The following is a 136,278-nucleotide window of genomic DNA, read 5'->3' as shown; positions in this document are numbered from 1 at the left end:
TGACAAAAAGTCCAGGAAAAACGATAGCTACGTTATCTCTCATATCACTTTTCACCAAAGTTCCAGATTGTTAGCTTCAGTCGCCCAAGTGACGCTGTGCCAGCCACAGATGCCCCCATGACTGTGTCATGCACACATCACCTCACGATTGTGTGGCAGCTACATATGCCATCATAACAGTGTGTCTGCCACAGATGCTGCCATAACAGTATATCACAAGCACAGTTGCCCATTATACGTTTGTGCCACCTCTTGTTTTCCCAATAACAGTATGCTTATCAGAGTCGCCCTAATAAATATTTGTGTCTTCCACAGTTGCCACGACAATTGGGAAAAAAAATAGTGCAAAACTTATGAGGGAATTTGGGCTGCAAGGTTTAAAGTAATTTGCACTTTTACCCTCAAAATATGTACACTTGGAGAGTCTGTAAGTCTCCTTGCACGTTGGCCAATATAGGGCATAAAAACGAGCGCCGCTCAACGAGACAGCTCGCTGATCGCCACTCGTCTGCTCCTTTCACAAAGAGCTATGTATGGGGACGAGCGGTCGTTACTACGCTCAGTCGTCCCCATACGTTTCCATCACGTTGGCAGCACGTCTCTGTTTACACAGGGAGATGTGCTGCCAACAACGATAATATTTATTACTGTATAAACGCTACAATCAGCCGATGAACGAGCATTTGCCCTGATTACACAATGTTCATATGAACACTCGTTTGCCCGATCATTGACCTGTGTAAAAGGGGCCTTAAATCTTACTAAATCCACATTACATGACCCTATTGTTTAGGTTTTGTCAAAGCCTCAGTACACTAGTAATAGGCTGTAAAAACAGAATTAGACCATTTTCTGTCGTCGCCATTTTGCGACATGATAAACGACAGGCGACGACTGAAGGCAGACATCTGTTGTGTTTTTCGTACATTGTCAGGTGGCATACTTGGAAAGTTGTTCATGACTCCAGGGGGCATGTGCCAACTGTTGTGACTTCATCAACCTCACATTTTTCTCTCCTAGTTTTACACCTATTTGCACATAGATCTATTGTAAGGCGATGAACGCATCATCTGGGAGATATTCCTCCTGTCATCTGTATTCCTGTACATGTCACATAGAGCTTTGCTAAATATTTTATGTACAATATATAGTAGTCTCTCATTTAGGTACCACTGTATAGGCCTTGGCATTGGTTCACATTGACTTTCTTTCTTTAGGTCCATTCCAGTTTCAGGCCATGAATACTGCCCTTCATGCCATGCTATTTCACAATATGTATTACAGTTGCAGTTATATACATAACATGCAATACAGAACATTCAATATACCATGGCCATTACATTTTTTCCAACTCGGGGGCTACCCTTTCACTTCGGTACCTAGTGCCTATATTTTGTTTTGTATTTTTTTTGCCTTACGGGATCGGCAGATGTCTTTAGATTGGCTAATGTACTTTATATTACTGCGCCTGTTAGGAGATGACGCCACCCCCATACGTATGCTTGGCCGAAATGCGCGTTTGTGTTGTCACTATCCTAGTTGTGTTGTTCAGATGGGTATGTATTGAGGCATGGTATATTATATGCTGCACTTTTTGTACATATGCTGTACTTATCTTAGCACTATCATTGTTTTCACTCCAGACTTTCACCCATGTCCTCACTTATCTTGCAACTTTGTTTAGGACTATTCACAGCACATATGGTACATCTCTATTCATGTACATACTGTCAGGGTTATTTCCTTCTCCCTGTTATTCCACACCGAATAGCCACCTCTGTAAATTGGAAACTGAGGGCATGCATGGAAGAAATATACCAGACAGACATGTTGGTAGACATCCTCCCTCAGTGAAGTAGGAAGTACAACTAAACTTTATTGAACAAAAAGTTAGAAAACATCTTCTCTGTAGGAAGGTGGGACTTGCTTAACCCCTTCCCGCTCCTTGACGTACTATTACGTCATGGCAGCTCTATCGTTCGCGCTCCATGCCGTAATAGTACGTCTTGCAGTTAGAACAGCGGTGCGCGCGCCCGGCGCGTTCATGCGCTGTGATAGCTGCTGTTTCTGACAGCAGGCTATCACGGCATAATGGGACGGGACCATTTACTATGGTCCCGCCTCGCCGATCGCCGCTATTGGCTAGTCAGTGAGTAACTAGCCAATAGCAGCGATCGGTCTCATTCAGCACAGCAGTGCTCGAGCCCGGCGTTCCTGAGCTGTGATAGCTGCTGTTTCTGACAGCATGCTATCACAGCATAATGGGCCGGGACCATTTACTATGGTCCCGCCTCGCCGATCGCCGCTATTGGCTAGTCAGTGAGTAACTAGCCAATAGCAGCGATCATTCTCGTCACTTCCTCTCTCTGACCTCACATCCTGCTGCAACCGCCCTGAACGCCCTGTTGGAGTTAGCGAGGCGTTGAGATCGGTTGTGAGCAGAGAGTCAGAGAGAAAAGAAGTGAAAAAAAGTGAAAAAAAGTTTCTAAAACAACGTTTTTTTTGCTTCCCACCACCCCATCCACTACCCACTCCTGTTCCCTTCCTCTTTGAGTTCTACCCACGTTTTTTGGTCAGTGATCTCCTATCACTGACCACTTTTCAGTCTTCAGGACCACATTTCTTGGTCCCTGGGGATTTTTTTTTCATTTTTTTCTATATAAAACATAAAACAAAAAAAAAAATATAAAAAGAAAAAAAAGAAACAAAAAAAAATAGTTAGTTTAGCCAATTTTGAAAATTTAACTGGTTAGTTTAGTATTAGCCCCTTCCCGCTCCTTGACGTACTATTACGTCATGGCAGCTCTATCGTTCGCGCTCCATGCCGTAATAGTACGTCTTGCAGTTAGAACAGCGGTGCGCGCGCCCGGCGCGTTCATGCGCTGTGATAGCTGCTGTTTCTGACAGCAGGCTATCACGGCATAATGGGACGGGACCATTTACTATGGTCCCGCCTCGCCGATCGCCGCTATTGGCTAGTCAGTGAGTAACTAGCCAATAGCAGCGATCGGTCTCATTCAGCACAGCAGTGCTCGAGCCCGGCGTTCCTGAGCTGTGATAGCTGCTGTTTCTGACAGCATGCTATCACAGCATAATGGGCCGGGACCATTTACTATGGTCCCGCCTCGCCGATCGCCGCTATTGGCTAGTCAGTGAGTAACTAGCCAATAGCAGCGATCGGTCTCATTCAGCACAGCAGTGCTCGAGCCCGGCGTTCCTGAGCTGTGATAGCTGCTGTTTCTGACAGCATGCTATCACAGCATAATGGGCCGGGACCATTTACTATGGTCCCGCCTCGCCGATCGCCGCTATTGGCTAGTCAGTGAGTAACTAGCCAATAGCAGCGATCATTCTCGTCACTTCCTCTCTCTGACCTCACATCCTGCTGCAACCGCCCTGAACGCCCTGTTGGAGTTAGCGAGGCGTTGAGATCGGTTGTGAGCAGAGAGTCAGAGAGAAAAGAAGTGAAAAAAAGTGAAAAAAAGTTTCTAAAACAACGTTTTTTTTGCTTCCCACCACCCCATCCACTACCCACTCCTGTTCCCTTCCTCTTTGAGTTCTACCCACGTTTTTTGGTCAGTGATCTCCTATCACTGACCACTTTTCAGTCTTCAGGACCACATTTCTTGGTCCCTGGGGATTTTTTTTTCATTTTTTTCTATATAAAACATAAAACAAAAAAAAAAATATAAAAAGAAAAAAAAGAAACAAAAAAAAATAGTTAGTTTAGCCAATTTTGAAAATTTAACTGGTTAGTTTAGTATTAGGGTTAGTTAGTGTCAGGGAACCGTCAAAAAGCGTAGTTAGGTATAGTGTCAGGGAATTTAGCGTCAGGAATCGGTCACCGTAGATAGGCTTAGCGTTAGGGATCCATCACCGTAGTTAGGTTTAGCGTCAGGGAAGCTCGGAATAATTAGATAGGTTTAGTGTCAGGCACCCGTCACCGTAGTTAGGTTTAGTGTCAGGGAAGCTTGACATAATCTAGATAGGTTTAGTGTCAGGGAATCGTCGCCGTAGTTAGGTTTAGCGTTAGGGAAGTCCACATAAAATTTAGTTAGGTTTAGTGTTAGGAACCCTCGCCCTAGTTAGCTTTAGTGTCAGGGAAGTCCACTTGCTCTCTAAAAACAAAACACACATTTGTGCTAGTTGTGCTATCCTATTGCTCCCAGTTAGGGATTTATTTTTTTGCAGTATATAAATTTTGTCTTCGCACAACAAGCATGTCCCAACGGACATTTACTGCTGAAGAGGCGTATGCATTTCTGGCCTCCGACACAGACTCGTCGGATGGCGATACAGTATTTTATTTGTCTACCTCCTCATCCAGCGATGAAGAGGAGGGACCCCCTAGGAGACGCCCCAGGACCACCACCATAGTAGAAATCCCTGAGAGAAGTGACCCCACAACAAGTGATACCCCTGAGCGAAGTGACCCCATTTGGACACCCACACCAGACCATTATGAACCCCAAATCCCTGAGTACACGGGCAGCCCAGGCATCAAATTTAACACGGCAGGGTTCAGTGAGATGGACTTTTTCAAGTTCTTCTTCACTGATAACTTTATAGAGCTAATGGTCACCCAGACTAATTTATATGCCCAACAGTATATCACCAAGAACCCCAACTCATTTTATGCCCAATCCCAGAGGTGGACTCCTGTAAACGCAGCAGAGTTGGGCAAGTTCTGGGGACTGCTCTTGAACATGGGGCTTCTAAAAAAGCCATCCATTAGGACCTACTGGAGCACGGACATCCTATACCACACCCCGATGTACCGTATGGCCATGTCCAGGATGCGTTATGAGGCAATACTTCGCTTCCTACATTATGCCGATAATGAGCAGTGCCCACCCCGAGATGACCCCAGTTTTGACCGTTTATATAAACTGAGACCCCTATTAGACCATTTCAGTGCCCGGTTTGCCCAAGCATACACCCCCGAGAAGTGTATTTCCATTGATGAGTCCCTGGTACATTTTAAAGGGAGGCTTCAATTCCGCCAATACCTGCCAAGTAAGAGGGCAAGGTATGGCGTGAAGTTGTATAAGCTGTGCGAGAGTGCATCAGGGTATACATATAAATTCAGGATATATGAAGGGAAGGACAGCAGTATTCAGCCCCCAGAATGCCCCCCCTTACTGGGAATTAACGCAAAAATTGTGTGGGATTTGGTGCACCCACTGCTGGACCAGGGTTACCACCTCTACCTGGATAATTTTTATACCAGCGTCCCGCTCTTCAAGTGCCTCGCTTCCAGAAGGACTGCGGCATGCGGCACTGCTAGAAAAAATCTTAGAGGCCTCCCTAAAACACTGCTTGGGCAAACACTCAGAAGGGGTGAGAGCAGGGCACATTCTAGTAGCAACATATTGTGTGTCAAGTACAAGGACAAGAGAGATGTCCTTGTATTGACAACAATACATGGCCACACCAGTACCCATGTACCTGTACGAGGTACCAGTACAGAGACCCCCAAACCAGATTGCATCCTGGACTACAATAGGTACATGGGAGGGGTGGACTTGTCAGATCAAGTCCTGAAGCCCTACAGCGCTACGCGGAAATCGAGGGTGTGGTATAAGAAGCTGGCCGTGCACATCATACAGATGGCATTGTACAATGCGTACGTGCTACGTCGATGTGCAGGCCAGAGGGGAACTTTCCTGGAATTTCAAGAGGTGGTTATAAAGAACCTAATTTTTGGCGACCAGGAAGGAGGGGCACCCAGTACTTCTGGAAGCGAGGCCACACGCATCGTACCAGGGCAACACTTTCCAGGAGAAGTTCCCCAAACTGGCAAGAAGGGAAAAAGTCAAAAGAGGTGCAAAGTGTGCTATAAGAGGGGGATAAGGAAGGACACAACATACCAATGCGACACGTGTCCCGAAAAACCAGGGCTCTGTATGAAAGATTGTTTTAAAATTTACCATACATCCATTGATTTTTAATTTACCCTGATGCACTCCGCACAGCTTATCCCCCTCATCTTTCCCTTTTGAGCCCTGCCATGTGCCCAAGCAGCAAATAACAGCCACATGTAGGGTATTGCCGTACCCGGGAGAACCCACATTACAATTTATGGGGTGTATGTCTCCGGTGGCACATGCTGGGCACAATATATCGGACACTGAAATGGCATATATGTATAGGAAATTGCAAATCTCACTTTGCACCATCTACTGCGCATTACCTTTTACACAATAACTGTTGGGTCAAAATGCTCACTACACTCTAGATGAATGTCTTAAGGGGTGTAGTTTTTAAAATGGGGTCACTTCTCGGGGGTTTCAACTGTACTGGTACCTCAGGGGTTCTGCCTACATGACTTAGCACCAGAAAAGCTCCAGTAGGCTAAATGGTGGTCCTTCCCTTCTGAGCCCTGTCGTGTGCCCAGGCAGCTAATAACAGCCACATGTAGGGTATTGCCGTACCCGGGAGAACCCACATTACAATTTATGGGGTGTATGTCTCCAGTGGCACATGCTGGGCACAATATATCAGACACTGAAATGGCATATATGCATAGGAAATTGCAAATCTCACTTTGCACCATCTGCTGCGCATTACCTTTTACACAATAACTGTGGGGTCAAAATGCTCACTACACCACTAGATGAATGTCTTAAGGGGTGTAGTTTTTAAAATGGGGTCACTTCTCGGGGGTTTCAACTGTACTGGTACCTCAGGGGTTCTGCCTACATGACTTAGCACCAGAAAAGCTCCAGTAGGCTAAATGGTGGTCCTTCCCTTCTGAGCCCTGTCGTGTGCCCAGGCAGCTAATAACAGCCACATGTAGGGTATTGCCGTACCCGGGAGAACCCACATTACAATTTATGGGGTGTATGTCTCCAGTGGCACATGCTGGGCACAATATATCAGACACTGAAATGGCATATATGCATAGGAAATTGCAAATCTCACTTTGCACCATCTGCTGCGCATTACCTTTTACACAATAACTGTGGGGTCAAAATGCTCACTACACCACTAGATGAATGTCTTAAGGGGTGTAGTTTTTAAAATGGGGTCACTTCTCGGGGGTTTCAACTGTACTGGTACCTCAGGGGTTCTGCCTACATGACTTAGCACCAGAAAAGCTCCAGTAGGCTAAATGGTGGTCCTTCCCTTCTGAGCCCTGTCGTGTGCCCAGGCAGCTAATAACAGCCACATGTAGGGTATTGCCGTACCCGGGAGAACCCACATTACAATTTATGGGGTGTATGTCTCCAGTGGCACATGCTGGGCACAATATATCAGACACTGAAATGGCATATATGCATAGGAAATTGCAAATCTCACTTTGCACCATCTGCTGCGCATTACCTTTTACACAATAACTGTGGGGTCAAAATGCTCACTACACCACTAGATGAATGTCTTAAGGGGTGTAGTTTTTAAAATGGGGTCACTTCTCGGGGGTTTCAACTGTACTGGTACCTCAGGGGTTCTGCCTACATGACTTAGCACCAGAAAAGCTCCAGTAGGCTAAATGGTGGTCCTTCCCTTCTGAGCCCTGTCGTGTGCCCAGGCAGCTAATAACAGCCACATGTAGGGTATTGCCGTACCCGGGAGAACCCACATTACAATTTATGGGGTGTATGTCTCCAGTGGCACATGCTGGGCACAATATATCAGACACTGAAATGGCATATATGCATAGGAAATTGCAAATCTCACTTTGCACCATCTGCTGCGCATTACCTTTTACACAATAACTGTGGGGTCAAAATGCTCACTACACCACTAGATGAATGTCTTAAGGGGTGTAGTTTTTAAAATGGGGTCACTTCTCGGGGGTTTCAACTGTACTGGTACCTCAGGGGTTCTGCCTACATGACTTAGCACCAGAAAAGCTCCAGTAGGCTAAATGGTGGTCCTTCCCTTCTGAGCCCTGTCGTGTGCCCAGGCAGCTAATAACAGCCACATGTAGGGTATTGCCGTACCCGGGAGAACCCACATTACAATTTATGGGGTGTATGTCTCCAGTGGCACATGCTGGGCACAATATATCAGACACTGAAATGGCATATATGCATAGGAAATTGCAAATCTCACTTTGCACCATCTGCTGCGCATTACCTTTTACACAATAACTGTGGGGTCAAAATGCTCACTACACCACTAGATGAATGTCTTAAGGGGTGTAGTTTTTAAAATGGGGTCACTTCTCGGGGGTTTCAACTGTACTGGTACCTCAGGGGTTCTGCCTACATGACTTAGCACCAGAAAAGCTCCAGTAGGCTAAATGGTGGTCCTTCCCTTCTGAGCCCTGTCGTGTGCCCAGGCAGCTAATAACAGCCACATGTAGGGTATTGCCGTACCCGGGAGAACCCACATTACAATTTATGGGGTGTATGTCTCCAGTGGCACATGCTGGGCACAATATATCAGACACTGAAATGGCATATATGCATAGGAAATTGCAAATCTCACTTTGCACCATCTGCTGCGCATTACCTTTTACACAATAACTGTGGGGTCAAAATGCTCACTACACCACTAGATGAATGTCTTAAGGGGTGTAGTTTTTAAAATGGGGTCACTTCTCGGGGGTTTCAACTGTACTGGTACCTCAGGGGTTCTGCCTACATGACTTAGCACCAGAAAAGCTCCAGTAGGCTAAATGGTGGTCCTTCCCTTCTGAGCCCTGTCGTGTGCCCAGGCAGCTAATAACAGCCACATGTAGGGTATTGCCGTACCCGGGAGAACCCACATTACAATTTATGGGGTGTATGTCTCCAGTGGCACATGCTGGGCACAATATATCAGACACTGAAATGGCATATATGCATAGGAAATTGCAAATCTCACTTTGCACCATCTGCTGCGCATTACCTTTTACACAATAACTGTGGGGTCAAAATGCTCACTACACCACTAGATGAATGTCTTAAGGGGTGTAGTTTTTAAAATGGGGTCACTTCTCGGGGGTTTCAACTGTACTGGTACCTCAGGGGTTCTGCCTACATGACTTAGCACCAGAAAAGCTCCAGTAGGCTAAATGGTGGTCCTTCCCTTCTGAGCCCTGTCGTGTGCCCAGGCAGCTAATAACAGCCACATGTAGGGTATTGCCGTACCCGGGAGAACCCACATTACAATTTATGGGGTGTATGTCTCCAGTGGCACATGCTGGGCACAATATATCAGACACTGAAATGGCATATATGCATAGGAAATTGCAAATCTCACTTTGCACCATCTGCTGCGCATTACCTTTTACACAATAACTGTGGGGTCAAAATGCTCACTACACCACTAGATGAATGTCTTAAGGGGTGTAGTTTTTAAAATGGGGTCACTTCTCGGGGGTTTCAACTGTACTGGTACCTCAGGGGTTCTGCCTACATGACTTAGCACCAGAAAAGCTCCAGTAGGCTAAATGGTGGTCCTTCCCTTCTGAGCCCTGTCGTGTGCCCAGGCAGCTAATAACAGCCACATGTAGGGTATTGCCGTACCCGGGAGAACCCACATTACAATTTATGGGGTGTATGTCTCCAGTGGCACATGCTGGGCACAATATATCAGACACTGAAATGGCATATATGCATAGGAAATTGCAAATCTCACTTTGCACCATCTGCTGCGCATTACCTTTTACACAATAACTGTGGGGTCAAAATGCTCACTACACCACTAGATGAATGTCTTAAGGGGTGTAGTTTTTAAAATGGGGTCACTTCTCGGGGGTTTCAACTGTACTGGTACCTCAGGGGTTCTGCCTACATGACTTAGCACCAGAAAAGCTCCAGTAGGCTAAATGGTGGTCCTTCCCTTCTGAGCCCTGTCGTGTGCCCAGGCAGCTAATAACAGCCACATGTAGGGTATTGCCGTACCCGGGAGAACCCACATTACAATTTATGGGGTGTATGTCTCCAGTGGCACATGCTGGGCACAATATATCAGACACTGAAATGGCATATATGCATAGGAAATTGCAAATCTCACTTTGCACCATCTGCTGCGCATTACCTTTTACACAATAACTGTGGGGTCAAAATGCTCACTACACCACTAGATGAATGTCTTAAGGGGTGTAGTTTTTAAAATGGGGTCACTTCTCGGGGGTTTCAACTGTACTGGTACCTCAGGGGTTCTGCCTACATGACTTAGCACCAGAAAAGCTCCAGTAGGCTAAATGGTGGTCCTTCCCTTCTGAGCCCTGTCGTGTGCCCAGGCAGCTAATAACAGCCACATGTAGGGTATTGCCGTACCCGGGAGAACCCACATTACAATTTATGGGGTGTATGTCTCCAGTGGCACATGCTGGGCACAATATATCAGACACTGAAATGGCATATATGCATAGGAAATTGCAAATCTCACTTTGCACCATCTGCTGCGCATTACCTTTTACACAATAACTGTGGGGTCAAAATGCTCACTACACCACTAGATGAATGTCTTAAGGGGTGTAGTTTTTAAAATGGGGTCACTTCTCGGGGGTTTCAACTGTACTGGTACCTCAGGGGTTCTGCCTACATGACTTAGCACCAGAAAAGCTCCAGTAGGCTAAATGGTGGTCCTTCCCTTCTGAGCCCTGTCGTGTGCCCAGGCAGCTAATAACAGCCACATGTAGGGTATTGCCGTACCCGGGAGAACCCACATTACAATTTATGGGGTGTATGTCTCCAGTGGCACATGCTGGGCACAATATATCAGACACTGAAATGGCATATATGCATAGGAAATTGCAAATCTCACTTTGCACCATCTGCTGCGCATTACCTTTTACACAATAACTGTGGGGTCAAAATGCTCACTACACCACTAGATGAATGTCTTAAGGGGTGTAGTTTTTAAAATGGGGTCACTTCTCGGGGGTTTCAACTGTACTGGTACCTCAGGGGTTCTGCCTACATGACTTAGCACCAGAAAAGCTCCAGTAGGCTAAATGGTGGTCCTTCCCTTCTGAGCCCTGTCGTGTGCCCAGGCAGCTAATAACAGCCACATGTAGGGTATTGCCGTACCCGGGAGAACCCACATTACAATTTATGGGGTGTATGTCTCCAGTGGCACATGCTGGGCACAATATATCAGACACTGAAATGGCATATATGCATAGGAAATTGCAAATCTCACTTTGCACCATCTGCTGCGCATTACCTTTTACACAATAACTGTGGGGTCAAAATGCTCACTACACCACTAGATGAATGTCTTAAGGGGTGTAGTTTTTAAAATGGGGTCACTTCTCGGGGGTTTCAACTGTACTGGTACCTCAGGGGCTTCTGCATACATGACTTAGCACAAGAAAAGCTCCAGTAGGCCAAATGGTGGTCCTTTCCTTCTGAGTCCTGCCATGGGCCCAAACATCAGTTTATCACCACAAATGGGGTATTGCCGCACTCAGGACAAATTGGGCAACAAAATGGGGTGTTTTATTCCTTGTGAAAATAAGAAATTTTGAACAAAAATTACATCTTAATGGAAAAAAATATCATTTTTTTAATTCACAGCCCAATTCAAATAGGTGCTGTGAAAAAACGGTGTGGTCAAAATGATAACAACAACCATAAATGAATTCCTTGAGGGGTCTAGTTTCCAAAATGGGGTCACTTCTGGTGGGTTTCCATTGCTTTCATACCTCAACACCTCTTCAAACCTGGCATGCTGCCTAAAATATATTCTAATAAAAAAGAGGCCTCAAAATGCACTAGGTGCTCCTTTGTTTCTGAGGCTTGTGTTTTATTCCACGAGCGCACTAGAGCCACATGTGGGACATTTCTAAAAACTGCAGAATCTGGACAATACATATTTAGTAGTATTTCTCTGGTAAAATCTTCTGTGTTACAGAAAAAAATGGAATAATATTGAAATTCAGCAAGAAAAATGAAATTTGCAAATTTCACCTCCACATTGCTTTAATTCCTGTGAAATGCCTGAAGGGTTAAAAAACTTTCTAAATGCTGTTTTGAATACTTTGAGGGGTCTAGTTTTTAAAATGGGGTGTTTTATGGGGGTTTCTAATACATAGGCCCCTCAAAGCCACTTCAGAACTCAAGAGGTACCTTAAAAAAAAGGCTTTTGAAATTTTCTTAAAAATATGAGAAATTGCTGTTTATGTTCTAAGCCTTGTAACGTCCAAGAAAAATAAAAGAATGTTAAAAAAACGATGCCAATCTAAAGTAGACATATGGGAAATGTGAACTAGTAACTATTTTGGGTGGTATAACCGTCTGTTTTACAAGCAGATGCATTTAAATTCTGAAAAATGCAATTTTTTCAAAATTTTCTCTAAATTTTGCAATTTTTCACCAATAAACACTGAATATATCGACCAAATTTTACCACGAACATGAAGCCCAAAGTGTCACGAGAAAACAATCTCAGAATCGCTTGGATAGGTTTAAGCATTCCGACGTTATTACCACATAAAGTGAAATATGTCAGATTTGAAAAATGGGCTCTGAGCCTTAAGGCCCAAACTAGGCTGCGTCCTTAAGGGGTTAAGCCCCATTGGCTCTATTCAGCTGTAAGTTCATTTGTACACTCCTCTTGCATTCCAGGGGCGGTGTCTCCATAGGCGTGTTCCTTATGCAGACTCCATCTTGTTCCATTCAAGTTCTTTGTGTAATATACTGATATATATAAATATGTATGTAAGGATAATATTTTTGCAAACAATATACATGCTAATGATCCCTGACAATACTATTTAGCACGATGCACTTTGCATACTAGATGTATCCATATTGCTCCGGACATGTCTTGATCCTGTATTCTTCACTCCGGTGATGTCGCTATATCCACTGTGTTTTATTTTTTTGTCTTATAAGTTTAAATAAAGGTTTTTGATACTTTTTCCAGAATATTGGTGCGTTGTCCCATTACTTTGTAGGTGTATATATGTCTTACAAGCAGAGAAAATTATATTTGGAAGAATGCTATTTTTTCAACATTTTCTATACTTTTTGGTGTTTTTTTTACAAATAAACAATGAATGTATTGACCAAAGTATACCACTATCACGAAGTGCAATGTATAACGAGAAAACAATGTAAAATTCGCATGAATATAAAGCATTTCGAGGTTATACCCACATAACATAGACATGTTATACCCACATAACATAGACATGTCTGATTTGAAAAATATGGCTGTCAGGAAGGTCAGAACTGGCTGCGGTGGCACACCTCTTAATAAATTAGACGCATCTTTAACCATCCGTGCGCAAGAAAGTCAAATTTACGCTAGCTATGAGCTGACGTAGATTTGCGCCATAATTTACGCCACTACCTAGTGTAAACTATAGTAATTTTGTGAGGCCGTGGGTGGCCCTGCCCCTTCTGATTTTTAGCAAAGTGCTGTGAGTGTCGGAAACAGCACATACGTCTACATTTTTACCTTATATTGCCATGAAAACTGGCGTAGTAAAGGTAATAAAGTAAATGTGTTCTGAATATATTCAAGTTTGAAGAACAAAGCTGTAGAGCAATTTTTGTTTGACATTTTTACAGTTATATGACTGGACTTGTACAGCCATACTGCCTACTGTTATGACTGCGGTCATGGACCGCTGCCATTCACCTTTGGCGAACGGCCGCGATCGCAACTGCCGGGCCGTCTGCCAGCGTCTCCCCAGAGACGCCAGCTGGTGCGGCCTCTCTGTACTGGATTGTGCGGTAGGGTGCACAGTGGTCCCCGGCCTTAAAAGGCCAGCGCGCGCATTCTCTAAAAAGTTCCCTAACCTATCCCCAGAGCACCCTGGACTATAAAAAGGGCTCTGCCCTTCCACTACTTGCCTGAGCGTTGTTGTAGCTTTTCCATGTTCGTATGGCAAATGGTCCCTTAGTGTTATCCTGCTTCGAGTGTTCCCATGCCCTGCTACCTGTATCCTGTATCCCATGCTGTGTTTACTTCTTGAGCCTGTCTAGTGTTGGAGTCATGCTGTGCCACCTGCTGTTATACACCACTTCTGGTGTCATCTGCCATCCATGATATCCTCCGCCACGTCTGGCGCAACCTGCCACGCCTTCTCGTATACACCACGTCTGGTGTCACCTGCCACTCCTGGTACCGTCCGCCACGTCTGGTGCAACCTGCCACATCTAGCCCCATCCATGCCAGAGCCTCTGCCATTGTCTGGACTATCTCAGGTACCATAATATAACCGAAAAGAACAGCATGGATCTGATCAGCCCAAGAGAAATGCAATGCAGCTGTCAGCAAACATGTAATCAGGTGTGAGCTGGATCCTGGGGCGTGTACCCACAAAAGCATCCAAAGCATAAATATATAACCTAAAGAAGAAGATGCCAGTAGACTAGAAGTATAAGAAAATTAAAAAATACTTTATTGGAGATAACATGTAAACATACTATGATAAAAAGAGAATCCATGAACCAACAGGTTAAAAAGACATACAAGCCATGCAGCTCATGAGGTGAACAGGTTGTATAAACAAGGAATGAATGAATAATAAATGCCTGGTTGTATAAACTATCACTGTATGTGTTAACACGCTAAATCCTGCCAACACAGGTTTAAAACAAAATTAAATAGACACGTGCCATGTAAAGTAATTGAAGTAGATAACAAATATGTATGAAGATGGCAGAAAATGAACAGTGTTAACAAATGAAACAATATTAGAGCAGATTGCGACAGTTGAACATACCCATGATAAGTCCAGGACTAGATGCACAGCAAGATGTCCGCCCCAACGCGCGTTTCGGCACAAATGCCTTCGTCTGGGGGTGGTGTTGGACAATGCATATGCCACTTTATTATTATTGGCTGGCTCCCCCTTTTTAAAGTGGCATATGCATTGTCCAACACCACCCCCAGACGAAGGCATTTGCGCCGAACGGGAAACACTAAGGGACCATTTGCGAGAAAGACTTGGGATAACTAACAACGCTCAGGCAAGGATCAGAAGGGCTGGGTCTTCCTTATAGGCCAGGAAATCATGTGGATTGATGATGATTATTTTCATGTGCGCGCGCTGGCCTATGGGACACAGTGGACCGGAGCGGAAGTGAGCGCTGGCGTCTCCTAGGAAGGAGATGGGGACCAGCGCTCACAGATCCATGGCTGCGGGCGTCGGGAGGTTAGTAAACCCGACAGCCTGTGGGCATGGACGCTACAGCTACATTGAGTTCTTCCTGTGGCATCCAGCTGCTCTGTGTTTTCGCTAGGTGGGGCTTTGAAGTGAGTGTATCTGAGCTGCTCAGCCGGAAAATCTCCTGCTGCATCTGGACATCGCAGCTGTGAGTAGCGGTAGACGGGCGATAACGGACACCAGAAGGGAAAATACCAGACATTGATAAAGTGTCAGCTGGCACGCTGGTCTCTATGGACCAAACTACAGCCCGCTCCCCTCCACCTTCTTGCTTCACTCATCCACTTTTCTCCACTATTAGCACGGCTAGTGATTATTTGCCTGCTGAGGTTGTTGGGTTTTGTCCGTAGCGCTGCCTGGACATAGTGGACACAGTCAATATAGTGGATACTGGGGGCTGATATCGGATGGACTTCTTGCCCATACCTCTTTGGCTCTCCTGTAGGGGCCTGTAGGTATCGGGTGAGTAGAGGGCAAAGAAAAAAGTGAATCCTCCCTACAAGAACCAGGTGACACCTGTCCTTTGTAAGGCTAAGTTCACACGGAGTATTTTCAGGCGTAAACGAGGCGTTTTACGCCTCGAATTACGCCTGAAAACACGGCTCAAATACGTCGGCAAACATCTGCCCATTCATTTCAATGGGTTTGCCGACGACCTGTAATTTTACGCGTCGCTGTCAAAAGACGGCGCGTAAAATGACAGCGTCATCAAAGAAGTGCAGGACACTTCTTGGGACGTAATTTGAGCGGTTTTTCATTGACTTCAATGAAGAACAGCTCCAAATTACGGCCGTAATTGACGCCTCGCAAAAACGCGAGTACGAGCAATTACGTCTGAAATGCAGGAGCTGTTTTCTCCTTAAAACAGCTCCGTAATTTCAGCCGTAATTGTCGAGATCATGTGCACATACCCAAACAGTGCCATATTGCTGCAAATATCCCTTTTTTTTCTCCCACCTGTACTTGTCCAGCTGGTAATGGGGGCTCACAGGCATATAGCGGCTGAGCCAGGGACTGTTGCGGTGAAGGGGTTAATTGAGGGTTAGTAGTCTCCCTCCCCCTCCCCTGTACTTGGCTGGTGGGTGAGTCAGAGTTAGGTAGGGGGCGTTAGGGGAGGAAAAGGGGTGGGTTTAGGGTAATGGGGTAAAGGTATATAGGGGCTGCTTACCTGGTGTGCGGCCTCTTTTCCCGGTTTTTCTTCAGTGACATGGACCGTCAGGAGATGCTTCGGGTGCTGCGCGCCACTATCGCTACTGAAGGAAGTGACTGGCTGCAGTCCCTGCTGCGGGAGACAGCTGAGTCGGCTCCTCCATCGGTGGCCGGGCGGCGGCGTTCGGCTCGAGCCTCTCGTCCGCCAGTCCGTCTCTCTCTCCTTCCACTTCCGGTGAGGTGCGGCCGGCGGAGAGGGCTGCTAGTGCCGCAAGTGTTCCGGCCCCTCCCCTGTCTGTAGTGCTGCCTCCGGCGCGAATGATTCCGGTAACGGGGGTATCGGCGGCCGTTGTGGGGGATGTGGTTCCCCCGACACAGGGGACCAGGGGAGCCACGGGTGTGGTGGGCCTCAGGCACGGCCCACTGGACGGGAGAGGATTTGTGGGGCAGGCGCTGGCATCGGCCCCTATTTTAGCGGCATCAGCTGCTTCAACTGCTGGGATCGTTCCACTGCTCCTGGCGTCAGAGGGGAGAGAGGTGTTGAAGGGGGGGGGGCAGTGGCTGTAGGATTCTGGGGAAGACGGCTCCTTCGATAGCTCGGAGCTATTCTTCTCGGGCCGGTTGGTTAGACGGGTGGCACATCAGGCGGCGGCCCCTCCCGCTGATGTGCTGCCGGTGCTGCCCGGGCCTACGGTGGTGGCCTCGGTGGCAGCATCACAACTCGGTTCAGCATGCCGGGAACAGTCCCATAGCAAGCATGGGGCAAGTAGGGCTGGTTCGGGGCAGCGCCATGTGTCCGGTCGGAGTCGGTCGCGGAGACATCGGCGCCGTCAGTCTCGTCGATATAGGCGGTCTCCGTCTGACTCATCGTCGCCCGACGTCTCCCGGGGTAGTTGGAGGGCGGACTGGAGCAGTAGCAGGAGTTGTCTTGCTGCATCTGACCGGGGGACTAGGAGTTGCCGTTCCTCGGTTGGAGTAGCGGGGGTCGCTGCCCCTATGCCTGAGGTGTTTTCGGTGGCCCCGGGTGCCACACCGGCTGTAGTGGTTTCGTCCGTGCCTGGATGTGCGTCTGTTGCTGGACATGGTGAGTGTGCCTGCCTTCGGGCTTGGAATGCCGATAACATGTCTGCCACTGATTTATTGTCTGCTGGTCAATCTCTGGTGGCGGGGTCCGTCTCTTTGCCCGTGGGACCGTCGTCGCAGGCCGTGGTTGCGAGGTCCACGGTGGAGGCGTCCACTTCCATGGCCACTCCTTCGGTCCCAGCTTTCAGAGATTCTTATTTTTGTAATGTGTCTCCCTTGGGTGCTCATGTGTCTGACGAGGTGCGCGAGAAAATAGGGAAGAATGCTTACATTGATATTTGGTCTCTTTTGTCGGTTGATTCGTCGACGGTTGATAAGGAGCGTAGACTTGAGCGGGGTGTGTTGAGTAAGCCTAGGGTCGTGCGGTCGTTTAATAATTGCGTACAGGCGTTTGCTATTTTGGGGGGGGGGGGGGTGTTTAGTCTGGCTCGGCCTGAGTGTGCGGTGCAGTTGTTTATCTATTTGGACACTATTTTTAGTGCATATAAATCGCATGGCCTGGTGGCGGTACGACGAGGAGTTCCGTAGGCGGCTGGGTCAGAGACCGGAGGTGGGGTGGGATTTGAAAGCGACTGATATGTGGTTGCACTTGATGATGGCGCAGCGAACCTTTCAGCCCACCGCCCCCGCCTCTTCCCCTTCCGGTGGGGACGGGGGGGGTTGGGGGTGTCCGTAGAGCGGGGGCCTGTTGGCTCTTTAACGAGGGACACTGTAGATTTTATGCCTCTTGTAAATTCCGCCACGAGTGCTCCTCGTGTGGAGGCACCCACGCAGTGGTTAGGTGCTCCCGTCGGGTGGTGGCGGTCGCCCGCCCTGCGGGTGTTGGTCAAGGGGAGGACGCCGGTTCGCGTATCCGCAATGATCCCGTGGTTAAACCGGTATCCCAAGATGGCGGAAGCTGCCCTGGTTTTTGTTTTGGGTTCTTCCATTTATTGCGCAGGCGGACCCGGTTATGTCACGAAATTTGAAGTCGACGGAGGAGTTTCCAGCCGCTTTTAGGGAGAAGGTGGAAAAGGAAGTGGAGCTTAGCCGGATGGTCAGCCCATTTTCTGCTTTGTCCTTCCCTAATCTTCAGGTGTCACCCCTGGGGGTGGTTCCTAAGAAGGAGCCTGGAAAGTTCCGTCTGATTCACCATCTGTCTCATCCTAAGGGGCGGTTGGTGAATGACGGGATTGACAGCGACTTGGCGATGGTCTAATATGTTTCGTTTGATCGGGCAGTCGACTTGGTGTGTCGGGCGGGGGCGGGTGCCCTTATGGCCAAGACTGATATTGCGTCCGCTTTTCGTTTGTTGCCTGTTCATGCGGATTGTTTTCATCTGTTGGTGTAATGACGGGGGTGGGGAAACAGACAAGTGAGCCCTAATCTACCCACCACTCAGTCCCTGCCTACTTGCAACGACCCGCCCTAGGTGACGGGGTACAACTGGGCGACGGTCCCTACGCTCAATAAGTGCACGACAGACAAACAGACAAGGGTACACAGAGCTAGTGGGAGAAAGGGGCAGTTGCACACGGCAAAACCGTGAGCAACAAGAGAAGTGAACAAGCCGAGTCAAACCAGGAGAGTACGAGGTGCCAAACGCAGAGCAGAAGAGTAGTAAACAAGTCGAGTCAAACCAGGAGTGTACGAGGTACCAAACGCAGAGCAGGAGAGTAGTCAGCAAGCCGGGGTCAATATGAAGCAAGGACAATGGTACAAGAAGCTGCAGCAGAGCCAGGAAACCAAACGAGAAGAATCACAAGCAAAGGAGGAACAGGAAAGGCAGGTATAAATAGACAGAGGGCGGGAGCTAGCTCCGTCTGGCCAGGCTGTGATAGGTTCTCCCACTCCTAAGCCTGCCACCCTGAGTGGTGGAAGATGGAGTCAGTCTCACAGACATAGAAGCAGGTGCAGACTAATTATCTATGGGCGTTAACCCAGAAGCTGTGCCTGGCAGATCCTTTACAGTTGGGCTGTGCTTTGGAGGGGTTTTTCTATTATGACATGTGCTTGCCAATGGGTTGTTTGATTTCTTGTTCTTATTTTGAGGTGTTCAGATCATTTCTGGAATGGGCAGTGCGGGATCTCACTGGTTCTGGGTCAGTGACTCATTACCTGGATGATTTTTTGTTTGTGGGGCCCGCTTCCTCGGGGCAGTGTCAGTTTTTGTTGAGGTCCTTTCAATTTCTTGCTCAGCGGTTTGGGGTCCCCCTTTCTGAAGAAAAGACGGAGGGACCGGTGACGGTGTTGTGTTTTCTGGGCATTGAGATAGATTCGGTTGCTATGGTGTTTCGGCTTCCGGCGGAGAAGGTGGTGAAATTGCGTACCGCATTGGACATGGCCTTGGCTGCGCGTAAGTTGGAGTTGCGGCAGATTCAATCTTTGTTGGATTTGTTGGTCTTTGAGGGTATTATTATGCCCATGGGGCGGGTGTTTGCCAGGAGGTTGTCCTTGGCTACAGTGGGTGTTTCAGTGCCTTCTCATCATGTTCGGATTTCTAGTTCTGTTAAGGCTTATATGCGCGTCTGGCGCACTTTCTTGGAGGACTACAATGGGCGTACGTGTTGGAGGGCGCCTTCCATTTCCAGCATGGACTTGGAGTTGTTTACGGACACGGCTGGTGCGGGGGGCTTTGGGGCGTTGCTGGGTTTGGCGTGGGGTGCTTAAGCTTGGCCTGATTCTTGGCGGGAAAAGGGGTGGTGTGCAAATTTGACGATGTTGGAACTTTTTCCCATAGTGGTCGCCGTTGAATTGTGGGGGGCACGCCTCTCCAATAGTTCTGTGGTGTTTTGGTCGCATAATATGAGTGTTATTTTTGCCGTTAACCAACTTACTTCTTCCTCAGGTCCGGTTTTGGCTTTGCTCCGTCATTTGATGTTGTGTTGCTTGCAGTGTAACATCCGTTTTCGAGCTCGACATATTCCAGGTGTTCACAATGTTGTCGCTGATGCCTTATCTCGTTTTCATTGGCAGGCTTTTCGCTCTCTTTGCCCGCAGGTGGAGCTGGAGGGGGCCAGCTGCCCGGAGTTCTTGTGGGGGCTGCAGGATCGGAGTTAGTGCCGTTGGTGAGGTCGTCCCTTGCGCCCTCTACCTGGGCTACTTACGGTAATGTGTGGATGGAATGGTTGAGCGCTGCGGGGGATAGACTGGTAGGGGAGGATCCGGTGCTGCGCACGACTGTGACGCTTGAATATTTAACAGCTTGGCACGAGCGTGGTGTTTCAGGGGTGGTAGCTCAGCGGCGTCTGGCCGGGGTTGCTTTCTTTTCCAAGTTAAGGGCGTTGTCGGACGTGACCAAGTCCTTTTTTATTTTACAAGCCTTGAAGGGTTGGAAGAAGTTGGCCTCCAGGAGGGAGTCGCGTCGACCGGTGTCCTTTTCTTTATTGCAGGAACTTATAGCGGCGCTGCCGTCGGTTTGTTCTTCTCCTTATGAATTCGTTTTGTTTTCAGTGGCTTTTTCGTTATGTTTTTTCGGGGCTCTGCGGATTTCAGAGCTAGTTCCGATGGGGCCGGCTCCTACGGGGGGTCTGCTTTTTGAGGATGTAGTGGTTCCTTCAGTGGGGGTTCTGTTGCGTATTCGTCGCTCTAAGATGGATGTGTTTGGTCGGGGTTGTTGGGTTTCGCTTCGGCCAGTCCCGGGTTCGGCTTGTCCGGTGTCGGCGGTGTCGGCTTTCTTGGGGGTGTGTAGTTCAGGGGTACAATTTTTGTCGCATTCGGATGGGCGGCCGCTTACTAGGTTCCAGTTTTCCCGCTATTTTCCGTAAGGCTCTTGTTCGGGTCGGTAAGCCTCTAGGGGAGTACGGTACTTATTCTTTCCATATTGGAGCGGCCACGATGGCCAGTGAATTGGGGTTATCGGATGTGGCAGTGAAGCGGATCGGGAGATGGAAGTCGGATTGTTTTGCTGGTTATGTTCGCCCGGATCTTATTTTGCATTAATTCAGTTTTCGTTTTAGGTTCCAGACCATCGGTGTGGATTGTTGGGCACTCCTATGTGTTCTTGGCGGAACGGAGGGCTGCCATACGCCCTGGTGGAAGATCGTTGGGCTTTGCAAGTGCTGAAGTTTACTGGAGAGGCCTCCGGGGCCTGCGCTGGTTGCAGGCCCTGCCCGAATTGGTCGACATCAGCCGGCATCAGCTGGTACCAACTGTTTTGGTTGTGAATTTGGGTGGAAATGATCTGTGTTCAGTTAGGTTGGGGGAGTTGATCTCGCTGATACAGTCGGATTTAGAAAGGTTCACTTCTTTTTTCCCCCGGTTAGTGTTATAGTGTTAGTCTGGTCGGAAATTGTTCCGAGGTTGGTGTGGCATGGCGCTCGGGATGTGAATGCCATTGAGCGTGCGAGGCGCCTCTTAAATACCAGGGTGTCTCGGTTCGTCCGGGCTAGAGGTAGGGTGGTGGTTCGTCATCGGGAGTTGGAAGGTGACAACAGAGGTTTGTTGCTGCCAGACGGGGTGCACCTGACGGACATTGGGTTGGATATTTTCTTGTCGGGGTTGCAGGATGGGGTTGAGCAGGCTCTGTTTTGTTGGGGGTCGGTGAACCGTGTAGTTGAGGAGTACACCTTATGGCGGTAGTAGAAGGAGATTTACCTACATGTCCTTGGGTTAGGCAGACATACAGCTTGTTTATTGACCTCTGTTAAGGTCATTTAATGTTTATATATTTGGCAATATGTTATTTAAATAACTATGAACATTGTATAGACTTGATGCTCCTAATTGCAATGGACTAATTTAAGAGCCAAATAGTATACATGAAAATGGCCCCTAAAAGCAAGAAATCCTGACAAAAATGGGAAAAACCATGGGGAAAATGGATAGGTTTTTTTTGCCTCACCAGCACAGTTGAGTAAAACTAGAGCAACAAGTAAAATAATGGAGGACCAATCAGAAATTCTATCTTTAATAGACATTATGGAAGCGATAAATAAAGTATCTGCCACGAAGCGGGTTAGTGGACCCACTAGGCCGTACCGCCGTACTGGGTAGGCAGCTGGCCAAACAACAGGAAACCCCAGAAATACAATGTCCCGCACAAGGGTACCTGGATAGTCCAGACGGTGGCTGCAGCTCTGGCACTGATGTAGATGAAGATGATCCACTAGCTCTTTCTGGATGAAGTTTGCAGCAGAACCAGATACTAGGGTCACAGGAATAGTGAACATGGAACAGAAGGCTTTATTAGGTACCGTTCCATCTGGGGTTGTCTCTCCAATCAATCCTAGGCAATGGGGTCTCTCTGGCCTCTGGGGACACAGACGCACAATATGGCCTCTGAGGCCGCAATACAGACAAAGTCCAGAAGTGCGTCTGCGTTGTCTCTCCTGGGTAGACAATTTGACAAAGTTACTCTGCATCGGATCCTCTGGTGGGACGACTGAGGAAGATTGCTGAAAAGAAGAATCCAGCTTAGGAAGTTCTCTCTCCCGGAGAACCTCTTGGGAACGCTCCCGGATGCTCATGTCAACCCGGGACGTCCTCTATACATGGCAGATGACACAGGACGTGGCACGACTTGATACTAAAGGCACAGCACGGGAAACAGGAACAGGGAACAAGGCACGGTTAACAACTGGAACGGGAAACACTAAGGGACCATTTGCAAGACAGACTGGGAAAACGAACAATGCTCAGGCAAGGATCAGAAGGCCTGGGGCCTTCTTATCGACCAGGAAATCATGGCAGTTGATGATGATGACGATTTCCTATGTCCTACGGGACACAGCAGAACGGAGCGGAAATGAGCGCTGGCGTCTCCTAGGATGGAGATGTTGACCAGTGCTCACGGATCCATGGCTGCGGGCGTCGGGTGGTGAGTAAACCCGAGGGCCCCCGGCCAAGGACGCTACAGTATCATCCCAAGTTGGGAACGTGAGTGTGGATATCACTATCCTGAAAGAAGAAGTATTTAGTATAAGAGAAAGATATGCAGAGGCTGAAAGCAGGGTTAGCACTATTGAAGATGAAGTGACACAATTAATAAAAAAGTAAAGGAATTAAAGGAAGGCAATATAAGTTTAAAAATCAAAGTTATTGATTTGGTGTAATATAAGGATATTAGGCATACCGGAAGGGGAGGAAAAAAATTACCCAATACCATTTATGCAAAACTGGATCGTTTCTCAATAGGAAAAGACAACCTATCATCAGCATTTGACATAGAGAGAGAGCACATGGGATACCATCTAGACGTCCGGCTTTTGGGGATAGACCTAGAGCTATCATCGCAAAAATAATGTGCTCAAAAGATAGAGACTCTATATTAAGAAACACTAGAGAGAAACAATGCTTGCAATATAATAACCAAAAGATTGCATTATATCCTTATTATTCCTTCAAAACCCAGCAAAAACGTCACCTCTTTATTCAGGCAAAAAAGAGACTGCAAGCGGCAGGAATCAAATACTCTCTTATCTATTCAGCAAAGATGAGAGTGGTCTACTAGGAAAAAGTCCTTTTCTACCCAACAGCAGAGGAACTAATCAAGTGGCTGGATTCCATAGGAGCAAAATAATATAATTGTATTTCTATGCAATATTTTAGTTTATCCTTTATAATAAATTAGCAAAGATTACTAACATTCTGTTTTCATGTTGTCATTATGGGATATTTGAGTGCAGAATGATGTTGAAAAACAAGGCCTCAACATAGCAAAATGTGAAAAAATTAAAGGGTCTGAAGACTTTGTAAATGCATTGTATGTTGCAGGATATAAGCTTTTTCAGTTGAATTTCTAAGTTTTACTGTTGTGTCTATTGGCAGCGTCCTAGCATTTACATTAAAGATGGGACAAGATGGGCACATAATAGAAGACAATTTTTTTATTTTTTACCATTTAGATTACAATTTGCGATAGAAAGGATTTAAAGAAAATGATTTCAATGTATATCTTAGTAGTATATTAATTTTTTAACTTTTTCCATTTTAAGATACTGAATACATATGGTCATATTTTGATTTGTATGAGGAATGAGACAGAAAATCGATTTTGGCCAGACTCTTTTCATTGTGCATTGTCCGCTTCCAGCAAATGTCCTGGCTGCAAAGAAGAGAAACACAGATAAAAATTGGTGAGCAATTTTTGTTCTAATATTCAGGAAGCAATTGTACATTGCAATGCAACTAGATATATGCAATACAATAAGTTAGACCTTCAGACTTTATATTGTAAAAGTATTCTACGTGGATAGATGTGTAACCATTGCAAAGTGAACGCTATTAGCACATAACCCTTGGTTCTCCGAGTCTTGCCTTACATATTAGCAAAGCCACTGCATAAGTCAATGAATACTAGTATTATTTTTTGTATTTGTTACCCAAGCTAATAAAAAGTCTTACCTTCCAAGAAGTAGTGCAGCAATGAAGAAAACCAGCAAAATAGCCAGTAGGATGCTGAGTATAGAAGTTAGAGCAATCATTCCCCCACTTCGTCCTGAAGGCCAAACACTGCTTTCTTGAAATGTTGTGGCTATTGCAAAAATGTATTAATTAGAGGTGCCATGTTTTTGGTAAATATACAATTTATATAATAATGCCTATATCAAGGAAGGTTGCTTAAAGGAGTTATCCAGGTTGGGGGGTGTTTTTTACACTGATGACCTATCCACAGGATAGGTCATCAGTATATAATAGGTGGGGGTCCAACACCAGCACCGATCAGCTGTTCCAGGAGCCTCCGGTCACCGAAAGCTATGCAGTGGTCAGTGCTGGAAGCAGATGGCTCCAGTCACAATATAGCGGCCATGGTGCAGTACTGCAGCTCTGCTCCTTTTCACAATAGGAGCAGAGCTACAGTTTTGCAGCACAGCCGCTATACAGGGGTCGGTGCCTTCTGCTTCCAGCACCGACCACTGCATAGCTTCTGGTGCCCGCAGGCAGCTGGAAAGGCTGATTGCGACCAACGACTAACATCAGACGCATCACGTCCAGGATCAGGCGAAATCCAGTTGGTGACAGCGGCCGCTAGTGGAGAGGAATGATTTAACAAAGTATAATACATATATAATACAAGAGCAAACACAAAAATAAATAAAGTGCAAAAACACAGCAAGCAAGTGAAGTGAAAAATAAAACGTGCTCAGAAAGTGCCAGTGCATAAATGGCTCATTTATTTTTTCACTTCACTTGCAACATGAAAAACCACCTGCCTAATATTGTGTACGTCTCCCTTGTGCTGACAAAACAGTTCTGACCCATCGAGACATGGACTCCACAAGACCTCTGGGGTCCTGTGCTATCTGGCACCAAGACGTTAGCACAGATACTTTAAAGAGGCTCTGTCACCGCATTATAAGTTCCCTATCTTCTACATAATATGATCGGCGCTGTAATACAGAAAACAGCAGTGTTTTTTATTTAGAAAAATTATAATTTTTGACAGAGCAGACAAAAAATGGCGACAGCACCCTGCAACACTAATGCCACCTAAACCACTAAATATAAATAAATATGCACTAAAGCTAAATCTACTTACAAATAGGGAGGTTCTTAGTGCACATTTTGATCAAAAAGTGTTAGCCCACCTGCCACGACAAGGCGACCTCTTTAAGGTGGGAACCTACGCTGCACATACACCCAGAACTGGGACTAAGCCTACATATATACCTGGGGATGGTAGGATCCAGCATTGAACTGATTAAAATCACCCAGGGCAGAATGGGAGGAGTGCAAGAACAACAAGTGGAGGCAGTCACTAACCCCACATATATGGATCACATAAACACAACAAAAAGTTGAACAGCACATTCCAACTAAATGATACAAAATGTATGCAGGTGCAAGAACACCTGTGACTGCAGAAATACAGCAGACAAAAAATGGCGACAGCACCCTGCAACACTAATGCCACCTAAACCACTAAATATAAATAAATATGCACTAAAGCTAAATCTACTTACAAATAGGGAGGTTCTTAGTGCACATTTTGATCAAAAAGTGTTAGCCCACCTGCCACGACAAGGCGACCTCTGTAAGGTGGGAACCTACGCTGCACATACACCCAGAACTGGGACTAAGCCTACATATATACCTGGGGATGGTAGGATCCAGCATTGAACTGATTAAAATCACCCAGGGCAGAATGGGAGGAGTGCAAGAACAACAAGTGGAGGCAGTCACTAACCCCACATATATGGATCACATAAACACAACAAAAAGTTGAACAGCACATTCCAACTAAATGATACAAAATGTATGCAGGTGCAAGAACACCTGTGACTGCAGAAATACAGCAGACAAAAAATGGCGACAGCACCCTGCAACACTAATGCCACCTAAACCACTAAATATAAATAAATATGCACTAAAGCTAAATCTACTTACAAATAGGGAGGTTCTTAGTGCACATTTTGATCAAAAAGTGTTAGCCCACCTGCCACGACAAGGCGACCTCTGTAAGGTGGGAACCTACGCTGCACATACACCCAGAACTGGGACTAAGCCTACATATATACCTGGGGATGGTAGGATCCAGCATTGAACTGATTAAAATCACCCAGGGCAGAATGGGAGGAGTGCAAGAACAACAAGTGGAGGCAGTCACTAACCCCACATATATGGATCACATAAACACAACAAAAAGTTGAACAGCACATTCCAACTAAATGATACAAAATGTATGCAGGTGCAAGAACACCTGTGACTGCAGAAATACAGCAGACAAAAAATGGCGACAGCACCCTGCAACACTAATGCCACCTAAACCACTAAATATAAATAAATATGCACTAAAGCTAAATCTACTTACAAATAGGGAGGTTCTTAGTGCACATTTTGATCAAAAAGTGTTAGCCCACCTGCCACGACAAGGCGACCTCTGTAAGGTGGGAACCTACGCTGCACATACACCCAGAACTGGGACTAAGCCTACATATATACCTGGGGATGGTAGGATCCAGCATTGAACTGATTAAAATCACCCAGGGCAGAATGGGAGGAGTGCAAGAACAACAAGTGGAGGCAGTCACTAACCCCACATATATGGATCACATAAACACAACAAAAAGTTGAACAGCACATTCCAACTAAATGATACAAAATGTATGCAGGTGCAAGAACACCTGTGACTGCAGAAATACAGCAGACAAAAAATGGCGACAGCACCCTGCAACACTAATGCCACCTAAACCACTAAATATAAATAAATATGCACTAAAGCTAAATCTACTTACAAATAGGGAGGTTCTTAGTGCACATTTTGATCAAAAAGTGTTAGCCCACCTGCCACGACAAGGCGACCTCTGTAAGGTGGGAACCTACGCTGCACATACACCCAGAACTGGGACTAAGCCTACATATATACCTGGGGATGGTAGGATCCAGCATTGAACTGATTAAAATCACCCAGGGCAGAATGGGAGGAGTGCAAGAACAACAAGTGGAGGCAGTCACTAACCCCACATATATGGATCACATAAACACAACAAAAAGTTGAACAGCACATTCCAACTAAATGATACAAAATGTATGCAGGTGCAAGAACACCTGTGACTGCAGAAATACAGCAGACAAAAAATGGCGACAGCACCCTGCAACACTAATGCCACCTAAACCACTAAATATAAATAAATATGCACTAAAGCTAAATCTACTTACAAATAGGGAGGTTCTTAGTGCACATTTTGATCAAAAAGTGTTAGCCCACCTGCCACGACAAGGCGACCTCTGTAAGGTGGGAACCTACGCTGCACATACACCCAGAACTGGGACTAAGCCTACATATATACCTGGGGATGGTAGGATCCAGAACCTCCCTATTTGTAAGTAGATTTAGCTTTAGTGCATATTTATTTATATTTAGTGGTTTAGGTGGCATTAGTGTTGCAGGGTGCTGTCGCCATTTTTTGTCTGCTGTATTTCTGCAGTCACAGGTGTTCTTGCACCTGCATACATTTTGTATCATTTAGTTGGAATGTGCTGTTCAACTTTTTGTTGTGTTTATGTGATCCATATATGTGGGGTTAGTGACTGCCTCCACTTGTTGTTCTTGCACTCCTCCCATTCTGCCCTGGGTGATTTTAATCAGTTCAATGCTGGATCCTACCATCCCCAGGTATATATGTAGGCTTAGTCCCAGTTCTGGGTGTATGTGCAGCGTAGGTTCCCACCTTACAGAGGTCGCCTTGTCGTGGCAGGTGGGCTAACACTTTTTGATCAAAATGTGCACTAAGAACCTCCCTATTTGTAAGTAGATTTAGCTTTAGTGCATATTTATTTATATTTAGTGGTTTAGGTGGCATTAGTGTTGCAGGGTGCTGTCGCCATTTTTTGTCTGCTGTATTTCTGCAGTCACAGGTGTTCTTGCACCTGCATACATTTTGTATCATTTAGTTGGAATGTGCTGTTCAACTTTTTGTTGTGTTTATGTGATCCATATATGTGGGGTTAGTGACTGCCTCCACTTGTTGTTCTTGCACTCCTCCCATTCTGCCCTGGGTGATTTTAATCAGTTCAATGCTGGATCCTACCATCCCCAGGTATATATGTAGGCTTAGTCCCAGTTCTGGGTGTATGTGCAGCGTAGGTTCCCACCTTACAGAGGTCGCCTTGTCGTGGCAGGTGGGCTAACACTTTTTGATCAAAATGTGCACTAAGAACCTCCCTATTTGTAAGTAGATTTAGCTTTAGTGCATATTTATTTATATTTAGTGGTTTAGGTGGCATTAGTGTTGCAGGGTGCTGTCGCCATTTTTTGTCTGCTGTATTTCTGCAGTCACAGGTGTTCTTGCACCTGCATACATTTTGTATCATTTAGTTGGAATGTGCTGTTCAACTTTTTGTTGTGTTTATGTGATCCATATATGTGGGGTTAGTGACTGCCTCCACTTGTTGTTCTTGCACTCCTCCCATTCTGCCCTGGGTGATTTTAATCAGTTCAATGCTGGATCCTACCATCCCCAGGTATATATGTAGGCTTAGTCCCAGTTCTGGGTGTATGTGCAGCGTAGGTTCCCACCTTACAGAGGTCGCCTTGTCGTGGCAGGTGGGCTAACACTTTTTGATCAAAATGTGCACTAAGAACCTCCCTATTTGTAAGTAGATTTAGCTTTAGTGCATATTTATTTATATTTAATAATTTTTGACAGAGTTATGACCTATTTTAGATTTATGCTAATGACTTTCTTAACCCCTTAAGGACGCAGCCTAGTTTTGGCCTTAAGGCTCAGAGCCCATTTTTCAAATCTGACATATTTCACTTTATGTGGTAATAACGTCGGAATGCTTAAACCTATCCAAGCGATTCTGAGATTGTTTTCTCGTGACACATTTGGCTTCATGTTCGTGGTAAAATTTGGTCGATATATCCATTGTTTATTGCTGAAAAATTGCAAAAAGTAGAGAAAATTTTGAAAAAATAGCATTTTTCAGAATTTAAATGCATCTGCTTGTAAAACAGACAGTTATACCACCCAAAATAGTTACTAGTTCACATTTTCCATATATCTACTTGAGATTGGCATAATTTTTTGAACATTCTTTTATTTTTCTTGGACGTTACAAGGCTTAGAACTTTAGCAGCAATTTCTCATATTTTTAAGAAAATTTCAAAAGCCTTTTTTTAAGGTACCTCTTCAGTTCTGAAGTGGCTTTGAGGGGCCTATGTATTAGAAACCCTGATAAAACACCCCATTTTAAAAACGAGACCCCTCAAAGTATTCAAAACAGCATTTAGAAAGTTTTTTAACCCTTCAGGCATTTCACAGGAATTAAAGCAAAGTGGAGGTGAAATTTGCAAATGTCATTTTTCTTGCTGAATTTCAATTTTATTAAATTTTTTTTTGTGTAACACAGAAGGTTTTACCAGAGAAACACTACTAAATATGTATTGTCCAGATTCTGCAGTTTTTAGAAATGTCCCACATGTGGCTCTACTGCGCTTGTGGAATAAAACACAAGCCCTATAAGCAGGGAAGCACCTAGTGCATTTTGAGGCCTCTTTTTTATTAGAATATATTTTAGGCAGCATGCCAGGTTTGAAAAGGTGTTGAGGTGCCAAAACAGTAGGAATCCCCCAATAGTGACCCCATTTTGGAAACTACACCCCTCAAGGAATTCATTTATGGTTGTTGTTACCATTTTTACCGCACAGTTTTTTCACAGCACATATTTGAATTGGGCTGTAAAATTAAATTTTTTTTATTTTTTCCAATAAAATGTCATTTGTGATCAAAATTTCTTATTTTCAAAGGGAACAAAATACCCCATTTTGTTGCCCAATTTTTCCTTAGTGCGGCAATACCCCATTTGTGGTGATAAACTGCCGTTTGGGCCCATGGGAGGGCTCAGAAGGAAAGGAGCGCTATGTGTTTGTTGGAGTCCAGATTAGCTGGATTGGTTTTCGGGTGCCATGTCGCATTTGCAGAGCCCCAGAGGTATCAAAGCAATGGAAACCCACCATAAGTGACCCCATTTTGGAAACTACACCCCTCAAGGAATTCAAATATGGTTGTTGTTACAATTTTGACCGATCAGTTTTTTCACAGCACCTATTTGAATTGGGCTGTGAAATGAAAAAAATGAAATTTTTTCCAATAAGATATCATTTTTTATCAAAATTTCTTATTTTCACAGGGAACAAAATACCCCATTTTGTTGCCCAATTTCTCCTGAGTGCAGCAATACCCCATTTGTGGTGATAAACTGCCGTTTGGGCCCATGGGAGGCCTCAGAAGCGAAGGAGCGCTGTGTGTTCTTTGGAGTGCAGATTTTGTTGGTTTGGTTTTCGGGTGCCATGTCGCATTTGCAGAGCCCCAGAGGTATCAAAGCAATGGAAACCCACCAGAAGTGACCCCATTTTGGAAACTACACCCCTCAAGGAATTCATTTATGGGTAATGTGACCATTTAGACCACATAGTTTCTTCACAGAACTTATTTGAATTGGGCTGGGAATTTAAAAAAAAATATGTTTTCCAATAATATGTCGTTTTAGCTCAAAAATTCTTATTTTCACAAGAAATAAAATACTCCATTTTGTTGCCCAATTTGTCCTGAGTGCGGCAATACCCCATTTGTGGTGATAAACTGCCGTTTGGGCCCATGGGAGGGCTCAGAAGGAAAGGAGTGCTATTTGTTCTTTGGAGTCCAGATTTTGCTGGATTGGTTTTCGGGTGCCATGTCGCATTTGCAGAGCCCCAGAGGTATCAAAGCTATGGAAACCCACCAGAAATGACCCCATTTTGGAAACTACACTCCTCCAGGAATTCATTTATTTTTTCCAATAATATGTAGTTTGGGCTGAAAATGTCTTATTTTCACAAGAAACAAAATACCCCTTTCTGTTGCGCAATACCCCATTTGTGGTGATAAACTGCGGATTAGGCCCATGGGAGGGCTCAGAACGAAAGGACCACCATTTTGCCTACTTGGGAATTTCTGGTTCGAAGTCATGTATGCAGAAGCCCCTGAGGTACCAGTACAGTTGAAACCCCCAAGAAGTGACCCCGTTTTAAAAACGACACCCTTAAGGCATTCATCTAGAGGTGTAGTGAGCATTTTGACCGGAGACATACACCCCATAAACTGTAATGTGAGTTCTCCTGGGTATGGCAATACCCTACATGTGGATGTAATCAGCTGCCTGGGCACACAGCAGGGCCCAGAGGGGAAAGACAAGGGGGGATAAGCTGTGCGGAGTGCATCAGGGTAAGTAAAATTGGGGTAAATTATAAACCAAGGGATGTATGATACATTTTAAAACACTCTTTCATACAGAGCTCTGGTTTTTCGGGACACGTGTCACATTGATATATTGTTTCCTCCCTTAACCCCCTCTTATAGCAGACTTTGCACCTCTTTTGACTGTTTCCCTTCTTGCCAGTTTGGGGAACTTCTCCTGGAAAGTGTTGCCCTGGTACGATGCGTGTGGCCTCGCTTCCAGAAGTACTGGGTGCCCCTCCCCTTCTTGGTCCCTAAAGATTAGGTTCTTGATAATCACCTCTTGAAATTCCAGGAAAGTTCCCCTCTGGCCTGTACAACGACGTAGCACGTACACATTGTACAAAGCCATCTGTATGATGTGCACGGCCAGCTTCTTATACCACACCGCATGGCGCTGTAGGGCTTCAGGACTTGATCTGACAAGTCCACCCCTCCCATGTACCTATTGTAGTGCAGGATGCAGTCTGGTTTGGGGGTCTCTGTACTGGTACCTTGTACTGGTACATGGGTACTGGTGTGGCCATGTATTGTTGTCAATACAAGGACATCTCTCTTGTCCTTGTACTTGACACACAATATGTTGCTGATAGATTGTGCCCTGCTCTCACCCCTTCTTGTTTGCCCAAGCAGAGTCTTAGGGAGGCCTCTCAGATTTCTTCTAGCAGTGCTGCATGCCGCAGTACTTTTGGAAGCGAGACAGTTGAAGAGTGGGACGCTGGTATAAAAATTATCCAGGTAGAGGTGGTGACCCTGGTCCAGCAGTGGGTGCACCAAATACCACACAATTTTTGCATTTACTCCAAGTAAGAGGGGGCATTCTGGGGGCTGAATACTGGTATCCTTCCCTTCATATATCCTAAATCTGTAGGTATACCCTGATGCACTCTCGCACAGCTTATACATCTTCACGCCATACCTTGCCCTCTTACCCGGCAGGTACTCGCGGAATTGAAGCCTCCCTTTAAAATATACCAAGGACTCATCAATAGAAATACACTTCTCAGGGGTGTATGCTTGGGAAAACCGGGCACTGAAACGGTCTAATAGGGGTCTCCGTTTATCCAAACGGTCAAAACTGGGGTCATCTCTGGGTGGGCACGGCTCATTATCAGCATAATGTATGAAGCGAAGTATTGCCTAATTATTTTTTTTTTTTTTAGGTTCCAGTTCAGTTCTGAAGTTGCTTTGAGGGGCCCATATATTAGAAACCCCTATCAAACAGCCCATGTTAGAAACTAGACCCCTCAAAGTATTCACAACAGCATTTAGAAAGTTTATGAAACCTTTAGGTGTTTCACAGAAATTTAGAGCAAAGTAGAGGTGAAATTGACATTTTTTTTTTGTCAGAAAATCCTCTTTATACCATTTTTTTTATAACACAAAAGGTTTTATCAGAGAAACGCAACTTAATACTTATTGCCCAGATTCTGCAGTTTTGAGAAATATCCCACATGTGGCCCTAGTGCGGTAATGGACTGAAGCACCGGCCTCCGAAGCAAAGGTGCACCTAGTGGATTTTGAGGGCTCTTTTTTATTAGACACCATGTCCGGTTTGAAGAGGTCTTGTGGTGCCAAAATAGTGGAAACCCCCCAAAAGTGACCCCATTGTGGAAACTAGACCCCTTGATTAATTCATTGTAGTTTTCTTGGGGTGCATGCAGCTTTTTGATCAGTTTTTATTCTATTTTTAGGTGGCGTAGTTACTAAAAAACAGCAATTCTACTATTTTTTTTTATTCTATTTTTTTTACAGCGTTCACCGTGCGCTATAAATGACATATTCACTTTATTCTGCAGGGCGATACGATTACGGCGATACCAGATGTTTATAGTTTTTTTTTATGTCTTATGGCGTTTGCACAATAAAATATGTTTTGTAAAAAATCATTCACTTTTTGTGTTACCTTATTCTAAGAGCCAGAACTTTTTTCTTTTTCCATCAATAAAGCCGTGCAAGGACTTATTTTTTGCGTAATGAACTGTAGTTTCGATCAGTACCATTTTTAGGTACATGCGACTTTTTGATCTCTTTTTATTAAATTTTTTGGGAGGTGAAGTGACCAAACAATTGTGATTGTGATACGGTTTATTATTATTTTCTTTTACGGCGTTCACCTTGCGGGATAAATAACGAAATAATTTTGTAGTTCAGGCCGTTACGGACACGGCGATACCAATTATGTATAGTTTATTTGTTTGTTTATATTTTTTTATTAATAATAAAGGACTGATAAGGTAAAAAGGGGGATTTTTACTTTTATTACTTTTAAAACTTTTATTTTCTTATTTTTACACATCTTTTTTTTACTTTTTTTTAACTTTATTATTTTGTCCCGCTAGGAGACTTGAGGGCAGGAGGCCCTGATAGCAATTCTAATACACTGCACTACATGCGTAATGCAGTGTACTAGAGCGGTCAGCTACTCACTGACAGCAAGCATAGTGGGTCCTGACTTTGTCAGGACCCACTAGGCTTCCATCTATGGCATAGCTGGACGCCATTGTTTGGTGTCCGGTTGCCATAGTCACCATCGCCGGCCGCTATCATGTAGCAGGCCGGCGATGGCAGCTTAACCCCTAAAAAGCTGCGATCTCTATTGAACGTGGCTTTTAAGGGGTTAAACAGCGGGGACACAGCGATCGGTCCCCACTGTAGGAGCTGTGACAGCTGCTGTATGAGACAGCAGCTGTCACAGCTCCTGTATGTGTCGGGAGGACGGCCGAAACGGCTGTTACTCCCGAGACGTACTATTAGGTCATGGAGCGCGAACGATACAGCTACCATGACCTAATAGTACGTCCAGGAGCGGGAAGGGGTTAAAGGACAACTGGGCATGTTTTACTTTTTGACCAATCGGGCGTTGTGGAGAGAAGTGTATGACTCTGACCAATCAGCGTCATACACTTCTCCCCATTCATTTACACAGCACATAGTGATCTTGCTAGATCACTATGTGCAGCCACATACACACACATTAACATTGCTCAAGTGTCCTGACAGTGAATAGAGATCACTACCAGCCAGGACGTGATTTATATTCAGATCTAGCAAGATCACTATGTGCTGTGTAAATGAATGGGGAGAAGTGTATGATGCTGATTGGTAAGCGTCATACACTTCTCTCCACAACACCCACTTGGTCAAAAAGTAAAACACGCCCAGTTGTCCATTAAGAAAGTCATTAGCATAAAGCTAATATAGGTCATAACTCCGTAAAAAATTATCGTTTAACTAAATAAAAAACACTGCTATAATCTACATTACAGTTCCGATCACATTATATAGAAGATAGGCCACTTATAATGTGGTGACAGGAACTCTTTAAGTCCTGTAACATGCGAGGTGGGGCTGTAATGGATTTGCCTGACACAGCTTCTTTGTCGACGCCCGTGGTTAATCAGCCTGCATCTGTGCCTAGGTCTGTTAGAGAGACTCGATCTGCTCCCACTCAGGCTGGGAGGCTGAGGAGTGGGAGAACCTATCACAGCCTGGCCAGACGGAGCTAGCTCCCGCCCTCTGTCTATTTATACCTTCATTTCCTGCTCCTCCTATGCCTGTGATTCTGTCTGGTTTCCTGGCTCTGCTGCTCCTGCTAGTACTATTTACCTCTGCTTCAAATTGACCCTGGCTTCACTGACTACTCTCCTGCTCTGCGTTTGGTACCTCGTACACTCCTGGTTTGACTCAGCTCGTTCACTACTCTTGTTGCTCACGGTGTTGCCGTGGGCAACTGCCCCATTTCCCTTAGCTTCTGTGTACCCTTGTCTGTTGGTCTGTCGTGCACTTATTGAGCGTAGGGACCATCGCCTAGTTGTACGCCGTTGCCTAGGACGGGCAGTGCAAGTAGGCAGGGACTGAGTGGCGGGTAGATTAGGGCTCACCTGTCTGTCTAGCTACCCCGTCATTAAAGGGGCCTCCATGGATCATGCTTGTTTATTTTAGCTCATCCCACAGATGCTTGATCGGATTAATATCATGGAAATTTGGGGCCAAATTGACACCTTTAACTCTTTGTCATGTTCCACAAACCATTCCTGAACAATGTTTGCAGTGTGGCGGGGCACATTCTTCTGCTGAAATACATCCATTAGTAAAAATACCATTGACATGAAGGGGTATACTAGGTCTGTAACAATGTTTAAGTAGGTGGTACGTGTCAAAGTAACATCCACATGAATGCCAGGACCCAAAGTTTCCTAGCGGGACTGGTTTTCAACTGTGCAGCTAGAAATGCAGAAAGCTGCGATGCACTGTGTGTGTTTGTTCTGACACCTTTCTATCTTAGCCAGAATTAACTTTTTGAGTAATTTGTGCTACAGTAGCTCTTCTGTGGGATCGGACCAGATATGTTAGCCTACGCTCCCCATGCATATCCATGAGCCTTGGGCTCTCATGACCCTGTCAATGGTTCAACGGTTGTCTTTTTTGGACACATTTTGGCAGATACTACTGCATACTGGGAACACCCCACAAGATCTGCTGTTTTGGAGATGCTCTGTCCCAGGCCTATAGAAAACACAATTTGGCCCTTGTCAAAGTTGCTCAGTTCCTTACGCTTGCCAATTTTCCCTGCTTCCAGTGCACAAGCTTCAAGAACTGACTGTTCAATTCCTCCGAAATTGGTGGTTTTGGACCACTTAAATGTGTATGGCCAATTTAAGAGTTGCTTCTTGCAACAGGTCTCTGCTCTGTCATGATTCCATATTCCCTAATAGAGAATATGGATAGCGGTTGGCCAATGTGGACAACCCCTTTAGGTCCATATTTATTCATCAGAATGTTTTAAAATGATAAATACAGTTTAGACTCAAATAAGTAACCAGTTCATAATAAGGAGAGTGGTAAAGTTAAGACACTGATCATTTTTACCTTTCGGTAGGCTAATGTTACTTAACCAATGTGTACTGTCAATTATCGTAGTGCTGTTTACCAGAATAAATTTCACTCTGAAATGCAGAAAGACATATTAGCTTATTTTATAAAATTTAAAGTACCTCAGTAATTTTTAGCAAACAAGAACATAATTTATAAGAATGAGTCTGTGAATGGCTGTACTTCCCTGCATCTAGTAACATTTCTCCGGAAATATTAGCATTCCTACATAGTGTGAAGAATAATGATTATTTAGTTAGGCCCCATGCAGACGACAATATTTTCAGCCATCCATAAATACTGTCCGTACATACGGATCCATAGTCATCCGCAACTTACCCGCGTATATGGAAATGTATCCACAAATACGTTCCGTAGTGCATCCGTAATGCATCCCTATATACAGATCCGCAAAAAGAAAACCACAAATAATGTGCAACATCTGCAAACCTGGCGTCACCTAGCAACGCTTCCGTAATTACAGACGGCTATGGGTGCACATCTGTAGTTGTCCATAATTACGGAAGCGCCCATAGACTTCTATGGGGAGTCCGTGCTGTAATTACGGACAAGAATAGGACATGTTTCATATTTTACGTATCATTTCAATGGAATAGATACCCATCCGTGAAAATATGGAGAGGTGTCTGTAGCTTATACAAATGAATTGGCCCGTAATTACGGATGAAAAATACAGTCGTGCGCATGGGGCCTTAGTCAGCATAAAGCTTAATTCACATACTCAAGTGAATGGTCCCTGTGAGAGCTATATACCGTATGCTAAAAATTCGAATGGATCCCCACAGAGGAAAATAGGGAAGCTCTGCCCAAAGAAAAGACTCCCCTGCATTATTTTTTACTAGATCTGATCTCACTCTTGGCACTAAGCATTCATCTCCCACATGGACTGTACATATGGACATGTGAATGAATCCTAAGACCCCATGCACACGAACGTATTTTTGCGGCCGCAATTCACCCCTAAATCTGCGGGTGAATTGCGGGCAAATTAATTTCAATGGGCCCATGCACACGACCGTGGTTTCCACGGTCCGTGCATTGCCCAGGAGCCTGGACCGCAAAAAGAACGGACATGTCTTATTACGGCCGTGTTTTGCGGTCCAGGCTCATTGAAATTAATGCACGCGGCCATGTGCATGTCCAGCGATTTGCGGGCGGCCGTGGGCGACACTCCGCGGCCGCCCGAGCCGCAAGTCGCGCCCCGTGCACATCACTACGGTCGTGTGCATGAGGCCTAGGCTGTATTCACATAGGTTAGTAGTGGTGTAGCATACATGCAGAGTTTGCCTGGTATTGTTGCACTTTTGCCATCATGCTGTTATGAGACACTTCAGTTATGGTGCTAGATCTAGTGCTGTAATTGCAGTTTTGATGTTGTGTTTCCCCCCCCCATTTAAGTTTCTAAGGGAAAACACCAGTAAATGCCCCAAAATAACACAAATAGGGCATGCTGTATTTAAAAAAACATGCAAACAAAAAAGCCTAAAAAGTTAAGCAAGCTAGATTAAAATTGTTTGTAAAAAGTGAGATGGAGTTCAAAGCCGAATCAATGCTTTGAGTGGCCTCTAGATTTTATATGAATAGTCGGCTATGTCGTATAAAGATCTGAATCTAAGCTATTAAAGCAATGAAAATAAACAATGAATTGGTCAACACTGTTCTTACTTGTAGGTTAGGTTATTATTTAATTCACCATTGCAGAATAGGTTTTCTGTGCACGACTCAGAACCAATTTGGATCACATTAATAAAGGATGATTTACTAGCTGAACATGGATATTGTCCAGCAGAAAGAGGAAGAGTGTGATAATATGCAAGGCTGCGATTATTGTATGTAGAATATGGAACTGGAGGAAAGAGATCTGAATCCTCTATTGTAGCTGTAACACAATAAATACAGTTAGATTCGTGATTATTACATTTCTGAAAGCTATATATAAGATGTGGACGTTAATCAAAACAAGAAATTGCTCATAGCAACCAGCAAGATTCCAAGATTTCTCGAAGACTCTCTTGTCATGTTGCGCTTTTGAATATCATCATTTCATTTTTTTAATTATATCAATACCCCTGAAATTAAAAAAAATTAACTTTGCAAATGGTCTTGGTTAAAAATTTCCTACCATTGGTAACATACATTTGGTCAGTTAGCAAGAAGTAGGGGACAGATGGAAGAGAATATGACCGTAGGGATCAGAACACAGAGGGTTCGAACGTTTGTATTATGTTACTATGGAGATGCATAAGTCTACATAAGAGCTGTAGACATAAAGTGATAGGAAATTTGTAATCAGGGCTATTTGCAAAGTTGGTTAATTTTTTATTTCAGAAGCATTGGTGCTATAAATTGCTTACTTTTAGTCATTTTGCCTCCAAAAACCAGAATAAAAAGTGGTTATAAAGTCACATGTGCCCAAATGGTACAAATTAAATCTAAATTTTATCCCGCAAAAAACAAGCCCTTACACATCTCTATTGGCGGAAAAATAAAAAAGTTATTGCTCTCAAAATATGATGACACAAAAACCTGACATTTAAAAAAAGAGTTTTTATCAACTAAACGTAGTAACACATAAAAAAACTATATAAATTAGGTATTGAAAAAATAAAAACAGGTATGGCTCTTCGAATATGGCGACACAAAAAAAACTGATTTATAATAAGAAATTTTATTGTGCAATAGTTGTAAAACATGAAAAAAACTATATAAATTTGGTATTACCATAATCGTACTGACCTACAAAATAAAGTTAACATGTAATTTAAATCGCATGGTGAATGCAAAAAATATGCAATTAAATGATGCCAATAAAATCGAAAAATTGTCCCGCAAAAAACAAACCCTCACACAGCTCCTTTGACGAAAAAATAAAAAAGTTATGGCCCTCGAAAGGCGGGGATAAATAAACATCCAGATTTGCAAGCCAGAGGGGAACATTCCTTCGGTTTCAAGAAGTGGCTTTTACGAACCTAATATTTGGTTTATTCACTGAGCAATAATAAATATATGTGGTTTTTCCCTTGAGCAGCTGCTTATGTTGCATCAGTTCCTGGCACACACTTTGTGACAAAGAGGGTACCGGTCCCAACTTGGAACTAAAATATTTAAATATAATATTTAAAAAAAAAAATATATAAAAATATTAAAATAAATAAAAACCAGGAAAATTCTAAAATAAAATATAAATACTAGAGTGTGATGGTATTAACCATTTAAATCTTATTATGCATCCTTGTCCTATCCGAATTTATTACATATGTCAATGTAAAGTGCGCAAGCACTAGTGAATGAACTTTATGGATACAATTGTATCACTATCTTAAATTGCTAAAAAGTTAAATAAATCTCACATTAAAGGTTAGGTTCTAACCAAAAAAATTCCCATTGGTATTTATCCAGTGAGAAACACGAACCTAATATTTGGGAACCAAGAAGTAGAGGGCCTAAGCACATCTGCAGGAAGCGAGAATGGCCGTATTGTACCAGGGCAACACTTTTTTCAGGGAAGTTCCCGAACTGCAAAGTCGCAGTGTTACAAAAGGAGGATGAGAATGGACATAATTTAAAACAGCGACCCCTGCCCAAAATAAGCTGGCCTGTGCATAAAGGATTGCTTTAAAGCATACCACAAATCTATGGATTATTCATGTCATTATTTATTCACCCCATTATTATACCACCTTATTAAGCCCTAATATACTCCGCACAGCGTACAGAAGTGTCCTCCCTTACATTCTCTCTAAATCTGTCATAACCTGAAATTTATGGCGTGAGAAGTTAAACATGTTAAACATGCAAAAAAATAATAATTTATACATCTGAGGAATTCCGTCCCTCAGCTGTCCATCCACCATAGACTCCCATGTTAAAAGACATATATTTCACAGCGATTCAGTAAAAAAAAGTATACATTAAATGTATACGTTTTTTAACATGGAAGTCTATAGGTGGCAGATGGCTGACAGATGGCATCCATTAGAGGCATCTGCCACTGATAAACTCCCATGTTAAAAAACATATATGTGTATGCATGCTAGTGTGGCTTTACCTTAACTCTGTACTGTAAATCGCCGACACACTTTTAGCGGCGGTTCCAGTATTACAGCCATCTCCCATTCACTTGTAATGCTGTGAACAGCCACTAAAAGTGTATCGGCGATTCACAATACGGTGCAGTGACAGGAATAAAGGGGAAGCAGAACTCACATGAACACCGCAGCCCCTTCAAAACAGCTAATCGGCGGGGGTGCCGAGGGTCGGACCCCGACCGATGAGATATTGATAGCCTATCCTGAGGATAGACCATCAATTGAAATGACTTTAAAGAGGAGAGGTTAAAGGATTTGTACTATATATATATATATATATATATATATATATATATATATATATTTTCTGATTTATGCATTCAATATATTAAAAATCATATTAATATATGTACTGTACGTTGATTTATTTTAATAAATATAAAATACATTTTGTACCTACAGTTATTCAATGCAATTACCAACCACACATTATATGATGTGAAGTCAGTAAAAATGCAGTCTGGTTGAACCAGCACAAATGTTTTATCTGTTATATTGTTTTTCATGTTTTTTGAAATCCTTGGAATGTATTCTGATATTTCTGGAAAAGAAAAAGAAAAATGTTCTAAATAATTTACTATGCAATAGTAATATCACTATACAATTATATAGATATTCAGAATTTGTCAATTACAATCAGGACATATTTGGTGCGTTTTGAGCAATCAGTTGTATGCACAAATGAAGGAGGAAGGAGGAAGTCTCAAACGCCATCTTGCATACATGCACACAATAAAGGTCACAAGCAAAATAAAGAAGTCTGTTGCCTGCTTGTGCTTCCAGTTGTAACAACAGCAATAAAGGGAGAACTTTGTACCCTTGCTACTTTAATGGTCTGGGCCCAAAGGCCTGTACTGCTGATGGAGATGGGGAGATTGTGCTCCCTTATTCCACCGTTTTTGTACACCACTGTGTACAACCCTGACTTCAAGACGTACTTATTCACTGGGAATACAAATGTCACCATTTGATATTACAATTGTAAATTACTGGGCAAAACTGACACTTAAAGGCACTCACTACTTGTTACCAGTCAGTATCCTGCTACAAGTCTGTATCCCGCTACCAGTCCTTATCCTGCTACCAGTCCGTATTCTTCTACCCACTGCCAGTCTGTATCCTGCTACCTACTACCAGTCAGCATTCTGCTACCCGCTACCATTCTATATCCCGCTACCTGATGCCAGTTTGTATCCTCCTACCTGATACAAGCCTGTGGCCTACTACCTGTTGGCAACCTGTGTCCTGCTGCGAGCCTGAAGAACCGCTACGAACTGTGACCTCAGATCCATACCTGCCTGTCACTTTATCATCTGCCAGTGCCTGATCCCGCGGTGTATTTCACTGTAGTCTTCTGGTCCGCTGGGCCACTTGCTACTAACACCAGGACCACCTCAAGAGGTAGCAACCAGGCGTCTCCCCGCAGCGCAGTCCAGACCCCCGTACGGGGGTTAAAGGGTAAATACAGGGGAGGCTACTTAGACAAGACTACCTTAGATGTGGCCCAAAATCAAGCCGGTTGAGCAGCACAGTGGGTTCACATCCTGCTGGTCATTACAACTTCCAATCTCATTTCCTTAATGGAAGCACCTTTTGTCAATTAGCACTAAGAGAAGTCATTAACACAGAGGTTTCCTTCACGACGAAGGACAGATATATCTGTCCTATGCAGGTGCTAGTTACCGCATAAGGACAGATATATCCGTCACCTGATCGCGCGGGTACTGCCAGTGTATCCACGCGATCAGCGGTAGGAGCGCAGCTGTTATACACAGCCTGGCTTCTGCCCCATCTGCCGGAATCGAAGAGCGCTCCGATTCCGGCAGTTTAACCCATTGGATGCCACTGTCAATAGCGACAGTGGCATCTAATGTGTTTGACAGAGAGAGGGAGCTCCCTCTGTCACCCCATCGGCGCCTCCCTCAAAGAAATCGCGGGGCACCATTGGGTTTCCATGGCAGCCGGGGGCCTAACAAAGTCAGTTTTACACTGACAGGTACTAATTGTCTTTGTGAAACATCTTAAATGTTGTACTTTTTTCTAAGACATTCATTTGTAAACTGCCTGAAGAAGGGACCTCTCTGCTCTGAAAGCTTGCATATAGAACTTTTATCGTTAGCCAATAAAGGTATCATACCTTCTCTACTTTTGTCTTTTTTGACACAAAAGTATTTAACATTACACTGACAGGTAATAATGCCTTGATATACTAAGTATACTAAAGCATTATATAAGCGATCAGCAGATCGCAAAGTAAAGTCCCCTAGTGGGACAAAAAAAAAAAGTTAAATAGTTTTATAAAGTTTTTGAAAAAAATAAAATAAAAAAAGATTACAGTAAAAATAGAATAAAACCACATTCCCCCCCCCCAAAACAGTGGCTTTATTTAGTAAAAGTGTCAAAACAAATAACACATACACAAATATGGTATTGCCGCGATTGTAACGACTCAAATAATAAAGTGAACATATTAATTAAACCACTGGATGAACGGTGTCCGAAAAAAATGTAAAAAACGTTTAAATTGTTTTTTTCTCCCATTCCCCCCCAGAAAAAATAAAAGTGAACCAATAAGTCTCATGTACCCCAATATAGTACTAATGAAAACTACACCTTGCCGCGCAAAAATCAAGCCCATATACGGCCCCTTTGACGGAAAAATAAAAACGTTATGGGTTTTTATTGTGCAAACGTAGGACAACATATAAAACCTTTATATGATTGGTATCCTATAATCGTGCCGACCCATAGAATAAAGTTAACATGTTATTTACGCTGCATAGCAAACGGCATAAATTAATAACGTGAAAATCAATGCTGGAATAGCTGCTTATTTTCAATTCTCTCCTAAAATAAAGTTAATAAAAGTCAATCGATATATTATATGCATCCAAAAGTGGTGCAATTGAAAAATACAACTCGTCCCGCAAAAAACAAGCCCTTATTCAGCTATGTCGACGGAATAATAAGAAAGTTACGACTCTTGGAATGCGACCGTGAAAAAACAAAAAATAATCTTTGGTCATTAACGTGCAAAATGGCCTGGTCATTATGGGGTTAAGGCCCTTTTACACCGATCGACATTCGGCCGATGCAGCGAGCGCTGATCAACGAGACATCGTTGATCGGCGCTCGCTTGCTCCTGTCACATGGAGCTATGGATGGGGACGAGCGGTCGTTACTCCGATCGCTCGTCGCCAAACATTGTTATCATGTCGGCAGCGCATCTCCTTGTTTACACAGGAAGATGTGCAGCCAGCAACAATAATCTTTTACTTTTTTAAAACGATATGACCAGTGGATGATTGAGCGTTTGCTCGGTCATCTGCTGATCGCTGCCCTCTTTACACAGGGCAATTATCGGCAACAAGTGTTATATGAACGCTCATCTGACCGATAATCTCCCAGTGTAAAACCCCCTTTACTTTTTCTCCCTGCACTGTGTATGTTTACTTAATGTGCTCAATAAAAGACATGAATAGTACAACTGTCTGTGTCTAAGGCCCCATGCACACGACCGTGCCCGCAATCACAGCCCGCGATTGCGGGCACGGCCGGCCTCCGACTGAAAGCCGCATTTTCGGGCCGTGCTCACATACAAAGTATGGGAGCACGGGCCGCAAAATGCAAAAGAATGGACATGTTCCATAATTCCTGGAACATTTCCACGGCACGGACACCCTTCCGTAGTGCTACAGAAAGGTGTCAGCGTTCAATGAAAGTGAATGGCTCCGTTTTTGCGGACCGCGCGGTCGTGTGCATGGGGCCTTATTTAGTTTGATTGTGTTTGCCTATAATTGTGACTTAGATAACAAACCACAATTTATTAGTAATCAATGCAGAAATCATGGTGATTTCAAAGGATTCACTTACTTTTTCTTGTAACTGTAAAATTCCCCATCAAATAAATCTCATTCAATTCACTTGCCATAAAGCACACACACCCTGTTGTACGGTCTATACAGACAATACAGGAAGGAATTGTGTGGCCGCCTCAAGTGTTTAAAAATAAAAAATAAATAGCTACATATTATTTGTCTTCTACATACTTACATCTAATTATTTTATCTAAAATGAAATACAGGAGACATTCCCTTTAAGTAGTCAAAATGTACGTTCTTAACCATAAAGAATCAGACCATCATCTTTGAAATATGAGAACTCTGGCATTAAATTTCTCATATCTCTGCACCTGGACCCCTATGATAGGACAGGGATACATTTTGTTCACCTGGGTTCAGAAGGGCAGGTTTAAAGGGTCAACTCCATTCAGTATTGACAGTACTAGAAATAGTATAGGGTTTACACTACTTCGCTGACTACTATCATTAGATCATTTATTGTCCCCTCTTGCTGACACATTTGCATGCCAGCACCATAAAAATACTTTTTCACTGGACTCAAGAGCTAGATGTAGACTCTCCACTCAACCATCAAATACTTCACACTTAAATATTCTGTGCTTTATATTCTATTGCAGCCCACTATACGATTTACCATATAATGCCTAGTATGGTGCTGAAAAGCGTGATAAGTTGGTCAAATAACACTTCTATGGACCTGTTCCTCTTGTAGCATGTCTAAATAATCAGTGTTACACAATTACCAAATACCACCCTACATTCCTCAAATAATACCAACATACAGTGAGTAAATAACAGCACCATATATAGTCTTCATAAATACACGTTTAAAATAACAGTAATATACATTAGCCCAATAATATTAGTATACAAATGTCTAAATAATTCCTAATAAAGCCTTATTATTGAAATCACTCCCTTTACACGCTGAAGCATTCCAACAATAATATTTCCAGGTTGTTGCCAATTCTAAGGCTGGGTTCACACGACCATGTTACGTCCGTAATGGACGGAATGTATTTCGGCCGGAAGTCCCGGACCGAACACAGTGCAGGGAGCCGGGCTCCTAGCATCATAGTTATGTACGATGCTAGGAGTCCCTGCCTCGCTGCAGGACAACTGTCCCGTACTGAAAACATGATTACAGTACGGGACAGTAGTTCCACGGAGAGGCAGGGACTCCTAGCATCATACATAACTATGATGCTAGGAGCCCGGCTCCCTGCACTGTGTTCGGTCCGGGACTTGCGGCCAAAATACGTTCCGTCCATTACGGACGTAACATGGTCGTGTGAACCCAGCCTAATTCCCAACTTTTGCCTATAGATCAGCATGCCCGGGCTGTCATAAAACAACCTATGTCTGATAACACGTCGGGAAGATGCAAGGAATCTGAAGTTTGCGCTAGAGTGCCGTGCTTGCAGGTCTTTACTACATTAGTAGAGTTTCCCCAAAATTGAACCTTAAAATCTTACCTGTTGCATCTACAGCAATAGCCATAATCAGAAGCATGCCCAGTTTAACATATAGATCCATTGCTTCACTTCAGGTTTTAATCTGAAGTTATGATGTTGAAGTAGATTTTCTATGAATGTGCTCAAATGGCAATATTCATACTTGCCAGAACTACAGCAAGTACACTAAGAACTGTGACATTTCCCACCAGCCCTGGTTCTCCCCTAAGGCAAACAACACTGATTTATGAAATTACATTCTTTAGATTTTGTATTCAGCTTCTAATCACCTGAGTGACAATCATGTCAAACCTGTTTATAATATTTTTTGGTCATGTAGACAAAGTCATATTTCATGCACCTTCAGATTTTTTAAATGGTTGCACTCACAAGGAAGTAAACATAGATATAAATAGTTTGAAAGTGAGAAACTAAATATTTGGGCAGGTTTTGGAATTCATCTATCTAATTTTTTTTTATGGGTTGAAATGCAAAGTCTACATCTATTCTGTAGCCATCTGGTAGAATGTATTATAGGTTCAGAAGCAGTATTTAATGCTGGAACAGGGCAGCTGTGAATAAGTAAAATTCCCAAGTCTGTGTCTCACAGGGCTCCTCATAACAGGAATGGATTGTAAAAGGGGGAACAAAGTAAAACACACCAGAATGACAGCTCAGAGCTTGCTTCCAACTTAGCACTACATACAGTATATAGCAATAAAGCAGCAGATGCATTCAAAACGGCTTCTGTCCGCACAAATGGCTATCCTGACAATGTTGGGGGAATTTATATTGATTTTTACACAAGTTGCGCGAAAAAGTGTGACATTTGTGCTGTTGGGATGGGAGGGTGAGTACCAGTCTCCTCAGGTAAGACTTACCTGTGCTGTGCTGTTACCTTCCCTACAAACCACCTCTAAACCTACCCACCTGTCCCCTATCCAATTCTTGTCCTCTATTTTCCTCCTTCTGCCTATTCTATTGTTCTATTTACACCCCACTCAGACTCTGCTTAGCCGCAAGCCATGTGACCACTGCCATTTTCCTTAACCTACTCCCCATATCTGTCACAGGACCCATGGATGAGATTGTCCCAGGGCCTACAGAGGATGTGTGAACCCACCATGTCACCAAGGGATTTGACGTGGAACTAAATTGGGAACCGGAGTCTAAGGGGACCCAAGGTATTCACACTTTTAACCCCAGACGTGCACTCACGGTTGGTAGAGTCATAGGTCAGAGCAGGCTGCAGAGTAAGTCGCGCGTAACAAGCAAGAGTTTAGGGCAGGCGAGTCCAGGACCGCCATCAGGAACTGAAAGTAGTAGTGGTGGCCAGGGGGAGACGCAACCTCACAGGGGCTCTGTGGAATGACAGGGAAGAGACAGCGGCTCTGTGGGGGCAAAAAGGGAAACAATGTGTGTGCAAAAAATCTGTCGGGGTATAGGGGGGGCAACATAAACAAAAATCATTGCACTGAAGATGCTGAAGTCCTATACACAGCAAAGTCACTCACCAAAATGTAGTTCTAGCTGCTGCAGTCCCTAAGATCTCCCACCGCCGCGGGCACACCTGGATGTTTTTGCATTCTCTTCACACGCTGCACACACATTATATGTGTAAAAACCACTCAACAAGATTAATTCAGACACCAGACATCTAAATAATTTCAGACCCCATAGCAGAAAAAAAATTCAGACCCTACACCAGACCTGTTAAGTAATTCAGACACCTTTCCACCAGACCCCTACCTGCAGTCAGAGTTTAGCATTCAGACTTTTATCTGCAGGAGGCTGTGTGTGGAGCTATCTACAGGGGGCTGTGTGTGGAGCTATCTACAGGGGGCTGTGTGTGGAGCTATCTACAGGGGGCTGTGTGTGGAGCTATCTACAGGGGCTGTTTGTGGCGCTATCTACAGGGGCTGTGTGTGGCGCTATCCACAGGGGCACTACATGTAGTGCTCGGCACTATATACAGGAGGGTGTGTGTGTGGCACTACCTACAGGGGGGGTGTGCCAATATCTACAGTGGGGTGTATGGGGCGCTATCTACAGGGGATTCCTGTCCAGGAGGAGCCCCTGACCTCACTGTCCATATATTGTCAGCAACTCTCTGGCCGGGGATTCCGCTCTTGGAGGGGTGAATGGCAGAGCAGGAAGCGTATAGTTTCCTAGTCTTCCATAGTATTTAATTGTATCTGCATCCTGTGGACGCAGATACAATTAAATATGGCAGTTGCTGGGACACGTCTGGGACAGTAATTTGCTGGGACTGTCTCTGTAGATTCTGGACAGTGCCGACAAATTCGCGACTATTGGCAACTAAGCGTCTGGTATAAGCTCTCTCCCTCCTACCCCGGTGTAATCTTCTCCTAGGTATCCTCTCTCTTCCTCTACCCCACCCCATGTGTAATTTCTCCCCTCCCTTCAGATATCAGCTCTTCAGTTATTATCCCCCTAGTATAATGCATCCTCCAGTGTTATCCCCCCTCCATTATTATCTTTTTCCCCTTCTAGCTTAATTTCCCAGCCGCCTTTATCATCTAACTCTATCCTGGGCCGGCTTTAGGATAGATGGCGCCCCGTGCGAAATGATCTTTCGGCGCCCCACCCCCATCTTTAAAAAAAATGCCCCACAAAAAAATTATAATGCCCCTTTATTGCCCCCATACAGTATAATAATACTATTTAATAATATAATATATTACAACCTCTTCAAGGACACAGTATTTTGTCCTCTAATTGTGCCCACAGTATTATGCCCCCTGTAGTACCCCTACACATTATAATGTCCCCTTAGTGGCCCCCACACTGTATAGTGCCCCCCTGTAGATTTTGCCATACAGCCTCCCTGTAGACAGTGCCATAATCCCCCACCTCCTCCTTGTAGATCGTGCCATACAGCCACCCAACCTCCCCCTTGTAGACAGTGTCATACATTCCTCCACCTCCCCCTTGTAGACAGTGCCCCCAAAAAAATAAAAAATTGTACTGACCTAGGCCCCATTCCCACGACGAACTGAGCTGCTCCACGACGGGATCCTTGCGTAGGCCGGCGTGATCCTGTAGCCTAGTACAAAGTTTCCAAACATTTTCGGACTCGAGGCAGCACTGGAAAAATAAAATTTCCTCAGGGCACACCTACCAAAAATTGTTTAGAGAAAGACAGAAAACGGCTAAAAACAAGCACTATACTCATAGGGTATGTTCACAAACGTTTTTTGTAAGGCAAAAAAAATCTGCCTCAAAATTCCTTCAGGAATTTTGCGTTTTTTCTTATGCCGTTGATGCAAAAGACGCAGGCAAAAAAGCTCCAAAATTGGAAATCACTTGAAGACCATCAGCCCCCCACTCACAGTAAAATGACCATCAGCCCGCCACTCACAGTAAAATGACCATCAGCCCCCCACTCACAGTAAAATGACCATCAACCCCCCACTCACAGTAAAATGACCATCAGCCCACCACTCACAGATTCCCCCTCTAGGTAGCGCCACACAGCCCCTTGTAGATAGCGCGACACAGCCTCATGTAGGTAGCACCACACGGCCCCTTGTAGGTAGCACCACATAGCCCCTTGTAGGTAGCGCCACACAGCCCCTTGTAGGTAGGGCCACACAGCCCCCTTGTAGGTAGCGCCACACAGCTCTCTTGTAGGTAGCGCCAAACAGCCCCCTTGTAGATAGCACCACAAAGCCCCCTTGTAGGTAGCACCACACAGCCCCCTTGTAAGTAGCGCCACACAGCCCCCTTGTAGATAGCGCCACACAGCCCCCTTGTAGATAGCGCCACACAGCCCCCTTGTAGATCGCGCCACACAGCCCCCTTGTAAAGAGCACCACACAGCCCCCTGTAGAGGGCGCCACACAGCCCCCAGTAGAGAGTGCCAAACAGCCCCCTGTAGAGAGTGTCACACAACTCCCTGGTAGGGAGTGCCACACAGCCCCCTGCTAGGGCATGCCACACAGCCCCCTGGTAGGGAGTGCCACACAGCCCCCTGGTAGGGAGTGCCACATAGCCCCCTGGTTGGGAGTGCCACACAGCCCCCTGGTAGGGAGTGCCACACAGACCCTTGATAGGGAGTGCCACACATCCCCCTGGTAGGTAGTGCCCCACAGCCCACAGTCCCCTTGTAGGTAGTGCCACACAGCCCACAGTCCCCTTGTAGGTTGTGCCACACAGCCTACAGCCCCCTTGTAGATAGCACCCCCATTCCTGTAGATAGCACCACTGTAGCTCCCTGAAGTATGGACAGTGACATCAGGGGAAACTCCTGAAGTTGCCAACGCTGTGACCGGGGAGTCCACTCCAGGAGAAGCTCCTGTCGTCTGTGTCCATTTATGGACAGTGACGTCATTGGCTTCACTTGGAGTGGAATCCCTGGTCACATCGTCTGCAACGCTGTGGACAGGGATTCCGCTTCAGGAGTTTCCCCTGATGTCACTGTCCTTATATGGACAGAGAAATCAAGCGGAGTGCTCCAGCAGTGGAATCCCCAGCCACACGGGGATTCCGCTCCTTCAGGGAGCTAGAGTGGCGCTAGTAGATAGCGGAGCAGGGAAATACCTCCCTGCTCTGCTATAGAGCCGTCGCTACTGCTGTAGCAGCCGCAGCGGCTGCTAGCGGTGCCACCGCCCTCAAGCCCGGTGTTGCCACTAGCAGCCGCTATGGCTGTTACAGTGGTAGCGACGGCACTGGGTGAAGAAGCGCCCGGGCGGATAGGCGACTGCTGAGTCGCCGGGCCCCGGGCGCTTCTGAAACAAGCAGGGGAAGGGAGCCAGCGCAGCGCCCCCTTCCACCTGCTGGAGTGATGTGCCCTGTGCGAAGGCACAGGTTGCACACCCCGAAGGCCGGTCCTGACTCTATCCCCCCCATAGGAAGCAGATATCTTACCACTTCTGTATTTGTTTACTCCAGCATAGGATTGTAACACTAGCAGCAGCTCTACGATGGCTCTTATCTCCTGTGCTGCGTAATCAGAGGGAGAAGACAGGTTTATTGTAACATTTTACACAGCACAGGAGATAAGAGCCGTTATAGAGCTAATGACACAATCTTATGCTGCAGTGGATCTAATACAGACGTGGGTACGATTTTTGCTTTCTATGGGGGCAGGATGAGATTTTTTGGGGAGACTCCGGGCAGTAGCAGCCGAACACAGACATCACTCAGTACTCACTGTGTCAGAAAAAGACTGCTAGGCTGAGCTCAAAACTCCCGCTGCTTGTACTGAAGTTTCCACTGCTTGTGTCCTCCCCACACGCTGTCACGCTGTTTTGAAGAAGGAAGAGGGGCGGGCACATCTCACTCTCCTGCAGGCCCTTATGATTTTTCTCTGCTGTAAAGAACGGGCCCCACTGCTGTGAGTATAGGAATTTCAGCGGCAGAGAGCAGGCCCCTTTTTTAAAATATATGGCCGGGCCCCTGACAGCACTACTGCCAATACTGCCCTGATGGCAGCCCTGGGCGAGTCAATGGTACAGGCAGGGTCAAAACACAGGAAATCCAACAAACGATAAGTCGGAGTATAACTAGCAAGCTAGGAGGGACCTAATTGCTCAGGCAATGGTGGACAGGGAGAGTTCCTTTTTTATACCCTGGGAAAGCTGAGGTGAATCACGGGGTCTGACAAATAAAAAAATCATCCAAATGATGTGTGACCTTGCTGCAGCCAGTGTCAGCACTTAAAACCCATTCCAGGAAAAGAGCTAAAAACGTCATAATAATAAGAAATAGAAAAACCCATAGGCAGACACGTCATGATAATTCTCATCATCTAAACGACAACCCAGCAAGTGAAAACAATCAGCATGAACAGTCAAGACACAAAATGCGGACTCAATTTCAGACTTAGCCATAAGGGCCCTCGCGACGCATCAAATCCACGGCCCTGTCTAAAGAAATTCCGTCATTAACGGATCTACCTTTGGGATAGGAAAGGTCATGAATTAAACGAAACGTGCCCGGGTCCTTATTAGGAACCACGCCCAAAATGGACACACGCAGGTTAATTAAAAGGCAATTCAGGGAAAGGGCCGGCCATGTGGCCCAACTCCACTTTCTTACACACCTTATCCCGTAAAAAACGAGGGGAATTTGGACCTAGATTTTAAATTACGAAAAAAAACAGGACACGTATCGTACACAATGTGGATAAAAAATCCAAACAAAAAATCTGTTTTAAGCAGGGCAGGTTCCCGCATGTTTGGGTAAATGTTGAGCCAAGTCAACATCTGTAACTCGAGTATTGGCGTCCTCGCCGAAACCAACGGGTTGGGCACGACGCTGGGCAGTGAGGCGATGGGAACGGTATTGTTCCGACACCCTTCCAGGCCTCAAATCTACTTACCCTTCATGCGCCACTGGTAGAAAAATGAGAAAAGAGCAGCAACGGTGTTCCGTTGTGCGCATGCACCAGAACGGGACATCGATGCGCAAGCGCAGGATTTTGTGTGTGCTAGGGGGAGGCGAGGAACTGTCAATCAAGAGTAAGAAGGCGGGGTTAACTCGGAAAGGCTTGAGAAATGAAGATATGACTCTTTTCAGAGCCCACTTTTAGAAGATAATTATAGGTTACATAAAAATGATTTTTCACCCACTTCCACCAGGTATTGCTGGTTTGATAGGTGAAATGCTGCTGAGAGTTTCCCTTTAAGTCTAATAGGTAAAAAAAAGCACTGCGGCCTTGTGGTATAATTGAAGATCAGGTAGACCGGCCCCACCCACTGCTTTAGCCTTAGTTAAAACCTGTTTTCCCAACATGGGTCTTCCAAATTAATCTGGTGAGAGCCCTCTGTAGCGTTTTGAAATAACTAGTTGTACACAAATGGGCACAGCCTGATAAACATACAAGGCAGTATATACATTTAGCTACGTTCATACGTCTGAGCCAATAAATGTGTTTACTAGTGTACTGCAAATCTACCCCTGTCTTCCTCTGCAGTGGGATATAGTTGAGAGAAAAAAGTAGATGTAATTAAGCAAGAATCTGAATACCAATGTGATACTTTTCCATTAAAACACAAAGTTACTCTGAAGTGAATGGCTTCAGTTTTGGACAGATTAGCTCTAAAATGACTGAGCCTACAGATCCTGCCAAACTCATGTAGAATGGAAGGCATAGAAATATGGAGTGAAGACACATAGAGAAACAGGTCATCATTATAGAGGGCATGTTTAGGATTGTCAGGATTGTTGTGAATAGCCACAGCTATATGTTCCATCGTAAGGATATAAAGTTGTGGAGACAAGGGACAACCCTGACATGTACCAATCTTTATAGAAAATAACTCCAACAAGATACCATTTAGAATACAACGCCATCACCTGGTCAACAAATCGAGAGCCTAAGCCGATCTGTTTGAGAGAGGCTAACAAGAACCGCCAACGAACCCTGTCGAAAAAGTGTTCGGCAACGACTCACAAAGACATCCCGTTGTGCTGAACATGGTACATAAGCGAAATTGTACATAAAGTGTCTCCCTTCTAGGAACAAAGCCAACTTGATCCCTATGGATAATCACAGGTATAATCCGACTCAAATGACTAGTTAAAGCTTTGAAGACATTTAAATATTATTGCTAATAAATATATTGGGCAATACTTGCTGCATATTGTAGAATTATTTTAGCTTTTGGCAGAACCACCACATGCACTTCCAACACTTGTTTAGGGAGAGGGCATCCTTGAGATATACATGGTTGAAAAGTTTAGCCAACAATGAGAGAAGCTGCAATTTTTGATGTTTTGTAGAAAAGGGCTGTAACGCCATCCAACCCTGGACTTTTACCCCTTTTTCGTGAGGAAATAGTTGCACCAATCTCTTCTACAGTGAATTGTGAGTCTAAGTTATCTTTTATCTCATTAGAGATCTTAGGCAAAGCCGTCTCCTCAACAAAATACCTATCCTGGCATCCAGATAAAAACTGGAGAATTAGCATACTGCCCCTTAATGTTGTACAGAGAATCATAGCAGGTTTTGACCAAATCAGCGATCTGACAGGGGTTGTTTACTTCATCTTCATTGGGATCTTTAAGGGATGAGATATGAGCAGGAGTAGACCTGGGTTGAAGCATACGTGTGAGAGTACAGCCGCATTTATTGAATTGTTCATTCAAATAACTGCAAAAGCGCTCCTACTGTTCCCTAGATTTCTGGGTCAGAATGTCTTTCAACTTTTCAAGTAGGGTTACGTTTCACCAGTGTCTCAGGAGCAGTGGTCCTCAACAAAAGTAGAAATAGCTTTCTCAATCGCATTCTTACAAACAATATCTTTAAATAACGCTTCATTTAAGTTTCATGTTCGTTCCCTAGCTTCCAACTCTAACAGGTCTAAAGTTGAGTTAATAGGGTATTGATCAGACCAAATGGTCGTACCAATGGCTGCCACTGGAATGAAAGTCAAAGCGTACTGGGATACAAAAAAAAACATATCCAATCTGCTTTGAGTACCATGAACTGGTAAAAAATAAGAATAATCCCTTTCCTTAGGGTGAAGAATCCACCACACATCTAACAGCTGATGCAGTCTTAGAGCTGTTCTAATAGTATTGAGTGTGGTACGGGAGACCATACATCTGTCTAAAAAGGTATCCAAGAAGGTCCAAGACCAAATGAAAGTCTTCTACCACTATGAACACCCGATCCACTAAAGACTCCACAACTTCAAAATAATATCCCTGTGTTTGGGAGATAAAAACTCCCAATTGTATATACCTTCATATGTGTTTTTAGCTTTACAAAAGCATATCTGCCATCTAGACTGACAAGGATATCAATGACTGAATACGATAAAGGTCTATGTAATGCACTCCTGGTACTCTTAGATTTGGATTAGAAGGTGATGCTATGAAGCCAGTAGTAATAATATATACAACTGGTACCAGGAATATGTTTTTTAAAATGCACTTTCTGCAAAAGTAAAATGATCACCTTGTCTCTGTGCATCAAGTATGTGGGAATGATGGAAAAGAGAAGTAAAGATTACAGAAGAAAGAGAATGAGTATAGCAGGGGGCTCAAAGACGAGACCATTCCAACTGGATAGGTACTAATCTGTATTTTATTAAGTAGGTTAAACCAATGCCAATTGGCGCAAACCCTAAGTAGTAATAGTCTTTCAAAAGCGGGTTTAGTGGTGAATACTAAATACAGCTAATATGAATCTTACGCAAATAAGATGTATGCGCACAGTCTATGTCTAGTAAACCCCAGAACCGAAAACAATAGAGGGAAATCAATATAAACTATGCATAGACTATAAAGAAGCTCTCGCTATACTGCGAGGGCAAACCCTTAAATTCTAGAAAGTGGAAAAACAAAACATGCATAAAACTGTGTGGATTGAACCAATCCCTTTAGATGTCTAGTTTAGAGTGGCATATAAGGTGAATACTCTCTCTAAAAAGAGACTCCCTCCACATCACTGATATTGCAATAACGTTAATCATATTCAACCTAATACTTGCTATTACGAATCAATGCAGATACCCTCTAGTCTAGTGTGCCATCATCCATGGCCCAGTAAAGGTCTAGACAATAAAGCATTGCTAGTCACGAGTGTTGAAGGAGTCACTCACCGCTACCTAGCGGCAGTTTTGATATGCTGCTTTGCCAAGTCCAGAAACTGGTTTTGGTCTACTGGACTTTGGCAGTAGCTGAAAAGATGGAACGATGCTTCAGTCAGGTAGAAATGCGGTCGGCAGCCCCAGAGCTGCCAAAAAGCCATGTGTGTCAGTAAGATCCCGCAGTTCATAATGTTTCCCATTTCTACGAACCACCAGCTGGAACGGTAAGCTTCAGGAGTATTGGATACTATGTTCCCTCAAAATGTCCAGAAGAGAGCACAATGCCATGTACTGTGAGAGAGTGTATCGAGATAGATCTTATAAGAGCAAGAGGCGGACCACATCAAAATAAATTCCATGTTTCAAAACTGTCAAAGAACCGGTGTATGTTGCCCTGGACAGTCGAGGAATGCTGAAAGTTGCCAATAGCCGAAGTCCCACATCTTTGTTTCACCATTTGAGCCAGAGACTGGCTTTAAATAAGGTAAGTTGCAGCTAATTGCAGCCTTATGACAGGAGCTCCTCTGAAACGCATGTTCACTCCGCCATTACCGGGACGTGCTCCCATTTCCAGTGCAGTTTAGATTAGGGATGTCACTATACCAGAATTTGGGCTTCGATACCGATACTTTGTGTAGTATTGCGATACTCGATACCAAAACTATACTTTTGCCAATAATAAAAAAAAAAGTTCTTCCATTTTCTGATGTGAGGAGCGTGGTGTGATGAATTTTGAACCTCCACGTGCCTCACATAATGGACAACAATGGGTTAATGTGTGAGGTACGTGATTGGGTTAATTACTATTAATGTGAGGTACCTGGAGGTTCAAAATTCATAATACCTCGTGCCTCACGTTAATAAGTGAAAGAAAGCAGTTTTGTATTTTAAGACTGCATAAACATGAATGACGTAATAAATGTGTTTATTACGGTCGCGGCGAATGTATATATTTTATGTATCGAGACTTATTTAAATTTTTATTGTAATGTGTGTATGTGTGTTGTTTTTTTTTTTACTTTAACATTACTTTATTTTATTTTTTTACTTTTTATTTTTAAACTTTAATGTACTGGCATATATCTATATGCCAGTACATTAGCCTGTGTACAGATAGTACACAAGCAGGTGTTAGGACATACCTTAGTATGCCCTAACAGGAAATATGGTTAGACAGCCCTGGGGTCCTTCAATGGATCCTGGGCTGTCTGCCCATATATGGCATGGCCCTTGATCGCGTCACAGGATTTCCCTGTGATGCGATCCAAAGGGGCACCCCCCCCCCATCTCATTTACCACTGAATGCTGCGGTCAGGCTTGATTGCAGCATTCAGGAGAATAGCGGCAGAGATGAGAGGTTTCTCTGATCTCCGCCGTTATAGAGCGGGGTTGCGGCTGTGTAATACAGCCATTGCCCCGCTCCTAACAACAAGTGCGCGCGTGGTCAGCATAAGGTGATGAGGCCTGGCGCTGCACTAATGAACGGTGGTGCCGGCACTGAAAACAGAACATGGGGATGTTTTGCAGTGCGCCCGCCATGTTCTGTCTTTAGTGCCGCCGCTCATTAGTGCTGCGCCGGCCGCATCCCCTCATGATGACCACGCGCACTTCCCAGGACTCAAGAGCGGGGCAATGGCTGTATTATACAGCCGCAACCCCGCTCTCATACATTCATGTGTTACAATGCTAAGCTGTGCGGCCGCAAAGCTTAGTATCGAAATACATGAAATAACGGTATCGAACCGTTTGGGGGTGCACGGTATCGAAACGGTATCGAAGTTTCAATGCATCGTGCATCGCTAGTTTATATATACTGTCGTTTTCATACATGAGGCCATTGTGTTGTCAAAGTTGTCAGGCTAGGTTTAGATGGAAAGATATTCCCATAATATGAAAAATATTATGAAAATTTAATTAGTACAGATGTTTTCACTTGTAGTGGCCACATTTTCTGCTCTTCTATAATAATCTTTAGAGAATCCCTGACAGTGCTGTGTGTCCAGATCTATAACATATAGCATTATACGACATGGACTGAACTTTAATTACACAGCAAGAAATCCATACTATATTTACCACATAATGTACAACGCTAGTTAGCTATAAGGTAAAGCATAGAAACATATCTGTAGCGTCCATGGCCGCGGGCCGTCGTGTTTACTCACCTCCTGACGCCCGCAGCCATGGATCTGTGAGCGCTGGTCCTCGTCTCCTTCCTAGGAGATGCCAGCGCTCACTTCCGGTCCAGTCCGCTGTGTCCCATAGGGTGTGCGCGCATGCTCGTGCTCGCTCTTAAAGGGCCAGCGTGCACACATGAAAACAATCATCATCATCAACTCACATGACTTCCTGGACTATAAGAAGGCCCCTGCCATTCTGACTCTTGCCTGAGCGTTGTTAGTATATCCCAAGTCTGTCTTGCAAATGGTCCCTTAGTGTTTTCCCGTTCCAGTTGTTACCAGTGCCCTGTTACCTGTTCCTGTATCCTGTGCTGTGTTCTTGTTCCCGTGCCTACTAGTGTTGAAGTCATGTCAATGACTGCTGTCATTTGCCACGTCCAGTGTCTTCTGCCATGTCCAGTGTCTACTGCCATGTCCAGTGTCTTCTGCCACGTGTTCTACTGTCCGCCACGTCTGGCGCAACCTGCTGCACTTACCTCCATCCGTGCTGAAGCCACAGCCACTGTCTGGACTAGTTCAGGTACCCGTGTGTTACGAACTGCTATAGACTCTTGTATAGACTGTGACTAGGCCAGCTGCATCTCTGCTACGGCGGAGCGGCCTAGTGGGTCCACATACCCTGTGATCGTGACAATATCACTGTTGTAGATCTTAGGGCTTGCATTGGGGTAAAAAAAACTTTTATTCTGCTGAGTGCTGTGTGCAAATGAGATTGGAAGGTCTGCCGAACCAGGACGTTTCTGGTGTCTAGAGCTCCAATCACTCCCCTCCCAAGTTGATTGGTTATTTTATCAGTGGTTTTCTTTTTTACAGACTTGTTAACTCTATCTACATAACATGTATTTTTTATGTTCAGGTAGCTTCATAATTATATCAAGTTTCATAATGGCATTCTCAGCATGCATTTAACCATGCTCTCCTTGTGACTAATTATACTTTTTTTTCCATCATAGCTTCCCCCTTTTTACATTTTCAGATAGTTTCTCTGAGCATACATCTATATCTATATTGATTATATTCTAATGCTCTTAGCCCCCATGCACACGACTGTATTTTAATCTATCCCGAAATACTGTCCGTAAAGACGGATCAGTAGTCATTTGTATTTTATCTGTATATACAGAAGGGTGTCCATAAATAAAGTCCACATTGCATTCGTATTTGATCCGTATATACGGATCCGTACAAAAAGGGGGGCTGCAAATGATGTCACCAACATGTTGCATAGCAACGCTTCCATAAATACAGACGGTTTACGGATGCGCATCTGTAGCCGTCCGTATTTACGGAAGCTCCCATAGACTTCTATGGACACGTCTGTGCCGTTAATACAGCCAAATAAGGACATGTTCTATAATTTTTTGAGCACAGACACCTCTCCGGAAATAAAAGGAAAGGTGTCTGCAGCCAATAGAACTGTATAGGGCCGTAATTACGGATGCAAAATACGGTCATGTGCATGGGACCTCAGTCAGCATTTAACACGCAGCCCTATTGTGTGCATTCGCAGCAGTTCTTCGGCTTTTGTTTCTTTCCCACTTCACGTGTGTGCTCTTGACCTAGGCAAACTGAGTATTTATTTAGGCCGAGAGACACAATCATCACTGACATTCTTCTGACGGTTCACCCGTCCATTCGCTGTAACTCTCTCCATACAACCTACAGATACGGTTATTCAATGCTGATCTTTCTATGAACATCTTTTACCTTATAACATAATTTTTTACTATAATGTGCCAGCTATTATTGATATATTTTTACGCCCCATTCCATCTTTCATATTATGATCCTGGTCTTGGTAGACTATTAAAGGGGTTGTCCGAGATTTTTTTTTTAAGTACATTTAGAAATACATTACACATATTAAAAATTGCATAATATACTTACCTGTGCAATCTTGCTTCTGTTCTCCGCTCTGGCTGCTTCTCCCTTCTGGTCACTTGAGCGCTGACGTCACCTTTTCAGCCGCCTCCACTGTCGTGTCGTATCCCGATCACATGGTCTCGCACCAGAGAGACCTCGGATGGTATACGACACGTCACTTGTCACGTGATGTAGATCGGCTTCTTCTGCTTCACATGCAGTAACGCGCATGCGCTGTCACTGCTGTTCTCGCGGTCCCTGCTGTTCTCGAAATAATAGCAGGGGCCGCGCAAATGCGCGTTACAACAGAACAAGCCGATATACACCATGTCACAAGTGACGTGTCGTGTACCCGGCAAGAATTCAAGATCAACAACGCGGCAGAGCCGGAGCAGAGAGAGACGTCAACAGTCAAGTTCCCGATGGCAGGATCTGGAAACGGGGCCACTTTGGAAAACGTAAGTATATTACAAATGTATTTATTTTTTTAACTTAAATGATTTAATGGTGTTATTTAAAATATTATGTTATGTCGGACAACCCCTTTAAGTGTTCATCTATCACAACTCTACATTTGGATCACAACCGTGTTTTATCCCAGATTTCATTTACTATATACTATTTGATGCATTTTAACCTGGGATATCACTTTATGCTGCGCAATCCGTGATACTTTTTGACATTATGATATATTTTTTACTCTCATCTATGTTTTTTTTATGTCTAGTGTTTTTAGTAATTCATAAACTGTACATTTCACAGATTACTGCCATGATCAAGCTTGGGAGAACCGAAACTTTGGCAGAGTTGCTCTCAGTGTGGCACCTTATATTACACAATGTGTCGAAGAATAAATACTGAAAATGATATTAGTCTACTAATAAATATTTTATTTGCATTGAAGAAATGTGCTGTGGTCCCTTTACTTTAATTGATTGGTAGACAGTGTCCCTACCATGTGGCACCACTGTTATGTATCAGAGTGCAAACTATGATTAATCCACAGCAGGGGAAATGTCTGGCTGGCGGAGGCTTCCCATGCAAAATCAGATGTTTGTTGGGGGTTTTATGAGCCCGAATCAGCTGACCACCTTGCCTGGCCACGTATAAAAGACGTTGCCTCTAATTTGACAACTCCTTTAAAGCTGCAACAATAATAATCGCATAAGAATAGCCTAACAATTGGTCCACCAGTAGAGAATCAAGGAAGCATAGGCAAGGATTTATTTTATTTTGCTTACTAAATGTTTTGACATGTTATGTGTGGGCATATTTAAAATATATTGCACTGAATATAATTGAAAAAAAAAAAAAAAAAAAGGTGATTCATTCATTTAAGCACTGTGCTTTTGTTTTGTGAAGTCTTGAGACACTTTGAATGAGTCACATATATACTGTGTGGGCGGTATGGAGTGATTTGAAAGCTGTCCATATCAAGTTCTTCTTTCCCCAGGAATCCTTCATTATCAATAGTGCGGCACCAGCAAATGTCTTTACTGTAGACAAATAATAGAAGAAAAGTCAGAAATCAAATAGGTGAACAGTTTGAAGAATGAGTATTTGCACATAGATGCACTTTCCATGAGCCGCGTGCAAGCTAAACATTTGTGAAAATACAGTAATGGTTAATATATCAGTACAATTGTGTTAAATTCAGTGTGGTTACAAAAGGGCAATTCTGACCTCTCTGCTCCTGAGTTGGGAATCGAAATGACAGTTCCCTCCAAACTGGAGATAGATAAATCAACAGGTACAATAACTTTGAGATGTATGCCCACCTTCTACCATTTCTGGTCATATGTTCAAGGCTTTACCATAGTTGCCTACTCTCTTAGATTCTCCCAGAATCTTCTCAAATAAGGAAGACCTGATGGACCCGCAAAATAATGAAAGACTCCCTTATAGCCAGGAGTATGTCCTGCAGACACAGTAAGTTATTGACTGCTTCTACCATACTATTAATTCTTTTCCAGTGCTGATCAATGTGAGAAAATAAACGTGTCCGGTCAGTAATATTGACATGTCACATTCTTTTAGAGGTGAGTGTATTTTTCTTTTGTTACACAAGAGCCACTGTGACTAGATTTTGGGGCATTTTGGCTGCTAGACATTATTTGCCCCTAGCAAATGGTGCATGTCCTTGTGAGATGTTTAGGCGTCATTACATTGTGTTTAGAAAGCAGCATGGTATACCAGTAATCTTCCAAACCTACTTTCTCTTCTGCTAGAATCTATACATTTATTGCAGTGGGTGTTGCATGAACTAATATAGGGACATTTAGTGCTGGTTTTCATTCGCTTAAAGAGGAACTCCGTTAACCCTCCCGCCTAAATTTACTTTAGAATCTATTGATGTCATTATATGCATATTCCTGTAATTTCTTTATACTACACCACCTAGATCACATATTTACTTAGTAGGTGGAAGTGGGGCAAACAACCCCTTTTTTTAAAAAAAAAGTCATTGTGTGTCCGGCTGTTTTAACCCCTGGCAATCACTTGTCATTGCCGTGAGAAGCCATTGATAGGCATATATTTTCCGTGCAACGGCTATCCATGTAATGGGTCCACCAGAGTGGTAGCCATTCTTACAGAGCAGCTCTCCGTTCTAGCAAATAGAGGAGGTCTTGAGTGGAGGAATTCTCTCTCTGATGTCTATATGTCCTAAAAGGAATTTTTTTCAGGACTTGTCATCGTGAAACAACCCTTTTAAGTCATGACTAATGAAATTTACAAAATTATAAATAATAATAATATGGTCATTACCTGCCAGTTGCAATTGCAGCTATTAGGAATGCAAGTAAAATAGCCAGGAGAACTGAGAGGATGACAACAATAACAATCATTCCTGCACTACGCCCTCCAGGCCACGTACCTATAGAAGTACGGCTTGTTGCTGTTAAAAGAGAATGCAATTTAAACAAAACAGCACATACATAGTATACATGGTGTATGGGTACAGTATATGCAAGATTGAACTTACAAAGAGCCAAAGAAAGAAGCAATGATTGAATAGTAAAAACCAGATAGATTGTAATGGGTGTTGTTTCAGATAATTATTATGTGACCATTGTATATGAGTCATGTAAAGATAAAAAAATCATCTATTGTGGTACTCATGGTTCACTTTAGCAGGGTGATACTGCTTGAAATGAGTTTCCTGCAAGCAAAAAAATCTACATGTAAACTTTATGGAGATGTGGATTCTCTCAGCCCTCTTCTCTGGCTTGGAAGCAGTCATGGCAGGATACCATGACCCCAAGTTCCACCGTTCTCAATTTGTGTGAATAAATAGAATTATTTGTATCCAGTTCCACCACTAGCAGAAACACAACATATGAAATTATGGGGAATTGAGTGCAATCCGTCTGGTTGTCCTATAGAAATGAAACATTATTTTACAATATGATACCTGTTCTTAGGCTGATTTTTTCAGACCAGCGAGTCTCTTGACGCAGATTGGTATTGTTCAGCAAAACAAACTTAACCCTAAAAAATAAAACTGTTAGATTTTCAAACTTTTGAAACATATGGAAAATAAGTTTGCTTGATAAGAATATAGTTATAAATAAAGCTATTCTGATTTACGTGCCATTAAATTGAATTGTACTGTAAGTAAAAAGACGTACAAATCGCTTCAAAGTGTTGGGATTGTCCAAGAGTTCATTAAAAAAAATAAAGAAACATAACTCACCTAGTAAATCCCCCGCTTCTCCAACGCCGATGCTCCACAGTGTTCCCCAACCGGTCTTTGTTTACATTTCAGCAGCGATGATATGCCGTACTGGCCCCTGACCGCTGCAGCCATCACTGCTGGAGTGTAAGTAAAGACCGAAAACCGTGGGTGACCATGAGAGCATTGGCCCTAGATTTAACATAGTAATGTGTTTTTTCATTACATTTTCTGCAGCCATTTATTTTTTTAGCATTCTACAACAAAAGGATGTCACAAGAAGACCTTATAGAACACAAAGTATTTTCTGATGCTTAGTAGTAGGCAGGGACATTGCAAAATTCATGAAGATTCATGTAGGATTGCCACAAACAGTGCCAACTTTCTTTTCTTTCTCTAAAACGACTTCTGTGGAAAACCACATGACAATAGTCCTTCATGGTTTTCATAAAGGAATTTATTATACACACTACGCCAGTTTTCTGGAGTAGAAAAGTCGCAGTTTGCTCAAAAAAATTGTGGGTTGTAATTTTTACACCGCATCTAACACTTTTTTTTTTTTTAACGGGAGTGACGCTTAGTGAAAGGAATGGGGCCACCCACCACCTGACAAATTTACTATAATTTAGCCCAGAAACTAAGGTAAAGTATAGCGTAAATCTACGCCAGCTCATAGCTGGCGTAAATATGACTTTTTGTCACACTGTAAGCCAGAGATGCACCTAATTTATTAAGCACCTCTTAATTAATCAGGTGTATCTTACCCCAGTGTGTTTCAGATTAAGCCTGGTGCTTGAAATGCCAGTCTTAATAAATCCCTCCCATTGTTTTATTGGTGCCATTATAAAATCAATGGTTTTGAAAGGCCATATAAAACTATAAAAACATGAGGAATAGGTCATACTGCGATGTTAAAACATGGAGCATGTTATGAAAACTACATGGTTCTTTACCACATAGCGTGAAACTATCCAATGCTGGGGTTTTTTCCAACAAAAGAACGACAAGGTAAAAAATACAATAACTTGCAAGTGAACCTAGTCACCTGTGTATTTTTGTGCTTTTATTGTTTATATGAAAGATTATTACATAGTGAAGTTATACTAGGAGCAAATTAAGGTGGAGCAGCGATCACTGCACTGATTGTTTTGGCCACTATCCGATGGCACAAAGCAGAGTTCTAAGAAAAGGGGCTCCAGAATTGTTATTTAATGGATAATACAATTATTTATTATAACAAACATGTCAGGAGAGCTAATAGTTCCTCTTTAACCCCTTAATGACCAGCCTATTTTAAACCTTAATGACCAAGCCATTTTTTAAGTTTTTCCATCGTCGCATTCCAAGAGCTATAACCTTTTTATTTTTGCGTCGACATAGCTGTATAAGGTCTTGTTTTTTGCGGGACAAGTTGTATTTTTTAATAGCACCATTTTGGGGGACATATTATTTATTGATTAACTTTTATTCACTTTTATTTGGGGGGAAATAGAAAAAAACCTGAAATGTTGCCACACTTTTTCGCGTCTTAAATCTACGCCGTTTACCGTGTGATATAAATAACACAATAACTTTATTCAGCGGGTTGTTATGATTGCAACGATACCAAATTTGTATAGTTTTTGTATGTTTTACTACTTTTACACAGTAAAAACGCTTTTTTTTCTAAATTATTTGTTTTTGTGTCTCCATATTTGAAGAGCCGTAACGTTTATATTTTTTCGCCGATGCGGTTGTATGAGGGCTTTTTTTTTTGCGGGAAGACTTGTAGTTTTTATTGGTACCATTTTGGAGTAGATGCGACTTATTGATCACTTTTTATCACATTTTTTTAAAGTCAGTATTCACAGAAAACAGCAATTTTTCAATAGTTTTTTATTACATTTTTTACGGCGTTCACCGTGCGGGTTAAATAACTTTTTAACTTTATTTAGTTTTTTTAATAGTAAAGCATTTTGTAAGGGGAAAAGCTGGGTTTTTCATTTTTTTTCAAATTTTTTTTCAAATTAACTTTATTAAACTTTTTTTTCACTTTTTTACTAGTCCCACTAGGGGACTATAATATGCGATTCTGCGATCGCATTTATAATAAATTTTTGTATTGCAGTGTATTACTGCCTGTCCGTTTAACACGGACAGGCATCTGCTAGGTCATGCCTCTGGCATGATCTAGCAGGCATTCGCTCCAGGCAGACCTGGGGGCTGCCATCGGAGACACAGACACTCGGCGATCGTATCGCCGGGTGTCGGTGGGAGAGAGAGGGAGCTCCCTCCCTCTCCCCAAAACCACTCAGATGCGGTGCACGCTATTGTTCACCGCATCTGAGGGGTTAAACGGGTGAGATCGATACTAATATCGATCTCACCTGGCAGAGCAGGGACGCTCCCAGCCCTCAGCTGCCTCTGGCAGCTGAGAGCAGGGAGATTTGACAGCTCCCTGCTCTGTTTACTTATTCCGATGCCGCGACGTAAAAAGTCTATGGCATCGGAATAAGGCCCGTTAGTGACCGACGTAAAAAGACTATGGGCCGGTCACTAACGGGTTAAGGCTTTATTTACACGAGCATGTCGTTGAGACAACGGCCGTCCCATGGACCTTTGTAATTCAATGTGGCCGTTCACACGGCCCTTGTTTCAACGAACCGTGTGAAGGGTCCGTGAGAAAATAGGACATGTCCTATTTTTTCAAGCTTCACGAATCCCTCCTTAGACTCTAATCTATTTGGGATGCGAGACATCGTGTCCCGCAGCGCAGAGCACGGATGAACCTCGGACGTGAAAAACTGCAGTTTTTCACGTCCGAGATGCTCAACTCAACGCTCATGTAAATAAGGCCTAAATGTTATGTTATGCAATGATAGTACCATGTATAAAAATAGTAAATATAATTTCAATATGAAAAAAAATTATCTTACCGATAAGGTCCATTTTCCGTTAAAATTCCATTACAAAATGAAAGAGTGGAGCAATTTGCTTCTATTCCAACTGGAACCATAGCCTTAGCTTTTGGAGCAGTATCAGAGCATGTGTAGTTAGCAGCTGGCATCTGATAGATATGATAGTATTTTTTAGTTTGGAATGAACTGTAAGTGGATGGATTACTGAGATCTTTTTCAGTCAAGTTCGGCACCACTGTGGGGGGAAACAAATTGAATATCAGTGAAAATAACAAATTGCTGCATGTATTGATAATGTTGTGTTTTGGCTATGACATTTGCTTCCATTCTTTTTCCAAGTCTAGCAAACATTGTGTTTTCTATTGCATTCATTAGAGAGTCTTTAAGATGAATTACATATTTTTAGGTTTTTGGCCGCTGATTACCAACAAAGGATGCATCCCCTAAGTGAGACAATAGTGTATCATTTAGAATCGAATTCTAATGTATTCCTATGCTCCACCTGCACTTCCAGCCTGTCACGATCTGAGAATATGTTGACCCACCAGGCCGCTCCGCCGTAGCGGAGAGGCAGCTGGCCAAGTCACAGTCTATGTAAAGTTTATACAAGTTCGTAGCACAAAGGTACCTGAGATAGTCCAGACGGTGGCAGGGGCTCTGGCACAGATGGGGCTAGATGCGGCAGGTTGCGCCAGATGTGGTGCAACCTGGTACCAGGAGTGGCAGATGGCACCAGACGTGGTGTATACCAGCAGGCGTGGCAGGTTACGCCAGACGTGGCGGATGACACCAGACGTGGTGTATACCAGCAGGCATGTCATTTTGCGCCAGATGTGGCGGATGATACCAGGAGTGGCAGATGACACCAGAGGTAGCGTATAACCGCAGGCAGCATAACACAACTCCAATACTAAACAGGCTCAGGAACAAAACACAGCACGGGATACAGGTAGCAGGGCATGGGAACACTGTGAGCAGGATAACACTAAGGAACCATTTGCAATACGAACATGGGAAAACTACAACAATGCTCAGGCAAAGAGTGAAAGGGCAGAGGCCTTTTTATAGTTTAAGGTGATTATGGCTAATTAACGATATTTTGCATGTGCGCATGCTGGCCCTTTAAGACTGGGCACGAGCGCACACGCACACTACGGGAGGCTGCAGAGTGGAGCGGAAGTGAGTGCTGGCGACTCCTAGGGAGGAGATGCCGGCCAGCACTTACAAGTCCATGGCCGCAGCCATAAAGGGGTGAGTAGGAACAACGGTCCGCGGCCGTCGGCGTTACGGTATCCCCCTTCTTATGGGGACAGAGTGAGAGAGCAATTTCTTAATGAGGGTAGGAGCATTAAGGTTCTCTTCTGGGGACCTGAGGAGCGTCTGTGCTGTTTCTCCTGCTCAGACAATTTGATTCTGTCTACCTGCATAGGTTCCTCAGGTAGAGCAACAGGAGGAGGGTGCCAGTCTGTGGAAATGTCTCTAACGCTGAACCTCCTGAGCACGTTTCTGGATCCTCATGTCGATCTGGGTAGCCAACTGGATAAGGGCATCCAGGGTACAAGGAAGATCGCGGACTGCTAACTCGTCCTTGATGTGCGAGGATAGTCCCTGCCAAAATGTCGCCACCAATGCCTCATTGTTCCAAGCCAACTCTGCTGCCAGGGTACGGAAGGAGATAGCATACTCTCCTACCGTGTACTCTCCTTGCTTGAGGGTTAGCAGAGTGGCCGCTGCAGAGGATGTTCGAGAATTCAGGGCCCTCTCGTTCCAAGATGGGGTTTGCCCATGCCAGGGCCTTACCAGCGTGAAGGAAAATGAGAGGGGAAGAGGTGAGCACGCAGTCTAAAATAGATGGTACATTGGTTGAGGAAACATCTACAGGTTCTAGGATCACCGCCATAGCGAGGTGGTAGAGGCAGTGAAAGTATGGATCCGGAACAGACAGGAGGGGTAACAGGCAGTGGCGCGGCAGCAGCAACCTGAAGCGGAGCAGGGGGCTGATCTAGTCGGGCGATGATGGAGTGGCACAACACGACTCCAATACTAAACAGGCTCAGGAACAAAACACAGCACGGGATACAGGATACAGGTAGCAGGGCACAGGAACACTGGGAGCAGGATAAAAGTAAGGGACCATTTGCAATACGATCATGGGAAAACGACAACAACGGAAGGAGTGAAAGGGCAGAGCCCTTTTTATCGTTCAAGGTAAATATGGCTGATTAACCATATTTGGCATGTGCGTGCGCTGGCCCTTTAAGGCCAGACACGAGCGCGCGCGCACTATGGGAGGCTGCAGAGCGGAAGTGAGTGCTGGAGTCTCCTAGGGAGGAGGTGCCTGCCAGCACTCACAAGTCCATGGCCGCGGCCATCGAGGGCTGAGTAGGAACGACGGTCCGCGGTCGTGGACGTTACATAGTCAAAGCTGACAAAGCAGATGGACTCCAGTATATTGTGCTGGATAGTTGATTTATGGGTATTTCTTTCTTTCTTTTTTACCTTTGAACCCCATTCAGTATCAAGCTCATTTTGGCCTTCAGGACCAGCACAATTTTTAAAATCTATGTGTCAATGTGTCACTTTATGTGGTAATATCTATGGTTTTACATATCCAAGTGATTCTGAGATTGTTTTTTCGGAACTCATTGTTCTTTATGTTAGTGGCAAATTTTGGTTGGTATGTTGAATCTTTATGTATAAAGAAATAAAAAATTTAGAGAATTTTCCTACATTTGAAATCCTCTATTTCTAAAATGGATAATGGTACCACACAAATTAGTAAATAAATAAGGTTTACTATATGTCTCCTTTATGTAGGCATTTGGGGTTTTTTTCAGGACATTATAAGGTTTATAAGTTTACTAGCACTTTTTCAAATATTCAACAAAATTTGCAAAACATATTTTTTTAGCTTCAGCTTCAGGTTTGAAGTGGCTTTGAGGGGTCTATATATTATAAATCCCTCATAAGTCACCCCATTTTAAAAACTGCACCCCTCCATGTATTTGAAACAGCATTTAGAAAGATTGTTAACCCTTTAGGTGTTTCACAGGAATTAAAGCAAAGTTGAGGTAAAATGTACAAATATAATTTTTTCTGGCAGATTTTCAATTTAATCTATTTATTTCAGTAACACAGCAGGTGTTAACAGAAAAACACAACTCATTATTCATTACGCAGATTCTTCAGTTTTCAAAAATATATCACATGTGGCCCTAGTGTGCTACTGGACTCAAACACAGGTCTCACATATGAAGGAGCACCTAGTGGATTTTGGGGCCTCCTTTTTATAAGGATGTTTTCCAGGTACCATTTCATGTTGGAAAAGGCCTTGAGATGCCAAAACATTAGATACACCACAAAAACACCCCATTTTGGAAACTACACACCTCAAGGAATGTATCTAGGGGTGTAGTGAATATTCTGACCGCACAGGTTTTTCATAGAATTTATTAGAATTGGGCAGTGAAAATTACAAATATGTTTTTTTACCAATAATTTACCAATAATTTTTTACTAATAGATTTACATCAATATTTTTCATTTCCACAAGGAATTAAGGAGGAAAAGCACCCCAAAAATTGTTAGGCAATTTCTCATGAGCATGGCAATACCCCATATGTGGTCATAAACTGCTGTTTGGATACACTACAGCATTGAGAAGAGAAAAAGCGGCTTTTAGCTTTTGGAGCACAGATTTTGCTGGAATGGTTTTCTGATGCTAAATCGCATTTGCGAACGCATTTACGTTCCGAGAGTCATAATTTTTTATCATTCCTTTGGCTAGCTGTGTGAGGGCTTGATTTTCATGGGACGAGCTGTAGTTTTTTATTAGTATCAGTTTGGGGTATATGTGAATTTTTTTGATCAGTTTTTATTCCATTTTTTGGGAAGTAAGGAGACCAAAAAACAGACCAAATTTATATAGTTTTTAAATGATTTACTAGTTTTACACAATAAAAACACTTTTTCTAAATAAAATAATGTTTTAGTGTCACCATATTCTGAGAGCCAAAACTATTGTTTTTTTTTTGGCAACGGAGCTGCGTGAGGGCTTGTTTTTTGCATGACATACTGTAGTTTTTTTTGGTACCATTTTGGGGTACATGCGACTTTTTGATCACCTTTGATTCCATTGTTTTGGAAACAAGGTGACCAAAAAAGGAAATTCTGGCATTGTTTTATTTTTTTATTTTTTTTACTGTGTTCACGGGATAAATAATATACCATTTTTATAGTTCAGGCCGATAAGAACACGCCGATAACTATTATGTATAGTTTTTTAAATGTTTTAATTTTTTTTCCAATTATAAAGGACTTGATCAGGGATACAGGTAGAAACTTTTTTCTATTAATGAAAACATTTATTTATTTATTTTTCCCAAAAAATTTTTTTTACACATACTAGGGGACTTGAAGGTCTAATCTTCTGATCCCCTGTATAATTCACAGCACTACTTATGTAGTGCAGTGTATCGTAACTGCCATTTTACAACTGACAGTCAGTCTGCCTTTGGCAATACCTAATAAGCTTCCGTACGTGGCCGACCAGGAGGCAATTGACAGGATTCCTGGTTGCCATAGCAATCATCGGCACCCTGCAACTGCTCAGGGGGGGTGATGGGGTACAGAGGGAGCCCCTTTCCTCTGTGTCAACCACTTAAATGCTGCTGTCGTTATTGACAGCGGCATTTAAGGGGTTAAACATCAGTGATAGGAGATAACTGTGATTGCCGCCGTTGCAATGGGATGTCGGCTGTATCTTACAGCCGGCACCTCCTGCGAGTGGCACGGACACAGCTCCTGTGCCCACTTTATTCTCAGGGCATAACTTTGGAACATCAATTTACTTTTATTTGTAATCGTACTTAATGGAATATTTAGGTCCATGCTGTAAGGACCTTAAAGAGGCTCTGTCACCAGATTTTGCAACCCCTATCTGCTATTGCAGCAGATTGGCGCTGCAATGTAGATTACAGTAACGTTTTTATTTTTAAAAAACGAGCATTTTTGGCCAAGTTATGACCATTTTCGTATTTATGCAAATGAGGCTTGCAAAAGTACAACTGGGCGTGTTGAAAAGTAAAAGTACAACTGGGCGTGTATTATGTGTGTTACATCTGGGCGTGTTTACTACTTTTACTAGCTGGGCGTTCTGATGAGAAGTATCATCCACTTCTCTTCAGAACACCCAGCTTCTGGCAGTGCAGATCTGTGACGTCACTCACAGGTCCTGCATCGTGTCGGCACCAGAGACTACAGTTGATTCTGCAGCAGCATCAGCATTTGTAGGTAAGTAGCTACATCGACTTACCTGCAAACGCCGATGCTGCTGCAGAATCATCTGTAGCCTCTGGTGCCGATGTGTCCGCGCTCGTCTGACACGATGCAGGACCTGGGGAAGTGACGTCACAGCGTGATCTCTCGAGAACACGGCTGTGTCTGCACTGCCAGAAGCTGGGCATTGTGAAGAGAAGTGTATGATACTTCTATACACAACGCCCAGCTAGTAAAAGTAGTAAACACGCCCAGATGTACGCACGTAATACACGCCCAGTTGTACTTTTACTTTTCAACACGCCCAGTAGTACTTTTGCAAGCCTCATTTGCATAAATACGAAAATGGTCATAACTTGGCCAAAAATGCTCGTTTTAAAAACAAAACAAAACGTTACTGTAATCTACATTGCAGCGCCGATCTGCTGCAATAGCAGATAGGGGTTGCAAAATCTGGTGACAGAGCCTCTTTAAGTAAAGTACACAGGATCATTACCTACAGCAGGGGTCTCAAACTCGGCCGGGTAAGTGGGCCGCATATAGAAAAAATGGGAAGTTGACGGGCCGCATTACTTTCAAATTTGATACAATACAAAATTATTGTTAATCAATTAGTTATTTGAACTTCTATAACTGTAATGGCAGGAAGGAGGTGAAGGGAAAGTGAGCCCTAATCTACCCACCGCCCTGTCCCTGCCTACTTGCAACGACCCGCCCTAGGCGACGAGGTACAACTGGGCGGCGGTCCCTACGCTGGCTAAGTGCACAGGAAGACAAACAGGGAACACGCAAGGGAAGGGGCAGTAGCCACGGAACGCCACGAGGAAACGGGGCGGCGAACGAACAGTCAGGACCAGGACGAAGTGAGTACACCCGAGCGGACACGGAGACAGAAGCAAGCCAGGGCAAGCAAAGCAGGTCAAGCAGAACTGCAGCAAGGCAGAAGCACGGCAGAAGCAGGCTGGAGCAAGCAGCAGTGGGGCCAGGAATCCAAAAGAGTTACAAGCACTGAGGGAGAGCACAGGGCAGGTAATAAAGGGCAAGGGGCGGAGCTAACTCCGAGAGACCAGGCCGCGATAGGCTCTCCCACTCCTGAGCCTGCCACCCTGGTTGGTGGGAGAAGGTGTCAGTCGAACAGGTCTGGCCTCAGGTGTGGATTGATTAATCCCAGGAGTGTAGCTAGATGAAGTACCTGGCAGATCCCTAACAGTACTCCCCCTTTTATGAGGGGCCACCGGACCCTTACTAAGGGGACCCGGTTTAGTGGGGAAGAGGAGGTGGAACCTCCTGATCAATACCCCAGCGTGAACATCACGGGCAGGTACCCAAGTCCTCTCCTCCGGCCCGTATCCTCTCCAATGGACCAGGTACTGGAGGGAGCCCTGGACCATCCTACTGTCCATAATCTTGGCCACCTCGAATTCCACCCCCTCAGGGGTGAGAACGGGAACAGGAGGTATCCTCGAGGGGGACCAGGACGGGGAGCAGCGTTTAAGGAGGGAGGCATGGAAGACGTCATGTATGCGAAAGGATGGGGGGAGCTCCAGACGGAAGGATACAGGGTTGAGGACTTCAATGATCTTATAAGGTCCAATAAATCGGGGAGCAAACTTCCTGGACGGGACCTTAAGGCGCAAGTTCCTGGACGACAACCAGACCAAATCCCCGACGACAAACCGGGGGTTAGCAGAACGTCTACTATCCGCCTGAATCTTTTGTGCGCTCTGGGACGCCTCTAGGTTCTTCTGAACCTGGGCCCAGACAGTGCACAGTTCCCGATGAACCTCCTCTACCTCAGGATTATTGGAACAACCAGGGGAGACGGAGGAGAACCTAGGGTTAAACCCGAAATTACAGAAAAACGGGGAGACCCCTGACGAGTTACTGACCCGGTTATTCAGGGAAAATTCAGCAAGGGGAAGGAATGAGACCCAATCGAATTGACAGTCAGAGATGAAACACCTTAAATATTGTTCCAGGGATTGGTTGGTCCTTTCCGTTTGGCCATTGGTTTCGGGATGGAAGGCGGAGGAGAAGGACAGATCAATCTCCAACTTTTTACAAAAAGCTCTCCAAAATAAGGAAACAAATTGTACCCCTCTGTCAGAAACGATATTGACTGGGGCCCCATGGAGACGCAGGATGTGTTTCACAAACAAAGAAGCTAACGTCTTGGCGTTAGGTAGCTTCTTAAGGGGCACAAAGTGGCACATCTTGCTGAAGCGGTCGACTACCACCCACACCACCGACTTGCCCTGAGATGGAGGCAAATCGGTGATAAAATCCATGGAGATATGGGTCCAAGGTCTCTGGGGAATGGGCAAGGAACGTAGTAGGCCCGCAGGTCGGGACCTAGGGGTTTTGGACCTAGCGCAAACCTCACAAGCGGCGACGTAAGCCCTAACATCTTTAGGCAACCCAGGCCACCAATAGTTTCTGGTAATGAGGTGTTTGGTGCCCAAGATGCCAGGATGACCAGATAGAGCGGAGTCATGGTTTTCCCTGAGTACCCTCAGCCGGTATTGCAGGGGAACAAACAGTTTGTCCCCAGGGACGTTCCCGGGAGCTGCACCCTGATCAGCCGCGATATCAGAAGCTAAATCAGAATCCGTGGCAGAGACGATTATACCAGGGGGTAAAATACAAGCGGGATCCTTCTCGGAAGGAGGATTGGCCATGAAACTACGTGACAGAGCGTCAGCCTTAATATTCTTGGACCCAGCCCTATAGGTAACCAAGAAATTAAATCTGGTAAAGAATAGTGCCCACCGAGCTTGTCTAGGATTAAGCCTCCGGGCCGATTCTAGGAAAACCAGATTCTTGTGATCCGTAAGGACCGTTACCTGGTGTCTGGCCCCCTCCAGGAAGTGCCGCCACTCCTCAAAAGCCCATTTAATGGCTAGAAGTTCGCGGTTGCCAATATCATAGTTACTCTCCGTGGGCGAAAACTTCCTAGAGAAGTAAGCACAGGGGCGGAGATGGGTGAGGGAGCTGGTACCCTGGGACAGGACGGCCCCCACTCCCACCTCGGAAGCGTCAACCTCCGCAATAAATGGCTCCTCTTGGTTGGGCTGAATCAGCACAGGGGCCGAGATAAAGCACTTCTTGAGAGTCTCAAAGGCCTGGACGGCCTCAGGGGGCCAATGGAGGACATCGGCACCCTTGCGGGTAAGGTCCGTAAGAGGCTTAGCGACGACCGAGAAGTTGGCAATAAATCTCCTGTAATAGTTGGCGAACCCTAAAAAACACTGTAACGCCTTAAGGGAGGCAGGTTGGACCCATTCCGCCACAGCTTGAACCTTGGCAGGGTCCATGCGGAATTCATGAGGAGTGAGGATTTGCCCTAAAAATGGTATCTCCTGTACCCCAAAGACACATTTTTCAGTCTTAGCAAACAGATTATTCTCCCGAAGGACCTGGAGCACCTTCCTGACATGCTCCACGTGGGAGGACCAGTCCTTGGAAAACACCAGTATGTCATCAAGGTACACAACAAGAAAATTACCCAGGTACTCTCTCAGGATTTCATTAATAAAATTCTGGAAGACAGCAGGGGCATTACACAACCCAAAGGGCATGACCAGGTATTCGAAATGACCCTCGGGTGTGTTGAACGCAGTTTTCCACTCATCCCCCTCTTTGATGCGGATAAGGTTATATGCCCCCCGTAGATCGAACTTAGAAAACCATTGGGCTCCCTGAACCTGATTAAAAAGATCCGGAATCAAAGGAAGTGGGTACTGGTTCCTTACGGTGACCTTATTCAGGTTACGATAATCAATGCACGGCCTAAGACCACCATCCTTCTTCCCCACGAAGAAGAAGCCAGCACCTACAGGAGAAGTCGAGGGGCGAATGAAACCCTTGGCCAGGCATTCTTGGATATACACCCTCATCGCTTCACGTTCAGGACATGAAAGATTAAATATCCTACCCTTAGGAAGCTTGGCACCAGGCACCAAATCGATAGCGCAATCGTAATCTCTATGGGGGGGCAACACCTCGGAGGCCTCCTTAGAAAACACATCGGCGAAGTCCTGAACAAACTCAGGAAGTGTGTTTACCTCCTCCCGGGGAGAAATAGAGTTAACAGAAAGACATGACATCAGACATTCATTACCCCATTTGGTGAGATCCCCAGTATTCCAATCAAATGTGGGATTATGCAACTGCAACCAGGGAAGGCCTAAAACCAGATCAGACGATAATCCCTGCATCACCAGTACAGAGCACTGCTCCAAATGCATGGAGCCAACCAGGAGTTCAAAAACAGGAGTATGCTGAGTAAAATAACCATTAGCAAGGGGTGTTGAGTCGATTCCTACTACAGGGATAGGATAAGGTAAATCAATACAAGGCATCTTTAGAGACATAGCAAATTCCACAGACATGATATTAGCAGATGAGCCAGAATCCACGAAAGCACTGCCCGTGGCAGACCGGCCAGCAAACGAGACCTGAAAGGGAAGCAAAATTTTATTGCGTTTCACATTAACGGGAAATACCTGTGCGCCCAAGTGACCTCCCCGATGATCACTTAGGCGCGGAAGTTTTCCGGCTTCTTATTCTTGCGCCTGGGACAGGTGTTCAGTAGATGCTTGTCGTCCCCACAGTAGAAGCAGAGACCATTCATTCTGCGAAACTCCCTACGTTGTCGAGGGGACATGGAGGCCCCGAGTTGCATAGGTACCTCCGAGTCCTCCGTGGAGGGGCGAGGAGACGGGACCTCGGGGGGAATCGCAGAAAAGTCAGAGGGGAGCACACTGAAGCGTTCTAGCTGACGTTCCCTGAGACGTCGGTCAAGTCGTACTGCTAGGGCCATAACCTGGTCAAGGGAGTCAGGCGAGGGGTAGCTAACCAGCAGATCCTTCAGGGCGTCAGATAATCCTAACCTAAACTGGCACCTTAGGGCCGGATCGTTCCACTGAGAAGCTACGCACCACTTCCTAAAATCAGAACAGTATTCCTCAACCGGTCTTCTACCCTGACGTAAGGTCACCAGCTGACTCTCGGCTAAAGCAGTCCTGTCAGTCTCGTCGTAAATGAGTCAGAGGGCAGAGAAAAAACGATCAACAGAGGAAAGTTCAGGGGCGTCAGGAGCCAAGGAGAAGGCCCACTCTTGGGGCCCTTCCTGGAGTCGGGATATGATGATACCCACCCGCTGGTTCTCGGAACCTGAGGAGTGGGGCTTTAGGCGGAAATACAGTCTGCAACTCTCCCGGAAGGAGAGAAACGTCTTACGGTCCCCTGAAAACCGGTCAGGTAACTTGAGGTCGGGTTCTAGAGGTGAGGTGAGGGGTACTACTAAAGCAGCGTCACCCTGATTGACCCTTTGGGCCAGGGCCTGGACCTGTAGGGAGAGGCCCTGCATCTGCTGGGTCAGGGTCTCAAGGGGGTCCATGAAAGCGTCAGCGTAGGAGAAATGGTAGACTAGGTAAGGGCTTGTAATTATGTAATGGCAGGAAGGAGGTGAAGGGAAAGTGAGCCCTAATCTACCCACCGCCCTGTCCCTGCCTACTTGCAACGACCCGCCCTAGGCGACGAGGTACAACTGGGCGGCGGTCCCTACGCTGGCTAAGTGCACAGGAAGACAAACAGGGAACACGCAAGGGAAGGGGCAGTAGCCACGGAACGCCACGAGGAAACGGGGCGGCGAACGAACAGTCAGGACCAGGACGAAGTGAGTACACCCGAGCGGACACGGAGACAGAAGCAAGCCAGGGCAAGCAAAGCAGGTCAAGCAGAACTGCAGCAAGGCAGAAGCACGGCAGAAGCAGGCTGGAGCAAGCAGCAGTGGGGCCAGGAATCCAAAAGAATTACAAGCACTGAGGGAGAGCACAGGGCAGGTAATAAAGGGCAAGGGGCGGAGCTAACTCCGAGAGACCAGGCCGCGATAGGCTCTCCCACTCCTGAGCCTGCCACCCTGGTTGGTGGGAGAAGGTGTCAGTCGAACAGGTCTGGCCTCAGGTGTGGATTGATTAATCCCAGGAGTGTAGCTAGATGAAGTACCTGGCAGATCCCTAACAATAACACTATATTACTATAATAATAATAATAATACTACATTACTATAATAATACCGCTAGGTTTAAAATTTGAGAGAATTCTCCACGTGCTTATTTCAACAATCCAGTTGTCCAGTTTAAGTGTCGCTAAATGCAGTCCTGCGGCTCAGTTGGCAGTGTTTGGCAGACACACATGTCAAGATTGGGCAGCCCTTTTTTAGATAGTGCCACAGTGCCCTCTGTGGATGCTGCCACAGTGCCCTCTGTGGATGCTGCCACAAAGTCCTCTGTAGATGCTGCCACAGTGCCCTCTGTAGATGCTCCAACAGTGCCCTCTGTAGATGCTGCCACAGTGCCCTCCATAGATGCTGCCACAGTGCCCTCCGTAGATGCTGCCACAGTTTCCTCCGCAGATGCTGCCACAGTGTCCTCCGCAGATGTTGCCATAGTGATGTCAGGGGCTCGCCCAGAGCTGGAGTCCCGGAGCAGAGCCGCTTCTAGCACTCTGCCTGGGATTCCAGCTCTGCTCCTGACATCACTGTCCATATATGGACAGAGATGTCAGGGGCAACCCCAGGGCTGGAGTCCCGGGCAGAGCGCTAGTAGGCTCTTCCTGGGACTCCAGCTGTGCTCCAGGCATCACTGGGACTCATGCTCTGGGGAAGCACCTGACATCATTGTCGCTGTATGGACAGCGATGTCAGAGGCTTCCCCAGAGTCCCAGAGCAGAGCCTATACTAGCGCTCTGCCCGGGACTCCGGCTCTGGGTAAGCCCCAGACATCGTGTGTCCAAACATGGTCACCGATGTCAGGGAATTCCACAGAGTCCTGGAGCAGAGCCGATACTAGCGCTCTGCCCGGGTCTCCGCTCTGGGGAAGACCCTGACACACTGTCCATGTATGGACAGTGATGTCAGGGAATTCCACAGAGTCCTGGAGCAAAGCCTATACTAGCGCTCTGCCCGGGACTCCGCTCTGGGGAAGACCCTGAGACACTGTCGATATATGGACAGCGATGTCAGGGAATTCCACAGAGTCCCGGAGCAGAGCCTATACTAGCGCTCTGCCCGGGACTCCGCTCTGGGGAAGACCCTGACACACTGTCCATATCTGGAGAGAGATGTCAGGGAATTCCACAGAGCCCCGGAGCAGAGTCTGTACTAGCGCTCTGCACAGGACTCCGGCTCTGGGGAAGCCCCAGACATCGCTGTTCATATGTGGACAGCGATGTCAGGGAATTCCAGAGTCTCGGAGCAGAGCCTATACTAGCGGCTCTGTGTCCCGCGGGCCGCAGATGACAGCCCCAGGGGCCGCGTGCTTGAGACCCCTGACTTACAGTATACTTCCAGCCAAAAAAATAAAGTCCCTGCTGGACTCTCCATTTTCCCCACGAGTACATATTTAACCCCTTCTTATACGTGGTCGTAACTCTATGCCCATTTTGACTGTGCCTTAACGCAAATGGGCGTACAGTTACGCCCATATATACGGGAAAGGGGTTAATTATGTGATTGTGGGAAAAATGGAGAGTCCAGCAGTGACTTTCTTTTTTTGTCTGAAGGTATACTGTAAGTAGTTGCGTTTTCTTGGTTTTATTATTACTAATATAGAAAACCCTGTTACACAGATTTGCTAGCAAAGGAATGATGATAGGTATTTGAAAAAATATTATAAAAAAATATAAGTGTATTTTAAAACCTAATTACCAGAATTTGAAACCTATGAAAAATGCAGAAAAATGCGGAAGCGTTTGCTGAATAATAGATTAATCACCCAGGGTAAAGGTATAATGTAGTAGATGTTAGCTGCAGCCCTAGGTAACACCAAAGATAACACAGTGATAACTCTGAGTACAGATAATGTAGATGCTACCTGCTGTCCTATGTAACACCAGAGATAACACACAGTGATAGCTCTCCGAGTACAGATAATGTAGATGTTACCTGCAGTCCTATGTAACACCACAGATAACACAGTGATAACTCTGTGAGTACAGATAATGTAGATGCTACCTGCAGTCCTATGTAACACCAGAGATAACACACAGTGATAACTCTCCGAGTACAGATAATGTAGATGTTACCTGCAGTCCTATGTAACACCAGAGATAACACACAGTGATAACTCTCCGAGTACAGATAATGTAGATGTTACCTGCTGTCCTATGTAAGGGTATGTTCACACAGGTTATTTTCAGCCGATTTTTGGTCCGTAAATGCCCCGAAAACGTCTAAAAGTCCGGGGGCTGAACGCCTCCAAACATCCGTTCACATTGCGTTCCGTTCCCACTGGGCGTTTTTGACGTGGCCGTTTTTAAAAATGCCTCATAAAAAGAAGTGCATGTCACTTCTTGAGCCGTTTTTGGAGCCATTTTTCATTGACACAATAGAAAAACAGCTCCAAGAAAACGCAGCAAAAAACTGCTTAAAAAACGGCTGAAAATCAGGGCCTGTTTTCGCTTGAAAACAGCTCCGTATTTACAGCCGTTTTTTGTTAAGCGTGTGAACATAGCCTCAGTCTCTATTCACACGACAGGTTCCGAGTGTCGGACGAAAAAACTGCCGTTCTGGTCAGTTTTTCTCTGCCGTTTTGCATCCGTTTTGCATCCATTCCGTTTCCGTTCCGGGCTGTGTTTCCATTTTAAACAACCAATTTTGATCTGTTTTGCATCTGTTTTTTTCCCTGTCCGTTTTAAAAATGGATGAATTTCATTTGTAAATTTTCTGCCACACACTTGCCTCTGTAGATAATGCCACACCATGCCCTCTGTAGATAATGCCACACACTGCCCTCTGTAGATAATGCCACACACTGCCCTCTGTAGATACTGCGACAGCCCCCATCTAGGTAGTGCCACACATACCCCCTTTGTAGGTAGTGCCACACAGCCCCCTGTAGGTAGTGCCACACAGCCTCCCTGTAGTTAATACCACACAGCCCCCCTGTAGGTAATGCCACACAGCCCCCCTGTAGGTAGTGCTACACAGCACCATTGTACTTAGCCACCCCCCATAGATAGCACCCCCCCATAAATGGCAACACCCTGACTTCAATGTGCATATATGGACATTGACGTCAGGGACTTCTCCTGGAGCAAAATCACCGCTCCGGGGATTCCGCTTCAGGAGTAGGGGAATGCTACAGGAGAAGTCCCTGATTTCACTGTCCATATATGGACAGTGAAGTCAGGGACTTCTCCTGGAGCGGAATCCCTGGCCACAGCTTCGGCCGAAGCTGTGGCCGGGGATTAGGGATTCAGCTCCTATAGGGAGCAACAAAATAGCCTCCTCCTCACATGCACCTCACACCGTGAGGAGGAGAAGAGAGCGAGCGAGCGACAGAATGCATGGCCGTCACTCGGATCACTTCCGAGTGACAGCCGTGCTTTACACGGCACCATAGACTTCTATGGGAGCTGTGTGGCCGGGAGAACGGCCCAAAATAGGTCATGTTCTATTTTTTGACAGCCCGGTTTACCAGGCCGTCAAAAAATCGGCTCTGTGAATAGCCCCATTTGGGGTCTATTGTTCCTACTGCGGCCATGTGACGGCCGTTCAAAAAACGGCCGTCACATGGCCGAGAATCCCTGTCTTGTGAATAGGTCCTAACACCACAGATAACACACAGTGATATCTCTAAATACAGATAATGTAGTAGATGAACACACAGAAATATATACACATACAGATACAAATCTAGGCACAAGTACACACACACACACACACACACAAAGATACACATACACACATATGGGAACTTATACACACACAAACACAGAGACACACAGACAAACAGAGGCACAAACAACAGACAGACTGAGCACTCACATCTCCTTCTTCACAGGCTTCTTGCAGGACAGGCTGTGGGCAGGGTTAACTGTGCCTCGGACACCACGTCCTTGCCAAATATATATATATGATTTTCTAGAATATCCAAGTTTATCTCTTGGACTTGTAGGAATATGTAATTCTTAAGGAAAGCTGTAGTAAGCATCAGTGGGAAAAACTTAAGCCAGAGTTATTTCATGATCATCATAGTCCATTGCGGCTCATTCATTGATATGGAACGACACAAGTTTGACAATGCTGTTGTGGCAGGGGCAAACTAAATCTAAATCAATAGGCGAGTTGTCCCGCCATGCAGCAGTGTTTCCCTCTGCCATTGAGGCTGTGTACTTTGATCCTTACCTAAATATTCCATTAAGAACCATTAAAAAAGAAAAATAATTTGATGTTCCAAAATATTAAACTTTATGAATATATAATTGAATTCTTGATTAACAACCATTGATGTGCATTAAATGTAAACAGTATAGAACAATCCATTATACGTCTCTTATACCACTGTGCATAGATAAAGTTGACTGCTTGTAAAAAAAAATGAACACTACAATATCAGCTCATTAATTAACTTTATATATGACTAGTCAAGAATACAGTATAATAATATATTCACATACCCTTATCCAGTGCAATAACCAACCACACTTCAGTTGTGTTATACTGGTGAAAGATGCACTGAGGTTCGTCGAGTGCAAAACTGTTATTCGTCAGTCTCCCTAAAACTGACTTCATTGTAACTTGAGGGACATAAAATCGAACCTCTGTAAAAGAACACAATTAATCAATAATATGTAATTCATATAATTTATGTGCAGGGTCAGATTGGCCCACCAGAGTTCTATATGATCAACTGGTAGGTAAGGGATCTGACATGTTAATGACCACAGCAAGGTCAATAAAATTGAGCAGTAGACAACGTTATCAGAAGCAAACAGTGGAGCAGATCCAGCGATGGGCTATCAAAATGTAAGATAATTCACACATAACCAATTAGCTCTTACTTATTAGTATAGATTGTAGTTAAAAAGTCATTTCATGAAAACAAAAGCAAACAAATTCTGGACTTTTTTTCTTATTTTCTCTCCCTGTTTTTACATGTTGAATTATTTGTTTAGTGTTGCAAAATATTTTATTCCACATGTTTTTCAGCAAATGTATATTGACTCCCATTTAATTATGTAACCCGTGTCTAGTGACAAGCAGATTACCAAGAACAATATAAAAAAATTGTAATTGTGAGAATTATTAAAGATCTTCCCTGGTAGAGGACAAATAAAGTTTATTGAACTGAACGCTATGTGTGGACAGCACCTAAAAAATATTTTCTGGGGGACCAAAAAGGCTATAAATAATAAATGACAAAGTCTGATCAAATCCTGTAGTCACTATAATTATATAGTTCTGTTCCGAAGATCACCTTTCAATACAGTATAGTAAAAATATAAAAACTAAAATGCCCACATGACAAATAATAACGTTTTATTGCCGACCTCTACAAATATTTTGCGGATTTATTGAAATAGCGAAAAAACGGTGGGAAATCTTCAAAAAAACATTTGAAAAATATAAGTGGCTACAGCAGGCACTATCAAGACTCAGTACATTTTACATTGAAGAATTTCCCAAAGCCAACACCTGCCTCCATACACAAGGTGCAATATACTCTAAAAACAAACTGGCTCAATGGACATTAAAATGGAAATAATTTTGAGAAAAGATAAATTGCTTTACCTGCTAATGCAGATGAGGCCCCCAGCAGCAGGAGCCCCAGTTTTATGTGCAGATCCATAATGAGATATCGTATTAGGATTTAGTATTAGTGGTGTAAGACATGGGTAGACGTTGTTTGTCTCACTCCAGCCCATTCAACTTTTAAAAATATTTAGTCACAAAAGGGTTGGTGCCTCCCCTGGGGATATAATGGTCCCATTTAAGTTCATGCATTCCTGATGTAATGAAGAGAAGAATAGAGGACAAACACGTCAGACTTGTTTTACAGTATAAATAATATAAGATAAATGGAAGGCTGTATATAAAATAACCATACAAGGGATCCTACATTTCCTAAAACAGAGTTGAGAGAACCAAAGTAATCACCTTTTACTCATAAAGACCTGATGGAACATTGTAGACATATTATTATGTGTTAGCTTTGGTGCAGTAACCAAGATTAACAAGAGAGTGGCTGAGTAAATATCATACTAGGTGTGGTAAAAATGTTTTTTGTTTTGTGTTTTATGTAAGAGCCAGAGATATTTTTAGCTCGACAAACCCCAACTGGAGTTAACGTCATTGATGCTTGGAACATCTCAAAGGAGACTAATACAAGAGAATATTTCATATGAAATGCCTACACGTTACATGTCGGCAGCCTCTGACGTGTAACTTCCTGTTCAGACAGAAGATTTTTATTGGGACAAAAACATACCACCCAGGACAGCAGCACATTGTGAGCAATCTAGGGCTGTTCCACTATATCCAGTATACTCGGAAGGCCTGGGCTACAGCTTTCAATTTTCTCATTTAGATAGACAAATTGTTTCAACAATAGGGCAGATTTACTACTGTGTATGGGTCTGGACTTCAAATATTGTTGAAATTTTGATGTTTGCACTTCACTAGACGCTTTTTAAAAGTGTCTAATAAAGTGATGTGGCTTAGCGTGAAAGGGGCGTGGCTTAGTGGAAAGGGGTCATGACTTAACATGTGCCCAAAAAAAGGCACAAAATTCTGGCGCAAAATAAGCCAAATCAAAGGCGGCATAAGGGAGACAAAAGTGTATAACAGGTCATGCAAGTGATCACGCAGCATGCACCGCTGTGATAAATTTGGAGCATTTTTCGTGACTGCCTAGTCTAAGTTTGTGCTGTCTAACAAATGTAGGCCAATGTGCTGCTATTGTCATCTGTTCTTGTTTTTATATATGTCCTCTTTAGCTTTGTCTATGAACCTATAGGTGAACAAATTCTCTGAGGCTTGCTATCACCTCCCACACTTAACCGCTACCTGCATGAGGATGCAGCTGTACGTCCTGGCGGGGTTACTCCCCGCACCAGGATGTAAAGTTATTGAGACGTTTCTGGTGAGCACTGTCATAACAGTGTACGGGAACTGGGAGCTCAGCTCTCCCCGACAGCTGAAACTCCCCTGTTGCCGGCCAGTAGTGAAACACCAGTGATTTTGGCAATTAACCCCTTAGATGTCGCAATTGATAGTGATCGCGGCATTTGAAGGGTTTGTAGCAGATCGTCACCCCCACGATGCGATTGTGGGGGGTGCTGATGGATGGCATGGCAACCGGAGGCCTGACAATGGCCTCCGGGACTGCCATGTATGAAAGCCTATGAGGATCCGCCTCCAGCAGGTCCTGGTAGGCTTTCTGTCAGTGTGGTAGGTAGTGTGATGTATTATAGCTGAGATCAGTGTTGCAGGTCTACAAGTCCCCTAGTAGTACAAAAAAAAAAGTTATAAAAATGTTGTAAAAATAAAAGTTATAAGTTAAAAATACAAATTCTGCCTTTTTTCCTATATGTCTTTTATTATAGGAAAAAAAAGAAACCATTAAAAAAACTACACATATTTGGTAAAACTATAATGTTATTTTTTCCGCACGGTGAACACCGCAAAAACAATGCCAAAATAGCGTGCCCTTACAAGAAACAAAACAAGCCCTTACTCAGCTTTTTTGACTGAAAAATATAAACGTTATGGCTCTCAGAATATGGTGACACAAAAAATAAGTCATTTTATTGTGCAAACGCTGCAAAACGTAAATAAATATATATATATATATATATATATATATATATATATATATATATATATATATATATGGTATTGCCATATCAACTCGCAGAATAAAGTAAAATTGTAATTTATAGCCCACTTTATAGCACACTGTAAGAAAAAAAAAACCTGAATAAAATTTAATAAAAAGTGAAAAAGAAAATCGAATGCACCCCAAAATGGTACCAACGAAAACTACAGATTGTCCTGCAACAAATATTCCCTAACACAGATCTGTTGGAATTTTTTTTTTTAAAAGTTCTGGCTCTCAGAAAATGGCGACACAAAATGTGCAGAGCATTCCAAAAAGGATTTATAAGTGCGACACTGGCCACATATCGATATATAGATTATTATTTATTTACGTGGCGGAATTTCACTTAAATTCGCTGCGGACACTCCGCAGCGTTAATCCGCAGCGGAGCCGTTTGTCCATTGACTTACACTTTAATTTAGCAGTGTTCGTTTAGACGAGGCGTAAAATTCCGCTGCGGAGCATAGGCTGCGGAGCGGAATTTGGTGTCCGCAGCATGCTCTGTCTGTTGCGGAGCAGTGGCGGACTCATGGCGGAATTTCTCCATTGACTTCAATGGAGATTATAATTTCTGCAATGAAGTCCGTAGCTGTCATGCACATGTTATGTGTGCTGCGGATCCGTCTTGCTTTTTTAACTTGACATTTCTTCATTCTGGCTGGACCTATGTATTTCTAGGTCTACAGCCAGACTGAGGAAGTCAATGGGGCTCCCGTAATGACGGGAGCGTTGCTAGGAGACGTCAGTAAATAGTCACTGTCCAGGGTGCTGAAAGAGTTAAGCGATCGGCAGTAACTGTTTCTGCACCCGGGACAGTGACTACCGATCCCAATATACATCTATCTGTAAAAAAAAAATGAAGTTCATACTTACCGAGAACTCCCTGCTTCTGTCTCCAGTCCGGCCTCCCAGGATGACGTTTCAGTCTAAGTGACGGCTGCAGCCAATCACAGGCTAATAACAGGCTGCAGCGGTCACATGGACTGCCGCGTCATCCAGGGAGATCGGGCTGGATGCCGAAGGAGGGACGCGTCACCAAGACAACGGGCGGTAAGTATGAATTTCTTTGACTTTCACAAGGGAAAGTGCTGTCCCTTCTCTCTATCCTGCACTGATAGAGAGAAGGGAAGTACTTTTACCGCAGTCCGCAGCAGCTAGTCCGCATCAATTTACTGCACATTTTGTGCAGATCCGCAGCAGAATCTGCAACGCAGATTCTGTGCGGCATTGATGCGGACAGTTGCGGAGGAAATCCGCCACGTGTGGTCATGCCCTTATTATGCAGTCAACTGCGCTATTAATTCCGTCAAAACAACAGAACCCTGTCACAACGGTGACAAACGGAAACCATTAGCAAAGTTTCCGTCACTATTGAGATCAATGGTGGTACAAACAGAAAGCTAAGATTTCCGTTTGCCTTTCCATTGAGGGGTTCCCCCGACGGAAACCTCCGATGGAACCCCTCAACGGAAAGACAACGTTGATGTGAACACAACCTAAATCTGTGCTCCAAAGGCCAAATGGCGCTCCCTCCTTTCTGAACACTACAACGTGCCCAAACAGCAGTTTACATCCACATATATGGCATTCCCATACCAGGGAGAACCCACTTAACACTTTATGAGGTATTTGCCTTCAGTGGCACAACATATTGTGCACTAAAATGGCATATAAGTGGAAAATCCACTGCGCATTAATTTCTAGTAAAATACAGTTTCCAAATTGGGGTCACTTTTTGGGGGGTTGTTTTACTATTTGACCTCAGAGCCCTGCAACTGTGGGCCAATGCTGTGAAAAATTTACTCAAATACTCATGGTGCTCTTTCACAACAACTCATTTAATTAAATGTTTTACTCTTTCAGTGTCCCGTTGAGTTGTTTTTCAGAGACTGTTGGGAAGTAGTGAATGAATTTTTAGGCTTTCACTTTTCTCTTATTTTTTTTTAATTTTTTTAATTTTATTCTTTTACAAAAACAAACAATCCAAAAAGGTAACACTCAAGGACATCAACATATCTGTGGTAGGCATCCACACAGAGACCCACCCTTTGTCGACGCACCTCACACCCAAACGACTCAACCAAAAATAAAAAAGAAACAAATAAAAAAAAAAATAATAAAAAAAAATAGAAAAGTAAAGAAAAAGAGAACAAGGAGGAGAGAGAAAGTAAATAAATAATAAAAAAAACACATAAAATAAAAAATAAAACAGAGAAAAAAGAGTTGATATTACTCCCTCTCACAACCCTCAAAAACCTCCTCTCAGCCCATCCCATGGACTACCATAGAGCATATCCCCTAAATAGACTTGGGTCTGTCACGCATGTGTCCCATCTCTGGTGGAAGGTTTCCTTCTTAGTTTCGTTTTTGATCCCAACTCCATACTCATATCTCAGGTATATATTCACTTTATCTCTGACTTCCATAATTTTGGGGATATTAGGGGATTTCCAACCATATAAGATTAAGCTTCGGGCAGCATCTAAGATTCGGGAGATCACCCATCTGGCCTCCCTATTCACCATTTCCAGATTTATATTAAACAAGGCAGTTTCGGAGCTCGGAGTTATCAACTGTGATGTGGCTATCTGTATCAGGTCAAAGACCTCTGCCCAGAATTACTTGATTCTGTCACACTTCCACCACATGTGGAGCAAATCTCCCACCTCACCACATCCTCTCCAACAATGATTTGTGAACCGGCGATCAAATTTTGCTATCTTTGCTGGATGGAATTGAAGCCTTATCTGTATTTTCTTAGTAACCTCCACCTGACTTATACAGGATGAGTGCTCCAAAGGCCATTTTATTGCCTTTTCCCACTGAGCCATCAAAAATTTGGATTCAAGATCTTTTTCCCACTCTTGCATATATTTTAATTTACCTCTCTCTCTCTTGAAGAGATAAGATCTTTATAAATCAAGGACAAACCTTTCATCTTGTTGCTTGTTCCTCTCATGTATCTAATGGTTTGGGAGGGAGCATTAACTAAGTGCTCTATTTTCCCCAATAGGCCAAACCTTCTTATAGTATTTTTCAGCTGGATATATGAAAAGATGGCCCAGGTGTCTAAGGCATGTTTTATCTTAATCTTTTCAAAGCTTACGAGTCCACTGTCGTCTATTAGGTCGTTCAAGGTATAAAGCCCTTTCTTCTGCCAACACCTTGAATTCCAATCTGGGATAATCTGTTCAAAGCATGAGATCCTAAAATCTGATTGTTTTATGCGGACTAATGCCTTACCTTCGATTTTATGAAATCGTGTCCACTTTTTCAGAAGATCTCCTACGAGCTTGTTTGTCGGGGTACCTAGATCTGCCTCCAACTGAACCCATGGCATTGATGTTTCTTCTACCCACCAAAACCTCAGTGTCTCTACACGTGTGGCCAAGTAGTAGGCGTGCAGATCAGGGAGTCCCATTCCCCCTTCCTTTAGTGGAAGAGTCATGATTCTATCTGTGATGCGTACTTTACCTCTTCCCCCACCCCATATAAAATGCAGCATTAGATGGCGTAGCTCGTCCACAAATTTACAAGTGAACTTCAGCGGAATACACCGAAATGTATATAATATAATGGGTAGCACAGACATTTTATATGCGTTTATCCTAGCGACCCAAGAGAGGTTAACTCTTGATAGTTTTTGAAGTATCTCTTTGACCCTGTTCACCAACCCAGACTGGTTTTGCCTAACTATATTTCTTATATCTGGGGCTATCGTAACTCCCAGATAAGAAATTCCAGTGCTTACCCACTTTAAAGAGTATAGAGATTTCAATTGTACTTCCATTAAAGAGGGTATGTTGAGTGGCAGCAACTGTGATTTAGTTTCATTTAATCTATAGAAAGAAACCTTAGAGTACTCGGCCAGAATTCCTTTAATATGTCTCAATGAGATCTCCGGGTCCTCACAAATAAGAATAATATCACCTGCGTAAAGGGTTGTTAGATGACTATCCTCTGCTACTTTAACCCCTATAATGTGTTCTTCATCTTTTAAGGATTGCACTAGAGGTTCAACCATCAGATCATATATTAATGGGGAGATAGGACACCCTTGCCTAGTACCATTAGATATCCCAAATTTATTAGAGGCAAAGCCGTTGTAATAAACTCTTGCACTTGGTAACGTGTAAAGGGCTAAGATTGTGTACAGGAACATACCTGAAAACCCCAATTTTCGCAGAACCGCTTTGAGAAAACCCCAGTGCACCCTGTCGAACGCTTTCTCTGCATCAATTGATGGTAGTGCACCGGGGCAGCCCCTCTGCTTTACAATCTGGATCAGCCTGATCACCCTCCTGATAGCATCTCTTGTTTGCCTGCCCAGAATGAAGCCCATCTGATCAGTTGATACCAATGTGCAGATTACTTTCCTCAATCTTGCGGCTGGAATATTAGAAAATATTTTCAAATCGCCATTAAGCAGTGATATTGGCCTAAAATCACCTGGATGGTTGCCTTTTTGTCCCTTCTTTTGGTATTGACACTATTGAGCCCTCCGACATTTCATTTGGAAATGGGGTCTGGTACCCAACTATGATATATATTTTAAGTAAAGAGGGCGCCAATATATCTTTGTTATATATATATATAATATTCATTGATCAACCCATCAGGGCCTGGTGCTTTGCCCCTTTTTAAAGTAGTAATACTCTTTTTGACCTCTTCCAAAATGATCGGCAGGCTCAACATTTTTAACTGTTCTAGTGTCAGGCGTTTAAGTGCAACAGAGTCTAAGAAACTATTTATCTGTTCCTCTGAAGGATTAAACAGTTTCATCTTCATTCGGGTTATACAACCTTTGATAATACGCCGCAAAGATATACGCAAAGGTATACACAATATCATGCGGAGGGAAATGGTTTCCTGCTTTAGGATCTTCTAGATAGTCTATCCTATTTCTCAAGTTTCGTTGTTTCAATCTGTTACTTAGGGTTTTCCCCACTTTATCTCCCATGTGGTACATTTTAACCTGATCCTTCCAAAGAGCAGAGCTATATTCTTCCAAAAACAATGAACGGATTTGTGATCTCACAAAATCCATATCCATCAAAATATCTGGGAGAGAGTTCTCTTTGTGTTCCTTTTCCAGTTGCTGCAGCTCAACACTTAACTCCTCAAATTTTGCCTGTCTTTTTTTCTTAAGTTGATGAGCAAGGCCAATACAATGCCCTCTGATTACGGTTTTATGAGCACACCACAAAATATGTTCTGATGTCTCTTCCCTATCGTTGAGTTTAAAATACTCCTGCAGGGCTTTATCAATACTTTCTCGGACCTCCTCTTGGGCTAGCAAGTCAAATTTAGTTCTCCATTGTAATCTGGGATTGACCCTCATACCACACTCCCATGTCAGAATTATTGGCGCATGGTGTGACCACACCTTGTTCAGTATCTGTGAATTGCAATTACTATGAAACAATACAGAATTTATAAGAAAAAAAATCTATTCGTGAGTGCGTGCTAAGCCGTCCTGAGAAAGTTACATGGAAAAGGGTATAAAAAAGAGGGAGAAATGGCGCTCCTCTGGGGTGATATTGTATTGGCTTTTGAAATCTATTCTTACGGTGAAGTTGTAATCGACTCACCTGGTTTGGTTGTGCAGGATCATCAGCACAACTTGACTTAATTGCTCATCTGGTAAACTTTCCGGTACACTGTGCAAGCCTCGGGAGCGGACCCACGGTGGAAGCCTCCAAGCCTGGAGTTTCCTCGACGTGGTCTTTAAACTTGTGTTTTGGGATATAGAGAAAAAAGCTCCTTGTATCGGGCGCTTCCGTGTAGCTAGTTGTTCGTTCACTACAGACCCATTTTTTTCAGATAAAAAGCTAATGAACATTAAAAAGATAAAATAATGGATGGACTGCAACGCGTTTCAACGCCGGACCGGCGTTATAAAGGTATAACTGCATTGCAGGATATCTGTCCTGCTATTAAAAGGCGTGAATATAGGGAAGTTACACACGCTTTGCAGGCACATAATATTCGCTACCGATGGGGCTTCCCTGTACGTTTGATTGTGACTAAAGATGGCAATATGTTTACCTATTCGGATGTAAATACAGCAAGGGCTCAATGCGTCACCTGGGGGCTCTTGGCAGAAGTTTCTCAGACTTCAAAAGCACCCAAATATCTAATTACAACCCCTCAGGATTGGCAGCAAGTCTGAAAGGACTTGACTTCTATGTGGCATTCTATTCCCTCCTTTTTTTATTTCCTCCCCTCCTCTTTCTCACCGTATATGGGTCGAAGAGTGAGCTCCTGGAACGTCTGAACGTTTAACCACAAAAAGTTTAGGACTAAAGACTGGTGTTTTTTTTTCTGGGGATGTGATGCACAAGTACCACAGGGGAGTGTTCACATGCTTACTGAGGGACGTCTGGAAATGCGGAGCTGTTTTCAAGGGAGGGCAGTTCCTGGGTTTCAGCTGTTTTTTTAATTGGTGGGTCGTGTGAATATACCCTTACGTTCTCTTCTTTTGTATGCCCATACTTTTTGTTCCCTTTTGTTTTTTGTTTGTTTGTTTTTTTCCCTTTTTCGATTCTTTCTGTTTACCGTGTCATTAAAAGAGCGGGTAGTCTCGCAGTAGAGCATTAGTTATTCAATGAAACCATGCCATCTCCACCCAATGGGCACCCACCTGAAATCATGAGCCCAGCAATATATGGGCACTGCGAGGACACTCTATTCCATGACAAGGAGCAGAGTAATCCTCATAGGATAGCATGTAGGATGGTATATATTAGAATTAATTTTTTGGGATCTGTATATATATTTTATGTGTGTGTATGTGTATTTTTTATTTTATTTTTTATTTATTTATTTATATTTTTCCCTCTCTCTTTTGTCCGCTTTGTCTTTCGTCTCCTCTCTCTCTCTCCCCCACCTTACTCCGACTTCTCTGGCATCCCTGTTTACCTTGCGTTGTACGTCTGGCGGTCACTTTCACACTGAGCAATTTTGTCTGAGATAGCATGCGACTGTGTGCTTTCTCATTAAATGTTAATTCCCCACAGAAGAGATTTTTCGCATGGAAAGAGGCAATAAAGGCAGAATGTAAAATGATACAAGTAAAAGCTGGGATCCCGACAGAGAGAAGAACCATGACACTCCAAAATGAAATTTATAGTGAAAACATTAATTAGAATTTTCAGAATAAGATACCAATACAAAATCATAACATCCCTGCCAGAGAGAAACGAAAAATCATATAAAGTATAGATAAAAGTCAAATAGTATTCCCCAGGGTAGAGAAGAACCATGACACTCCAAAAGGAAGGTGATAATGAAAACACTAATAGGATCTTTCACAAGAAGATGCCGAAACGAAATTTAAATACCCCTGCTAGGGAGAAACAAAAAACTGTTAAATATGGATACAGGAAGGCCCCTATCCAATAAATTGCATATCTATATGACTATTTGATCGTTTTTGTACATTGTTTTTTCACGCTGTTTATATAACGCATGTCTCCACCTTACACCTTTGAACCCTGACCCGCCTCAGTGTTTTGGCGGTTTTTTCTTTGCTGTTCCATCCCAATCAATGTAATTAGCATCATCACAAACCACCAACACGTCTATATATACATCTATGACATATATACAGTGAAGGAAATAAGTATTTGATCCCTTGCTGATTTTGTAAGTTTGCCCACTGTCAAAGACATGAACAGTCTAGAATTTTTAGGCTAGGTTAATTTTACCAGTGAGAGATAGATTATATAAAAAAAAAAACAGAAGATCACATAGTCAAAATTATATATATGTATTTGCATTCATTACAGGCAGACCTGGGGGCCTTTATTAGGCCCCCGGCTGCCATGGGAGACACAGACACTCCCTCTCTCCAAAACCACTCAGATGCGGTGCTCGCTATTGAGCACCTCATCTGAGGGGTTTAACGGGTGAGACCGATACTAATATCGATATCACCCGGTCGAGCAGGGACGCCCCCAGTCCTCAGCTACCTCTGGCTGCTGAGAGCAGGGAGATTTGACAGCTCCCTGCTCTGTTTACTTATTCCGATGCCGCGACGTAAAAAGTCTATGGCATCGGAATAAGGCCCGTTAGTGACCGACGTAAAAAGACTATGGGCCGGTCACTATCGGATTAATGTGAAAGAATTGAATCCTCACAATAATATCTCTGGGTGCCTCATTTGGAGCTCTATTAGATTTCCGTAATCTGTGGGCCCGTTCTATTTTTTAAATCTAGGTGGACTCTGGGAGGACTGCTAACATAAGCTCCCATATGAATCTGACCAACTGATCATCTTTACCTGATTCCGATATTCCACATATGCGTACGTTATTACGCCGGGATCTATCCTCTAGATCCATTAGTTTCATTTTACAGGACTCCAGTTCTTTTTCTAGATGACATGTATGATCTAAGGGGGCGTTGTAGTTTTTTGTTATTGTAGTAGTTTGTTCCTCAAGTCTAGTGGTGCGATCACCTAAGCCTGTAATGTCCCACTTCATGTCCTGGATTATATCCTTGAAGTCCTGCTGTAATGTTATCCTGAATTTTTCAAATAGCCTTTCCATGAGTGCCTCTGTGGGGTTCCCATCAGCAGCTTGTTTTAGTGGTGTTGTGTTAGAAGGGCTTAGTAGGTTTTTGTAATTGTCTATCTGGCGATGCAGACGAAGTATCGCTGGCTTGAGATGCACCTTCTCCCAGATAATAGTCTGTCATCTTCCTTGTAGACCTTGTGTTTTTCTTCCCCCATACTATTACCCAAGATGAACTGAGGGTTTTGTACTTTGGATAGGTTACTATTGTGGGATACCTGTAGTTGAAATGGCAGATTCCGCTACAGTATTAGCAGCTGACTTGTTTTTAAAATGTGACTTCGTTTGACAAGTGAGATTTACAGCAAGGCAAGGGTAATCTCATTTTAAATTACAGTTTACAGCGTAATCTCACGAGATTACGCTTGCCCTGCTGTAAATCTCACAGAAACGTTAGCAAAGTGTCAGGATTCTGATTAGACATCCCCACCTGGCTGGAGGTAATGTATATTCCCTGTCAGGACACTGCAGTAACGTTAATGTTTGTGTATGTGGCTGCACATAGTGATATACACTACCGTTCAAAAGTTTGGGGTCACCCAGACAATTTTGTGTTTTCCATGAAAACTCACACTTATATTTATCAAATGAGTTGCAAAATGACTAGAAAATATAGTCAAGACATTGACAAGGTTAGAAATAATGATTTTTATTTGAAATAATAATTTTCTCCTTCAAACTTTGCTTTCGTCAAAGAATGCTCCATTTGCAGCAATTACAGCATTGCAGACCTTTGGCATTCTAGCTGTTAATTTGCTGAGGTAATCAAGAGAAATTTCACCCCATGCTTCCAGAAGCCCCTCCCACAAGTTGGATTGGCTTGATGGGCACTTCTTGCATACCATACGGTCAAGCTGCTCCCACAACAGCTCTATGGGGTTGAGATCTGGTGACTGCGCTGACCACTCCATTACAGATAGAATACCAGCTGCCTGCTTCTTCCCTAAATAGTTCTTGCATAATTTGGAGGTGTGCTTTGGGTCATTGTCCTGTTGTAGGATGAAATTGGCTCCAATCAAGCGCTGTCCACAGGGTATGGCATGGCATTGCAAAATGGAGTGATAGCCTTCCTTATTCAAAATCCCTTTTACCTTGTACAAATCTCCCACTTTACCAGCACCAAAGCAACCCCAGACCATCACATTACCTCCACCATGTTTGACAGATGGCGTCAGGCACTCTTCCAGCATCTTTTCAGTTGTTCTGCGTCTCACAAATGTTCTCCTGTGTGATCCAAACACCTCAAACTTCGATTCGTCTGTCCATAACACTTTTTTCCAATCTTCCTCTGTCCAATGTCTGTGTGCTTTTGGCCATATTAATCTTTTCCTTTTATTAGCCAGTCTCAGATATGGCTTTTTCTTTGCCACTCTGCCCTGAAGGCCAGCATCCCGGAGTCGCCTCTTCACTGTAGACGTTGACACTGGCGTTTTGCGGGTACTATTTAATGAAGCTGCCAGTTGAGGACCTGTGAGGCGTCTATTTCTCAAACTAGAGACTCTAATGTACTTGTCTTGTTGCTCAGTTGTGCAGCGGGGTCTCCCACTTCTCTTTCTACTCTGGTTAGAGCCTGTTTGTGCTGTCCTCTGAAGGGAGTAGTACACACCGTTGTAGGAAATCTTCAGTTTCTTGGCAGTTTCTCGCATGGAATAGACTTCATTTCTAAGAACAAGAATAGACTGTCGAGTTTGACATGAAAGCTCTCTTTTTCTAGCCATTTTGAGAGTTTAATCGAACCCACAAATGTAATGCTCCAGATTCTCAACTAGCTCAAAGGAAGGTCAGTTTTATAGCTCCTCTAAACAGCAAAACTGTTTACACCGGTGCTAACATAATTGCACAAGGGTTTTCAAGTGTTTTCTAATCATCCATTAGCCTTCTAACACAGTTAGCAAACACAATGTACCATTAGCACACTGGAGTGATGGTTGCTGGAAATGGGCTTCTATACACCTATGTAGATATTGCATTAAAAACCAGACGTTTGCAGCTAGAATAGTCATTTAGCACATTAACAATGTATAGAGTGTATTTCTGATTAATTTAATGTTATCTTCATTGAAAAAAAACTGCTTTTCTTTCAAAAATAAGGAAATTTCTAAGTGACCCTAAATTTTTGAACGGTAGTGTAGCTATATCACTATGTGCTGTGTAAATGAATGGGGAGAAGTGTATGACGCTGATTGGTCACTGATTGGTCAGCGTCATACACTTCTCTCCACAATGCCCACTTGGTCAAAAAGTAAAACACGCCCAATTGTTCTTTAAGAAAGTCATTAGCATAAATCTAAACTAGGTCATAACACCGTCAAAAATGATCGTTTTTCTAAATAAAAAAACACTGCTGGAATCTACATTACAGCGCCGATCACATTATGTAGGAGATAGGCCACTTATAATGTGGTAAAAAAAACAAAAAACACACCCTAAAAATCGATTAAAAAGGTATAAATGTATTATTGAATAACAATAAAACAACAAACAAGTAAATTAAAAGCATAGAGATGATTACCACAGTACAGATGGATACCAAACAGTGACATAGGGAACCTACTCCCCCAATATAGCATAAAACCATGAAACCATAAGGGCAGATACAGACGGACGTTGCGTTTTTGCGCGCGCAAACAACGCTGCGTTTTGCGCGCGCAAAAACCATTTGACAGCTGCGTGTGTCATCCGTGTCTGATGCGCGGCTGCGTGATTTTCGCGCAGCCGCCATCATAGAGATGAGGCTAGTCGACGGCCGTCACTGTCCAAGGTGCTGAAAGAGCTAACTCTTTCAGCACCCTCGACAGTGAATGCCGAACACATCCTATCGAAAAACCTGTTGAAAAAAAAGAAAAAGTTCGTACTTACCGAGAACTTCCCGGCCGTTGCCTTGGTGACGCGTCCTTGGTGACGCGTCCTTGGTGACGCGCCTCACGACATCGGGCCCCACCTCCCTGGATTACGCGCCAGTCCATGTGACCGCTGCTGTCTGTGCTTGGCCTGTGATTGGCTGGAGCTGTCACTTGGACTGAATTGAAATCCCGGGAGGTCAGACTGGAGGAAGAAGCCGGGAGTTAGCGGTAAGTCAGAACTTCGTTTATTTTTCTACAGGTTCATGTATATTGGGATCGGAAGTCACTGTCCATGGTGCTGAAACAGTTTAACTCTTTCAGCACCATGGACAGTGACTATCTCCTGACGTCGCGTACCGATAATTTTTTTGCCGGGTTCGGCCAAAACGAGTTCGGCCGAACCCGGTGAAGTTCGGTTCGCTTGTGCGGCTTCGCTCATCGCAAAGACACTCCGTTTGGATGGTCGGAAACAGAAAAGCACGTGGTGCTTTTCTGTTTACATTCATCCTTTTGACAGCTGGTGCGCTGTTTCAGTCGGTTCGCACGGAAGTGCTTCCGTGCAACCTGCGTAGTTTTCACGCACCCATTGACTTCAATGGGTGCGTGATGCGCGAAATACGAAGAGTTGTTGAACCTGTCACGCTTTTTGCGCAGCAGACAAACGCTGCGCAAAAAGCACGGACTGTCTGTACTGCCCCATAGACTTGTATTGGTCCATGCGTGCCGCGTGAAAACCACACGGCCCGCACGGACCGAATACACACTCGTGTGAATCCCCCCTAAATGGAAGTATAATGACAGCAACCAAGCAATCAAGAGGACAATCAATGTGTATGTACATAAATATGGCATTGTTCAATGGTGGGTATAACAATATATATACTTGATGTTATCTCTGCACAGTGCACTAGAACAACTTACCCATATCAAGGACAGCACTGTCTGGCGTCACACCCCCCAGCCCCAGATTTTTGGTGTGTCAGACTCCGATTTTTAGGTTGTTTGTTTAGTATAGCGGATTTTTACTCCGTTACTACCATGTTTATCGTGGGCTCATATGCCCTTCCCCCTCTACACATCATACACCAAGAAGGGTTTATTCTCATTACATTTATTGGGGGATTTTTGGTGTTCTGCATTTAGGTATAGCACTTATAATGTGGTGACAGAGCCTTTTTAATGTGTGTGTGTGTGTGTGTGTGTGTGTGTGTGTGTGTGTGTGTGTGTGTGTGTGTGTGTGTGGGTCAGCTCCACCTTACTTCACATTCCTCTTTGCACGTTTCAGTTCGGAAGAGGCTGTAATATAGCAATGCCCACCGTAGTTTCATATATAGCAGAGTTAAAGGAGCTCACTCAGAGAGAACAAACCCACGGTGATATAGAGCTCTCAGTATCAAATACTAGCTATATAATTGTCAGCTTTTTTTTTTTTCCAGCAGTAAATTGTACTTAAAAGTTGTAATTAACACTCTGAGGATAAGGATAAGGCCTCGTGCACACTTACGTCACCGTTTTCACTGCCGCTTTTGACGGGTCCGTGAACCCGTTTTAGCGGCCGTGTGGTTTCCGTGTGCACTCCCGTGTGCACTCCGTGTTTCCGTTTCTGTGCGCCGAGCATGGTACTGTCCAGGGTGACAGTACCATGCTCGGCGCGCGGAAAATACAATTTTAATGTAATAATAAAAAATAAATAAGTTCATACTTACATTCCTCCTGTCCGGCCTCCAGCGATGACGTTCAATCCATGTCGCCGCTGCAGCCAATCACAGGCTGCCGCGGCCTCGGCAGCCAATCACAGGCTGCCGCGTCACAAAAGAAGGTCGGACTGGAGGAAGAAGAGGGACTCGTCACCAAGACAATGACCGGGTACGTATGAAAGGCTTTTTATTTTATTTTTAATCAGCAGCCTCTTTTCTCTATCAGTTATTGATCAGTTATTGATATTGCTCCGTCACACACGGACGGCACACGGATGCCTTCCGTGTGCCTTCAGTTTTTTTGACGGCCCCATTGACTTGCATGGGCCTCACGGTCACGGAATCCCGGACCAAAGTAGGACATGCTCTACTTTGGATCGGAAAGGAGCAACGGACCGTCAAAAAAACTGAGGTGTGCATGGCCCCATTGAAATGAATGGGTTCAGGGTGCTATCAGTGACAAAAACGGATAGCACCCTGAAGGAAAAAACTGAAGTGTGCATGAGGCCTAAGTATGAGGGTAATTAACACTTGGAATGTAGGTAGGTATGAGCTAACCAGCCTTCCCATATATCTTAACACATGCCAACCTGACTAGCACCCAATACACAGATTACACAGATTACCAGCCTTTACACAGATTACCAGCCTCTTGTAGTTTGCCACTTCATGCCACTTGAAGCTTTATGCTTCACCTTCATTCTCGATACGAGGCATTCTACTCAGTGATCCCCCGGAAAATAGCTGCCACTGTCTGGAAAATATATGGATATGCAGTGCATCTCTTTCATCTGCTTCCGTGTAGCGGTGGGAGTGATGTGGAAGGTAGTGGCTGTCAGTAGCTGTCTGACTTATTAATGGTTACTTCTGCCGGCTGCAACCTCATCTATCTACTCCCGTACAGTTGCGTAGACAATCGTTGAAGCAGGCATGTCACTAATGTGAGTTACTCCATCCGACTGCTAGAGGTTACAAGCAGCAAACATGAAGGTACAAGGCACAATTCAAATATACTATATATAATAATTAAGACACAGAAAACAGATGTGTGGATGAAAAGGCCGCAATGTTTTTATTAAGGGTTACCAAATATAATCAATAATAATAAATACTTTAAAAACCAAAATACTTAAAACCAGTATAATAAAAACCACATATAATGAATCAACCATTTTTAATCAATCAGTCCACCCACCTGGGCGACAAAAAACCCCTCTAATAAAAAATTGTGACAGCCAGGGAGAAAATAAAATTCTTGGGGAAGGCGGGCGGGTGGGTGCTGGTTGCAGGAACGGGCAGGAACTGTCACCGGATCCCAAAGACCGTGGCTTTATAAAGGAATATCTTCCCACCGAAAGAACTGAGCTGCCTATCCCATTCCACTCCTGGTGCTGGGCAGAATATTTAATAACAACATTTTTCCCGCCGCTCACACAGCTACCAATTCTGTGAAGACTCCAGTTGATGGGCAGATTAATGCAAACTTCCAGAAGCCAAAGGTAAGTATCACCTGAAACAAAAAAAAGGGGGGGGGGAGAGAAACCAACAACCAAACACCTAAAAACAGCATTTAAATTAACCAATCAACACTAATAACACCAAATAATTTAACCCCTTAATGACCAGCCTAGTTTAGACCTTAATGACCAAGCAATTTTTTAAATTTTTCCATAGCCTCATTCAAAGAGCTATAACCTTTTTATATTTGCGTCGACATAGCTGTATAAGGTCTTGTTTTTTGCGGGACAAGTTGTAATTTTTAATAGCACCATTTTGGTGTACATAGAATTTATTGATAGAAAAAAACCAGCAATTTCGCCACACTTTTTTTCGTCCTAAATTTACGCAGTTTACCGTGTGGTATAAATAACACAATAACTTTATCGGTACCATTTTGGAGTAGATGCGACTTTTTGATCACTTTTTATCACATTTTTTTTAAGGCTGGATTCAAAGAAAATAGCAATTTTTGCATGTTTTTTTATTTTATTTTTTACGACGTTCACCGTGCGGGTTAACTTATGTAATAACTTTATAGTCAGGGTCGTTACGGACGCGGCGATACCAAATATGTGTAACTTTTTTACTTTATTTTGTTTGTTATTAATAAAGCAGTTTGTAAGAGGGAAAAGTGGGTTTTTCATTTTTTTCACTTTTTTTTTTTCACTTTTTATTAAACTTTTTTTTAACTTTTTTACTTGTCCCACTAGGGGACTTCACTATGCGATTATCCGATCGCATTTATAATACAATGCAATACTTCTGTATTGCAGTGTATTATGCCTGTCCGTGTAAAACGGACAGGCATCTGCTAGGTCATGCCAGAGGCATGATCTAGCAGGCATTCACGACAGGCAGACCTGGAGGCCTTTATTAGGCCCCCCGGCTGCCATCGGAGACACAGACACTCGGCGATCTTATCTCTCCAAAACCACTCAGATGCGGTGCACGCTATTGAGATCGATACTAATCATCGGCCACAATAAATCCAAAGTTTTAACTTTACCTAAGTCGTTACCACCAACATGAATTAAAATAACATTGGGAGAAGGCCATAAAACAGACAGCTTATTAATTTCTCCTAAACACGACCCAAGTTCAGGCCTCGGATACCACACCAGAAAACATTAACATTCTCTGTATCAAAAGATAGATTCTCAGTGTAGATCCTCTTAATTGCTCGCTTCTGTGCCCAAAAAACAAGAGTGGCCGAGGATCCAAAATACTAAAGGAGAACCTATGAAAAAAGAAATCAACCGTTAATTAATAAATCAGGCCTCACATATAATCTAAACCTGTTAGATTCCCACCTACTAATACGTTTTATAATTACTTCATCAAGGCCCAATCTAGCTGCTTTAGTAGCTGCTCCAATTCTAAAGGAGTGGGAAGAAATTTTATAGTTGCTTAAATGTAATAAAACTAAGCATTAAATTGATATTTAGTTACAAGACTCCGATCCTTGTGAATGAACAACTGGCCATCAACTGATGGCCTAATCTGTAACCAATTCTTCACAGTAACCTCTTCCCGCGCTGCTCCGCAATAGTATGTCCTGCAGAAGGCTTGCTTCCCGCATTAGGGCGGGTTCACACATGGCGGAATTTCACTTAAATTCCGCTGCGGACACTCCGCAGCGTTAATCCGCAGCGGAGCCGTTTCTCCATTGACTTTCACTTTAATTTAGCAGTGTTCGTTTACACGATGCGTACAATTCCGCTGCGGAGCATAGGCTGCGGAGCGGAATTTGGTGTCCGCAGCATGCTCTGTCTGTTGCGGAGCAGTGGCGGACTGGTTGCGGACTCATGGCGGAATTTCTCCATTGACTTCAATGGAGAGTCAAAATTCCGCAATGAAGTCCGCAGATCTTATGTGTGCTGCGGAGCGTATTGTTTTTACTACCATGACATTTCTTCATTCTGGCTGGACCTATGTATTTCTAGGTCTACAGCCAGACTGAGGAAGTCAATGGGGCTCCCGTAATGACGGGAGCGTTGCTAGGAGACGTCTGTAAATAGTCACTGTCCAGGGTGCTGAAAGAGTTACGCGATCGGCAGTAACTGTTTCTGCACCCGGGACAGTGACTACCGATCTCAATATACATGTATCTGTAAAAAAAAATATAAGTTCATACTTACCGAGAACTCCCTGCGTCTGTCTCCAGTCCGGCCTCCCAGGATGACGTTTCAGTGTAAGTGACGGCTGCAGCCAATCACAGGCCAAGCACAGGCTGCAGCGGTCACATGGACTGGAGCGTCATCCAGGGAGGTCGGGCTGGATGCCGAAAGAGGGACGCGTCACCAAGACAACGGGCGGTAAGTATGAATTTCTTTGACTTTCACTAGGGAAAGTGCTGTCCCTTCTCTCTATCCTGCACTGAATAGGGAGAAGGGAAGCACTTTTCCTGCAGTCCGCAGCGGCCAGTCCGCATCAATTTTCTGCACATTTTGTGCAGATCCGCAGCCGTAATCCGCAACCCGGATTAGGTGCGGCATTGATGCGGACAGTTGCGGAGGAATTCCGCCATGTGTGGTCATGCCCTTAGGATGTACAGTTGCGGAGTAGTTCCCGGCGCACACTGTCCTAACGGACAGTGTCCGGGAACCGGAAGGTCAGCTGTCCCCGACATCTGATACTCCAGCCTTGTCGGTCAGCGGACCATCGCCGCTGATTTCGGCAATTAACCCCATAAATGCGGCGACGATTGCGTTTGTCACATTTAAAGGGTTTGAAGCGATTGTGGGGGCTGCTGATGCTTGTCGTGGCAATCAGAGGTTAGACAATGACCCCCGGGTTGCCATGTACGGAAGCCTGAGAGGAGCAGCCTCCGGCCTGTCCTCCGAGGCTTCCTGTCAGTGTGATTGTCACGTCACAATGACAGTTGGAGTGCATTACACTACGTGTGTAGTGTAATGTATTCCAGCAGCGATCAAAGCTGCAAGTCTAAGTGTCCCCTAGTGGGACAAGTGAAAAAAGTAAAAAAAAGTAATACAAATGTTTTAAAAATGTGTAAAAATAAAAGTTATAAGTTATATAAACAAACACTGCATTTTTTTCCTATAATAAGACTTTCATTATAGGAAAGAAATGAACACGTTAAAAAGTACACATATCTGGTATTACCGCGTTCGTAACGACCCCAACTATAAAACTGTTGTGTTATTTTTTCCCGCACGATGAACACCCCCAAAAAAATCAATAAAAAACAACACCAGAATCACTATTTTTTGGTCACCACCCCTCCCAAAACAGATAATAAATAAAAAGTGATCAAAAAGTCGCATGTACCCGAAAATAGTACAGATAAAAACTACAACCCGTCCTGCAAAAGACAAGCCCTTACACAGCTTTTTTGACTGAAAAATAAAAAAGTTACAGCTCTCAGAATATGGTGACATAGAAAATAGATAATTTAATAAAAAAGTGATTTTATTGCGCAAACGCTGAAAAACATAAAAAAAACTATTTTCATATTGTATCACCGTAATTGTATCGACCTGCAGAATAAAGTAAAATTGTCATTTATAGTGCACGGTGAACGCCGCAAAAAATAAACTAAGATGGTCAGAATTGCTTGTTTTTGGTCACCTTGCTTGCAAAAAAATGTAATAAAAAGTGATCAAAAAAATCACATGTACCCCAAAATGGTACCAATGAAAAGTACAGATTGTCCCGCAACAAATAAGCCCTCACACAGCTCCCGTGGTGAAAAAATAAAGAAGTTCTGGCTCTCAGAATATGGCGATGCAAAATGTGTAGTGTGTTCCAAAATCGGATAAGATCGGGCGCCATTTATCAGTGTGACTCTGGCCACATATCTATGAATTATTATTTATTTACCGCATTATTATACCCTCTTATTATGCCGTGATGTACTCCGCACAGATTACAAATGCCCCCACATTATAAACTGAAATACCAGCGAAACCCAAAACAGAAAAACTACCAAGCAAAATCTGCGCTCCAAAAGCAAAATGGCGTCCCTCCCTTCTGAGCCCTGCAGCGTGCCCAAACAGCAGTTTGCGTCCACATATATGGCATCGCCATACCCAAGAGAACCCGCTTAACGTTTTATGAGGTATTTGTCTTCAGTGGCACAAACTGGGCACAACATATTATGCACTAAAATGGCATACCAGTGGAAAATTGCAATATTCACACCATCCGCTGTGCATTAACCCCTTTGCGCACTATGACTTAATAGCACGTCATGGTGCGGGGGTTGATGTATGGAGCGGGCTCACGTGCTGAGCCCGCTCCATATGCTGCAGGTGTCGGCAGTGTATTACAGCTGACACCCAGGACTAACGGACAGGAACAGAGATCATGCGGTTACAGAAGCCTGTAAAAATAACAATATACTGCAATACATTAGTATTGCAGTATATTGTACCCGCGATCCAATGATCGCTGGTTCAAGTCCCCTAAGGGGACTAATAAAATGTGTAGAAGAATTAAAGTTATTAGTAGTGAGAAAGAAAAAAGTTTAAAGTTAAAAAAAAAACTTTTCCCATTTTGCTTCTAAAGTAATCTAAAAAAATAAACAAAATTGGTATCGCTACGTCCGTAAAAGGCAGAACTATTACAATATACCATTATTTAACTCACACGGTGAACACCGTAAAAAACTTAAATAATTTAAACTGCCAAAATCACTGTAGTTTTAGTTTTTACCACACGGCGAAAGCTGTGAAAACGAAAACCCCAAAAAATGAAATCAGATTTTTTTCCTATATTACTATATTTTCCTATTTTTTTTCAGTTTCCCAGTATTTTTTATGGCACTTTAAATGGTGTCAATAGAAACTACAATTCCTCCTGCAAGAAATAAGCCCTCACATCACTCTACTGACGGAAAAAAGAAAAAAGTTATGGCTCTTGGAAGGCGGGGAGTGAAAAACGAAAATAAGAAAGCAAAAAATGGATCAATCCTGAAAGGGTTAATTCATTTCTAATGAAAAACACTTATGACCTCATGCGGGGTATTTCCGTACTCGGGAGAATTTGCTTTACAAAAATTGGTTGTTTATTTCTCCTTTATCCCTTGTGAAAATGAGCAAATGCAACATTTTAGTGGAAAAAAATTGTGATATTCATTTTCTACGCCTAATTCTAATAAATTCTGCAAAAGACCCGTGGAGTCTAAATGCTCACTATACCCCTAGAAAAATTCCTTGAGGGGTGTTTCCAAAATGGGGTAACTTGAGCGGTTTCCACTGTTTTGGTCCCTCCAGGGCGTTGCAAAGGCGGCATGGCACCGAAAAACAATCCAGCAAAATCCGTGCTCCAAAATCCAAATGGCGCTACTTCCCTTCTGAGCGCTGCCATGGGTCAAATCAGCAGTTTATTACCACATATGTGGTATTGCCGTAATCAGGAGAAAATGCTTTACAAATGTTGTGGTTCTTTTTTTCCTTTATTCCTTGTAAAAATTTACAATTTATATGCTTTTTCAGAAAAAAAGTCGATTTTAATTTTCACTGCCTAATTCCACAAAATTTTGCAAAAAATGCTAACTATACCCCTTGATAAATTCATTGAGAGGTGTAGTTTCCAAAATGGGGTCACTTTTGGAGGGTTTCCCCTGTTTTGGTCCCTCCAGGGTGTTGCAAACGCAACATGGCACCGAAAACCAATCCAGCAAAATCCGTGCTCCAAAATCCAAATGGCGCTCCTTCCCTTCTGAGCCCTGCTGTGGGTCCAATCAGCAGTTTATTACCACATATGGGATATTTCTGTAATCAGGAGACATTGCTTTACAAATGTTGGGTTGATTTTCTTCATTCCTCGTAAATATAAAAAATGTTGATGTTTTTTCAGAAAAAAAAGTAAATTTTAATTTTTACAGACTAATTCTAATAAATTTAGCAAAAAACCTGTGTGGTCAAAATGCTAACTATACACCTAGATAAATTCCTTGAGGGGTGTAGTTTCCAAAATGGGGTAACTTTTGGGGGTGTTTCCACTGTTTTGGCACCAAAAGACCTCTTCAAACCTGACAAGGTGCCTAAAATATATTCTAAAAAAAAGGAGGCCCAAAATCCACAGGGTGCTCCTTTGCTTCTGAGGCCGGTGTTTCAGTCCATTATCACACTAGAGCTACATGTGGGATATTTCTAAAAACTGCACAATCTGGGCAATAAATATTGAGTTGCATTTCTCTGGTAAAAACGTCTGTGTTACAAAAAAAAAATGTATTAGAAATGAATTTCGGCAAAAAAAATAAAATTTGTAAATTTCACCTCTACTTTGCTTTAATTCCTGTGAAACGCCTAAAGGGTTAAAACACTTTGTGAATGCTGATTCGAATACCTTGAGGGGTGCAGTTTTCAAAACTTCTCGGGATTTTCTAATATATAAGGCCCTCAAAGCCACTTTAGTACTGAACTGGTCCCTGAAAAAATGGCTTTTTGAATTTTTTTTTTAAATATGAGAAATTGCTGCTAAAGTTCTAAACCTTGTAACATCCTAGAAAAATAAAAGGATGTTCAAAAAATTATGCAAACATAAAGTAGACATATGGAAAATGTTAACTAGTAACTATTTTGTGTGGTATTACTATCTGTTTTACAAGCAGATACGTTTAAATTTAGAAAAATTCTAATTTTTGCAAATTTTTTCTAAATTGTGGTGTTTGTCAGAAATAAATACCAAAATTATCGACAACATTTTTTCACTACCATAAAGTACAACATGTCACGAGAAAACAATCTCAGAATCGCTTGGATAGGTAAAAGCATTCCAACATTATTACCACATAAAGTAACAGATGTCAGATTTGAAAAAAATCGGCTGTGTCCTGAAGGCCAAAACAGGCTGGGTCCTGAAGGGGTTTATGATGGGACAGAGATGGGAACATTTCAGCTGATATAACGATATAAAACTGCCCCTTCCATACTGATCAGTTTTGGATTTCCGCAAATGAATCACAACCACGGCTTCATCCAAAGAAACATCACTAACATCCAAGCCTGAATGGACTGATTTACTGGCAGTGACCAAACTCACCAATTCTAAAAGCTGCAAAGAAAGCAACTACGAACACCGCACGAAATAAAACGAACTCAAAATTACTGAAAAAAACTTTAACCAAAATTTTCCACAATTGACCTAACAACTCAAAAGAAATAGGCCTACTCCCATCAGGCTGATTAAAAGATTTACGGTAGCCTTTTAAAATTTGTATAATAGGAAAAAAACGTGGAAAAGGCTTGCTTACCGGCCAATTTCAAGAAAAAAGATAAACCAGCTAAAGTTTTAGATATTGAAGAAGCGGAAACTCCTTTATGCATTAAATAAAAAATAAATAATAAACCCACATAAACGTCACTACTCAGGTAATCAGCTTGTAAAACAGAACAAAATTCAATCCATTCCTTCCATGCAGCTGAATAATCAGCCCATGTTCTAGGAGCCACCGAAGATTGGATATTCTGCGTCACTAGTCCCAAATCAAATCCCATAAATGTGCTGGCCGGCTTTCCATTCCGATTAATTTCGCATCCGGAGCCAATTCCCGAGATCTGACCCACTGAGAACGAGACAAACAATCTGCTAAAATATTCTTTTTACCTTCTATATAATTCGCTTTCAACCAGATATTAAAACGCATACAGCATAAAACTAGGTGTCTCAATAATTTTACTACAAAATCTGACTTGGAAGAGAGGGTATTAATTGTGAAGCATACACCCTTATTATCAGAGTAAAGAAGAATTAATCTATTCTGAAAATAAGATCCCCATAAAACAATGGCCACAATTACCGGGAATAACTCAAGCAAAACTATGTTTTTTGTAATCCCATTGTTTAACCAAGAAGACGGCCATTGCTCTGCCGACGACTTGTTGTTCCAGAAGGCACCATAACCTACACTACCAGCAGCGTCAGTAAACAGGGAAAGACTATCAAAGTCCTGAAAATCATGTTGCCAACAACAATGGCCATTAAAATTAAGGAGAAAATCAGACCATAAGCTTAAATCCTCTCACAACTGCTGAGTAATTCTAATGTGAGAACCAGGAGTTTTTAGGCACCTAGTAGAGAAATACAATCTTTTAGAAAAAACTCGCTCCATAGGAATAACCCTACTAGCCAAATTTGAGAGACCTAATAAAGATTGCATATCCTTTAATGTGGTTTTCTTTCTAACCATCATGACAAATAATAAAGATCTTATTTTATGCAATTTTTCAGCAGGTAATCTCCATTCCATTGTTTCTGAATCAATAAGAATTCCTAAAAACTCTAATGATAAACAAGGAAAAACAGTTTTTTCTTTAGCAATCGGAACACCAAAGAAGTCAGCAAACTCCAAAAACTTATTTAATAACGACAAACAAGAATTAGAACTATGAGGACCAATAAACAAGAAGTCATCCAAATAATGTAAAATTTTTCCTTCAAAAACTTCACATTCAATAACCCAATGCAAAAAACTGGAGAATGCTTCAAAATACCTGCATGACATAGAAAATCCCATGGGGAGACATTTATCAAAATAAAATGTATTATCAAAATGAAAACCCAAAGAATTAAAACCTCTCAGGTATACAGGCAATAGCCTAAAAGCAGATTTGATATCAGCTTTTGATAATAATGCTCTATGACCACAACTACGTAGAATACTAATTGCTTGATCAAATTAGGCATATTCTACTGAAGAAAAAGATTTATCAATCTCGTCATTAAGAGAAGACTTCTCAGGGTAGGATAAATGGTGGATCAACCTAAAATAACCTACTTCCTTTTTTGGAACTATGCCTAAAGGGGATAATCTAAAGTTAACAAAAGGCGGGTGAGAAAAGGGGCCCGCTATTCTCCCTAAGTCTAATACTTTCTGTTATTTTTTTCTAACTATATCACTGTGAATATCAATTGATTTTAGATTATCTACCCAACAACAGCCTAAGCCACGAAATTCAGGCACCTGAAAACCTTCAGAAAATCCATGAAAAATTAGCTCAGCTTTCTGTCTGTCGTGGTAACGCTCTAACCATGGGAGCATTCTTTGCACTTTCACTGGCGTCAGTGCTTTTTGATAAATTCTCCTTTGTGTTAAGTTGCAGGTTTGATTGACCGTACTTTTTAAAACATCTTGACATGGCATGAGTGCCCCCACAAAAGGAGCACTCATGTTTATAATTGCAATTATTCAACCATTTACAAGTTGATTCATTGTAAGCGAAACAGACACCCTTACGCATAGTACCATGCAGAGGGGTAGTTTGTTTATTAACAGTTGATCTTTGGGGCAACATTAAATTAATCCACAATCCTACATCTTTCACACCCCATTTAATTCTGGGGTGTACCGCCAATTTTTGGCCAAACATTTCATCGTAATTATACCAAGCAAAGCCACCAAAGTTTTTATAAGCTTCTAAAATAATGTCGAGATGCTGAAAAAGCCCAGAGCAAAACTCAGAATGATGCTCCCCTAATACAGAAGCAAAGCTTGTATCCAATTATTAAAGGATCTTGGTAACGTACGCTTCCTCTCATCCTCAGATTTCTCCTCCTTCTTATCACTGCGGACCACATGATCTTTCGCTGAGAGCAGCAGTGATAAAAGGTCAATAAATTAATTTCTCCAAATACGTTCTTTTATATTATTTGTTAAATGAAAGCCTAACGGAGAAATTTCACAAGAAATTGCCTCTTTGCAACAAATTTCAGCAACTCCTACACCTTTGTCTAATAACGGAACAGAACACTCAACCTGACTAACAATAGAATTAACAACAGGAACAGTATTAACATTTTGACTCACATGAGAACAACTACCTAAACTAATAGATGCTGTAGGTTTAACCCAGACTTTTGAAACGGAGGGAGAAGCTGAAGAATTTACCATAAACTCATTCAATAAACCAAAAAAATTTGACATTAAATCAGCATTAATGATGACATTCTGTGGTACATTTGATATCTCACCACTCCTCGCTGACGCCTCCTGGTGTAATACAGAGGATACTTGCTCCTTTTGATTTGAACTCAGCTCCTGCTGAGGATACTGTGAGCGATTTACCTCCGAATGTAATCCAGGTTGAGAAGAACAGCCACCTCCAGCTGTGTGAAAAATGTAATAATCCCGGACTGAAGAAGGACCAGCAGCTGAAGAGTTAACAATCCCAACCTCAGCATGGCTCCGCTGAGTTGAAGAGGCACTTGCCGCCCTTGAAGATGCTGAACGTCTGCTCCTGTCCCTGGGCGGAAGTCCGCCGCTATGCCGAAAATTAGAGGCAGAACTCCACTATCTGCTTACCTGCGGAGGCGGAGTGTACACGGCCCGTCTCTTCCTTGCTCGCTTCGTCGGCTGTGCTTGCGCTCCCTCCACAATTAAGCAACTGCTCAGCGACGTCTCCTCCCGGATGTTGTCAACATACCCAGTGCCGGACTTCCTCTTTGTTCCAGTTCAGCTTGCGGCTCTGGGATGCTCAAGCAGCTTCGCAGCCAGTCTTCTCCTCCTGCTGTCTTCGCCCGGGCGATGAGTTGCCGAAGAAGGTCCTCCATCTGCGCTGGTCACAGGAAGGCTGGTTGCAGGAACGGTCAGGAACTGTCACCGGACCTCAAAGACCGTGGCTTTATAAAGGAATATCTTCCCGCCGACAGAACTGAGCTGCCAATCCCATTCCACTCCTGGTGCTGGGCAGAATCTTTAATAACAACATTTTTCCCGCTGTTCACGCAGCTACCAATCCTGTGAAGACTCCAGTTGATGGGCAGATTAATGAAAACTTCCAGAAGCCGAAGGTAAGTACCAACTGAAACAAAAAAAAGGGGGGGGGGGAGAAACCAACAACCAAACACCTAGAAACAGCATTTAAATGAACCAAACAACACTAATAACACCAAATAATTTAAATATGCCTGTACCATCATGTGTCCCCCAAGCAATACTGCTCTGGGGGGCCCCTAACATTGGTACCAAAAGGTCTTCTTTCTGCCATCTACAAGGAAGGGACCTAGTGGGTAGGAGATCTGGTGTCCCATATAGCAATATGACACATACAAGCATGTTAACAAGGTTGCCTTTAGTTCTTTCTCACTTGTTATCTCGGAAGAAATGACATCTCGGCAAAGCATGTACAGGAACACCACAGTGCCTGATGTTAAAAATCCTTGGCCCTGCCATCCTTGAAGGAGAAGATGTCTGTCTATGCTTGTTATCCACTCTACTACATCTATTGGTGAAAGGTGATACAGCTGGAAGCATCTCCGGCACAGAAAGTCTGCTAAACATTTTAGAATCTTCTTGGTGTATGTGTGTAGTATGATGCGTTGTGGAACATTAAATATTTGTTGCTCTTTAGTGGACACTTGATCTTTAAGGACTGGATATTCTGAGTCCATCTTGACGCTTGGTGGCTTAGTAGTTGTCAGAGGCTCCTTCAGATCATCACTGATGACTGGAGTAATACTATACTTGCAACTGTTACTTGGTTCGTGGTGGATTTTTCCTTTCTTTGTTTTCTGTGTGTCTTCATGGCGGCTCACTCTTACTTTGCTCTTTACATCGGGAACCAGCTTGCAGCAGCTGAAAGCTTTCCCCATGATTATTGAAGTCTAGATTCTGGATTCTATTTCTGTAGATGAAGTTACAACAGATGATTATTTCTTAGTTATGAAAAAACACATTACAATATTTAACCAAAAGTAGAAAAAAACTAAAATGTAACCTTTTATTAGAACACGTCTGTGCCTATTGGGCAGCTCAGCCTTAAAAGTTGTCTGCTTTCATGGGTCATGGGTATATGCAGTGTGCTGTGAATATGCACAAATGATGTAAAGTTTGTATTCCAGAGGAGGACAAGGCAAATCCCCAATGAAGGGTGGTGCACAGAGCGAAAATGTCCCAGGTCCAAAGAGACGGCTTGTATACAAAATAGGTGGAAGGAACTGCAGATCTTAGAAATTCCAAAATATGTATTGTTCTTTATTCACCAAGTAAAAAATGGCAATGTTTCAACCCAGCCCAGCATGCTTGATAAAGACCCAACATGGGTTGAAACGTTGCTGTTTTTTACTTTGTGATTAAAGGCCAATACATATTTTGGAAACTCTGAGTCCTGCAGTACCTACCACCTATTTTGTATACACTTCTCTTAGCCACGTCCATTTTTCTAGACTGCTTTAATATGGTTTAAGTGGTATAGGCGCAAAAAGTGTGTAAAACAATTAGATTTAGCGCGTGATGGCTTCCATTTTGTTGGCAAACATCAAACAACTTTGTTAGGAAATCTCGCCCATTGTAATTGACAATATGTAAAATGTGGTCCTTCAGCCGCTACTAGGAGGAGTTTCGCAGCTTACTGAAGACAGATGTATCATTGAGGTCAATGATAGCTGTGGACAGTAAATCTGCCCTCATGAATTTACCTCTAGTGGCAACTGCTGACATTATGTAACTATTTGGCTGTGTGAAGTAAAGCAGGGGATTTGGAGCTCTCTAGCAAGGATATGGACAGGCAACCTCTATAAAGAGATATTATGAACTTAAACAGCACAGAATGTTTGACCTATTTAGATGAAACGACAGGTACACCTGAAAGTAATATTAAAAATGATGCCTCAGGTTAAGCTGCACATAACCGTAAAGATTTGTCCCTAATTAGAAGAGTTTTGACATGTTTAAAGGGGTTGTCCGAGATACCATCGTATTTTCAAAAACCCCTTTAACCCTTTCCCGCTCCTGGACGTACTATTAGGTCATGATAGCTGTATCGTTCGAGCTCCATGACCTAATAGTACGTCACGGGAGTAACGGCCGTTTCGGCCATCCTCCCGACACATACAGGAGCTGTGACAGCTGCTGTCTCGTACAGCAGCTGCCGCAGCTCCTACAGCGGGGACCGATCGCTGTGTCCCCGCTGATTAACCCCTTAAAAGCCGCGTTCAATAGGGATTGCGGCTTTTTAGGGGTTAAGCTACAATTGCCGGCCTGCTACACGATAAGTCAAAGTCAGGACCCACTATGCTTGCGGTCAGTGAGTAGCTGACAGCTCTAATACACTGCACTACGCATGTACTGCAGTGTATTAGAATAGCGATCAGGGCCTCCTGCCCTCAAGTCCCCTAGTCGGACAAAGTAATAAAGTAAAAAAAAAAGTTAAAAAAAGATGTGTAAAAATAAGAAAATAAAAGTTTTAAAAGTAATAAAAGTAAAAATCCCACTTTTTCCCTTATCAGTCCTTTATTATTAATAAAAATATATAAACAAACAAATAAACTATACATAATTGGTATCGCCGCGTCTGTAACGGCCTTAACTACAAAATAATTTCATTATTTATCCCGCGTTGTGAACGCCTTAAAAGAAAATAATAATAAACCGTACCAAAATCACAATTGTTTGGTCACTTCACCTCCCAAAAAATGGAATAAAAAGAGATCAAAATGTCACATGTACCTAAAAATGGTAATGATTGAAACTACAGTTCGTTACGCAAAAAATAAGTCCTCGCACGGCCTTATTAATGGAAAAATAAAAAAGTTCCGGCTCTTAGAATAAGGTAACACAAAAAGTGAATGATTTTTTACAAAACTTATTTTATTGTGCAAACGCCATAAGACATAAAAAAACTATAAACATCTGGTATCGCCGTAATCGTATCGCCTCGCAGAATAAAGTCAATGTGTCACTTATAGCACACGGTGAACGCTGTAAAAAAATGGAATAAAAAATCAATAGTAGAATTGCTGTTTTTTAGTCACCACACCACCTAAAAATAGAATAAAAACTGATCAAAAAGTCGCATGCACCCCATGAAAACTACAATGAATTCCTCAAGGGGTCTAGTTTCCAAAATGGGGTCACTTTTGGGGGGTTTCCACTGTTTTGGCACCACAAGACCTCTTCAAACCGGACATGGTGCCTAATAAAAAAGAGGGCTTAAAATCCACTAGGTGCTCCTTTGCTTCGGAGGCCGGTGCTTCAGTCCATTACCGCACTAGGGCCACATGTGGGATATTTCTCAAAACTGCAGAATCTGGGCAATAAGTATTAAGTTGCGTTTCTCTGGTAAAACCTTTTGTGTTATAGAAAAAAATGGTATAAAAAGGATTTTCTGACAAAAATAAATATGTAAATTTCACCTCTACTATGCTCTAAATTCCTGTGAAACACCTAAAGAGTTCATAAACTTTCTAAATGCTGTTGTGAATACTTTGAGGGGTCTAGTTTCTAAAATGGGGTGTTTCATAGGGGTGTCTAATATAAAGGCCCCTCAAAGCAAATTCAGTACTGAACTGCAACCTAAAAAAAAATTAAAAAAAATGAGGCAATACTTCGCTTCTCCTAATGAGCATTGCCTACTCCAAGATGACCCCAGTTTTGACCGTTTGTATAACGGAGACCCATATTAGACCGTTTCAGTGTCCGGTTTTCCCAAGCATACACCACCGAGACGTGTATTTCTATTGACGAGTCCTTGGTATATTTTAAAGGGAGGCTTCAATTCCGCCAGTACCTGCCGGGTAAGAGGGCAAGGTATGGCGTGAAGATGTATAAGCTGTGCGAGAGTGCATCAGGGTATACCTACAGATTTAGGATATATGAAGGGAAGGACACCAGTATTCAGCCCCCAGAATGCCCCCCCTTACTGGGAGTTAATGCAAAAATTGTGTGGGATTTGGTGCACCCACTGCTGGACCAGGGTTACCACCTCTACCTGGATAATTTTTATACCAGCGTCCCACTCTTCAACTGCCACGCTTCCAAAAGTACTGCGGCATGCGGCACTGCTAGAAGAAATCTGAGAGGCCTCCCTAAGACTCTGCTTGGGCAAACAAGAAGGGGTGAGAGCAGGGCACATTCTAGCAGCAACATATTGTGTGTCAAGTACAAGGACAAGAGAGATGTCACACCAGTACCCATGTGCCAGTACGAGGTACCAGTACAGAGACCCCCAAACCAGACTGCATCCTCGACTACAATAGGTACATGGGAGGGGTGGACTTGTCAGATCAAGTCCTGAAGCCCTACAGCGCCATGCGGTGTGGTATAAGAAGCTGGCCGTGCACATCATACAGATGGCATTGTACAATGTGTACGTGCTACTTCGATGTACAGGCCAGACGGGAACTTTCCTGAAATTTCAAGAGGTGGTTATCAAGAAACTAATTTTTAAGGACCAAGAAGGGGGGGCACCCAGTACTTCGGGAAGCGGGGCCACACGCATCGTACCAGGGCAACACTTTCCAGGAGAAGTTCCCCAAACTGGCAAGAAAGGAAAAATTTAAAAGAGGTACAAAGTCTGCTATAAGAGGGGGATAAGGAAGGACACAATATATCAATGTGACACGGGTCCCGAAAAACTAAGGCTCCGTATGAAAGAGTGCTTCAAAATGTATCATACATCCCTTGATTTTTAATCTACCCCAGTTTTACTTACCATGATGCACTCCGCACAGTTTATCCCCCTCATCTTTCCCTTCTGAGCCCTGCTGCATGCCCAGGCAGCTGATAACAGCCACATTGAGGGTATTGCCATACCCAGGAGAACCCACATTACAGTTTATGGGGTGTATGTCTCCGGTCAAAATGCTCACTATACCTCTAGATGAATGCCTTAAGGTATGTAGTTTTTAAAACGGGGTCACTTCTTGGGGGTTTCAACTGTACTGGTACCTCAGGGGCTTCTGCATACATGACTTCGCACCAGAAAATCCCCAGTAGGCCAAATGGTGGTCCTTTCCTTCTGAGCCCTCCCATGGGCCCAAACGGCAGTTTATCACCACAAATGGGGTATTGCCACACTCAGGACAAATTGCGCAACAGAATAGGGTATTTTATTTCTTGTGAAAATAAGAAATTTTCAGCCAAAACTACATATTATTGGAAAAAATTTATTTTGTTTGAATTCCCAGCCCAATTCAAATAAGTTATGTGAAAAAACTATGGGGTCAAAATAGTCACAATACCAATAAATGAATTCCTTGAGGGGTGTAGTTTCCAAAATGGGGTCACTTCTGGTGGGTTTCCATTGCTTTGGTACCTCTGGGGCTCTGCAAATGCGACATGGCACCCGAAAACAAATCCAGCAAAATCTGGACTCCAAAAAACAAATAGCGCTCCTTTCCTTCTGAGCCCTCCTATGGACCCAAACGGCAGTTTATCGCCACAAATGGGGTATTGCTGCATTCAGGACAAATAAGGCAACAAAATGGGGTATTTTGTTCCCTGTGAAAATAAGAAATTTTTATCAAAAATGACATCTTATTGGAAAACATGTCATTTTTTTAATTTCACAGCCAAATTCAAATACGTGCTGTGTAAAAACTGTGGGGTCAAAATTGTAACAACAACCATAAATGAATTCCTTGAGGGGTGTAGTTTCCGAAATGGGGTCACTTTTGGGGGATTCCTACTGTTTTGGCACCTCAACACCTCTTCAAACCTGGCATGCTGCCTAAAATATATTCTAATAAAAAAGAGGCCTCAAAATGCACTAGGTGCTTCTTTGCTTCTGGGACTTGTGTTTTAGTCCACGAGCGCACTAGAGCCACATGTGGGACATTTACAAAAACTGAAGAATCTGGGCAACACATATTTAGTAGTGTTTCTCTGGTAAAACCTTCCGTGTTACAGAATAAAATTGAATACAATTGAAATTCAGCAAGAAAAGTTAAATTTGCTAATTTCACCTCTACTTTTCTTTAATTTCTGTGAAATGCCTGAAGGGTTAAATAAACTTTCTAAATGCTGTTTTGAATACTTAGAGGGTCTAGTTTTCAAAATGGGGTGTTTATGGGGGTTTCTTATACATAGGCCCCTCAAAGCCACTTCGGAACTGAACAGGTACCTTAAAAAAAAGGCTTTTGAAATTTTCTTAAAAATATGAGAAATTGCTGTTTATGTTCTACGCCTTGTAACGTCCAAGAAAAATAAAAGAATGTTCAAAAAATGATGCCAATCTAAAGTAGACATATGGGAAATATGAACTAGTAACTATTTTGGGTGGTATAACCGTCTGTTTTACAAGCAGATGCATTAAAATTCTGAAAAATGCTATTTTTTATAAATTTTCTCAAAATTGTGCAATTTTTTACCAATAAACACTGAATATATCATCCAAATTTTACCACTAACATAAAGCCCAATGTGTCACGAGAAAACAGTCTCAGAATCGCTTGGATAGGTTTAAGCATTCCGACGTTATTACCAGTGAAATATGTCAGATTTGAAAAATGGGCTCTGAGCCTTAAGGCCAAAACAAGACTGCGTCCTTAAGGGGTTAATGCATGTAAGTTATAAATACAAATACATTTGTAATATACTTATGTTTTCCAAAGTGGCCCCGTTTCCAGATCCTGCCGTCGGGAACTTGACTGTTGACGTCTCTCTCTGCTACGTCTCTGCCGCTTTGTTGCTCTTGAATTCTTTGCCGGGTATACGACACGTCACTTGTGACGTGGTGTATATCGTCTTGTTCTATTGTAACGCGCATGCGCGGCCCCTGCTATCTTGAGAACAGCAGGGACTGCGAGAACAGCAGTGACAGCGCATGCGCGTTACGGGCTGTGAAGCAGAACAAGCCGATATACAGCACGTGACAACTGACGTGTCGTATACCATCCGAGGTCTCCCTGGTTCGAGACCATGTGATCGGGATACGACACGACAGTGGAGGAGGCTGAAAAGGTGACATCAGAGCTCATGTGATCAGAACGAAAAAAGAAGCCAGAGCAGAGAACAGAAGCAAGATTGCACGGGTAAGTATATTATGCAATTGTAAATATGTGTAATGTGGTTTTAAATGTAAAAAAAATAAATCTCGGGCAACCCCTTTAAGGCTGGGTTCACACGAGCATGTTACGTCCGTAAAGGACGGAACGTATTTCAGCCGCAAGTCCCGGACCGAACACTCTGCAGGGAGCCGGGCTCCTAGCATCATAGTTATGTACAACGCTCGGAGTCCCTGCCTCTCTGTGGAACTACTGTCCCGTACTAAAAACATGATTACAGTACGGGACAGATGTCCTGCAGCGAGGCAGGGACTACTTGCGTCGTATATAACTATGATGCTAGGAGCCCGGCTCCCTGCAGTGTGTTCGGTCCGGGACTTGCGGACTAAATACGTTCCGTCCTTTACGGACGTAACATGCTCGTGTGAACCCAGCATTACAATAACGGAATTCTTGTCATTATTAAGGCAGTTGGCTAGTCATAAAAAAAATCTATGGCCTATTGTTAGGATAGGCCATCAATATCTGATTCGCGGGGGGTCAATTTTCGGCACCATCGCCGATCAGCTGTTTTAAAAGGTCCGCGTTGTTTGTACGAGCGCTGCTTTCCCTTCATTCCTTATTTGCTTGTACTGTAAATCACCGACACACATGTAGCGGCGATTCACAGTATTACAGTGAATGGGAGAAAGCTGTAATACTGTAAACCGCCGATATAAGTGTGTCGGCAATTCATAGTACGAACAGTGACAGTAATGAAGAGCAAGCAGAGCTCGTATGACCAATCAGATGTTGAGGATAGGCCATCAATTTCTTATGACTGGAAAACCCCTTTAAGGTATATATGCAAATCTATTTTCAATGATGGGATTGATTCTCCATGTTGAAAATTCATGTTAATGCTGCTGAGCTTTTTGGTAAGTGGTGGGGCTGGTGGGGCATGTGCCTTGAGTGCTAAGTACCAAGCAGTAATTTTCTGGTAATAATATAGTTTTACCCTAAAATAAAATCTTTATTTGAGATCGTCATTGTCTACCGTAAATTTTTATATATTACATGTGCATTTTAGGGTAATTGGATCAGGGCTAGTGCTACGAAAATGATTGGTCGGGAGGAGCAGTTTTTTTGGGGGTATTTGATGTGTAAGTTTTAAAAAAAAAATGATTTTTGACTTTTATTTTGTTATAATTATGGCCTAGCCATAAAAAGTCGAAAAAGACCTTTGGGGGACTTTTATTTAATTTCATTTTTTGCACTATACTTTTCTAATGTAACTGGGGCTGCAGATTTACAGGGTATATGAACCCTGTTATAGTGACTATTGTCACTGTGAGGCTAGGTTCACACGAGCACATTAACGTCCGTAATGGACGGACGTATTTCGGCCGGAAGTCCCGGACCGAACTCAGTGCACGGAGCCGGGCTCCTAGCATCATAGTTATGTACGATGCTAGGAGTCCCTGCCTCTCCGTGGAACTACTGTCCCGTACTGTAATAATGTTTTCAGTACGGGACAGTAGTTCCACGGAGAGGCAGGGACTCCTAGCGTCGTACATAACTATGATGCTAGGAGCCCGGCTCCGTGCACAGAGTTCGGTCCGGGACTTCCGGCCGAAATACGTCCGTCCATTACGGACGTTAATGTGCTCGTGTGAACCCAGCCTAAGGGTAAGGCCACACGGTGCGTCGTTGACGCGGTTTTGTTGCATTTGAAAACCGCATGCGGTCAACTGCATGTTGCGTTTTTAAAGGAAATAATTGATGGACATAGTTTTCACCCGTGTTGAAGTTGGTTAAGTGCTTCCTGTATATAGTTCATTACAATGCATTGCAGAACTGTTAGCAAAAACACAAGCAGTTCAGCAAGAACTTTGGCAGCGCGGTCATTAACTGCATGCGGTCGGACATTATGAAGATGCCGTTAACTGCACAAAAAACACATTGTAATATAATAGCAGCAGTGTCCATAACAAAAATTTCACCAATGACTTGCTGCAGTTTATAAAAGCACCGTGACGGCACCGTGTGGCCTTACGCTATGGCTACGTTCACACAGGGTGGAGACGCAGCATAAAGGTACACGGAGTATCCTCCCTGGCGGTTGCAGGGAATTCCGGCTGAAAAAATCGCACCAAATTGTGGTTAATTTTTTAATCCGGAATGTCCACGGCGGAAAACTGCTCGTAAAAAAACAACACATACTCTCTGTAGTCCTGCAGACCAGCCTCCTAGGATGACGTTTAATCCCATGTGACTGCTGCAGCTTGTGATTGGTTGCAGCGGTCACATGGACCAAGTCCACATTTAGGTTTGCACATCTTGGACAAGGGTATTCACCTCCGGGATTAAACATTTTAACTTTTTTGGTGTATAATAATACGCATCATGTATTATGAATAGCTGTGAAATTCTAAATACATTATTTCTAGTGGTTGCTGGCATCATTTTTAGCGCATTGATCCACTTATCATTATTTAGTGTATCCACCATCCTATTCCATGTAATGAAACTCTTCTTCACCTTATCTTCTGTATCACTCCAATTTAGCATAGAATATATTTTTGCCGCCACCCTTTTCTAGTTACAGAGTGTATTAACAAATCAAATATTTTGTGGTTATACAATCTGAATTCTCTCTTCCCATATTGTGACCTAATATCATATTGTACTTGTACGTACTGTAAAAAGTGTTTACCTACCACCCCATATTCTCCCTTAATCTTCTCAAAAGACGTAACCACGCTATTATTAAACCAGTGCATCATAAATGTAGCCCCCTTGTCATTCCAAAACTTAACCCCTTGTAGAATTTCAGTGTCTGTAAATGTATCACCCCAAACTGGGGTAAAAGGTAAATAGCCTTTAATCCCTAGTGTTTTATCCCTCACCCTGTCCCATATTCTCTGAATCATTCCCCCAGTAATATTACATCCCAATTGTGAGAGAATATAAGCTTCCATGCACATCACCATGCATATTTTTTTCCCCTATTTAAAGATTCGACTGCCTTTACACCATTCAGTAAGCCTTTATCATAATCCACCAATTGTGCTGGTTGGGTTGTACCGCTGTGTTTGGCGCACATTTAGCCACTATTAAAATACGCAGCGCCAACGACTAGATAAACCAGACACCAGAAGGAATAAGTGCCTGATAAAGGTCTAAATTACGACCGAAACGTCACACTAAACCTCTGGCATCGACTATTGTTAAAATAAAATTCAAAGATTTGCTAAAATCACTAACTTGTGTGCTGAATACTTATTTTCTATGTGATTGGGTTGGGACCTTATTCGTGCACCTACCCTGGTCTTGTGCGCTCTGAACTACCACATACATTGGACTTTATGTCACTGGCAAAATTTGGTAGATACATTCAGTATTTAATTGTGAAATACACCAAAATTTTGCGAAAAATTGCAAAAATTAGCATTTTTCTAAATTTAAATGTATCTGCTTTTATACCACACAAAATAATTAACATCCCCCATATGTATACATTACATTGACATTGTTTTTTGAACATCATTTTATTTTTCTAGGACGTTACAAGGCTTAGAACTTTACCAGAAATTTCTCACATTTTCAAGAAAATTTCAAAAGGCTATTTTTGCAGGGGCCAGTTCAGTTGTGAAGTGGCTTTTAAGGCTTTATATATTAGAAACCCCCAAAAAGTCACCCCATTTGAAAAATGTCACAGCATTTAGAAAGTTTCTTAACCCTTTAGATGTTTCACAGGAATTAAACCAAAGTTACAAATTTCATTTTTTGTTGTGGCAGAAATTCATTTTTAATCCATTTTTTCTGTAACACAAAGTTTTACCAGAGAAACGCAACTCACTATTTATTGCCCAGGTTCTGCAGTTTTAGGAAATATCCCACATGTGGCCCTAGTGCGGTAATGGACTGAAGCACCGGCCTTCGAAGCAAAGGAGCACCTAGTGGATTTTGAGCCCTCTTTTTTATTAGGCACCATGTCCGGTTTGAAGAGGTCTTGTGCTACTGGACTGAAGCAAACGAGCACCTAGTGGATTTTGGGGCCTCCTTTTTATTAGAATATATTTTAGACACGATGTCGAGTTTGAAGAGCTCTTGCGGTGCCAAAACAGTGGAAATCCCCCAAAAGTGACCCCATTTCGGAAACTACACCCCTTAAGGAAATGTAGCTAATTTTTTCTCTTTTCCACAAGGACTAAAGGAGAAAAAGCACCGCAACATTTGTAAAGTAATGCCTTCATATGTGGTAATAAACGGGTGTTTGGACACACGGCAGGGCTTAGAAGGGAAAGAGCGCTATTTGGCTTTTGGAGCTCAAATTGAGCAGGAATGATTTGCGGAGGCCATGTGGCATTTGCAAAGCCCCTGAGAGACCAAAACAGTGGAAACCCCCCACAAGTGTCCAAACAGCATTTTGGAAACTACACTCCTTGAGCAAATTATCTAGGTTTTAACCCTTGTCATGGTTTCATGTTAATAAAATGTTGTACTTTTTGCTATCAATGTGTTGTGCTTCAGTCGATCATTTTCTTTGTTGGGTTCACAAATTATCTAGGTGTATAGTTAGCATTTTGATCCCTCAGGTTTTTTGCAGAAATTATTGGAAGTAGGCCGTGAAAATGAAAATCGACATTCTTTCAAAGAAAATGTAGGTTTAGCAAATTTTTTCTCATTTCCACAAGGGCTAAAGGAGAAAAAGCACAACAACATTTGTAAAGTAATTTCTCCCGAGTAAAACAATACCCCACATGTGGTCATAAACAGCTGTTTGGACACACGGCAGGGCTTAGAACGGAAAGAGCACCATTTGGCTTTTGGAGCTCAAATTTAGCAGGAATGGTTTGCGGAGGCCATGTCGCCTGTAATGACGGGGGTGGGGAGACAGACAAGTGAGCCCTAATCTACCCACCACTCAGTCCCTGCCTACTTGCAACGACCCGCCCTAGGCGACGGGGTACAACTGGGCGACGGTCCCTACGCTCAATAAGTGCACGACAGACAAACAGACAAGGGTACACAGAGCTAGGGGGAGAAAGGGGCAGTTGCCCACGGCAACACCGTGAGCAACAAGAGAAGTGAACAAGCCGAGTCAAACCAGGAGAGTACGAGGTGCCAAACGCAGAGCAGAAGAGTAGTAAACAAGCCGAGTCAAACCAGGAGTATACGAGGTACCAAACGCAGAGCAGGAGAGTAGTCAGCAAGCCGGGGTCAATATGAAGCAAGGACAATGGTACAAGAAGCTGCAGCAGGGCCAGGAAACCACACGAGAAGAATCACAAGCAAAGGAGGAGCAGGAAAGGCAGGTATAAATAGACAGAGGGCGGGAGCTAGCTCCGTCTGGCCAGGCTGTGATAGGTTCTTCCACTCCTAAGCCTGCCACCCTGAGTGGTGGAAGATGGAGTCAGTCTCACAGACATAGAAGCAGGTGCAGACTGATTATCTATGGGCGTTAACCCCGAAGCTGTGCCTGGCAGATCCTTTACATCGCCTTTGCAAAGCCCCTGAGGGACCAAAACAGTAAAAACGCCCAAAAAGTTACTCCATTTAGGAAACTACTCCTCTTGAGGAATTCATCTAGGGGTGTAGTGAGCATTTTGACCCCAAAGGTGTTTCATAGAATTTATTAGAATTGGGCAGTGAAAATAAAAACAATCCTTTTTCTTCAATAAGACCTAGGTTTAGCTCAACATTTTTAATTTTCTCAACAAATAAAAGGAAAAAAAGAACCCCCAACATTTGTAAAGCATTTTCTCTAGATTACGGAAATACCTCATATGTGATCATAAACTGCTGTTTGGGCACACGGCAAGGATCAGAAGAGAAGGAGCGCCATTTGGCTTTTGGAGCACAGATTTTGCTGGAATGGTTTCTTGACAAAATGTCGCTTTTGCAAAGCCCATAAGGTACCAGTACAGTGGAAACTACCCAAAAGGGACTCCATTTTGGATACTACACCCCTTGAGGAATTAATCTAGGGGTGTAGTGAGCATTTTGACCCCACAGGTGTTTCATAGATTTTATTTGAATTGGGCAGTGAAAATAATTTTTTTTTTCCAATAAGACGTAGCTTTAGCGCAAAATTTTTCATTTTCTCAAAAAATTAAGGAGAAGAAAAACCCCAACATTTGCAAAGCAATTTCTCCCGAGTACGGTAATACCCCATATGTGGTCAGAAACAAATTTTTGGGCACACGGCAGGGCTCAGAAGGAAAGGAGCGCCATTTGGCTTTCGGAGTACAGATTTTGCTGGATTGGTTTCTGGTCGCTATGTAGCAATTGCAAAACCCCTGTGGGACCAAAACAGTGGAAGCCCCCAAAAGTGATCCTATTTTGGAAACTACACCCCTCAAGCTATTCACTTAGGGGTGTAGTGAGCATGTTAACCCCGCAGGTGTTTTGCATAAATTAATGTGGACTCGATATTGCAGAGTGAAAATGGGATTTTTTCAATAGATATGCCAATATGTGGTGTCCAGCTTGTGCTACTATAACAAGACAGCTCTCTGATTATTATGTTGTGTTTCCCGGTTTTAAAATCACCCTACATGGGGCACTAATCTTTTGCCTGGACATTCGACAGGGATCAGGAGTGAAAGAGTACCATGTGAAATTGAGGCCTAATTTGGCGACATATAAAGTATTGGTTCACAATTGCAGGACTCTGATGTGAAGTAATAAAAGAAACCCCTGAGAAGTGGCCCCATTTTAGAAACTACACCCCTCAAGGCATTTATTAAGGGGTGTAGTGAGCATTTTCACCCCACAGGTCTTTTCCATAAATGATTGCGCTGCGGATGGTGCAAAGTAAAAATTAACATTTTTCCCCAGATATGCCAATTCAGTGGCAAATATGTCGTGCCCAGCTTATGCCACTGGAGAGGCACACCCCAAAAATTGTTAAAAGGGTTCTCCTGGGTATGTCGGTGCAATATATTTGGAAGTAAACTGCTGTTTGGGCACACGGTAAGGCTCAGAGTGGTGGGAGCGGTGTAAGCTGGGCAGAGTACATCAGGGGCATAGTCAGGTGGTATAATAATGGGGTAAACAATAAAATAATCCATAGATGTGTGTTACGCTGTGAAGAATCCTTTCTGCACAGTCCGGTGTCGTACTGATAAATGGTGTCTTTACTTATCCGCCTTTGGTCCACACTCCGCACCTTTGCAGTTTGGGGAATTTTGCTGGGAAGTGTCGTCCTGGTATAATATGGGCACCCTCTCTTCTAGCAGATATGTTTAGGCCCTCCCCTTCCTGGTTCCCTAATTTTAGGGCCCCGATAAATCGCCTCGTGAAACAGAGAAAATGCTCCCCTCTGATCTGCACAACCGCATATTTTTATTTCCTGACTTATTGGAGCCTTAACTAATTTTATTTTTTCATAGACGTAGTGGTATGAGGGCTGTTTTTTTGCGGGACGAGCTGTAGTTATTATTGGTACCATTTTGGAGTACATGCGACTTTTTAATCACTTTTTATACTCTTATTTTTTTGAGAGGCAAGGTGATCAAAAAACAGCAATTCTGGCATAATTTTTTTTTAGGGTTTTTTTATACAGCGTTCACCATGCGCTATAAACTACATGTTAACTTTATTCTGCAGGTCAGTACAATTCCGGCGATACGTAATTAATACAACTTTTTGCACAATAAAATTACTTTTGTAAAAAGAATGTATTTTTTCTGTCGCCATGTTGTGAGAACCATAACTTTTTAATTTTTTCATCGACGGAGCTGTATGAGGGCTTGTTTTTTGCGAGACAAGCTGTAGTTTTTATAGGTACCATTTTATGATACATGCGACTTTTTGATCACTATTTATTCTAATTTTTGTAGTGCAAAGTGACAAAAAACTGAAATTCTGGCATTGTTTTTACATTTTTTTTTACAACGTTCAACACATGGAATAACTAACATAATATTTTTATAGTTTAGGCCGTTACGGTCGCGTCGATAGCAAATATGTATGGTTTATTTTATTTTTTCAATAATAAAGGACTTGATAAGGGAAAAAGGGCGATTGTGTTTTATTTTATTACTTGAAACTTATTATATTTTTTACAACTTTTTTTTTTACACTTTTCTTTAGTCCCACTAGGGGACTTGAAGGTCCAACTGACAGATTTTTTTTCTAATACATCGCACTACCTATATAGTGCAATGTATTAGATCTGTCAGTCATTTAACCCCTTCAGGACTGAGCATGTTTTGGCCTTCAGGACGAAGCCGATTTTTCAAATCTGACATGTGTCCATTTATGTGGTGATAACTCCGGAATGCTTTTGCCTATCAAAGTGATTCTGAGATTGTTTTCTCGTGACATATTGTACTTTATGTTACGGAAAAAATTTGGTCGATAAATTCAATATTTATTTGTAAAAAACACCAAAATTTGAAGAAAATTTGCAAAAATTAGCATTTTTCTAAATTTTAAATGTATCTGCTTGTAAAACAGATAGTAATACCACACAAAATAGTTACTAGTTAACATCCCCCATATGTCTACTTTAGTTTGGCATCGTTTTTTGAACATTCTTTTATTTTTCTAGGACGTTACAAGACTTAGAACTTTAGCAGCGATTTCTCATATTTTCAAGAAAATTTCAAAAGCCGATTTTTACAGGGGCCAGTTCAGTTCTGAAGTGGCTTTGAGGGTCTTATTTATTAGAAAGTCCCCATAAATCACCCCATTTTGAAAACTGCACCCCTCAAAGTATTCAAAACAGCATTCAGAAAGTGTTTTAACCCTTTAGGCGTTTCACAGGAATTAAAGCAAAGTAGAGGTGAAAGTTACAAATGTCATTTTTTTTTTACAAAATTCATTTGTAATAAAAAAAATTCTATACCACAGAAGTTTTTACCCGAGAAATGGAACTTATTATTTATTGCCCAGATTCTGCAGTTTTTAGAAATATTCCACATGTAGCCCTAGTGCGCTAATTTACTGAAATACAGGCCTCAGAAGCAAAGAAGCACCTAGTGGATTTTGGGGCCTCCTTTTTTTTTAGCATAGATTTTAGGTACCATGTCAGGTTTGAAGAGGTCTTGTGGGGCCAAAACAATAAAAACCCCCAAAAGTGACCTCATTTTGGAAACTACACCCCTCAAGGAATTTATCTATGGGTATAGTTAGCATTTTGAACCCACAGTTTTTTTGCAAAATGTATTTGAATTAGTATGTGAAGATGAAAATCTACTTTTTTTCTGAAAAAAACGTAGAATTTTTTTATTTTTTTAATGAATAAAAGAGAAAAAACACCCCAACATATGTAAAGCAATTTCTCCCGATTACAGCAATACCCCATATGTGGTAATAAACTGCAGTTTGGACCCACAGCAGGACTCAGAAGGAAAGGAGCACCATTTGGATTTTGAAATTCTGATTTTGCTGGAATAGTTTTCAGTGCCGTGTCGCGTTTGAATTGCACTGGAGGGAACAAAATAGTGGAAACCCCCGGAAAGTGACCCCATTTTGGAAACTACACTCATCAAGGAATTTTTCTAGGGGTAAAGTTAGCATTTTGATGCCACAGTTGTTTTGCTGAATTCATTGGAATTATTCTGTAAAGGTAAAAATCTACTTTTTTTCTGAAAAAAGGTAGCCATTTTTAATTTTTACAAGGAATAAAGGAGAAAAAGCACCCCAACATTTGTAAAACAATTTCTCCCGATTACGGAAATATGCCATATGTGGTAATAAATGGCTGTTTGGACCCACAGCAGAGCTTAGAAGGGAAGGAGCGCTATTTGTCTTTTGGAGATCAAATTTAGCTGAAATGGTTTTTGGGTGCCATGTTGCATTTGCAAAGCCCCTGAGAGGCCAAACAGTGGAACCCCCCAAAAGTGGAAATTACACCACTTAAAGAATCTATCTAGGGATATAGTGGGCATTTAGACCCCACAAGTCTTTTGCAGGATTTATTAGAATTAGGCCGTGAAAATGAATATCAACATTTCTTCCACTAAAATGTTGTATTTTTTCAATTTCACAAAGGATAAAGGAGAAAATGCACCCCAACATTTGTAAAGCAATTTCTCCCGAGTACGGCAATACCCCACGTGTGGTCATAAATGGTTTTTCATTAGAAAGTAATTAACCCTTTCTGGACTGATCCATTTTTTTCTTTTCCTTTTTAGTTTTTTCCTCCCCGCTTTCCAAGAGCCACAACTTTTTTATTTTTCAGTCAATAGAGCGGTATGAGGGCTTATTTATTGAGGGACGAGCGGTCGTTTTTATTGGTACCATTTTTTGGTACATACAACTTTTTGAGCACTTTTTATTACATTTTTAGGTAGAGCCAAGGTGACCAAAAAACAGTGATTTTGCCGTTTTAAATGCTTTATTTTTCACGTGAGACGCTCCATGCATCACCCCCCCCCCCACACTACGACATGCTATGTTGTGGTGCGCGCAGGGGTTAATGTGCAGCGGATGGTGCAGAGTAAAAATTAAAATTTTCCACTCATATGCCATTTTAGTGCACTACATGTTATGCCCAGTTTGTGCCACTGAAGACGAATACCTCATAAAATATTAAGCGGGTTCTCCTGGGTATGGCGATGCCATATCTATGGGCGTAAACTGGTGTTTGGGCACGCTGCAGGGCTCAGAAGGGAGGGAGCAGCATTTGGCTTTTGGGGCGCAGATGTAGCTTGGTAGTAGTTCTGTTTGGGGTTTTACTGGTGTCTCAATATATAATGTGGGGGCATATGTAATCTGTGCGGGGTACATCAGGGTACATGTTATCTGTGCGGAGTACATCAGGGTACATGTTATCTGTGCGGGGTACATCAGGGTATAATAAGAGGGTATAATAATGCAGTAAATAAATAATAATCCGCAGATATGTGGCCGGTGTCGCACTGATAAAAGGCGCCCGATCTTATCTGCTTTTGGAACACTGCACATTTTGCATCGCCATATTCTGAGAGCCAGAACGGTTTTATTTTTTTTCCACCGGAGCTGGGTGAGGGTTTATTCTTTGCGGGACAATCTGTAGTTTTCATTGGTACCATTTTGGGGTACTAGAAATTTTTTTGATCACGTTTTATTCAATTTTTTGGCAAGCAAGGTGACCAAAAACCATCAATTCTGAAACTGTTTTTTATGGCGTTCACCCTGGGCTATAAATTACCATTATATTTTATACTGCGGGTCGATACGATTACAGCGATACCATACGTATATAACTTTTTGATGTTTTGCAGCGTTTGTGCAATAAAATCACTTATTTATAAAATAAATTCTTTTTTGTGTCACCATATTCTGAGAGCGATAACTTTTTTTATTTTTCAGTCAAAAATGCGGTGTAAGGGCTTGTTTTTTGCGGGACGGGTTGTAGTTTGTATTGGTACCATTTTGGCGTACATGCGACTTTTTGATCACTTTTTATTGTCGATTTTGGGAGGGGTGGTAACCAAAAAATTGTGATTCGGGCACTGTTTTTCGTTTATTTTTGTCGCGGTGTTCACCGTGCGGGAAAAATAATATTACAGTTTTATAGTCGGGGTCGTTACGAACGCGGTGATACCAAATATGTGTACTTTTTTTATCGTGTTAATTTTTTTCCTATAATAAAAGACTTATTATAGGAAAAAAAGCATTCTTTGTTTATGTCACTTCTAAGGGCATGACCACACATGGCGGAATTCCTCCGCAACTGTCCGCATCAATGCCGCACAGAATCTGCGTTGCAGATTCTGCAGCGGATCTGCACAAAATGTGCAGAAAATTGATGCGGACTGGCCGCTGCGGACTGCAGGAAAAGTGCTTCTCTTCTCCCTATTCAGTGCAGGATAGAGAGAAGGGACAGCACTTTCCCTAGTGAAAGTCAAAGAAATTCATACTTACCGCCCGTTGTCTTGGTGACGCGTCCCTCTTTCGGCATCCGGCCCGACCTCCCTGGATGACGCTCCAGTCCATGTGACCGCTGCAGCCTGTGCTTGGCCTGTGATTGGCTGCAGCCGTCACTTACACTGAAACGTCATCCTGGGAGGCCGGACTGGAGACAGACGCAGGGAGTTCTCGGTAAGTATGAACTTATATTTTTTTTTACAGATACATGTATATTGAGATCGGTAGTCACTGTCCCGGGTGCAGAAACAGTTACTGCCGATCGCGTAACTCTTTCAGCACCCTGGACAGTGACTATTTACAGACGTCTCCTAGCAACGCTCCCGTCATTACGGGAGCCCCATTGACTTCCTCAGTCTGGCTGTAGACCTAGAAATACATAGGTCCAGCCAGAATGAAGAAATGTCAAGTTAAAAAAGCAAGACGCATCCGCAGCACACATGACATGTGCATGACAGCTGCGGACTTCATTGCGGAACTTTGAATCTCCATTGAAGTCAATGGAGAAATTCCGCCATGAGTCCGCCACTGCTCCGCAACAGACAGAGCATGCTGCGGACACCAAATTCCGCTCCGCAGCCTATGCTCCGCAGCGGAATTGTACGCATCGTGTAAACGAACACTGCTAAATTAAAGTGAAAGTCAATGGAGAAACGGCTCCGCTGCGGATTAACGCTGCGGAGTGTCCGCAGCGGAATTTAAGTGAAATTCCGCTATGTGTGAACCCGCCCTAACTTTTATTTTTACACTTTTTCAAAACATTTTTATTATCTTTTTTTTACTTTTTTTACTTGTCCCACTAGGGGACACTTAGACTGGCAGCTCTGATCGCTGCTGGAATACATTACACTACACACGTAGTGTAATGTGTTGTAACTGTCATTGTGACGTAACTGTCACACTGACAGGAAGCAGAGGAGGAACGGCCGGAGGCTGATCCTCCGAGGCTTCCGTACATGGCAACCCGGAGGTCATTGTCTGGCCTCTGGTTGCCGTGAGAAGGATCGCCAGCCCCCGCAAATACATGTGGGGGGCTGCCGATCCGCTGTAAACCTCTTCAATGTGGGGATCGCAATCGACCACCGCATCGAAGGGGTTAATTGCCGATTTCAGCGGCGACAGGCCGCTGATCGGCAACGGGGAGAGCAGGGCTGACACCCTGCACAGTTAACCGCCGCTGCGGTGTAGCGCCGCGCGGCGGTTAACTGTCAAAGCACTGACGTTAATGAACGTCAAGGTGCGCGAAGTTACTGCACACATTGACGTTCATTAACGTCAAGGTGCGGGAAGGGGTTAATGACAGCAAGCCGAATAGGCTCCAGGCTGGGCCTAATTGGCTTCCGTAATGGCAGACAGGAGGCCATTGTTAGGTCTCCTGTTGCCATAATAGCAGTCGGCAGTCGTGCGATTGCAGGGCACAGCTGCCGATCTGCTAAACAACCACAAAGATGCAGCGATCGCATCCGCTACGGCTACATAGGTCTTTCAGGCCAGTATTCGGCTTCCGGTTGCCATTGCAGCCACCGACACCCCGGCGATTTCATTGCTGGGGTGTCGATGAGCTGCAAACACCTTAAATGCAGCGATCGCTTTTGACGGCTGCATTTAAGGGGTTAATGGCGGGGATCGAAGCTAACTTCGGTCCCCGCCATTATAGCAGGATGTCAGCTGTAAATACAGCTAAGACCCGGGGATGATGGCACTGACTCAGCTTCTGAGCCGGTGCCATGCATTTGTCGTAAGTATACGACATTTTGCAGGAAGCACTGGCTTTCCATAATGTATATTTACGACAAATGTCGGGAAGGGGTTAAGTTTGGTTCAGGTATGGTATATATGTATGAGCTTGGTAATAGAGCTGTAATTTTATAGGATATATTTATAATAGCAAAATTACAGGGCAGATGGAATTGTTTTTAATTCATTGTATATTTAGTGGGAACCTGTCAGGCAGTTTTAACCCCTTGAACCGCCACCATGCTGTAATGCATGACCTGAAAATATTTCCAAACATTCCCTTGTATGTTTTTTTCAGATCCAGAAAAATCTATAAAATTTTAAAACGACGCACACTATATGCTAATTACTCATTAAAGGGTAATGGGGCGGTGTGGCTTATCTGAAGAGTGACATGGTCCTCTCTCCAAACCCACCTTTCCATGCTTGATTGACATCCCCTGGCTGTTATACATCACTAGCAGCCTCCTCCAACTTTTTCGGATGTGACATTGCCTTGTACTACTTGGGTACGCACAGTGCAGCGAGGTGTCCTCTGCCCGGCTTCATCGCTGAACCGCGCATGCTAGAAGGGTACAAGGCAATGGCGCATCCGCAAGAGTTGGAGGAGGCTGGTAGTAATGTTGAACTGCCAGGAGGATGTCAATCAAAATCTGCGGGGCACCATTTAAATTTTCACCTCAGGCAGCAGAAAAGCTTTAATCTGCCCTGCCGCTGTCGCTAGTAACGCATAGCGTGGGGACTCCTTTTGTATCTGAAGGAGTTACCTGCGCTAGGTTTATAATGGTGCATGCACCCAAGATGCGCAAAAAATCGAGTGCACCTCGGGTGATCCTGCACCAATTACAAGGCTCAGTAAATTAAGCAGCGACAGCTCTAAGCAGTCATTGGTTAGTTTACATAAAGTAGTGGCCAGTTACCTAAGTTTATTGGCCTACTTTTAAAAGTAGGCCAATGAACAGACGTAACCTGGGACCATGTGATGTAAACTAACTCAATGACAGCTTAAAGCTGTCACTGCTTAATTTACTGTCACAGACCCAGGAAGGTAAGTATGATAATGGTTCTCCTTTTTTACTTATTAGTGTTACTGTTAAATGTCGTTCTCACTGTCTTTCTGACTCACTAAAAAGTTAATATTGACCGCGTTTCCTTCAATATTCTTGATCAGTATTCAATAAGAGGAATACGAAAATTATACAAAAAATGGTTTGTTTATTGAGATATATTAAAAAAAAAATCATATTATAGCAGAGATACATACATAGACAGATCCATATTGTAATATAGCTTAGATTGTAATACAGAATACAGATATCATCTTACATAGTCATTGTATGGGACACTTGTCGTCTCCATCTTGCTTAGCCTGAGTGTGTGTCTTCGTCATTGGTATCAGTGTATGTCCTTGGGCGTCTCCCTGGATGACCACCCCTAGATGACCACCCCTAGATGAACACCACCCCTAGATGACCACCCCTAGATGAACACCACCCTGTCTATCTCTGTCATAAATATCCCAGAGTATACATAGTTACATAGTTCGTATGGTTGAAAAAAAGACACATGTCCATCAAGTTGAACCAAGGGATGGGAAAAGGGAAGTAAACATTTTTTACACATAACAGCTTATATTTTTTTGTTCCAGGAATTTATCGAAGCCTTTTTTAATGCCGTCTACTGTCCCTGCTGTGACCAGCTCCTGCGGTAGGCTATTCCATAGATTCACAGTAAAGAAGGCTTGTCGCCTCTGCAGGTTGAACCTTTTTTTATAGGCGTGTCTTAACAATTAGGTGACATTTGTGCCTACATTTAGAAGACTTACAACTGTCATTACTCATGCATTGCCGGTGCTGATATAGTTTTGCTTAAAGAGGCTCTGTCACCACATTATAAGTGGCCTATCTTGTACATGATGTGATCGGCGCTGTAATGTAGATTATAGCAGTGTTTTTTATTTAGAAAAACGATAATTTCTGATGGAGTTATGACCTATTTTAGCTTTATGCTAATGAGTTTCTCAATGGACAACTGGGCGTGTTTTACTTTTTGACCAAGTGGGCGTTGTGGAGAGAAGTGTATGACGCTGACCAGCGTCTGTGTGAGATTTACACAAGGCAAACGTAATCTTGCGAGATTACGATGTAACCTGTCATTTAAAACGAGATTACGCTTGCCTTGCTGTAAATCTCACACAAACGCTACAGAAGTGTCAGGATTTTGAATATATAGATCACGTACTGGCTGGAGGTAATGTATATTCACTGTCAGGACACTTGAGCATTGTTAGTGTGCGTGTATGTGGCTGCTCATAGTGATGTAATAAGATCACTATATGCTGTGTAAATGAATAGAGAGAAGTGTATGACGCTGATTGGTCACTGATTGGTCAGCGTCATACACTTCTCTCCACAACGCCCACTTGGTCAAAAAGTAAAACACGCCCAGTTGTCCATTAAGAAACTCATTAGCATAAAGCGAATATACGTCATAACTCCGTCAAAAATTATCGTCTTTCTAAATAAAAAACACTTTTATAATCTATATTACAGCGCCGATCACATTATGTAGAAGATAGGCCACTTATAATGTGGTGACAGAGCCTCTTTAACTGTCATCGTTAGTATAATGTATCTATAGTTCTATTAAATAACATTTATATTATAACACAATATAAAGTATTTTACAGTTACTAATGTGGTTTTTTTTTTAATGGTTTGGTTGTTGGTCTTCGTCGGATTCGAGGACTACTTCGATGACTGCGTCATTATTTTCAATAAATTGGTTAACATGGGTTGTGTTGGTGGCTTTATTTCAATAAAATATTTTTTCTGTGTTGGTGTTTTTTTTAACATTATTACTACTGCCTTAGTAATGGCGGCTCTCTGATAGACAGCGTCCATTACTGAGTCGGGCCTTAGTGTTAGCCGGTGAAGAGGCTAATAATAACCCCCCTTAGTACCTACTGCCAACAGGGGAGCCGGGTACGATCCATTACCCGACCATAATACAAGCTCTGTCAGGTACCATATATATGGAAATATTCTACTCTAGAAACAATGCTTCATGGGAGAATACCTCTGTACATAAGGCACCTGATGGAGCATGCCAGAATTTCTTTCATGCGGAATCAAACAGAAAAAAATCTCTGTATGCTGCCATATGAAATGGGAGTCATAAGGAGGTACAGTAAAACCCCATGCACTAGAGCCCCATTACAGCTGTGTACAAAATGGAGCCATAAGACCATGAGGTTGAGGCCTGACACTCTTGATACAAAAGTCCAGGGGCTTAACGTTTTACTTTCTACTTACCACTATGTTATATGGAATTTGCCTAGAAATAAATAAGAATTAGAAACTGTTCAACTAGATATGACTGGTCCTCTATACAAGAGGCCTATGATCCCATTAGTCCGCACTACAAAATATTGGGTAACTCCTGAAGATGATCTGTAAGGCTATGTCACTGTACACACAGACATATATATATATATATATATATATATATATATATACTCTCTAATCTATATGTTAGGAGCTCATATATAACATGTCAATGGAAATGCTCCATTACAATGTCTGTAGATAAGTGAGTCTACATCTATGTATACAGTCATTGAATCTGGTTTGCTGATAATGGATGGAACAGTAGAGTAATGAATACCCTTGTTTCTATTGTATCACCCCCTTTCCATGTAGACTGTGCGCTTGTGAGCAGGGCCCTCTCTCCTTATATTTATATTGTAACATTGTAACTTATTAGAATTGTATGTCACTGTAAACTGTCATTTATTGTACAGCGCTGTGGAAAATGTTGGTGCTTTATAGGTAATATTATTATAATTTATAATGTAATTATAAAGGAAGCGCCGCTACTTAGATAGGCGCAGTAATAATATACATTATACAATCAATGCCATCTCCCCACTTTACTACACAATGCTGCCCGAGGTCAGGGGGGCTCTAGACTTCATACAGGTTGTGTCCATGGTGCTTCCTATAGAGCTGGGATATGGGTGTCCTACTAAGGATATATTATTGGGTGTGATCGCCCCCACCAGCTGATCGGGGATGTTTGTAAGTTATTCATGTAAACCACGTCATTACAATATCTATGTTGTTTTTATTTGACTGACATTTATTAAAGCATTATGGGAAGAACATATATATTTCAAAAGGTTTGTATATGGAAACCAAGTGGATAAAGTGAAGAGATCATACAGCTGGTATGTGGTTGGCATGTAACTGGCATATGATTGGTCACTCCCTGGCACCTGCCCGGAATGTTATGATTTCAATTTTCTGCTCGGCCTACAGATCAGTTGATCAGTTGGTTGGAAACAACTGCAGCGTCTTGTTATATACAAGAAGCGATTCATAGATATTTGAGGGCACATTTTGGGTTTTTGGGGAGTTTTTTTTGCTGTTATTTATTCCAGGATTACACCATACTTTCCTGATCATCTACTGGTAAGTGCAGATCTTTACACACCACACACACTACACACAGGACAGTATATACACAGTACACAAGGTATAAGACGACGGGCGTGACCTGGTCGGTGGATTGATATTTTCAGGGGCCATGTCATTTACTGATCACTTTTGTAATTCTTAACCCCTTGTGGACACAACACATTTTTTCAAATCTGACATGTGTCACTTTATATGGTAATAAATTTCCAATGGTTTTACTTATCTAAGTGATTCTGACTGTGATTGGTTTCTCGTAACACATTGTACTTGTATGTTAGTGAAAAAATTTGGTCGATAAATTCATTATTTATTTGTAAACAAGCACCAACATTTTGAGGAAATTAGTAAAAATTTGCATATTTAAATGTATCTGCTTTTAAGACAGATAGTAATACCACACAAAATAGTTACATTTTTTTTTTAGAAAAATCAATTTTAATATAGAAAATTGTTTAACACATTAGGTTTTACCAAAGACACGCAACTCAAAATGTATTGCCCAGGTTCTGCAGTTTTTAGAAATATCCCACATGTGGTCCTAGTGTGGTAATGTACT

General features: G+C 43.1%; 2 protein-coding genes across 2 annotated transcripts; both read right to left on the bottom strand.

The window, feature by feature from the left end:
• Nucleotides 1–24,205: 24,205 nt before the first annotated feature.
• Nucleotides 24,206–46,318, bottom strand: LOC142741797 (uroplakin-3b-like). The gene is made up of 7 exons (XM_075851130.1): nt 46,258–46,318; nt 41,320–41,460; nt 39,352–39,357; nt 38,497–38,710; nt 36,808–36,884; nt 24,620–24,749; nt 24,206–24,320 (listed from the first exon to the last, which is right to left on the bottom strand). Exons 1-7 carry the CDS (start codon nt 46,316–46,318, stop codon nt 24,206–24,208), a joined length of 744 nt encoding a protein of 247 aa, XP_075707245.1.
• A 14,854-nt stretch (nt 46,319–61,172) lies between these two features.
• Nucleotides 61,173–83,325, bottom strand: LOC142741796 (uroplakin-3b-like). The gene is made up of 6 exons (XM_075851129.1): nt 83,268–83,325; nt 82,154–82,297; nt 66,431–66,647; nt 63,255–63,331; nt 62,609–62,738; nt 61,173–61,338 (listed from the first exon to the last, which is right to left on the bottom strand). The coding sequence occupies exons 1-6, from the start codon at nt 83,323–83,325 to the stop codon at nt 61,173–61,175; spliced, it is 792 nt and encodes a 263-aa protein (XP_075707244.1).
• Nucleotides 83,326–136,278: the final 52,953 nt, after the last annotated feature.

The sequence above is a fragment of the Rhinoderma darwinii genome, chromosome 2, assembly GCF_050947455.1.
Source record: "Rhinoderma darwinii isolate aRhiDar2 chromosome 2, aRhiDar2.hap1, whole genome shotgun sequence".
NCBI lineage: Eukaryota > Metazoa > Chordata > Amphibia > Anura > Rhinodermatidae > Rhinoderma > Rhinoderma darwinii.
This window is presented reverse-complemented; position numbering and strand designations above follow the sequence as displayed.

What these genes read in the sequence shown, in the direction of transcription:
- LOC142741796 (XM_075851129.1), bottom strand. Translation starts at nt 83,325, where the DNA reads ATGGATCTGCACATAAAACTGGGGCTCCTGCTGCTGGGGGCCTCATCT. An exon ending in GGCCTCATCTGCATTAGCAG is followed by an intron (nt 82,298 to 83,267) that starts GTAAAGCAATTT and finishes GTTCTTTTACAG; the next exon opens with AGGTTCGATTTTATGTCCCT. An exon ending in ACGGAAAATGGACCTTATCG is followed by an intron (nt 63,332 to 66,430) that starts GTAAGATAATTT and finishes TTTATTTTTTAG; the next exon opens with GGTTAAGTTTGTTTTGCTGA.
- LOC142741797 (XM_075851130.1), bottom strand. Translation starts at nt 46,318, where the DNA reads ATGGATCTATATGTTAAACTGGGCATGCTTCTGATTATGGCTATTGCT. An exon ending in AATAATAACCTAACCTACAA is followed by an intron (nt 36,885 to 38,496) that starts GTAAGAACAGTG and finishes TCTGCATTTCAG; the next exon opens with AGTGAAATTTATTCTGGTAA. An exon ending in GCTGCACTACTTCTTGGAAG is followed by an intron (nt 24,321 to 24,619) that starts GTAAGACTTTTT and finishes TCTTCTTTGCAG; the next exon opens with CCAGGACATTTGCTGGAAGC.